At 40.5% G+C, this 124,949-nt stretch overlaps 9 protein-coding genes and 1 long non-coding RNA gene across 12 annotated transcripts in view; 6 read left to right on the plus strand and 4 right to left on the minus strand.

Moving 5' to 3' along the window:
* LOC114362704 (testis-expressed protein 2-like) overlaps window positions 1–4,662 on the plus strand; it is an 8,389-nt gene extending 3,727 nt beyond the window's left edge. For 2 of the 3 annotated variants that reach the window (XM_028318212.1, XM_028318229.1), the window contains exons 3-9: window positions 1–57; window positions 877–974; window positions 1,147–1,268; window positions 1,986–2,073; window positions 2,172–2,311; window positions 3,743–3,860; window positions 4,580–4,662. The exon at window positions 1–57 is cut by the window's left edge and continues 133 nt beyond it. In XM_028318212.1, the coding sequence (XP_028174013.1) occupies window positions 1–57; window positions 877–974; window positions 1,147–1,268; window positions 1,986–2,073; window positions 2,172–2,311; window positions 3,743–3,860; window positions 4,580–4,651 (695 nt within the window). In that variant the 3' untranslated portion in view covers window positions 4,652–4,662. Of the gene's footprint in view, window positions 58–876; window positions 975–1,146; window positions 1,269–1,985; window positions 2,074–2,171; window positions 2,312–3,742; window positions 3,944–4,579 lie in introns of those variants that run through there. The other variant, XM_028318221.1, reaches the window with a different exon arrangement.
* Window positions 4,663–7,826: 3,164 nt separating this feature from the next.
* Window positions 7,827–10,431, plus strand: LOC114362444 (uncharacterized). Its single transcript, XR_003656675.1, has 2 exons — window positions 7,827–8,371; window positions 9,203–10,431. It is a non-coding gene; the product is annotated as an uncharacterized LOC114362444 (long non-coding RNA).
* A 5,838-nt stretch (window positions 10,432–16,269) lies between these two features.
* LOC114362622 (meteorin-like protein) lies at window positions 16,270–46,291 on the minus strand. Its single transcript, XM_028318096.1, has 5 exons — window positions 46,027–46,291; window positions 21,211–21,422; window positions 19,912–20,202; window positions 17,877–18,030; window positions 16,270–17,235 (listed from the first exon to the last, which is right to left on the minus strand). The coding sequence occupies exons 1-5, from the start codon at window positions 46,116–46,118 to the stop codon at window positions 16,983–16,985; spliced, it is 1,002 nt and encodes a 333-aa protein (XP_028173897.1). The 5' UTR covers window positions 46,119–46,291; the 3' UTR covers window positions 16,270–16,982.
* Window positions 46,292–49,900: 3,609 nt separating this feature from the next.
* On the plus strand, window positions 49,901–51,009 carry LOC114362306 (uncharacterized). The gene is made up of 2 exons (XM_028317624.1): window positions 49,901–50,265; window positions 50,583–51,009. Exons 1-2 carry the CDS (start codon window positions 50,172–50,174, stop codon window positions 50,795–50,797), a joined length of 309 nt encoding a protein of 102 aa, XP_028173425.1. The 5' UTR covers window positions 49,901–50,171; the 3' UTR covers window positions 50,798–51,009.
* LOC114362296 (transmembrane protein 70 homolog, mitochondrial) lies at window positions 50,877–53,066 on the plus strand. The gene is made up of 2 exons (XM_028317614.1): window positions 50,877–51,484; window positions 52,547–53,066. The coding sequence occupies exons 1-2, from the start codon at window positions 51,035–51,037 to the stop codon at window positions 52,736–52,738; spliced, it is 642 nt and encodes a 213-aa protein (XP_028173415.1). The 5' UTR covers window positions 50,877–51,034; the 3' UTR covers window positions 52,739–53,066.
* A 602-nt stretch (window positions 53,067–53,668) lies between these two features.
* On the minus strand, window positions 53,669–88,475 carry LOC114362605 (UNC93-like protein MFSD11). Its single transcript, XM_028318073.1, has 9 exons — window positions 88,461–88,475; window positions 78,215–78,395; window positions 71,659–71,785; window positions 65,077–65,268; window positions 63,869–64,040; window positions 63,424–63,535; window positions 62,622–62,747; window positions 58,056–58,360; window positions 53,669–55,976 (listed from the first exon to the last, which is right to left on the minus strand). Exons 1-9 carry the CDS (start codon window positions 88,473–88,475, stop codon window positions 55,758–55,760), a joined length of 1,449 nt encoding a protein of 482 aa, XP_028173874.1. The 3' UTR covers window positions 53,669–55,757.
* Window positions 88,476–88,600: 125 nt separating this feature from the next.
* Stam (signal transducing adaptor molecule) lies at window positions 88,601–92,302 on the plus strand. The gene is given in 6 exon segments (XM_028318116.1): window positions 88,601–89,017; window positions 90,069–90,454; window positions 90,592–90,706; window positions 90,708–90,869; window positions 91,531–91,641; window positions 91,761–92,302. Coding segments are annotated over 6 exon segments (1,233 nt in total). The 5' UTR covers window positions 88,601–88,974; the 3' UTR covers window positions 92,177–92,302.
* Window positions 92,303–93,014: 712 nt separating this feature from the next.
* LOC114362144 (collagen alpha-1(I) chain-like) lies at window positions 93,015–96,014 on the plus strand. The gene is made up of 3 exons (XM_028317423.1): window positions 93,015–93,021; window positions 93,966–95,889; window positions 96,008–96,014. The coding sequence occupies exons 1-3, from the start codon at window positions 93,015–93,017 to the stop codon at window positions 96,012–96,014; spliced, it is 1,938 nt and encodes a 645-aa protein (XP_028173224.1).
* A 74-nt stretch (window positions 96,015–96,088) lies between these two features.
* Window positions 96,089–101,359, minus strand: LOC114362150 (uncharacterized). Its single transcript, XM_028317435.1, has 5 exons — window positions 100,443–101,359; window positions 99,154–99,371; window positions 98,332–98,485; window positions 97,006–97,772; window positions 96,089–96,915 (listed from the first exon to the last, which is right to left on the minus strand). The coding sequence occupies exons 1-5, from the start codon at window positions 100,576–100,578 to the stop codon at window positions 96,448–96,450; spliced, it is 1,743 nt and encodes a 580-aa protein (XP_028173236.1). The 5' UTR covers window positions 100,579–101,359; the 3' UTR covers window positions 96,089–96,447.
* Window positions 101,360–105,061: 3,702 nt separating this feature from the next.
* On the minus strand, window positions 105,062–112,632 carry LOC114362157 (uncharacterized; the record flags this gene model as incomplete). The annotated part of the gene is made up of 6 exons (XM_028317448.1): window positions 105,062–105,405; window positions 107,871–108,045; window positions 108,124–109,308; window positions 109,748–110,127; window positions 111,239–112,274; window positions 112,355–112,632. Coding segments are annotated over 6 exons (3,171 nt in total), but the record flags the coding sequence as incomplete, so codon positions are not given.
* Between the last annotated feature and the right edge of the window lie 12,317 nt (window positions 112,633–124,949).

Raw genomic sequence — 124,949 nt, forward strand, 5'->3', positions numbered from 1 at the left:
GCGGCGCCTACATCGCGCTGCAGACGCAGCTCAACCTCATGAAGCTGAAGGAGAAGAGTGAGTGTCCCACCAGCTGCCGTCATGAGTCCCCAGTAGTCCCCGAGCTGTCCCTGAGCGGGGCGTGTCCCCTCGTGGAGCTTCGTACATGAACCTGATGAAGCTCAAGAAGAAAGTAAGTAACTATACTAAAGACCGGTCGCCGAGCAGATAGAATTTCGTCCAATGACCCCAAGCTACCCATCCTTATCGCTCGCACACTCACACTGAAATGCAATAAAGTATTAAGTATTGCTCGGCGACCGGACTTTAGTTACCCTAAAAGCTGCTATCTCGGGTAGAAAGAGTGCGTTTTTCCGTGCGTACTTGTGACTTGTGGTATGATGGAAGCGCTTACATCTCACTGCAGACGCAGCTCAACCTAACGAAGCTGAAGAAGAAAAGTAAGGGTTTAGCTATCTACTGGACTGGAAAATATACCTGTATCTTAGTAGCCAGTGATCCTTCTACTAAGATGTATAATACGATGCAGACTTGGTCCTTTTGACAAGTCTTTAAAACAGCGGTATATAAAAAAGGGCGTTTTTCCCTCACTTGTGACTCTTGTGGTATGATGGAAGCGCCTACATCTCGCTACAAACGGAGTTGTACCTGATTAAGCTCAAGGAGATAAGTAAAAGCTTATCTACATGCTAAAAAAAGTATTAAGTTTCCACAAATTTAGATAGATATTGATAGAATAAGTCTCCGCTTGAGACGGAGTGCGAAATGTGGTTTGATACAGATTGCCAGATGCACTGTCATCGCGCATTAATTTCATCTGAAATTGAAAGAAAAATGTAAGCGAAATACCTGCTCATTGTCTTTTTTTATTTTCAGATGTAACGTTAGAAGATCAGTTATTATCGTCTGAAAATCTCATCGAAAATGAAATGAAAACCACCGGCACGGGAGTGTTCACAGAAAAACAGTTACGGGTAAGTACCAGCCGTATAAAATACAAAATAAGGCCCAGCTTGGGGACTCAAAATCGCTGTAGTGTAATTAACACGTAGTGGCGATATTGTGTGTATTAAATGATAATACCTTATCACGTTATTTTGAATCGTATTCCCTTGTCTTAAGATCCAAATAAAATTTTGTTTGTAGAAACGCAAGCCAGCGATATACGACTCGGAAGTAGAGGACTCGGCCGAGTCAAGCAGCGACGACGAAAGCCCGCCCGTACAGCCCGTTGACAGCACGCAAAACATTCTCGTGCCAGAATCCTCGTACGTATTTGTGTGACGATAATGGCGCGCGCGCGCCTTTGACTTTTGTCACAGTGACGATATATGTGTCCATTAATAATAAGAATAAATTAAATATGACCTACACAGAACTGTCTTACCAAACTCATTCACAGAGGGGCGCCACCATCGTTCAACTACAACTACATAGTTTCCAACATGACAAAAGTCGGAACCATCGATCCGGCATTGACGGTGGCACCCCCCTGTCAATGTCACGGGTAGGACAATTCAGTTTATTTGGGTCTATACCACGTTGTCTGTCACGATGACAAAGTCACCCGTGCGCGCATAGGTCTCATTCAGACGGACGTATTGTGAGCATGCTTACGTCTACATTCGTTTGTTTATTCCAATATATTCTAACTAGCTTTTGCCCGCGGCTTCACCCGCGTGAAATTTAGTTTGTCACTGTTATACTGTAAAGTTTCATCAAAATCCGTTCAGTAGTTTTTGCGTGAAAGAGCAACAAACATCCAGACATCCAAACTTTCGCATTTATAATATTAGTAGGATATGTATGGAAAAGCTATTAACTGCTCAACGCATGCTCACAGTCGGCGGCGGACTATACGTTAGTGTGAACGAGGCCTAAGGCTTGAACTAATCTTACACTAATATCAGTCCACCCACAAGGTGGATAGATGACATAATACTCGCTGTTTCTGAAATGATGATTGTTATTATCTTATATTCCAGGTCTACCAGTCCTGACCCGGCTGTTTCATCCAAAAAGAAGTTCCTAAAAATGGTTGACAAAATAGCAACAAATAAATACTTCCAGCAGGTAATTTAAATTGCTTTTTGAATAAAGAACCATCCAAAAATCTATTACAGAAGCTTGAAGCTAAAATTAAGTTTTAAAACACTTATTTTATTGTACAGGTAACAGACTACAAATACGTGAAGCGTGCGATGGAAGGCCTATCAAATACAGATATAAAACTGCACTTGGAAATACACGGGCTCGAAGGAAGGCTCGCATTCAATCTGCCGCCTCCGCCACACGATCGCGTATGGATAGGGTAAGAACATGACGTAACATTTTACTTAAAAAACTTGTTATCTTTGATCCAAATCTAAGTTTTCTGATAGAAATAAATAGCAGCACAAACTTTAACCTCTCGTACCTAAAGACATGTGTTACGAGTTACTGTTAAAAACGAGAATGGCCTCAAATCTTTTTTGTGTGGGAAGTAATAAAATAATCCAAACAGTCAAGTGCCTAACTAGATCTATCGGTCAACCCATTAAGGTACCCAGATAGAATGCTCCATATCAGACTTGGAGTTTGGGCTATTATTATGCAAAAAGGACAGTGCCAATCCATGTATGGAAGTTGGACCAAGTGCTGCCCAGAATGAAACCATAGTGCATTTTGTTCCTCAGGCCAATACTAATTAATAAACCGGAGCGCACTGAAATCTATCCCTGGAGTTAAGAGAAAAAAAGGGTTTTGTTTTGAATTATTTACATACAAAATATCATCGATGTATACGTACTAAGCATAAGATTTCGCGATTGTGGCATTAAATAACACGCGATATGTTGAACTTAACCATACTGCATCCGTACACCTTACTTTAGTACGACTTCGACATTCTTTATAAGCGATCAAGCGCTGTTGCAGTAGTTTGGTTACTTGACAGAAATTAATTATTTCCAAAATGGAGCAAGAAGTTTTAGCTTAATAACTCCAATAATCGATTGTAATACACCAATAAATTGATTTTTTGCAATGATATGGAACTACTTCTTGCTTCATTTTTGGAAATAATGAATTTCTATCAACTTGCCAAACAATTTTAAAACAGCGCTAGATCGTTTATAAAGAATGTCTAAATCGCACTAAAGTAACGTGTACTGATGCAGTATGGTTAAGTTCAACATAGCGAGTGTTATTTAATGCCAAAATCGCGAAATCTTATGCGTAGTACGTATACATCGATGATATTTTGTATGTAAATAATTCGAAACAAAACTCTTTTTTTCTCTTAACTCCAGGGATAGATTTCAGTGCGCTTCGGTTTACACATTAGTATAGGCCTGAGGAACAAAGTGCACTATGGGTTGATTCTGGGCAACACTTGGTCCAGACCCTGGCACTGTCCTTTATGCATAAACCTTGTTTCATATGCACTGAGTCTCTATACAGGGTGTGGTTTTGTAAAACTACGCCCATCTCAGGGGCACACATGAATAACTTTCGAGACGGCGCTTGTTACCGCCCGCATCACCCCCGCGTGCCCCGCTACACCACCGAGCACATGCGGCCGCCTCCCCGAGAGTGCAGGGGGACTGACCGATAGCTCGCCCGCGTAATAATACCATTTTCATGATTGTCATGGATTTATCCATGAATTAATTTTTTGTGGCATCAGTGTCATGTATACTACCACCTCTGAAATGAGCGTTAACCACACAGTGTGTATAATAATTTGAACATTGTGTCGTAGGTTCCGCACAAACCCGCAACTAGTGCTAAAGGCGCGGCCGGCGCTCGGTGCGCGGACGCTTCGATTCGCGCACATCTCTAACTGGATCGAACAGAAGCTCAGCAAGGAGTTCGAAAAGGTTCTAGTGCTTCCCAACATGGAGGACATACTGATTGACGTCATGACCCCCACGCCTGTGGACTACGAGTAGGATATGACTAGGTACGTAGATTTTGATTGAACAGTTTCTAGAGCCCGCTGGAAAGAACCTTGCGGGACCCAAGTAACCTGCTAGCAATCGTCCTCAATATATGACTACTGCTCATCTCTATCTACTGTAAGGTATATTGACCGTGAAAGAAGGCTAGTATGGGNGGATATGACTAGGTACGTAGATTTTGAGCCTTTTGTAGCGTCCTGCTGGACCAACATAACCTGCCAGCACCCATCCCTAACATCTGACTCATAACATGCTGCTCACCCCCCCTAGAATAGGTATATAAAGCGGTGTTACCTACTTCTTCGTAAATATAAGGCTAATAGCTGGAAGATCAGCAAGGAGTTTGAGAAAGCTCTCATGCTGCCCAATATAAAGGATATGACTAGGTATGTCGATTTTGATTGAACAGTTTCTAGAGCCCGCTGGAAAGAACCCTGCTGGAACCAAGTAACCTGTCAGCAATGATCCCCAATATATGACTACTGTTCATCTCTACTATAAAAGGTATATGGACCATGAAAGAAGGCTAGTATGGGACACTAGTAGTCCTATCATTCAAAACTCACTCTTATTGAATGTTATCTATAAGAGTGACTTCAAAAGTTAATCGTGGAGAAGCTCGCAAGGAGTTCGAGAAGGTTCTAGTGCTGCCCAACATGGAGGACATACTGATTGACGTCATGACCCCCACGCCTGTGGACTACGAGTAGGATATGACTAGGTACGTAGATTTTGAGCCATTTGTAGCGTCCTGCTGGACCAACATAACCTGCCAGCACCCATCCTTAACATCTGACTCATAACATGCTGCTCACCCCCCTAGAATAGGTATATAAAGCGGTGTTACCTACTTCTTCGTAAATATAAGGCTAATAGCTGGAAGATCAGCAAGGAGTTTGAGAAAGCTCTCATGCTGCCCAATATAAAGGATATGACTAGGTATGTCGATTTTGATTGAACAGTTTCTAGAGCCCGCTGGAAAGAACCCTGCTGGAACCAAGTAACCTGTCAGCAATGATCCCCAATATATGACTACTGCTCATCTCTACTATAAAAGGTATATGGACCATGAAAGAAGGCTAGTATGGGACACTAGTAGTCCTATCATTCAAAACTCACTCTTATTGAATGTTATCTATAAGAGTGACTTCAAAAGTTAATCGTGGAGAAGCTCGCAAGGAGTTCGAGAAGGTTCTAGTGCTGCCCAACATGGAGGACATACTGATTGACGTCATGACCCCCACGCCTGTGGACTACGAGTAGGATATGACTAGGTACGTAGATTTTGAGCCTTTTGTAGCGTCCTGCTGAACCAACATAACCTGCCAGCATCCATCCCTAACATCTGACTCATAACATGCTGCTCATCCTCCCTAGAATTGGTATATAAAGCGGTGTTACCTACTTCTTCGTAAATATAAGGCTAATAGCTGGAAGATCAGCAAGGAGTTTGAGAAAGCTCTCATGCTGCCCAATATAAAGGATATGACTAGGTATGTCGATTTTGATTGAAGAGTTTCTAGAGCCCGCTGGAAAGAACCCTGCTGGAACCAAGTAACCTGTCTGCAATGATCCCCAATATATGACTACTGCTCATCTCTACTATAAAAGGTATACATATGGACCATGAAAGAAGACTAGTATGCGACACTAGTAGCAAGTTCTATCATTCAAAAGTCACTCTTATTGAATGTTATCTATAAGAGTGACTTCAAAAGTTGATCGGGGAGAAGCTCGCAAGGAGTTCGAAAAGTTCTGGTGCTGCCCAACATGGAGGACATACTGATTGACGTCATGACCCCCACGCCTGTGGACTACGAGTAGGATATGACTAGGTACGTAGATTTTGAGCCTTTTGTAGCGTCCTGCTGAACCAACATAACCTGCCAGCATCCATCCCTAACATCTGACTCATAACATGCTGCTCATCCTCCCTAGAATTGGTATATAAAGCGGTGTTACCTACTTCTTCGTAAATATAAGGCTAATAGCTGGAAGATCAGCAAGGAGTTTGAGAAAGCTGTCATGCTGCCCAATATAAAGGATATAACTAGGTATTTCGATTTTGATTAACAGTTTCTAGAGCCCGCTGGAAAGAACCTTGCGGGACCCAAGTAACCTGCAAGCAATCGTCCTCAATATATGACTACTGCGCTCATCTCTACTATAAAAGGTGAACCGTTAAAGAAGGCCAGTGACAAACACTAGTAGCATATTCTATCGTTCAAAACTCACTCTTGTTGAATGTCATTAAGAGTGACTTTAAAGTGGACCGATCAGAAGCTCAGCAAGGAGTTCGAAAAGGTTCTGGTGCTGCCCAACATGGAGGACATACTGATTGACGTCATGACCCCCACGCCTGTGGACTACGAGTAGGATATGACTAGGTACGTAGATTTTGNGTGATAGGAATAGAGATATGCGATTTTTGGTTTTACAAAGGTAATATGATAGAAAATAACATAAAGTAATAAAAACTACCTGTTATAGGGGCATTTTTCAGATAAATTTATCATATAACCAAAAGTACATGAATTTAAAAGCAAATTTTTTTCAAAAAGTATTATTTTTTTATTATTTGTTGTCTTTTCCTGAGTATTTTATGTATTGTTTTACTATCGCCTGCTATTTAGCATTATTACTGTTTTTATTTTATCAGGATATACCTCTTAGTGTAAAAGGGCATTTCTACAGCACGGCGTATTTTTTCTCAATTCGGTGCTAAAATTTATATTTAGTTTTTTAAGTAGTTTCAATACAAAAAAATAAATTTTACTCCATTCTGAATGTAAAAATAGCATTGTCACCAAATATTGTGAAGTGGTTTATGAGAAAAGTTAAGCACCGAATTGAGAGAGCACCGAATTGAGAAATTGAATCACGGAATTGAGAAATGAATCTCCAAATATAAAAATCGCTCCGCAAACTTAGAATTGATGACATTATGAAGAAATACCTAATGTATTTCAATAATCAATATAANGGATATGACTAGGTACCTACATAGATTTATTTTTAATCCTTTCAGTCACACGTTTCTAGAGCCCCATTGGACTTTAAGGCCCAGTTTCCACCAAAGGTACTACGAGTAGGATATGACTAGGTATTTCGATTTTGATTAACAGTTTCTAGAGCCCGCTGGAAAGAACCCTGCTTGACCCAAGTAACCTGCCAGCAATGATCCCCAATATATGACTACTGCGCTCATCTCTACTATAAAAGGTGAACCGTTAAAGAAGGCCAGTGTCGAACACTAGTAGCATATTCTATCGTTCAAAACTCACTCTTGTTGAATGTCATTAAGAGTGACTTTAAAGTGGACCGAGCAGAAGCTCAGCAAGGAGTTCGAGAAGGTTCTGGTGCTGCCCAACATGGAGGACATACTGATTGACGTCATGACCCCCATGCCTGTTGACTACGAGTAGGATATGACTAGGTACGTAGATTTATTGATCCTTTCAGTCACACGTTTCTGGAGCCCCGTTGGACTTTAAGGCCCAGTTTCCACCAAAGGTACTACGAGTAGGATATGACTAGGTATTTCGATTTTGATTAACAGTTTCTAGAGCCCGCTGGAAAGAACCTTGCGGGACCCAAGTAACTTGCCAGCAATCGTCCTCAATATATGACTACTGCTCGTCTCTAGTATAAAAGGTATATTGACCTTGAAAGAAGGCTAATATGGGACACTAGTAGCCAGTTCTATCATTCAAAAGTCACTCTTGTTGAATGTCATTAAGTAAGAGTGACTTTAAAGTGGACCGATCAGAAGCTCAGCAAGGAGTTCGAAAAGGTTCTAGTGCTGCCCAACATGGAGGACATACTGATTGACGTCATGACCCCCACGCCTGTGGACTACGAGTAGGATATGACTAGGTACGTAGATTTTGAGCCTTTTGTAGCGTCCTGCTGGACCAACATAACCTGCCAGCACCCATCCCTAACATCTGACTCATAACATGCTGCTCACCCCCCCTAGAATAGGTATATAAAGCGGTGTTACCTACTTCTTCGTAAATATAAGGCTAATAGCTGGAAGATCAGCAAGGAGTTTGAGAAAGCTCTCATGCTGCCCAATATAAAGGATATGACTAGGTATGTCGATTTTGATTGAAGAGTTTCTAGAGCCCGCTGGAAAGAAACCTGCTGGAACCAAGTAACCTGTCAGCAATCGTCCTCAATATATGACTACTGCTCATCTCTAGTATAAAAGTTACATGGACCATGAAAGAAGGCTAGTATGGGACACTAGTAGTTCTATCATTCAAAACTCACTCTTATTGAATGTTATCTATAAGAGTGACTTCAAAAGTTAATCGTGGAGAAGCTCGCAAGGAGTTCGAGAAGGTTCTAGTGCTGCCCAACATGGAGGACATACTGATTGACGTCATGACCCCCACGCCTGTGGACTACGAGTAGGATATGACTAGGTACCTACATAGTTCGTTCGTTCGTTTCAGCCAAAAGACGTCCACTGCTGGACAAAGGCCTCCCCCAAGGATTTCCACAAAGACCGGTCCTGCGCCGCTTGCATCCAGGTACCTCCCGCGACCTTCACCAGATCGTCGGTCCACCTAGTGGGAGGCCTGCCCACGCTACGTCTTCCAGCTCGTGGTCGCCACTCAAGAACTTTCCTGCCCCAGCGGCCATCAGCTCTTCGAGCTATGTGCCCCGCCCACTGCCACTTGATTTTAGCGATTCTGCGGGCTATGTCAGTCACTCTGGATCTCCTACGGATCTCCTCATTTCTGATTCGATCACGCAGGGAAACTCCGAGCATAGCACGCTCCATCGCTCTTTGGGTGACCTTGAGCCTTCTTATGAGGCCCATAGTAAGCGACCACGTCTCAGATCCGTACACCATCACTGGCAACACACACTGGTCAAATACTTTATTTTACATAGATTTATTTTTAATCCTTTTAGTCACACGTTTCTAGAGCCCCATTGAACTTTAAGGCCCGGTTTCTAATAAAGGTGCGGCGTAGCTGGCTGATATTTTCTAGCAGCGGAGAGGAGACGAGACGAAAAGAGAAGAGATTTGAGTTCGAGTGTGCGTCATGACGGCCATTTTCATCGACCTTATAAGTAACATGTCATTGTGTGATTTTGTTTCTTGTAAAGTTAATAGCGCAACATCGGATTGACATGGCTACTAAAAGAAAACTTGTAACAGTCTTTTATTTTTGTTCAATTAATTCTGAGCCAATGAACAAGCATTGTCCGCTACAATCTTTATAAATAATCATTTTTTTCTTCAGGTGCAATATTAACGAAGCCGCTGAAAAAAGGGGCAGATTCTAGAGGAGGTACTAAAGAAATGCGACTGAACAGAATGAAGACAAGTTGAGTAATTATTTTGAGCACATTATAGTGCACTTTATAAATGTAGAATTTATTTATTTGACTGGACAAAACTTGCCAAATGTATTTTTGAACATCTAAAGTATTTTATTCGCCTTGATTTCGTTTAAATTGTTTATTGTATGGAAAAGTATGCGTTTCTGTCAATACTCTCTGCATTTAGGTTTAACTAGTAGATTTCCTGTGTGTTTTAGGTAGATTTGTAATTTATGTGCAACAATTACATTCAATGTATCAAAAACGCAACTAACCCTATATCATGAAGGATTTTTGAAATGGAGCAGTAAGGGCATTTACACTCGTAAACAAGTAAATGTCATAAAGAAACATCCCCTGACTTTTAGAGTTATTTTAACTCCATTCACTGATTGAAAATAAATTAAACAAAATGCCCTGTCTCAAAAATCCATTTTGTCTCACTGACCCACACTGGTTTATTTTACAAAAGACTTCTTGATCACAAATCGAGGTCATCCTGCGTAAACAAATGAGAAACGAAATTAGTGTAGCATTTATCTCTAGATGTATATTAGATATTATATTTGAATTCGGTGGCCCTCTTCAATCTGTGCTAACATAAATGACTAAAGAATATTGGATTGCTGACTGGTAAAATTCCCCTTCTCCTTGTTAAAGTAGCAAGTATACTTATTTTTAACTACCGGGTCGAATTCACGTCGATGTTGTATATTTATCATAGAACGCGTCTTCGTCAACTTAGTTGAACCCTATTTTTAGTCTCTGCCCTGTGTCATAGACACGACAAAATTATTTGCTAGGGAAGCTCCTAAAGAAATCGTATATATTTTTTGAGTGAAATTAAACCATTTTTATAATTGCGTAGTTGCTTTAATATTAATGTTTTTCATTTAGTTATTTTTCTACATAAGTGTGCTGGTGTATCTAAACGTATCCATTATTTTCTGTGATGTTCTGTTACACTCAGTAATTTTAGTTAAAAAAGTGCTTTTTCGTCTCAATTTTATTTTAATCTACGGGATTTATAAAATACCTGAGAAACGGCTGCACACAAGTTCGTAGAATCTTTTAGAGTATGATAATTATTAAAACTGCACTTTTTTTACTATGTTATAATTTTAAATGGTGCCTCAATGTTCACTTTTGCTTGTACAATTTTGTTTGTAACCGAACTTGTGTGTGGCGATTATGCGGTCGAGCTTCCTCTCGTAGTAATAAATGTTTTGACAATAATTCCGTCTTGACCTGTTATTTATGAAAAATCATCAAATTTTATAATAAAAAATAAATTTATAAACGTATCTTTAGATAATCTATATCAAAAATACTATTTTCACGTTATATTATGAAATCTTTGATATCGGCGAAATATGTTTTTGACTTTTTTTGAGACATCGAAGAGAGGTTTCCTAAATAGTATAAGATCCCGCTATACAACGACCTTCACCGAGATGCTTATTTGATGAAACATATTTTATATTCAATTTAACATGTCAATAATTATATTGCTTAAGGGTTGCCTAATAAATTTCAGTCCAGGATATGATTAATTAATCATTAAAAAAAGTTTTATTTTTAAATATTTCATCGGTTTGATTATTAAACAAACTCCATACCAATCGAAAGTATGAAGCCCATAGAATATGCAAACGTTAGGTTGCCTATTCTTTTCCAGTCATAACTCTCGGGTTGCCAGGTATAAACAGGTAAATTGATAGAGCATTTTGCATCGGTCTGATAATATAATCAAATATAAATGAAAATAAAGATTATTTCATTATGAACACGGTGGTATAGGGTTGCCTGCGAAAAATCAGTCCTGAATGACGGTTGTCGAATTTTGTAAAGTGAAATTAAAACTGAAAGGTGACATTTTTCGAGTAGTTGGCAACATTTGGGAAAGACGAGTTGTATGAGGCGTTTGTGTGTCTTGTCAAGAGGTGACCGTGTTCATAATGAAATAATCTTTATTTTCATTTATATTTGATTAAATTATCAGACCGATGCAAAATGCTCTATCAATTTACCTGTTTATACCTGGCAACCCGAGAGTTATGACTGGAAAAGAATAGGCAACCTAACGTTTGCATATTCTATGGGCTTCATACTTTCGATTGGTATGGAGTTTGTTTAATAATCAAACCGATGAAATATTTAAAAATAAAACTTTTTTTAATGATTAATTAATCATATCCTGGACTGAAATTTATTAGGCAACCCTTAAGCAATATAATTATTGACATGTTAAATTGAATATAAAATACGTTTCATCAAATAAGCATCTCGGTGAAGGTCGTTGTATAGCGGGATCTTAGACTAAAACTGTTGATAAGTTTGCATTTTGTTGTTCATACAAACTACGGTTAGTCAAAGGCATTTGTAGGGAATATAAAATAATTCAGTATAATTTTCTTCGATGGTGTTTAGGCTAGTTGGTATAAACATACGACACTGGATCGCACAACAATGTTGTAATTGGCTTTCACTTGTTTTCACTTGTATCGTTTGGGGTTTTCACTATATTTTACCATTAACTATTCAAAAGATAGTGATAGCTTATAATGTTTGTACCTATATTACTTTTAAACGGCTCCTTTTAGAGAGAGCGTACTGTGTATTTAGCACTATATTATATAAATAATTTGCTGTACATTCGTTGTTAATATTTAAACATGGTTGGTATTAGAGGCAGTAAGATGTACTAGGTTGCCAAATACATAAATTTGCCATTTATAGTATTACAAAAGGACGTGATTTAGTTTTCACTGTGTAAGCTTTGTTTTGATTCTGTAAAAATACTAATTAATGCAGATTGATGTTCTTTGCTTGTAATTTGTGCGTAGTTTTGCAAATGATACTTGGTTTCAGAGTCCAGAGGTTTAGTAATTCGTAATTGCCTAAAATACAAGAAAAGTTGACATAATGTAGATAGGAATTAGCAAACAAAAAACGCAATTGATTTAACATTGTGAATGTGTAAAGACAGAGTTATAAGGGACCTTAACAGGTTATATTAGCGACTTCATAACTTACTTCATAAGTTTTGGTGTCGCCAAATATTTTGCAGCTTCAACGTATGGTTGGTGTGGCAACACTGGCTTTATGAAAGCCAGGATAATCTGTATTGCCAGCTTAAGGTGATCTCTGTGATGTAAAAGGCTGAGTGTTGCTCACAAGCAATCAGGGTGTGTGTTGTGTGTACCTAAGTAAGATTGACTTGGCATGTGCTAACTGGAAACGAATTTATGTGTAACGAAGTATTGCATGTATAAAGGTATATGATACGTAGGCATGCTATATTAGTAAAAGACCGTAGAAATATCCAGGCATAATACCGGTCACGATATCGCACGCTACGTAGCTATGTCAATATACCTTAAACAGGAGATCTTATGTATCAACAAAATAGTATTTGTGAGCGAAGAAAGAGTCCAAATCCTAAAAAGCAGGCTATAAAGTTTACCGAAACGGCTTTTAAAGTTCATATTAGCTCTCTTCAGCTTTTTCGTCTGCTGTGGGGTGATGGTAAGAATAACTAATACTCGTACAGAATGGAAATTGTAAATTACATACCTCCTAGTAAACCCTTTTTAAGATAAAAACCTCTTTCACAATCTACTAGATCTATAGTAGTGCATTTTAATAACGGGTATGACGCGGGTGCTTCCTTCTACGGCGTTATTATGTATTCTTATGAGTGCGGTATGACTTAGTTGTTATTGTGCTTTTAGTATTATTTTGCAGTATATGATTTCATACCTAACACTGATGCTTAACTGAGCTTGTAAAGCCATTTTTATTTATGAATTACAGGTCTTTAGTAATTTTTTTGCTAATGTTCAAAGAATTATTCTGAACTACTTTGTTGCTCCAATATTATCAACTACTGATATTGGTGCATTTTGTTAAAATTTTACTTGTACAATAATAATGAACGACTTATATTCTGTACGTACGGTGTCTTATGAATTTTTTGGATCAATGTTAACTAGAAACTTACTATTAACCATTATTCCTGTTGTTGTAAGTCGGCATCGGTATCTCCACTGTAAAATGTACCATTTGAACTTCCTACATATCACGGTAAAGTACCTGTTGTAAATCATTTTTGGGTTTTGTACAACGTCTCAAGTTATCAAACTCGAAGCTATTAATATTCTAAATTCTATAGTTTCCCAGCTCTGGCCAGATTATAGTGCTTTAATATCCCGCTAGAGGCGCTTAACTTGACTACCTGGTGAACAGCACCTTTTGTAACAAAAACTTTTCACTAGAGATGAATTAAATTATTTAGCAAATCCCATTTATTCGTAAGAATTTTGTCTTTTGGCTATTCGAGATGATCTAATTTTTATGTTGTAGATGTTGTACAAAACCCTTATTATTACCAAATAAGTGCTGTCATGAATAGACGTAAATTCCGATCCATTCTACATTATTTCTTTTTTGTTAATTTCTTCTTTAGTTTATTGTTAAAATAAGTTTATTTACTTTTTTATTATCACCGACATAAGGAAATGTTAATTTATTTTATTTGTTCTTCGTTTATTTATTCTAGTTGTGATCACTTGGTGATTGAAACGTTCACATTGTACCAAAACTATGAAATCTATGTACATAGTCTATCAAATTATAAAGTGTTTATGTGATATTATGTATAGTTAAGAGTTAAACCGTGCCGAGTAGTTTTTCTATGTGGTATCAGTTGTGATTTTTCAATAAATGAACTGCTATAATATGACGTTTTTTTATTATTTCAATGTAAGGACCAAGAAATTTAAAAATAACATACACCATGATAAAGTTTTGAAACTATTTTATTTAACAATTTTACTTAGACAGTATATTTATATGTATATAAACACCATAAAAGTCAAATATCTATGTTATATACAATAGGCATTTCACAATATAATATACTCGTTGTATTCTATATCACATATTGACAACTATCAATAAACTTTGTACAAATATATTACTAAAATATTCACAATAAAATATACTATATTATATTCTGAGGTTCTCTATCACTTAGTTATAAAATGAGATATCCTCATAACAATATAATATTTGATTTGAAATTTGTAGAGTTCTTTTAGCCAATTTATTCTAAAATAGTATAGATTACCAGTTTTAACATTGAAAATATATTACTAAGCATTTATATGTATACTTTCTTTCTGGAAGCACATTAAAGAAGACATCGTAGGTCGGTAGCACCAAATCTGATAAACTTTATTATTACAATGTATAGTTTATACCATATTATTTGTTTTGAAATATTATTATGTAATACTGTTCAATATATGTAGGTATTACTTACAGAATATTTAGGTAAGATTGTTGGCTTAATGTTGATACTAAACTAATATGGCTATCACCATTGCGGTCTTAACATAATATGTACACAGTTGAGATCAACCTTATATCTACTTATATGAAGATCTTTATAGATTTTGGCACTCTGGACCACAATACTTTGTCATATAGATTTACAATAAAATATAAAAATTTCTCGATAAAAACTACGATTCTGTACATATTGCATTAAAGACAAGCAATTTCATGGCAAGCTACAAATACTAATTTGATGTTATGTATTTTATACAAAAAATAGGAATATTCAAAATCAAGAATCTGCTACCATTATTTGAGTATTTCTCAAAAAAAATGTACATTTTGAAAAAAAAAAGTGTGCTTTGAAACAGGTCAAAAGTTTTACATTTATAAATCATCACACAAAAAAAACACACACACAATTTTGAAGGATGGATATTAATCTTTAAGATAACGAAGAATTATAGCTATAATCCTACTTATTACCAAATATTTAGATATTTTAAAAATAGTCCTTTTTTTACCTTTCATACAAAAACCTGTTTGCCACCCTAGCTTTTTCATGTATTTTTGTTTCATAAAATGCGATACGTAACTAAATTATTGTAAATTTCTTTGTATTATCGTTCTACAGTAATCGCAGTTTCTGTATCAAATTGATTTTCTATGGGGTGTCATAATGAATTGGCAATTTAAAGCAAAAAAACAAAATGAGTCGCTCTCATTTACTATTTCGTTATTTACTCTTTAGTTACGATTTATTTCTACTTTCCCATGGTTTCTGAACAATTCCGTATTTATTTTTAACGGACAACAATAGCTGCACTCTGAATGGCTGTTGGCCTGACGTCTCCGCCATAACATCTATCGCGAAAATTAGTGAAAACGTGTGTGTTTTGTGGGATTACTTTTTCGTAACAGGCAGTAAAATCAGCGATTTTATATAGAACGGTAAGTCTTCATTTAACCATTTTTTGTAATACGTGTGGTACGAACATTTAGTAAGCTTTTATATTTGCTGTAACAAATTTTATCAAAAAAATACTTGTTTCTGATCTCATTTTGTCTAATATTTCGTTACGTTTTTTACGAATTTCGTTACGTTACGAAAAAGTACAACATAATGCTGAGTGTATACTGTTATTACCTGACTAAGCATAGTAATATTCACTACTTAATTTATTTCAAAAAATATAGAGCGTTAATAACAAAAGGATTGGATACTATCTGCTTTACAGAAGTGCCACCAGCAAAAAATTATCAAATCATTTAGATTACGTTTTTATGTGATTACTTCTTTTGTTTTTTTAGGAATGCCGCCAAAAACCAATGCCAAAAGGCAAAAAGCTTACAGAGAACGACTCAAAATGGATAAACATGATGGAACAAAAATAATTTTATTAAAATAGTATGAATGATTACTCCCTTATTTTATTTCTAACCCCTTAATATTACCCCGTATTTGGGTGCATACTTACAAATATTTCGAATTGAATAAATGAAGAGCATTCACAATATTTCGCCAATGTATAACAAGCCTTATGGCCTTACTATTTCGTTACTACCGTTTCGTTACGTACATTTTTTTGAGAAATACTCATTTAATGGTTACATAACACTGACTGAATTTTTATCTATTAACTTAGCTCTAATTGTTTTCATGAAGCATTTCGGCTTAAATCTTAAATACATACACTATCACAAGGAGTCAGCCAGCTATCCAACCTTGTTTGATTTTTGTGAATTCATTTCGAAGAATTTTAAAGAATTCTCTTTACAATCTTGGATCAATCACATTAAAATACCGGTCCAGCCGTCTAACTACCTGAGAAGGAAAACTGCAGCTAATGCATTATCTAAAGGTACACATCGAATGCCTGCAAACGACCGTTTTAGTACAAATGTCTTTAGCTTATACAGTTGTATTTCTAACCCAATAATGGGAGACTTCACAGAACACTCATGGGACCAGCAGCCGATTTCTCAGCGGGATTATAGACTATTATAAAACATAATATATTAACATCACATCGTCTCTTGGCATACGCAACGGCAACTTATGTTGACGAGCGATACCACAATATTGCGTAACTTCGTCGAGCCAGCCACGACCCAGCTGTTTAGCAATACAGTGTTCATTAAGCTATACGCATACGGTACTTGTTCTTCCTGGGCTGAATCTGGCACCAAAGTTGCACGTATGCGTTTATAAGAACACACCTGCCGAACTTTCGATGGGCGTAACGCGCACAATGTCCGTTGAATGCCACTCAAACAGTTGCTAACCAATTTTCAGCTGAAGTGTTGCTTCTTCAAAACTGCGAGTATATTCAGCCGACCTTTCAGCAGCTGTATACCTCGCTAGTGCTGCAGCAAGCAATGCGACGATCCCTCAGCAGTTCTCCGAGCCACTAACTCCTCCCAATCGCGCAGTCTCGGCGCGCATACAAGAGCATATCGGCCAAGACGGCGCCGCGCCATGACCAGGAACTCGCCGGCGCCGGCCGCCGCGCCGCACGCTGCGCCCACGTGCACGTGCGCGTGCAACGCGCGCGCCCGCCGTCTAGTGCGCTTGCGCGTCGTGCTGCGCTCTAAAGTGTTGTCTACTTCGTACCTGAAACAATTGATTTTTATTTTATATTTTACTGAAAAGTTCACAGACATAAGATTTCTCAAACAAATCATTTTTTAGATGCCTCTTCCTAAAGTTAACATACTCTTGGTTTCAATGTGTGACTATTCCAACTTAAAAGAAAATCCAAGAAACCTTTACCTACCGTGGCCCTGTGGTGACCACGGGCTGAAAAACGTAGCGTGGGCAGGCCTCCTACTAGGTGGACCGACGATCTGGTAAAGGTCGCGGGAAGAGCCTGGATGCGGGCAGCGCAGGACCGTTCATTGTGGAAAACCTTGGGGGAGGCCTTTGTCCAGCAGTGGACGTCATTTGGCTGAAACGGCCGTGGCCCTACATTATGTCAATGACATTTTGATTCAAATTCAAAATAGTTCCTCCTCATCTCTTCTAATAACTATGCCCTAAGCTACAGCTACTTATGCTCTAGGTACTTTTAAAGTTCAATAAGCAATCTTTTTTTTTTTGCATAACAAGGCAGGTATTTGACCGCAATCGCACCTGGTGTTAAGTGAGATGCAGTCTAGGTATTGACTGAAACGATTGAGTATTGATTGTTAAATGTAATTTTTTCCGTATTGCCTAACTACCTACTTCTGCTTAAGTTTCAGCATCATTATTACCTGAAGTATTCGCCGTCATCGTCCAAGTCATCCGAGTCCTTGTGTTCGTCAGACGCGCGCCCCGTAGCCCGGATCAGCTTGGTCAGCCGAACTGTCAGCTGCGTGGTGTCCAGGTCTTCACGCTGCTCGCTGCCCACGATCACGCCTCGGGACACTGCAGCAATGGAAAGGTATGTTAGTAAACCGTTGAAGAAAGTAACTTCAAGGTTACTCTATCTCGATCAACAAATAGGTACAACTTTTCTAGTTCAAGAATAGTTTTAAGCGTCGCTTTAGAGTGAAAACCTCGGGAATGCATTTTTTCTCATTTTTATGCATTTTCTGCATTTCGGTCAATCTTACAGAATAGAACAGTTCTGGATCTTCCTCCTGAAAAATTACTTAAGGCGTCGATAGAGTGACATGTTATCGATAGAGAAGAGATTATCTACCTCAAACCATACATTTTAATATTTTTAGGTCATTAGACTTATAGTACCTAGCTAATGTAGAGCGTAGAGTTTAAAGTAGTACCAGCCGGTACAATATTCTACCTTTTATAACATTAATTGAACTTTCTTAGATCCAAACTTTAACGAATCACTGTCGACAAAGCCAGTATTATAATAAAGAAATATTATTATCTTCCAGTGTAAACCGAGCGCATTCTGTCTTCTACAACAAAAGACTTAGTCCTAGCTCCGGTTATCAACCGTGCTGCCTTCAGGCTAAAATGACGTAATACTTAATACTTTGAGTACCAAAATACATCGGCGCAATTCGACATAGTAGATATAGATTTGTTAGAAGTATTAATCACTGTGTCGCCATTGTCCGCCGCTACATTTTTTGCTTCGGCGTGAGTAAGCGCAAATGTAGTAACTGCGTTTTTTCCAAAGCTTTTGTTTGAGCGAGATAAGTGAATAGTGCGGGCCTTTGGTAAACGGTCATCAACCCTACTCCGCCCAGAAAGCCTATAATTATGCCGAAGTTTGACTAACGATCTTGTCTATCCTACCTGAATGTTCTCACAATTTGTTTCTAGACGCAATTCTGACATGTCTTATTTAATTATTATTTTTTGCAGGTCTTAAATTTTATGGTTTAATTTTACGTACGTACGTTTAATTTTTTTATAAAGAAAGTTTACATCTACAGGAATCTACAGGAAATAAGTAATAATGTGTCCATCAGCAACATGATGGGTCCCTCAAAATCTCCAAGCTCGATTAGTAACGTGCATACAAAAAATGTCGGTAATTATTATATGGCATGACAAACTAAAATTTCAATGATACGTGACAGAGATGGTTAATACGGCAGAGGCGGCCGCCCGCCGACCCGCGGGCAACGCATCTCCGACTATTATCATTTATCAAACGAGAATAAAAAGCCCACATCTACTCCCCGCCGCGTCGCGTGCCGCCTCGCCATACTAGTTTGTCCAGTACTTATCGAGTTCAACTGTTATGCCCGTAAATTGAAACTAGACGAGCCCAGATTGGCGCTATCCCGTTGCGTACACAAAAGCTTCCGCAAGTCCGGTGCGCTTTGCAATTTTTAATGCGCTTCTAAGAAGCAAACTCACAACCGCTCTGCGGAACGAATCAAAAGAACGAAAACAGCTTTTTCACTTTATCACATTTAGATTTAACGAGGTAAATTCTGAATTTCTCCCGAATAACATGTTAACGCACGCCGCCGTTTACAAATATTCGTCGTTGTATGAGGGAATTATATTCTCGGGTAATAAGGCTTTAATTTAATTGCGGGAGAGAGGAATGTTGATTATGGCGACAAATTACGGTGCGGTGCGGCGCAAGAGTTGATTAACATTCAGCGCCCGCTTCTGCTAACTCATTACGCGGTGGTGCAATCCTGCCTCAAATGTAAGGGTAGAAACATATCACATCAGCCACTGTGTAATTAGCCCCACAATTGTCTCTACATGCCGTAATGTTTGTATTCTTGTTCGACAAGTTTATTCATCGATCAAATAATTATCGCAAGTGTTGATGTCACCTGCATCCAATTAAGTGCATAATTATGTACATACCTAAATCACTAGTGCAGAAAGCTAGCTCCAATTCAGCTTCTGAGCAGGGTCTGCAGTCAGCCGTGGCTGGGTCGTAGTGCCTCCTCACGAGCGGGCGGGCCTCGTACTTGAAGGTAGCCTCTCGCCTCTTGGTCCCTTCCTCTGGTTCGGCCTCTACGTACAAAGCAGCTCGGCCTTTTCTGCTGCGGAAGCATCGTAACTCCTTAGGATCGCCATCATCAGGCGCGTACAGGGGAACCAACTTGTGCGTGCCTTCCACGAACAAACGCGCCGGGAAGCGCTCGGCGACTCCTGAAAAAAAAGAACACTTTTATGAAGAAGGCTTCATTTAAATTTAACGGAAAATCGATTTGTAATGCTGTAAATAAGTAATGAATTCTTAATAAGGTAGTCCTGTCCTTGAAAGAAGTTTATCTGAAATCATTATAAGAAACGTTTTGGGTCGGCAGGGACATAAAAATACTCGCATATTACACGTTTTAAAACTCAATCTCGTTATCAGTACCTACCTGGAATTGGAGTTTACATTATTTTTAAACTAGATAGCGGTTAATATTCTTGTTATTCTCGCTTACAAACTTTAGATAAAAGATTTTCACAAAAGTCATCCTCTTGTTCCGACTGGTTTTATGATGGGGAGTTCCATCGGATAAGGTGTTGTGACGGTACGAGCAGTTTTTTATCGGTTACATCTCTTAAGAATAATCGTGTCCGTTAAATTTGAGCGAATATAAAATTCTTGAAACACGGATAAAAGGCTACGATTACGAAGGCGTCGTAACATAGATAGTGTAGTAGTTGTGAGATGATAGAACAGGCCGAGCGGGTCAGGCTGCCTGGGGACATGCACGCCCGTTCTGACCCAGCACATGTCACTATAGCTGTTAGATATTTCAGGGCATTATGGATAAAACTTTGTAGAACCCATACATGCCACCATATGCCCGAGGGGCTAAAATGACGACATGGTAATTTTAATATCTGGTTAAAATGTGTTTAGAAGGTATTCTGTTATTATTATGATATGAAACATGAACAACAACAACATGGCAATGTTGCCATATTAAACCATCACTATCTGCCCCCCCTAGACAAAATGCAAAATGTGACAGTTTTTATGTCGAAAGACGGTCGAAAAGTCTTTTTTTTGTATGGAGTTTTAACGGATTCGATTTTCCAAACTAAAGTGATACTTGTCTAGCTCTAGACCCAAGTAAAACGCTTTTAGCTAGCATTAAATTTGTTTGTGTATCAAGTAACGGTTTTAATATCGTTATTTCAAATTACAAACTCTCTAACCTGTATCATTCAGCCGCTCTGCATGAAACAAGTCGGGCGGGTCGGGCCGCCTGATGACTCGCACGCAGACCCTGAACTCGCGCTCGCCGGCCGGTAGCGAAGGCCTGAACAGCAGCCGCAGGGCTCCGCGAGGGTACACCCACGACACGCTGCCTTCTCTGCAGCGGAGGTACACTGGAGTCACTCCCCGCTCCGTGGTTGAGGTGAGACCACTGTGGACAAAGAGAAGTTAGGTTTAGAATGGATTAAAGAACTTAGATTCTTCATCATGATTATTTCAGCCATAGGACGTCCACTGCTGAACATAGGCCTCCCCCAATGATTTCCACAAAGACCGGTTGGTAGCGGCCTGCATCCAGCGCCTTCCTGCTACATACGGATTCTAATTTTGTTAAGTGCTGATTATTTAGGGCCCTTTACCTTATTCTAATCATGAGAGAGTACGAAAAAGTTACCGCAGTATTAAGTATTTACAACCAGTATTGGTTCCAGTACTACTAACAAAAAAGGCAATAAATTACACGTCGCTGCGTACGGTTATTTACTTAATTAATGTGATTATGTTTCTAGTTTGAGGCCCTTTCCATATATTACGGTCAGAAAGTAGTTTTAATCATATTTGGACAATCTGATTGGGACACTGCCGCTACCGAAGACATAAATTCGGAAAGAAAGCTTATTACGTATTCCTATCGCGCCCGTAGCGCCGCGCGCGCAGCCGCCGCGGAACATTTCCCATTAAAATTATTAAAAATTTCTTATACTGCCACCGCTTTTTGACCACACTCATCCATTCTCGGACGCCCGCCGTGATTATGTATGAAAACAGCAAGGTTTATACGTAATCTTTAATTCAATCACCAAAATACCTGTTACCTTAAAAGTAATTCAATTTGTATAATAAATCACATTCAAACACTGTGATGAGAAACTTTGGAGGTTTGCGTATTTCTCATCAATATTTAACACCAATAAAATGGTTTGCCTAAAATAACTCGTTTTTAAATCGAATACCTACGTTAAATCCATAGCTGGGCATTAACTCGTTAATCCGTTAATCGTTAATTAACGAAGTTAACATTTCTATTAACGGATTAACTTTTAAGTTAACTTTAAAAAATGTTAACGGACTCGTTAACTTCCGTTAAATTATCCTAAGTCCGTTAATCGTTAATCCAGTACCTACTATTTACCAAAAAGATACAGCAGGCACGCTGAAAACGCTAGAAAAACGCGTTCTGACAAGTACGTTCAGGCTTCCAGAACTTCCAGAACCCAAAACAACAGTTTTTGTAACCAGATCACTAACGACACTTGTTTGTATGTGTGGGACAACTCTTGCAACTGAATTTAAGACCAGTTTTCCTCAACCAATTGAGCTGAAATTTGGTATACTTAATGTAAGTACGATGACGATGCAAAGTTATGGTACCATTGAGCTGGTTCATACTCCATCATCAGTCATGAGGTGGCCATAGGAACTCCTAAATGAAACGGCGGCATCGCATCGAATTTGGGTCGTTGGATTTGTCTTTTCGAGCACTTTAGTACTAGATGATGTCCAGGGTCCTGATGATGGAGTCAGGAGGTGGCCATAGGAAACTGTGGAAACTTATCGAGTTTGGGTTTGCAGGTTTTGTCTTTTCGAGCACTTTGGTGCTAAATTGTACGAGCCCCGATGCAAAATAGTTCGTCTAGTATGAAAAATAAGATAATTATGTAATAATGTGAAGTGAATTTGGGTAAAGTAATTAGGAAAGTTAAGAACTAAGTAAACCACAATTTGAGTAACATTCCAAAGTTTATTTTAACGTATCTCAAAATCTTTCATGACCTTACATAACATAAATAAATAAAAAAATATACTGAAACACATGACGCAAAAATGTTCGTCTACCATTGGCTCTCACGCAAAATAGTTCGTCTACCACTTAGTTCTGTCGCCTTTGCTTTCAATTACAGCTTTAATGCGAAGAGGTATGGTCGCAACCAACGCTGCACTCTCGTTGGTCGTAATTGACTCCCACACAGCCAAGAGTTTAGCCTTCAAGTCGGTCTTCGATCTTGATGGATTTTTGCGAAGGACTTTCTTCATTTTCCACCATAGGGTCTCAATCGGCGATAAGTCCGGGCTGTTAGATGACCATTCGATGGTTGGGATGTTCTTTGACGGCAGCCATGTCTTTGTTGTCGTTGTAGTATGTCAGGAAGCACCGTTTTGTTGAAAAATGAAAGAATCTTGATGTTTGAGTAACGGAATGGAGGGCAATACACTTTCTGCCAAAATAGTTTGGTATCTTGTTGCATTGATGGAACCATCCACAAACTGCATTCCACCAACACCTTGTACAGACATGCAGCCCCAACTCATAAGAGACGCTGGAAACTTAACTTTTCGTTCAATGCAATCGGTATGAAATGCTTCATGTTTATTTCGAACCACTTTTTATCTTCCATCGCCGACTGTGACTTCAAATTTGGACTCGTCACTCCATATGATACTACGCCACTGATCAGAAGTCCAATTTAAGTGATCACGAACAAACTTCAATTTCTTTTTCTTTTGTAAAGCAGTCCATAGTGGTTTCTCCTTAGCTGTGTAAAATTCGTAGCCCATTCTTTTCAACACTCTTTGCAGGTATCAACTGAGACATCTTTGTCAATCATGTCTCCATTGCACTGTGACTTCTCCAGCTCGAGCACGACGATTTTTTTTGACAATTTTCTTAAGAATTCTGTTTTCTGTTTCACTCTTTAATTTCGAAAGCTTGTAGCGCACACATAAAAGAGGAATAAATTCCATGCGCGATACAAGCTTTCGAAATTATTTGAACCTTACATACTTATTTTTTTCGTTTTATTATCATGTGTTAACGGATTAACGATTAACGTTAACTTGCGTTAAATCTTGCGAAATGTAACGTTTTAACGTTTAACGAAGTTAATTTTTTTATTAACGGTTTAACGATTAACGAAGTTAACTATTTGATTAACGGTGCCCAGCTATGGTTAAATCAACAATGCGTGAGGTGTAAATTGCGTTCCCTGTTAGACGTTCGGAGCTAAGCCATCATTACGTAGAGCGAGCTTAAGGGTATAAAATCTAGATCGAAAGCTGGCCCAAGGAGCGGGCGAGATTACGGCCAGCGAAGTGTCATTTCTCGTTGATATCTCACAAGTGGTACCATAAACAAGCCGCGAGCGGACAATGCTATCTCCCATCAGTGGCACGTGGGCCGCAATACTGGAGTAGCGCCCACGCTCGCCCACAGCCGCGATCACAAGCGCGCCATAAAACTAAAATATACGACGGTGCACACTATAAAAGATGCCACGTTAAGATTTTACATGGCCCGATGGCGGTGCAATAAAAGCACGACAATGCCTTTATGTAAAGCTCATTGTCTGTGTGGCCGCGCCCTCGTGACGGATGACACTCGTTGCATGCGCGCGCACGCACCACACAGCCTCCTCCAGGAACCTCTGCCTAAGAGCCACGATTTAAGTACTTTAAGCCAAAGTATTAAATTTCAGTACAAAAGACTTAAACGTCGTCTTGCTAATAAAAATATCATATTTTTTACCGCCTCGATCCAAGTTCGTAAAGAACCCTTTTAAATTTTAATGGGATGTTGTTCTTTTCTGCGCCAATGTTATTATTGCATTCCAGTTGCATAAAACCGCAACCATTTACGATTTCATAGCTTTCTAAAAGCCGCTACAACGTCCCTTTTATTACAACACTTTCTTCGATCCACTGTGATTTTACAAAGCGCGTGCGTCTGTCCATATCGAATTACGAGTATAAAGTGTAAAGACTTGATTTATTGCCCGTCAATTTATGAATAATTTCTTTAAATACTTTTGGAATGTCATATCCTCCTTTCCCGTCATCGAGGGGCTTCCTTAATCCCTCTAATGGGTCGAATGTTGAAATATGTGCGCTGTAAATTAAGAACTAATAGCAACAAGTGTGGCATGGCCATCGAGCTCAGTCGCACACGTGATTTCACCCCAAACTCAGGGTTGAACAAATATTAATAGTGTGTCAATAAAATTATTTTTATTTTCCCTTGAATTTAATCTAGTTTCAGATAGATTGCGGAAAGAGAACTGCTACTTATATGTAATTAAGTTTAATAAGCTTGTGTTTTCTTAGATATTATTAGATAGTGACGATGTTAATTTAACTCGAACGGTATACTTGTTCTAGTTACCTAACTGCATTTTAATATCAAGCAAGTCATGCAGTTTATGTTTTGGTTCAAATATTTTCTACTATCTAAACAAGACATTAACTTTTATCGTTATTATCTTTCAATATTTACATTCCAATAACGTACCATGTACCATCCCTTAACGCTCACCCTATCGCGTTAAAACAAATACAAAAACAACACGACATAAAAACCACGTAAGGTAGATTTTTTGTTACCAAACACACACGTAAAAACACCATAGAACGATAACTGTACTGGAACGAGTTGTACCTCATTTATTTTCTGTTTCTGGCCGTAAAATATTGCGTTCGTAATGGTGTTGCGTGATTGTGATTAATTGTATTTGGTACTAATACACTAAATTATTCATGAAGTTAATATATCAAACATAAATAATTTATACAATCTTGTTTGTCATTTCAATCTTAGGCAGTAGAAGTGTCTCTCATTTCCTAGTTAACATCGGTAGTCGGTACTTGGGCACTGCTATAATGACTAGGTAAACTCGATTTAAATTCAAGGTAAATACTAATATGCATTAGACCAAATGACAGGATTGGTCATGTTTTTGAATGTAGAGTTATTATGACTCTACATTAAGTTATTAATTAATAATTAACTATAGTGTTGTTTAAGAAAAGTTCATTCAATCTTAAATAATTTTAAAGCTTAGTTGAATTTCGGATACATACCTCAAAGCGTGTGTGTATTATTAAGATGCTGTGAAGTAAAAAGTCGATGTATCTACCATCTTATCCATTTACAGAATAAAATGCTCAGGCACATTATCATCAGCCGATTCAAATCGAAGCTATTCCCGGTCATTACAAGCAAATGACGCGATACCGAACTAAAAGCTGCTAATGCATTTCGGAGTCATTCCTCGAAATGGTCGCGTCTCTCTCGCACACGTTGACCCTAGCACAGCCTTATCTCTTTCCAATAACTCAAAAGAATCACAATCGAAATGAAGTCACGCGCGGGACCAAATTAGTGTTCTTGAAGAAAAAAGTATTGTGCCGCTGTGAGCTTTAGGTACCGGCTGTACAATCTACTACGTGTGATCGCGAACTTTATAGCTTCTACTATGTAGGTAATTTATGTGATATCCACTTTATTTTATATCCCCAAATAAGATGTTCACAAGTTTACAGCGGCATTTTACAGCCCACGATAAAATTCGTAAGAACTATCCGATTTTAAAGGTTTTATTGGGACACTAAAATTATAAACTTTTAACATATTTGTGTTAATATTCTAAATCAACCCGAGTAGAAAACGTTTTCAAATTAACATACCATTTAAATCCTTAAATGCCTAAGTGCTACGTCTGACTAGTTATGTAAATGAAAGTATACGACTATTAAATTTCTAGATAAACGGCCTTTTGTTAAATGTCAAGATAAAAATAAGCAGGCGCCGTTGGTAACTGTAATAATAATGTAGTTGTCAATCCAGCTCGTGCGTGCGATACCTATTATTGAATCGTAAATATTATTAAATAAACATTATTATCACAACATTTTAAACTATGATCCTACGCTATGAACAAAAGACTCTGGTTTTATTGAGCTAATTAACAACTAACAACTTTTAGCTTGCTGCTTTGGATTGAAGCTTTTACCTAATTAACTGTTAATTTTCAATAAGATTGACATATAAAACCTAAGATAAACATACAAAGCTCAGCGGTTCCATACACAGTAAATTACGTAAAATACTTTAGTTTTTATAAAATTCCTGTGCACCCTGGAAAGAGGGCCAGAAACTGAACGTGTCCGAATTAACATTGTCCCTCCCAGCAGGACATTGAGAACGAAGCCTTAAACCTTATGTATTTTTTCCTCATATAAAGTCCAGGCCCCGCAACCAAATTCTTGTTGAATCCTTACAAGACCGGTATTATAAAACGCGTGAATCTCATTCTAATTTACATGAATAGGCACAAATTGGATCTTAAGTGTGTGGTTAACAGGTAAATTGCAATTATTAAAATAAATTAAAAAACTCCGACGTTTATGAATGTTTAAAATACAAATACAAATGAGGTAGAGTATCGAAGCAGTACAAGGGTTTTGAAAGGAAAAGCTTTTAATTCTAATTATTAGCTCCAGGGCAAAATGTTGTTATAATTTTCCTATAATTTCATAGCAAAGAACATGTGTAGAGGTCAGTTTTTTTCTGTTTTCTTTGTGCGACATGGTTTTACGTGGCTTGTATCTTCTGTAAACCTACGTAGAAAGTTGCTGTACGATAACAGGTCCCATAAAGCTTTATCGCAGCCCACAACGGCTCCACCAGAATAATAAAATAAATGTGTGTCTTTTCTACGAACTTTTATTCATTCTCGTCTAAAGCTAGCTGGAGATAACAATGTCGCATGCGCTCAAACTCTACCGCCATAGCATTTAGGGCTGATACTTTTACATATTAGCTCGCTGATGAGTAATACAGAGTAAATTCATGTATGCCTTAAAATACTTAAAGGTTATTCTTATAAACACAAAAGCCAAACGTTTTTGACCTATTTTTACATAGAGCTTTCGAAGCATCAATCGCCTGACTTGCACAGATTTTTAAAAATGTACTCTCCAAAAGATTAATAGACTTTCTTTCTTATTAGAACAAAGTTCTTGAATAATTCATCAGGCAACCCTGGGACGGTGACACGCGAGTTGCGCCCGCGCTGCCCACGCGCCGGCCGCGTATTGTCGTACATCTATATGTGACGTGATATACGACTTGATCTGAAACACTCCATCACAGGGACTCTTTACGCCTACGGTCAAATGTATTCGCCATATTAAATATTTGTCTATAGAAAACTATCTATACCAGTTTATAGGGTTGTCATTACCAACCTTCTAAAAATATACATACTTATGGTAATTTAAGTCATGTGGCTGTTTTGAAGCTTTTTGTTGTTTAACCAAAGGGTTGGAAAGGTCACTTTTTTGGATGTTGAACTTCGAAGTTTGTTCTGGTAATTGTACCGAAATATCTTTTGATAAAAAAGCTCTTGTTATGAATTTTGTTAATATGCGGTCATGCATTGTGTCGCTATCAAGCGTGTTGTCGTCTCACGCACACAGGCAGCAGCCTTTTACCGCGGTCCGCACCTCTACCAAGATTTAAAGCTTTCAAGTTTCGAGGCTCGAGCACACAGGGCTAAACCATATTGTCACGCACACAACCAAGCAGCGCTCTGTTTTTTAGTTTCTAGGTCACCGCCAGGCGATTGGAACTAAGCAAAGCAGTTCCGTGATCTACTTGCGACCGACCAGTTTGTAAACAAGGAACAATCTGCTATCTATTCTAATAAGTACCTATTTGTGCATTTAGCTATTCAGAAACCTATACCGATAAGTTGCTTGTTGGAATTTACAAGATATTGGATGAATAATGTTCCTTATAACGAAAACTGATTCAATTTTAATTTAAACGTCATGAAAGGAATGTTCTTATCAGATTTGCTAACTTTGAAAGAATGCGTGGGCACTGAAGCTGAAGTTGGATATAAATTGAAGCAGTCCGTAGGCTAAAAGAAGGATGTGTACTGTATAATATCGAATGTAAATGTACTTATTGTAAGTGTCAAAGCCTGTACGGTGTATTGGAGCGAGACAATGGACAATGGTCGCGCCCGCGGCCGCACGTGCGTGCATTGTGACCAAGCGAGCAGGATACAACCTTATAAGTTTTCAAAATATCTTCCGATTGGAAATTTGACATAGTACGAGTATTTCAGTTTCATAATAGCTGAGATCATCTTAGAACGTTAGCCAAATTCTATAGTTTGAAAGATGTTCCTAGATAAAAAATTTCATCAAAGTTTTCAATTAATTTTCTTGTAAAAATAAGAGTAGTGAATAAGTCAGTAAAATTACGTGTGATTTCTGAATTTGTGGTTTCATTTAGAAAGCAAAACAAAAGCTTTTAACTAAAGCTCATAATTCTCTAGCTAGACAACAATCGGCTTCTTATCTCCACCAATTACCACTGCGAAATTTTTGTTTAGTCGGGCGCTCAGACCTTGGGAATGCTTTGTTCGTCAAATGTTAAAACTGATGGCCAAAAAGATAAACCGAAGGTCTGACGGGATAGTAGCAGTCTCCGTCTAGACGTAACTACTGTCAAAGTTGTCCCAAGTTAACAATGAGTCAGACAAAATAAGTCATATCAACTTTAAAAGCTTGAACGCCAGCATAAAGAAACCCTTTCTTTTTCGTTAACCTCGGGCAAAGTATTCCAATAAAACCACGTACGCAGAACCATTGCGCCTAAACGACGTGCTACGCTTTAGATTTAGTGTGAAATAAGGTAATTGGCGCTGGCAGACTACGCCTAGGAAATCGCCTGATGCGAAGCATAAATCTAATCGACGAATCTACAACGCGTTCTGGTTGCGAGGCGCATAAATTGTTCGCTTTAGATCGGCGTTTGAGTTTGAAATTGCTTAGTTAGAGGGTGTAGATTGCTGGAGTTGGATTGTACGTCGCTGGGTGCGCACGGGCATAAATTGCAGTGGTAGCTTAGTGTCCGCTGTGCTGATTCGCCCTGATTGTATAATGGGCACAACTCGTGCGCGATGGCGCGTGGGCGATTCGCTGTCACCGCCTTAGAAATACGTAATTACATCTCAACACCGCATAAATCAAGCGGAGTGGACACAATTGAACTTCCTAATATACTATTCCCTTTGAATCTTGTGTAGGAAGGAAGGTAAGATAAGATCCTTCTACTATAAGACCTTAGTCGATAAAACAATACGCTCGGTAGATAGCTGTAAATTATGATCTTTTCGGGACTATTATTTTTCATTCAAGTAGAACCATTTAATTTTAATACCAAAACATATTAAAAGGACACCAGTTCCGATGCAAGACATGTAAGAACTGAGCATTTACATGACCAGTAAGATTTTATTCTTACTACTCGATGAGGTCTACATGGCTACCATCAACATACGCATTCCTCCAACTGCCATACATAACGCATGAGTAACATGTATGAGTCCTGCATTTGCCATGCAAACATTCCTGCGGAGGAGGCGTAAGAGTCATCTCGTCCAATCGGTGTACTCCAAGCTCCTAACCGGTACCACAAACAGTGGATGCCCGCGACACGACACTGCCAGTCACTCACGCGCCGGATTCTTAGGGCTGTCTAGAACCGTAAATCTTTAAATTAGAGAACAAACAGCAATACTATCCAAAATTAAACGTGATCAAGACCTTGTATCATAATCGTTGCAATTATCTACAGATTTACGATCATGATTACGAGTGAAGCTCGCTTCCACCTTCGGCCTGATCATCACTTTCCATCAGGTGAGATGCAGGCCATAAGAGCTTCCTCGTTGTAGAAAAAAAAATGTAGATAATATAAAATTGCAATAATTATCATGATTATTAAACAATGTGAAATATTTTCAAATTTTCCCCAAAAAAATTCAAGACTTATGAAGAGCCAACCCTGCACATCGCAGAGCGTGACTAAGCTTTACAAGTACATACAACTCTGCTAATTCATGGGCACTGTTTGTCTCTTATGTATAAAAGATACATAGAGTCATAGACCACTCATGCTCTGGAGCGAAGCGTGAGTCGGTAGTTCGATACCGCAAAGCATTTCCGCTGCTACCATTCTTAGATAATCCACTCGCAACGACTTATTTCCATTAGTATACCTATTACAAATAAATAAATAAATTAGTTTACATAAGCAGACATGGGTTTACCGACATTCAATTTGCTACTCATCATACATGGGCAATAATGGGCATGAGGTATGCCAAGATCTAATTCTGCTGCTAAATCTATTCTATCATTTATCACAAAATTAAACTGGCAGGTATCAGATAACTTTTGTGTCTCATTAATAAAACTGATTTATATAAAAAGTTCATAAAGTCAAATTAATAAATTAATGTCACTGAACACATGCGATTCGGAGACAAAAAAAACCGATTCACATGTTACCATTTAGTTATAAGGAATTGAATTGTGGGCGCTAATGTATCGTTACTAAAGCGCCATAAATTAGTTTTAAAAGTTTTTTCATTGGCTGGACGAGGATAAGAATTCGGCTGAGTGCGCATGTGCGGCGCCAGAGTCGGCGCCCGCGCACATGGGCCCGATGACAGACGTCGCTTGTTATTTTATAAACACTGCTGACCTTGCTTCAAGCATAAAATACATCCTGGCTACTGATGTTATAAAATTCGCCGACACGAAAAAACTGGGCCATCAGCATTAGCGTCTAATAATATTTTAGGTAGGTACCTACCCTAATTAAAAAGTTTAACATTGAATTGACAACGGATAAGGAAAAGCTTTAAAAAATTCTTAATTTAGAAACAAACAATGTTCTGTGAGTGTTTACAAAAACATTGAAGACCACGCACTTTAAATGTGCAACAACTTCAAAATAACTAACAATTAAACGTTTACAAGACAATGTTGCGCTGCGCAGCAAGCAGTCATTATGCTCTTAGGTGCAATTTCGAAGCTATGCCATTACTGAGGCGACATAGCTCACTCTTTCACATACCTTGCCCTCATTTTAAAGTGTTTTAAACATGACCAAACTTTTCCATCCTTTTTTGTCTAGACAACAGTTACCATCAATGAAAAAGAAGCACTAATAGATATAGCTACGCTGTATTCTAAAGAAATTCCAATAGCAAATTGGAAAGAAGCTTGACAAATTGCACGAAATAAATAATCGAATACTAAATGGAACATCTCAATACCTCGAAACTAAATACAAACTACTGCTAGGATAAACGCTGTTAATCAGTTTTGTACGCAAATAAAGCGTGGTAAAGAACGTTTCGTATGGGAAAAAGGTATCGATAAGGTGATAGCAAAGATTTTAGTCATGCAATCGCATGCTTTCGGTGATCACGCGGATCGTGGGAACGTTCAATGATCTACATAATTTTGCGACTAAATAGCAAACCATAAATTTCTGATAAGAATTACGCACAGTCCAATAAACTCTACCATGGCGGCATATGTAGCGTCATTTGACGATTCTTATTCGGATGATTTTTATTTATAAGATAAGATGTGTTATTCAGGCCTTATCTATCCTTAAAACTCAATTCCCATGGTAAATGGGTCATCCCCAATTCCCATGTATCCTATACTCCGGCTGGCCAGACGGCATCGACGCGAGCGCAGGAATCGCGATAAGGCCGATTCACACGGTTTATCTGACATCATGACATTTGTCGACGACGATCGCTCAGTCAACACCTCTGACAGACATGAGAAGCCCTCTGTCAGCCATGTGTCAAGCGCCCTGGTGACAAATCGAATGGTCAGTTTGTCACTTATCTGAGAACTTTGTTTGCGCATCCCAAGAGAAATCGGGTCTTATCCACTCTGGTAATACTGACTGATAGCACAATTTAAATCGAAAGTTTATTTGCTGACCGACTGTTGTCACGTCACACAGGAAATTGTTAGGTGGCTTCCTATCATTACATGTAGAGTCAATGTGATATTTTTTTTCTGTTGTAAAATCTTATTTTATTAGGAAACGGGTTTTTAACTTAATTAATCACTTGTTGCGATTGCGAATAATTGGAACGTGGTTATTTATTAGACCGCTTTCAATGTGATTATGAAATCAACATCCCATAAAACCATTACGAGCAACTATTCATTTAATTAAAAACTGTCTATTAAGAGAACCATAAACGATATTAAACAAGATTTCTTATATAAATCGAAAGTCTGTTAATAGCTTGGATCAAAGACTGTTCTAACTAAACTGGTTTACATTCTAAACTGTTCTTGTTGTGTCTACTGTTTATTACTAAACCTTGCAATTGTAATAAAATAATGCATGACAGTTTTGTTGGGTACAAGTTTTAATGGATCATAAATTATTTCCCACGGATTAAATATTGTCTGTGTTTAGTAGCTGACACGATACTGTTAAAAATTACTAAAAAATTGTCTGAAAGAAGCGTAACATTCCTAAATTACGTAGAATTTTCTACAAATCATTAAAAGTTTTAAAATATTAGATTTATAGTATTCAACTTTTATAATCTTGTGGATATAAATCCTTGAAGACGTAAAATCTAATCTTAAGCATAACCTGTTTTGGCGATGCTCTGAGAAATAAGCGGCATTTCTATTATTGATAAAAATTTGGAGATTTATAGATAAGGCTGTTTACCCGCATGGTACGCAGTTCTCACGCGCGCGCGCATGGAGAATACGCAAGGAGCCGTGAGAAAGGCCTCTGTGGTTTGCGAACTGAATACAAAACTCCTCACTTACATTTTCGTTGTCCTATTTATTTGGTCACGCACTTTCTTTATGTAGGAACCTGAGTTCAAGGATAGCTGGTTCATAAGACCCTTTGCTACCTTCTCAACACGTGATAGGCATTTTGCAAATATGAAAAAATATTTTTCAGGTTTTGCATTATCTATGGCATCAGAAATAACACCGTCCATCCAAAATTACTGATCGCGATGAATGCCTATCAATGGAATACCGATTTGGAAACTTTTTATGTCCTGCTGTTACTGCCCATAGATCACCAAGGCAGCAGCGCGAGTATCCTCCAGCAAAACCTTCCGTGTCCAACGTATTACGGATTCAATAATGTCGTATAATGCGACAAGTCAACCGTGGTGCCTACAATAGCCTGGAATGCACCGCGACCGATCACCCGCCCGCCTCGGAGAGGCTTTGCTCCATATTTCTATCAAGATTTCCCTAAGCCGAAAGCTGTGAAAGCTGGCTGGCTGACTAATGTTATTAAATACGTAATTTCTCTACATCCTGAGTCTTAAACCAATTAGGTAGCCTTTCTTTCTATCCTGCTACATGACATTGGCAATTCCTTACGTTTCCCATCCATCAAAAGCCATATATCTTCTAGTCGAGGCACAGCAGCACCAGCCTCTTTACCATAAAAATCTTATGGGTCTTTTACGGGGTAAATTAAAGTACGTTTATTACAATGCATTATTGAACAGACATCAAGAGGCATTGCAAAGGCCTTTCCTCTGAAATTTACGACCCATTATTCATCTGCATTACAGTAAAACATGTTTTGAATGCAAGAATCAATTCACAATCGCCATACACAATTTTCGCTATATTGGCCGAATGGAAACGACCGGTACGGAGAAAGAGCAACAATACTAGGCCCAACATAGCCAGCGGCTGTAAAACCTGGCCTAGCTATATTCGAGAACCGGGCACCGCCATAATATTTTCCGCATTGAGATTGCGTGCCGCGTGCCCGCCGGCTGCCGACAATTTATAGCGCAGTGGAACCACCGACCTGGTACCTACACGCTCGTTATTATTTCACGGAGGACCGGCCCGGACAGACCGCGCCCCCGGCTATCGCCAAAGCAACCCTGCTAAACGTGTATGCATTACTTCATGACCGCGAACAACTGCGCCACCCGACAGCTTTGTTCGCTAATTGCGAACTTAAAATAGAACGAATAATCATCGTATGTTCCACACGATTAAGTAAATACAACTTCGCAATTCGCGTTTTGCAGCGACGGAAATATTGAGCAATGAGATCGAATCGTCCGTTACCCAATCTCCGAATGTGACAAGAACCTACTTAATGAGCAGAAAATTCTGCAACCAAATTCGTCATTCAAATTAACTACTCGATCTCTCTACATGGCGAAGTCAATTTTTTTGCATTGAAAATTTGAATAAAGTCTTAGCGGTGTCCGGTGAACGTAATGCCTTACAAAGCCACGTGCGACGATTTACAAGATACCCGCGTACCTATGTAGTAACGAACGGCGGTATGGCGATGCGGTGACGAATACTACGTGCCTGCTGCCAAACGGGTCAGTTCCATTAAGGCATATCATAATACATACTCCGCTCCTTATAGAGGTTGGAGCGGTCGCGGCGCGAGTGAGACCTCGAAGCGACTCCTTCAGTTGACCGGCCTTGCGGCACGCGCCGGCTTGTATTATTCCATTTGATTTACCGCTCTCATTATAATTCTATGGACCTAGGTATACAGACATTAAATTAGGAACCGATTGATAGTTTCAAGGAGTCAGTACAGTATCTGCTGTGCTTAACACAACTGAACAGAACCAACAGGCGCATTATTTGCATAAAGTATTTTGCAGAACAGTTCCTAAGTATTGTTTATGGTTCAATCTGTTTAAAATAAAGGTACTAGTACTCTGCATCAATTAATTGACAAAAATTGCAATAATATATCTAACTACATAATCTGTAGGTATACAGCGCAGGCCTTCAATTTCGTAAATAGTCCAAGTGCTAATTCCCTTGGGTGCATGTAATTGCTATTAAAATAATAGTCAAGCCAATCTCTATAAACATCATTCAAGTTCAATCAAGACGCAGACTATTTCTCCACAATAATTGCCGACCAAATAAGTCAGTGATTATTAAGAGTCAATCAAACTAACTCAGTAATTAAAATAAAAACAAAATGAGTTTACAACTGACAATTTTATTGCTGTGAACAAAATAGTATTACTAGAGGCTATTATAGACAGAATTAAGGACAGTGAAATAAAAATAAATTTGCCCAGGACAGGTTTGGAAATAACGTCAGAGAAGAATTAACAGTCCTCGCCGATTCTAATTCTAATAATTTTGGAGGTATGGCAGTTTCGATATGAAATCTGATCCTTAGGCTTCTAATAGTGGACACGATTGTATGCAAATGTTCATATTGATGTGTAGCGATATTTTATTCAGATTAGCGACGTTTGAAATATGTAGCGAAGCAGCCGAGGCCCAATTAGCTTCGAGATTGGTTGAGACCATAAATTAGACGAAATGACGGGTGCGGACAGACTGACCAAAACATTCCGAGGCTCCGACTGAATACATACGAGCCTTCATTAGCTAGTGATTTAGTCCCAGCTGTCATAGTAATTGACATTGACAACGCAAGAGTTATTAGCGTTTACAACATTATTCTGGAACAGAAGAGGATCATCAGTTTTCAATTAATTTCATTCAAGCACCTTTTCAAATCAAGCTGATTGAATCTGAAATTTTGTAAGCTACAAAGGCTTTGATAGGTTTTTATGATCAGCCAAGGGCCTAACTTCGTCTAAACTTTATTTCATCTACAAATTCATCTTGTCCCTTATAAAAGATTTATTTATTAGCTCCGTTAAAACAAGACAATACACGGTCAACGGTAAAAAAAAAAATATTATGGTTATTAACGTCAAGCGCTGCTGTTCGTGGCTCGGAGTAGAGTGCTCGGCACACAATATCTTGTTTCACCTCGACGCGACTTTGATGGGACCGCTTTATAGAGGAAGATTTCGTATTGCGTGTGACATCTTTATGCTTTTGAACGTTAATAAAAGGAACGTATTTTTAACGACTAAAAGTGTTTTCTGAATAAAATTAGACCCTGCTACTGTTTTGCAACTACCATGTTTTTGGTATAGTGAGATTTCTTCCGCCTCCTTTTCAATATGATTGTCTACATTTTCGAAAATTTTAGAAACGATTGTGAAAGTTTTAATAAAATGGCGCTTTAGTTTTGCCGAAAAAGGGTAAGAAAAAACTAACCTCCTATCAAGTATCAACAATGAAATATTATGAAAAAAAAATTTAAACGTGGACGTGTTTAGAAACCACTAAACTTCGTCTCTGAGCTCGGCACAATGGCCAACCACAACAGGGCCATAATGGAGAAAAGGGACCGTGCAAATAAAATATTTTGACCACACATGACCACACACCGCTGCGTAAAGGAATTTCCAATTCAAACGTAAAAAAAGTCAATCTTTCTACACACAGTGGGTTAGATATCTACATTAGATCATCCCAATGATCATTTTACATTTAATTCAAGAATTAGATTTTTTTTGTTTCAGGTTTTTTTCTATTTGCAGTAAACTGCTTTCCAAACACTGAGATGGGAGTGTTGGCAGTGTTGGCACCTAGCAACGCCTCACCGGTTCAATATGATTTTCTAGCTACTAGGAATGTGTTTTTGTTGACATGTGCCGGGCATAAAAACGTCAGTGGTTAGTGGCCGTGTTTACATAACTAGTTAGACGGAGTGCTGTGTCCGCACCGCCTACGCAAGTGACTAGCAACTATGGATCTAACAAAATATTATACCTATTCTATGTCAACTTAATAATGTTCTATTGTATCGTCACGCAGGTGTGTAGAGGGAACCATAATATTGACTTTCGCCTGATCGCAACCGATTCAATATCTTTTTTGAATATGTCAGCTAAAAACACAACTGTAATTGCTTCAGTCGCGATACTGGAGCCATAAATCATGACAGGCGCAGGCGCAGTGATACGCGCGGCATGTCGTGTCGATGCGACTTTTTTCCCCAGCATCTTGTCGTAAAGACTCGTGACGAAACGTAATGCAATTTTGATTAACTTCAGACGACAGCGAAAGTGCAATTTGTAATCAGCTTCAACAGTGATGGAGACATTATATCATTATTTTATTATGGATGTCTATGAGAAGAATACCTTACCAATACAAAGCCTTATTATAAAAGCTCTTTTATTGCTTTCGATTTTATCGTCAAGTACCTATTATTAATGATTTCTGCCATCCAAAGTTTCGTAAGTTTCCTAAGATTGCACAAGACGATTAAGGCAAGTGTGTTTGATTCTCAATTCCATAGATTCTTTAGCATAAACGTTCTTGTTTACAGTAGCTTTAACAATGAACTCATCAAACATCACGCGACTAACAAACCACGGCTTAAGATCTCTAACGAGGTTTTCGTAACACGCAAAGCGGTCGTAATCGTAAACTCGTAACGGCGACTTTCACCCGAACAATAGTCGAGAGCAGCGTCGAGCCACGACCTCTGGTCACGCAGGACGCAGTCTTCGACACCACGACTGACTGATGGATCATTCGCGAAAAGGTACACACGAAACGTGCGCCTCTTTGTGTAATCTTGCCTCGATTGGAAACAAATCAAGATGAGATTGGCCAATCCCAAGAACAGTTACGATGCGATTGATAGGCGATCCCGAAGTAAAATAAACAATGAAAATTCGGATAACATTTTGATGCAGTTCCCTTCCCTTTGACTACAAACGTTCAAATTGAAACAAAAAACGAAGCGCAACTTAAAAAAAAAGATACCACCACTAAACTAATAGTATCCCTTACATTATGTGAATATGTTATATACGGTCAAGGTGCGAAGTTTTGGGGTAGGCACACACGAGGCGTGAATGCTAACGCGCGCTCAAACACGGAGGTGTGAAAAGCCGGAGAGATCGTGGACTTCTTATTGTGGCTGCCTAAGCGGCTTACCGAACCCGTCCTCATAAATCCGAACGACGACCGTGCACTTAGCTACGTGTGTATCATCTTAAATGCAGCTACCGATTGCCCGCTTGGTCTTGATAAGCCTTCCGCTGCGTTTGTACTTTAAAACTTATCAGCTGTCAAACATGGAAGAACCACTAGCACCGCTCTCAGTCCATAACAACAATTTCATAGCCAACGTCAGCTAATTTAGCATTGTGCCACGTTATTAAAACACCCGTCTTGTTTATAAATGAAGTAGTTACGGTGAAATTTCCGTAACCTATTTATAAAACACCGCGTCAAGAGCGATTGCCTCACGCCGTTCATTGTATCGAATGTCAATTCGCGTGTTCCTGTATCAAGTTACGGCTACGTAGCGTGGCCGAAACGCAGATCAAGCGGAATTAAGGTAATTAAACATAAAATCACGAAGGAAGTAAAGAACCATATGGGCACTGGCACTGCCACAGGAAGAGTTCAGCGATGGTAATGATTAAGAAATAATGGATTCTAATTAAGTAAGCGGCTGCCTAAGAAGTCTTAGCAAATCTGGACATTCATACTGGCTGGACAGTAACATCGGCGACTGTGGAGCTAAGGGTAAAATATGCCTTATTAAGAACAACAGAGCCAATTTAACCTTTATCGGGCAAAATCTTTAACCAACGCGCTAAAGTGAGCGCAGCCATTGTTGTGTCGCCTGTGTTATGGACTTACGGCCGCATGCGCCGCTGTAAACAAAACGAGTTATAATATGAGACCCAAGACTCGGTTTTATGGCATTCTTGTCTCAGTTTAAGTGAGGTATGGTAAGTCGTAACTCGACATGTATTCCATTCAATTGTCCCCTTGCGGACAAAGTATAATGAACCAAGATGTATTAAGCCATAAACAAAACCAGTAACAATGGTTCAACATACGCCATAATTATAGTATGTTAACTCAAATTATCATCGATCAGTTAAAATTTGGAAAGTAACAAAAAAGAAAGGAATAGCGACAGGCTACGTGATGGCATTTGGAAGAAGGACGCGCGTCGATTTAAGTCGGCACTTCGACAAGGGCGCGCCGAAGTTTTTGCCTGAAAATCCAATAGCATTCCCTCTCCCTCATTTGGATGCCCATTATGAGCGATAGATAGCAAGGAAACTTCTGAAGAAAATCCTTGCATGCGTTTATTTTTTAGCAGCCGAGATTGCAAGCGCTATAAGAGGCTCGCAGAGGCCTGCGGCGGTTGCCATTTGCAATCTGTTATGGAACGACCGCCAACCTCTTTTTACATTATAATCGGTCGGTCTCCGCTCACTCCTTTTTTTGCAGCAGAAGCGATGATCGTCCTACATGGCCGCGGATGGTAATGCGTCACATATTCAACTTCGAATTTTCGAACCCAAACCGGACGATCATTTAAATAAAAATCTGTTTCTTTTCGTAGTTTTCTCGAGAGCAATTAGTGGTTTGTTCAGCGAAGCAAGAGGAGCGGTGTTGATTTACGTCAGAGGAGGTATGGATGATGGATGGACGGCTACAAGTCCGGCGATGATGCACCAGCCCGAGTGGAAGCGGGTCGGGTCGGGTTGCAGCGAGGCTTGCGCCGCCTCATTAACGACGCAGCTTCATGCAAATTGCATGCATTTGCGTTTGTATTGTGTTTCAGACAATAAATGGGTCTGAGGGTTTTTTTTAAACTGTGGGGGACAATGTTGGTGTCATTATGATGAGTTATTATAATGTATGCTGAACACATCAACCTGCAGGAATTATCATAGGCAAATAAATCATTTCTATTATTTCGGAAATACATTTGAATGAAATATTATAATTTGACAGCGGCCAACGAAATTAAGCAGCATTAAAATGCAGCTCGTGCGGCGGGACCCGCGCCCGCGCATCCTTTGCCTGCTATAATAATGGACCAGACGCACCTCATGTATTATTCAACAGGTCCCGCTAATCCCGAATTCCTATTTTTGGATACTTTGGCAAGGACCATTGTGTTCGCACCACTATTTTCTTGATAAGATTGAATTTATGTGACTTTCAGAGGAATTGGAGATTATTAATTATTTTGTCTTGTATTTAAAAATTCAAACGTTTTGTCAGGAAATGGTTGGTTTCTCTAAATGCCTCACTTCATTCGACATTTTAACTGTCGCCCGAATAGCCACAACAAATCAACTGAACGTTCGGAGCGGTAATTATTTCTGTTTCGTGGCCGTCCATTATCAAAAATGTAGAAGCAATAAAACATAGTTGTATTAAACGCGGCGCGGGCGCAGGCCGTTATTATCGCGTAATTAACGCCTTCGGAGCTCGGGGAACGATCCGAAAACCAAACAACTGAGACAAAGAGAGCCTTCATCTGACCCGCAACACAATGCCGACCTACAATTCGCTGTTAATTAGTTTGGTTGTGTACACAGAACTGGTGTTCTACGAATGAAACAATCTCCTTCATTATTTTCAGTGAAATCTCAGTCGAAAGCAACTTCTTGTACCTACATTTCATTTTGTTTCAAATATCACGTTGCTTTAGATCATAAAATACGATTCTCTTAAATTGTTACTTGTCCTTTGTAACGACGGTCTATAAATTCAAATAAAGCCCCGGGCGTATTGTAATTGTAAGTTGGTTCGTTAAGATCTAGGCCATAATCATTACAGCAATCAACGCAAAAAAAGTCAAAAACGGTTAGTGAACGTCTTATCTTAACTTTTGAAATACTAGAGCATTAAATAAATAGATTTACCGCTGTATTTCGAGAACGCAAGAGGACACATGGCACAAGCATTTGATACCCTTGGTAATGAATCTAACTTACAGTCATTATTTCATGTGATAGGAACTTGAGAGCACATAATAAAAATATCTCTGGGTAACACATAACCACACTCGGTAGTTGGAAGTTACATCTGGAACATTTTATTTTCATACCCATAAGGGTCAGAACCGAATAGATATGGGAAAATTAATTGCTTGTGGGGTTAAACCATACTTCAAGTATCTTGGGAACTACCGAATATGATTTAAACATGATACAAAGTATGTATGGTGTAGCTAGAACCAGAAAGGAAAATCATGACTCTTGGTAGAGCCTTAGTTTTAAATGTCTCAGCATATTCGCTCATATGATCGTTGTGATTGTTCTAACTGGATGATTTATTATAGTGTAAATCTTCCACTCCTTATTGGGGAGCCCCTAGTCCAATTTGGTGCCTGACACGGCGAGCCCGATCGCTGGACTGGCAACCTAAGGCGAGCGTCTCAAACGGAACACGTGTCGTTGATTGCCCCCAATTGGCGAGCGAATAAAAACAATCGTCGCTTAAAAATAACCGTGATTTCATCTCGCAACATGTGACGCTTGTTTTCTCTTGGAACAGAACATGGGGTTCCCAGTTCCCACAAGCCCATGTGAAATGTCCTGCCGCCGAGATCCCATACTGGCCTCTGAATCACTAATGATAATGAACTGCGTATGTGAAATAGGAACGGGAAACTCTTTCAGGAACATGTGGAACTGACAGGAACACTTCGTACGCCATATGGAGTGCGTAAGTCGGAGGTTGTGCAGTGGCCATCTGATGTTTACGTCGAACGCGACGAAATGGCGATAGTGACATCCGCACTTAGTGGTCATATTCCATATGTGGGTCAACTTCAGGAAGTACAACCGCAACATATTTTTCCCACAAATGGTTCTTTGCTAGCTGATAGCACCCACGCGTTTGCGATGTGGGACAACCATTGCAAAATGTGGTAGGTTGTTACATTTTAGCGTTTCATTACCTACCGCTTGATAACGTTCCAAGCTTGCAGATTCTATCAGCTTGATTTAATGGCGCAGTCAGATAGAGAAATTCATTACAAATGCCAACATTATACAGAATCGGTATTCATTTCCTCTACATTACATTCTAATCACTGAGACTTACGCAATTGCAACTGAAACTAGATTAGGCTATCGTTCTCACACCAGTGGGGATAAAAAATCAATTTACTCAGTTTACTAGACGTGAGCGTAACTCCCACGGCAGTTACGTCGCAGTAGTGCAGCAGTGCAAATTGCCCTCGACGACGGGGGAGTCTCATGTGCGGAGCTTCCGGTCTGCAGGCGTGATCAAGCACCATTAATTGCTAATGCTCACACGCACTTTCATCTACATGCGATTCTTGGACGTCACCCTAATTCTTTTCTTATACCGGTGACAAAAAGTTCAAAATTGCAGACTAGTTGCATCGCTGATTTTGCATATTTTCTTAAACACGTCTCTACTCTACCGCACTCTACTGTGTTGTAAAAGCTTTTGTTTTATATTTTTCAATGTTTTACCCTAAACTACTACTTAAAGTTTTTACGATGGTGGTTATCATTATGGTAATTTACTTTAAAAGCCTTAGTCACAAAGTCGCTGATCGCGCCTACTTATTTTGAAGCGGACAATGGTTATCATTTGTGACAAGGCTCTTTGTTCGAAGTTAAGTTCTCCATCTATTGTTAAAGTTTGGCGCCAACCATTTCATACAAAAACTTAAATGCGTGATCAGAAAACGTCGCCATTGTTTGAGTTTTTATTAATTTTGTCAGCACTTCCACGATGAGTCGTTTATTTTGATAAAGCTTTCTTACGCAAGCAAACGTCACAGTACCCACCAAATGTACCAATTGTTTTTTACGTTTTGTTTAGATGTCACACTCATTACGCACTTCCGTCCGACACATCTTGTGGGATTGCGTGGGGCAATTTAATTAGCTAATTACTTATGTGAGACTTTCACTTTAACAGCGTTTTTACTTTTTGCATATTCAGCAATTATTTTACTAACAATTAACCAAAACGGTGCATGTTTTCTTTACTTTTCTTCTACTTTAAAGTTCACCATTACGTAAACTGTTGTTACCCAACGAGTTGTTACTCAGATAGGTACCAATTGAATCGATTGGATGTAGTTTATATCAATCTGTGCCTGCACTCAGACTCAGCCGTTATCGTGCGAACGCGTTATAATAGGAGGAAATTATAATAAACAGATCCCGTCCCCTCGGCCGCTCCCTAATAAATATTAATGTATGAACTTGAATGCAGCAGCTCCACAATGGACGATGCCGGTACATTGACACTCAATTTGCTTTTTTGCAGGCATCGTCTCATCGCGCCCTTTGTGCGTTCTTACTTCTTGCATTAACATACGTCGGGTCGCGCATTAGCATGCCATTGTGATGACACTCATTAGACGATACTTACTTAGCTAATATTTACTTTTATTGCTGTGTGTATGTGGCAGCTTATCATCAAACATAATTTGTTTGTGTCGCGTAACTCGGGTATCTAGCAAGCTGTCGTCATGTACACATTATAGCAGTAAACAATTAACTTAACTACAGTTTGACTCATTTCGAACATCTCTCCGACTCAAATAGGTAATTCCGAAGACCTAAGTCCTCATTCCTATAACCATTTCTTTTTTATGATTGGTGACTTTACCTAATCTCTAAACCTAAAGGAAATAGCATTCTTTAAAGCTTCAATAAAGCTCAGTTTAATACTGTAAAGTAAACCGTACCAAAAATCATTTAGAAATCAATCAATCACCCTCTCATCCTGAGAAAATCAAACATGAAAGATAATAAACACAAATTGACATTATTGTCCTATGTTTTTCAATAGTAACTTTGTAAGGGTGCGCCCGCGCATAACCGGAAGGGTCACGTGTCCCACCAGCGGGGGATGCCGAGAACACTTTTCCCGTCTATTTCCCACGATCCACCCCCTCACCCAAATACAATGGGAAACCCAACTTGTTGATTTTGTTCCGTCCACCCTCAATATAACACCGTATCCGGATCTTGTAAAGCGATTATTGTATTTTTTTAACTTTAATGCCCTGTTGACGTAATTAATTGCAGTGTTATCCTCATCTTCTCATGGGGGTTTGAGCTAATATATTTTGTTGTAAGATGTTGTTATCCTTTAGTAGGTATAAGAATTTACTATATTCTATCCTATCTGTAATTATCAGCCTTTAGGTTCGTCTTCGAAATAAGCCTCCTCTTCATCCACTGACTTCTGTCCCCGGCCACTTGCATTCAGTTTATCCCAGCTTATTGCCGGATCTCATTTGTTCATCTCTTAGGCGGTCTTCCTCTGCCTTCCATCCATATTATTATAACATAACAATTTACCATAATTAGAGCTTCAAATAGGTAGGAAACTATACCCAATCTAAGACTTAACAAATGCAATAAAAGTGATTGTACCTAGCCTAGTCAACGTTTTAGTATAACAGATTAAAATCAACAGACCCAAAACAATTAAACACCCAAGTTTACTACCTACGTAGATTACAGTTTTTACGTTCTTTTTATAGCGTCAGATAATTGCGGAAAATCGGTGTCATTCCGAACAAACGAATTAGCATGTCTTGATCTTTTATTCATTCGTGGAATGCCGAATAAAGCAACATCAATCTGGAGTTAATAACTTCGCACACGCGAGCGAGTGGTAACAAATGGATGGATCATGGAGGTGGTATGCCAAATGATCGGACTTTGCCTCAGGTCAGGATCGTTGGCTAAACACGACATTATGAATAATGTACGTGATAATGTGAACCACATTCTCATTTGGTTGTGGAATGCTTTCGAATTTGATGTTCTGCAGTTCATACATAAGTGTGTACGAATAAATGAGGCAATTAGTAACAGGCACTTTAAATATAATATGATTAGGTATGATTCAAGCTCGAGAGTTTATTACAAATGATTTGCCCCCGGGAATCAAACCCGCAACCGCTGCGACAATACGCGCGAACCACCGATCAGGCGGTTGCTCATTTTTGATATCTTAGAGGAACCTTCTGTCTGTGGTACCTCCTAAATTAATGGTCCCAGCTATAATGGATGTATAAAATATCCACATAATAACATACAAATTGTCAAAGCGTAGGTAATAAGCTCATTATCTTATAGTTAAAAACAAACATTTTCCTATTAGACTTTCCTATTTTATTCTACTTTTTATGTTAATAGCAATCATCCGGTATCAACATTAAAAAAAAAACATCATTTATAGTCAGTCAACCTTCTTAGAACTTGCTAATTTACTTAAATTAAGTAAATGTTAATCGTGACACTTTACACATTATTTTAAAACTACCTATCATTATCATTCGTGGCAGATATCTGTAAGCATCATAACAAACAAACGGTAAAAAATGCTTTCGATTAAAGTGTCACGCCGATCTGGTACAAAAGAATAGAAAAGTTCCGCCCACGTACCTTCCACTCCAGTCGCACTGGTCACCCATCACGCCCGCCTCCGCGCCGCGGGACAGGCCCAAAACAATAGTCCAAAGCACCACCGACCACATCTCGACTCCGACAGTCTACTCCGAGCACTCCAAATATCACATCACTAATACAATGTTCATAATCACACCGATAAAACGAATTTATTTACGCTTTATCTGTCAATCCAAATTAACGAAATTTTGAGGAGCAGCGCGTCAACCGCTCTCTTGAAGCTCAGAAAAGATACTAAAAAGTTATACAAACTCATTACGCCAATCGCTGACGGTGCGCGAGCGAGATAGATATAGAAACGTAATGATAGAGCAGTACCACCAATATCTCTGTCTTTTTCATACATATCAAGGAAGACCCCGACCAATTTTCTAACTTAACCTTAAAGCAATAAAGTGCAAACTCCATTGACATTTTCCAAAAGCTCCGTAGCAAAATAGAATTGGCGGGAAAGGTTTTGTTTGCCAGCGAAAGCTTTTTGCCTTGTTGTTCGTGTTTGTTTACAAGTCTCGCTCTGATTTGTGGCATGATAAGTTGGGTCCAACTGAATTGGATATCGAACTCATGTAAACCTATTTCGTATTTTACTGCGAAATGGGAACAAACGGTACAAGAAATCTAATGTGTGTTTGGTCTGCATTATAAATACGTTCTTGACTAGGAATGAGATGATTTAGGTATCTAACATACAAAATAAAGACAAGCCCTTGGATATAAGTTTCGTATTATGTAATTCTAAAAATCATTATTAAGTCCGTTATCTAGTCCCTCTATTAATTAATCAATTTATAAGCCCAAAATTAAGTATGAAATATTAGCATTAAACATATCGTTATGAAAACTAATTATATTCTACATTTTTAAACTATCGCAATATCTCTAAAACTCAATTTAGCTAACCATTAAGTTAATGTGTGTGATGTGTTATTATTAGTGCTCGTTCAAGTATAAAAAGGGCTATTATAAAACTGCTCATTCACTCATTGGCTGCAGGTAGATCCATAAAATGGGGTGCGTCGGCGCAAAATGATATCGGCAAATAGATAATATGATTCCAACCAGAGATCCCTTTATTATGGGGTACTTTTATCCAGCAAATAAAATGAAAATAACCCGTAACAGTTTACATATTTTTCAGGCGGTTCATGAAAAATGATTTCAGATTCAGCCCAAAACGAATTTCAGTAAAACAACGTTCAATGAAATTATTATAATGTTTTCGATTGATCGATAAAAGTTGTGTAAAGCCACAGAACTTACCTAGCGTTACTTTATTCTAAACACATCAGTCACATTCAAGTTTAGTTGTGGTGTAAAAATTTAATAAAATTGTATTGATCAAACTGCATTTGGTGTCTGTTTTCTAATAAAATAAAGCTACTGAACCCTGAACGTGTTTGTGGACCATGGATGAGTCGTCCATTTTTTTTTAAGTTAAGGGTGATCTTTTAGGTTAAAGACCGCGCATCCAAATATTAGTAATTAAGGGTGAATGATGGCAGTTTTTTGCTACTTTTCGCCCTGTCTGTGGTGATTGTCTATTCAAAATACCGATGCGAATTTAATGTTTATTAGGTTTATCCGAAATGTTTTATTGGCTATAATTAATGCGTTAAGAATATCGGCCAATGCTTACCTGTCGCATGCGAAAGTATTTCTTTAATAAAACCAGCGTATGATGAGGCCATCCGAATACCTACCTTCAGCAATTATAAGCACTGAAATCATTAATTACGATTACCTAACTAACATGTTATAAAGGTTCTTACTACTTACCATAGCTACCGGTAAAGCTTAGAGCTTACCTTATGACAGTTTTTCAGCGGATGAACTTTATGTTTCTTTGTTAAGGTTCGGCCAAACCAACGCGATCACACGCGATCAGCCGGCGTGCAGCGATGGGCGACTAGACTTAGGGTTCGGCCAAACCAACGCGATCACACGTGATCAGCCGGCGTGCAGCAATGGCGATCAATGCATTTAAGTCTGGTCGCCATCGCTGCACGCCGGCTGATCGCGTGTGATCGCGTTGGTTTGGCTGAACCTTTTAATGCATTGATCGCCATCGCTGCACGCCGGCTGATCGCGTGTGATCGCGTTGGTTTGGCCGAACCTTTAGGGAGTGTAATGTCTAGACCCTGAACCGATTTTAAAAATTCTAGGTTTTACCTGATGAAAGCTTCACTATTCTTAGTGACATATTATTATCTTTCTCTGACAGCCGTATCATAATCAGGTCGATGGTTCATCGCCAGATAAATGTAGATTCACGAGTCCATCTTTGGCCCTTATCTGTTTGCTCCACGCGTTACGTTTCCCGTCAGGGCCGTAGCTAGGGGGGCATTATACTAACCTTAAAATTCCAGTGCCCTAGCTCTACACTTAGAATACAGATTGTTCCGTGATCTGAGGCTCTACACCAGCGGTTCCCGAATGGTGGTCCGCGGAACCCTGGGGTTCCGTGGAAAGGCCGCAAGGGTTCCGTAAAAATTCCGTAAATCACAGTTTCACCTGTGAACCGGAAAAAAAAAACTTTCTTCTTACATTCGTTTTTGGCATAGAGACTAATCGATAGAACCTAGGCTCGAATTAACCAAGGAATCATACTTTATTCTTTCAGAAGTCATCCAGCAACGAACACCTATCTACCTTCTTTTTAGCTCCTTGCCCTATTTGGTATTAATGCCGCTGTCCTATCTTCAATTTAACTCTTGCTGCGGCCCTGTTCTCCGCGTGTATGTTTGCGGACAGATAAACTAAGCCAATAGCCCGTGTTTGCTCCGCGATAGTCGTTCCCTTTGTCGCCATTGATTCGTGCTTGTTTAGGTCGGTGATTCGCCCCTTATCTCGCTTTTACGCAAAAATGATTTTAAACTGAGAAAGTTTCATTTTTTTGCTATTAACGGCTATTTTTCTGTCCTAGAATAAAATGCTAGGCTTGCGAAGAATCTGTGACTACCTTCCTTCTCACTCTGAGATGTTGGTTAACAGCATTGCTAGGGTGGATTCTAATTTAGAATTTCTAAATAACACTGGATTTTAAACATGGTTCTTATTTTTTTTTTTATTATTAATAAATCAATTATATTCCAGCCAAACAATAACCATGGCGCGTTGTACCTAGCTTGTTCCTTCCTTGTACAAGAAACGAGAAGTTTAACCGATTTTTGACGAGCGCGTCGCCCATTTCTTTCTATGTTCTGTGCGCCCAGCGCACGCACCCAGACGGTAGCCCTAACAACGTTTGGTATATTTGTTACGGTCAAAGTGATAAATGTGAAAATTATGAATAATCCCCGGTTATTATGAATAATTACCGCATGATTTGATAAATGTGATTAATATGAGATCAATTATGTGTGTATAAAACTAAATAGGCGGCTTAGGGGTGGCCCAAGGGCCACCCCCGCCGCACCTTAACCTATTTTTCACTTTAAATCAAAACATTATGTTATGGGCATCATGGAAAAGTAATATTATGCAAGAAACATTCCAAACTCATTATGCCAAATTATATTAATATGTGATATCAAAACGTTCAAAAATTTTGGCTGTACAAGAGCAGGTATACAAGATGTTGTTCTCTTTTATGATATTTGTTAGTACTAAGGTTGAATGATTAAATAATCACTGTTAAATGTTATTAATTTATCACTTTTACCGCGAGTGTCGGTAATTATTCATAATAACCGGTTATTATTCATAATTTTCAATTTATCACATTAACCGTAACATATTCATTGTTAATTAAGTAATCAAACTAGTTAAGTTAGGATCATATGGACAATGGATATCTACTGATGTCTGTTACATAAAGCTAAGTAGATAAATACTATATCTTCTCATCAGTATCGGTGTCTCGCTCGGTATAACTTTTAGCTTTGGTGGCAGGCAGACATTAAGAATAGGTACTTTTGTTCCGACTAAAATCTTCAATCGCCTATCCATCCTATCGATTCAATTTTCCGTATAATGCTATTGTTGAATATTTTTCTATCCTAGGCATTGTTCTTCGTCCACAATGCCTAAATAGTTAAAACAATGACGTAAGCGATATAAAAAGGTAATCTAGGCATCTGGGCCAGCTATTTCATTATTGTGTCGGTGGTGATCTAGTCAAGATGATGAAAAGAGCTTTGATATTCGTCTTATTTGGAGTAGTTTGGCCGTACGAAAAATCTACGATATCTTATTGCCTGTGGCATAATAATTCATGTAAGTTTTATTGTCTATAATTATTGAAAAATATTTCTTATAAATATGAAATAAAACATAATCCCCATTACTAGGCATTCCTTAGTTAGTATATTCAAATTTAACCGTCGCGTCGCGCGCGTTGCTAACATTATCAACTAGCATTTTAATTATTCGCGTTTTCTTAATATTAGTGTTAAAAATGGTTTATTTCTGTAACTCCCTAACTAGTAATAATGGCTTAAAAACACATTTAATACACATCGGGTAGTAACACCAAAAGCCTAAAAACTACGGCTCTTGAAACAACTTGCTGATAATTTACTTTACTATTACAGGTGTCGACTTTTGTCCAGAATGGATGGTGGAAGTGAAGAGTGATTGCGCCCAGTCTTATTGGAAATCGCAACGCACATGCGAACATCCTGACGCAATGTTAGTGGGTACGGTCTGCGGGTTCAGCCGCTGCGACTGCCCAGAGCACACAGTGCTCGACACTGAAACTGGATACTGTTACGACGTTGATAACTGCCCTACAAAGCATTCGGAATAAAAATAACGATAAAAATAATTCAAAAACTCACAATTAATTATTTGTTTCCGTTTCCGCACTGTTTCTGAACGATAAAGTCATTTTTGACATTGACAGCTTAATCATCTGTGCTGTGACACTGACATTGACAGGTCTTTATTGACAATTTGCAGGACAGAAAAGCATTAAAGTTTTACATAATTCCTAACAAATAACGCAGATTTCATCCTTCTGTGAGTACTAATCAAAAGTAAAACAATGCTCCGTCTCTGCCTGCAAACCACTTGTTTCCAATCCAAATCATTATTTCAACATAACCTTCATAAACAGATAAGTTCGAAATTAAAATGCATCGGTGTTTGTCACAACAACGTATTTCGCCAGTTATCTACTGATTCTAAAGAAGAAGAAGAGCTGGAGCATATTTACTCTGGTCCTCTCACGCCGCAGATTAAGGCTGTGAAGATTTTTTCACTTACATCTAGTGTAGCAGGGCTAATGGCACAACCTATCATAGTGAAGCAAGCAGCGACCATAGGCAGCACATCTCTTCTCGTGGTCATTTGTTCGATGGTCGGATTTTTTACATTCATCACTCCACTACTGCTGCACTTTGTTACCAAGAAGTATGTCACAGATATGCACTATGATCCTTCGACTGGAATTTACAAGGCCACAACGATAAACTTCTTCCTGGTAGAAAAAGAGGTAAGCCATCAGCCATCTAGCATAAAGGAATGAGCTGTTAATCATGTTAGTTATTAGATTATGATTCTTAACCCTTAACCGCCTACCATACGTCTCACAGACCCTGTCGATATAATAATTGTGAATATTTTTGCGCTGGAGTGTTGCATCGACTCGTTAGTTTCTGTACCTTTTCCCCGCGCCCCTCAGCACCGCACAACGGCTTGTCGAGGTTGGATGTGCGCGCGTTTGCTTCAGGTGAGTAAATAAATACCAGAATGGGTCTGAGAGACCCCTGTTAGGAGGTTACGTAATTTTTTGTATGAGTGTTTTTTTGATTGTTTTAGTTATAATGGCTCTTAGTGAAGCTGAAATTGAACGTTGGTTGAACAAGATCTGCCAGACGATGAAAACATACCAAACGACTAATGCAGCGATGTGGAGCCGGTTGAAATTAATCTTGTGCTGGAAGAAAGTAGCGTGTCTGATCTGATTCCGAATGCGAAGGCTCAACAGTAATGCAAATAAACTCTCCATCACAATGTGATATTCCCTCAGTAAAATTTACAAAAAAACGCAAAACACAATACATGTCTTTCGAATGCAAAGCGCCAATTTGCCTCGAATGTTCGAACAATATGAGTCTGGATTGCCGTAAAAAACTCTAAGTTTAGAGCCTGCAATTTTTATTAATTGATTATAATAACGAGTTTTATTTTTTTTATTCTAGTTCCTTGTTGATTGAATTATATAAAAAATATAAGAATAAGTTCCTATCACTTTAAATATTTTTTAGGATCTCATTTTCTATAAGTAATAGTAAGTAAGCCAAAAATAAGAGATTATGCTAATTATTCGGAGTTTTTGTAAAAGTATCGTTGATTTTCACATTCTTCTTTTTTAAAATAAAGAGTTTAATCATTTTCATAACAGAATTTTAAATTAAATGTGTACCCTCCCTTAATATTTATCGTAATCGTATCATTTTTTATTCTGGGGTCCCACAGACGTATGATAGGCGGTTGTGTGACAATAATATGTGCTAGGTGGTTAAGGGTTAACAAATCTTTGTTTCCTTTGCAGCTGGAATTTAAAAGTGAGGATGTGACTGTCCCTGATATTCCTGGAATGTTCACCACCATGCATGCCAAAGGCAAGCCCCTGTTCATTGAAGCAAGGCACTTCAGCAACCCTCTCCATTATGCCAAAATTATGGGCTACGACAAACCAATGGACTTCAAATTAGGGGAAGTTGAGGAGGAAGAAAGAAAATAGTTGGTAAATCATGTTATGTTGTAAATTGTAAAGTGTTGTTAATATCCATCTCTCTGTAGTCTGTAAGTAGGTTCTCATTTTTGTGCTACAAATCCTGAGTTGGGCAAAATTAAATTGAAGATGAAAATTGTGATTATGTTAGTTTCTTATGTTCAGAAAAAGGTAATAAGAATAAAAAAATGTATGCCCAAATGCTTACCATAAACAGATAGTATTGTGAGAGATGTAAATTTTGGATTAACTTGTGGTCACATTAAGTTTGTTATTCACTTCAGTGTGTATACCAGATTAATACTAAGAATAAAAGCAATGGAAACATGTTAAAATATCTTTATTTCATTCTGACATTTCAATTATACCAACAATCTGCAAGTATAAACTACCATCTAGCACTTCTCTGTATTTCGACTAGACAGTGACATCATTTAACACAGTCATTCACTAGCATCTATTGAAGCCGAGTTAAATTGCTCTACAATAAAAGACAATGCCGGAAATTGGCGTCTTTTTTTTTTCGCGCGGCCATCGACCAAATCATGTTTTTTAGATACAAAATAGTGTAATAAACCAAACTTACTATGACATGTATACCTCTAAACTCAGTCTGAACTGAGTTACGAGCATCAGAAGTTTGATGATTTACATACTAGATTTGCTTTTTGCGCGCAAGTTTTGTAAGAAATTGCAACAAAATAGTGACATTGTATGTGTGAACAAACAATACCATCTATTAAAGGCTCCAGACATCAGTGTGGAGCAGAATCAGCGCAATAAAAAATTAGCGCAATATTTTGTTGCAATTTCTTACAAAACTTGCGCGCAAAAAGCAAATCTAGTATGTAAATCATCAAACTTCTAACGCTCGTAACTCAGTTCAGACTGAGTTTAGAGGTATACATGTCATAGTAAGTNATTTAGGTTTTAGTTAACAATATTGAATTCATTAGCAGTCACAGTTGTAAATGCTCACCATAATGGAATGATTTGTCTTTGAACTTTATGCATGTGATCACTTCATTTTTGATTTTAAACATTTCATTAAGAATGTGAAAAATTAAATAACACTTTCTTATCTCATGCTTAAGGACTAGATTATGCATAATCATTCTTCTTTAAATCATAAATTACTCTTATTTACAAAATGTATAATAACCTTTTTAAAATTTAGCAGCACCTTTACATTCCATCAATATAAAATATCATCTAATATCATTATAACAGATATCAAATTACATTCACTAGCACAGGTGATATTTTCCTTTACTAAGCAGCAATTTCATCTATTTTTCTCAAAGCAAAGACAAATTTTAAGTTCCACATGTAAAATTATCACATTAACTACTTAGGGTGTGTTTATTTTAAAAGCATTTACAATTTCAGTAATTTTGGTTACAAACATACAACAATCTACATAACCCTGTATTCAAGTATCATCTCATAGTAACTGTATCAAATAAGAAAAATAGAATAACCTACATGTCTAACCATTATGTTGTAAAAATGATAATAATTTACACATAGGTAAACATTATGAAATAACTGCTTATGTATAGTTATTCGCACTCAAGCTGCTGTTTTTAATTAGTATTCGAAATAAAGCAAATAAATCTGAATAAAATCAACAAATAATAAAACCTTACACTAGGCATATGTATAAACAACATTCTCTCTGGTATTTATGGTCACAGCAGTCTTAACTTATAAATATAATATTTTTTTTAGTCTGTAAATATATAGAATACTTAAAATCTCTTTAAAAATATTACAAAAGGAATGTTTGATTTAGACACAACATCAGTATTAATTTTATACAACTGTAGCTATTACATTGGTATAAAATGATGTGATTTAGAATCCAAATGAAAAACATTTTGATGACTGTGATATACATATTACTTAAAACTATATTAAAATACTGTTAGCCAATGGTTATATGAAGAGAATACTCACACACATTAATATTAGGAATAGTTACACATATGATATGACTTACACTAAAGTTAAATTAGTTAGTAAAATTAATTAATATAGGGTATTTGAATAAAGATAGACCAAAAGTCAAAATTATCACATAAGTCTAAATAGATGCTAAATAAAAACATGTAGCGTCATTTTAAATAATATATTTTTTCCGGAGCTATTGACGCTATTCTTTAATTTTCATAATAGTTTATTACTATTTTAAAGCGGCATTAAAAATAGTAGCCTTCATTCTGGAGTCAAACCTCACATTGGCATAACTACGCTTTTTTTAAGATCAAAAATTATTCTACTTGATAATGATATAAGGAACGTTTGTATAGTCTTCATGTGGTAAGAAAAAAAAACAGGTGTCCTCAAAAAAGCCTCCATAACTCATTTACCAAAAAATCCACAAATTAGAATACATAAATGTCATTCGATTTAGGTCTAATTTTGGAATGTTTCATTGATAACTAAAATAAGTTTTCTTTTTAATCCCAAGTAAACAAAAAGAAGAATATCGCCATGTAAACGTTTTGAAAAGCATGTAAGTATGGGATATGTTTAGGTATCGGGCTTTATCTATTTTGTACACCAAAAAGAGAATCATTAAAAATTAAATAATGCACGGGATCCATCAAATCGCATGATTCTAAAAATCAAAACAACTTCCTTACCATAGAATACATAAACATAGATAATCCAGCCGATGCAAACGAATCGATGTTGTTACACTACGACCGAACTAAAAGATGTACAGGTAATTAATTGGGTATTTGCCACCACTCCCTAATAATTCTAAAGCACAACTTTTTTTAAAAGGCACTTCATTCTGATCTTAAAAAATTAATTAAGATTATTTGGTTGCATTGTACCTAATTAAAAAAGTAATTCAATTGAGTTGACAAAATAATGACGTCACTGGCTAGTATTGCCATACAAAATCTATAGGAGTCTCGTTTTGACAGTTTTAAAAAGTACGTCAACTGATTGGTGGTGGCAAACACCCTATTCATCCTATGCAAACGAATCCAATGTAATATAGTTAGGAGGTGGTTCAGTCGTAATGCAGCGCATTATCAGCAAGCGCGTGCGCCGCAGGATTAATCTTGTCGTCGATGGCTTCCAACGCTTGGGTCCGCGCGCGCGCCCGCGCTCCCCATTCCACGCGGCAGAAGGAGGCTGTGCCAAGCGATGCGAGGACTGCCAGGATCACCAGTTGCACTGATAGGTACGCGCGCGACGAGTAGAAGAAGCAAGCTGCTGCCGCCATTGACTGGGGAGAAATCATCATCTTTAGTCTCTAATTCAATAGCACGATTTACGGCGCGCACGCACGGTTACTTTTATCACCGTGACAGTATGTCTGTCTCTCTTTCTCTTTATAAATGTAAAAGAAACATATACTATTATCACGGATAATACTGCCACGGCGACAAAAGTCACTCGTGCGCGCACGCCTTTATCCTACACTCCCTCCCTACGCTATTGCTTTTGATATTCTTTTTGAAAAGTATTCAGTGATATTGTCGCCGAATATACAGGGTGTAAGAAAATGGCAATATTTTTATACATGCTGCATTTTCGAGACACAAACTTAATATTACGAAATTGTTAGAATACTCGGTCAGCTGCTAAAAGCGCGCCAAAAAAACGTATCAGTCAACTGAAAATCGTTGGGTACTACCCGTACTCAATAGCATGGGAGCAATTTTGCCTCACAGTTAAAGAAATTAAAATGTAATTAGTACAAATAATATGGATATCGTTTGCCATAAAAATGGCACAAATGACTATTAATAAAATTTCACAAAAAATATCGTCTCATATTGTGGTTTTTCGATTAAAGTATATTGTACTATTAAACTGACATCATTAATGTGTGTTATGCAAATGAAAACGCAGTTTAAAACACTATTTATATTTAATTAACCCACAAATGGTTCATAACATGATGGAATGTTACAGAATAAATTGCGGGTTATCAATCTGTCCATAGTATTGCAACTTTGACATCAGCGATGCTTCTGGTAAATCCCAATTAGCCTCATTTTAAATGTATTTAATATACTACATTTAAATACACTATTTACATACTAGTGATTGTGCATGACTTCGTCTGCAAATATTGTTTTGACCCTCAATTTGCGCGAGGACGTTATCGAAATAAATATCAACATAGATAAAGTATACTAGATAGACCGTGAGCTAATTTTGCGACTGATAGCCTCCGTGACTCCGATTACAAATTCACTGGCCAATGTCAAGTCTAACAACATCACAGATATCGCATATCCATTCATATTATTTATGCATAAATGTTTATTCTTTTTGTTTATTTATTTGAGTCAACGACCAATAGTCGAAATATGACTTTGGGTCATCATCATTTACATTGTCAGTTTAAATACTTAATATTTTCATGAATAGAATTGTTTTTATTTCTTCACACAGTTTTTTTGTACACTTACTTATCTTGTTCTTACGAAGCAAGAAGAGTAAATAAATGAAACTAAAGCGAAAAAGTATGCCCATTTCCTCCTAATATGTGGATTATCTGCAGAGAGATCACTCCTGACTTACTAGGAGTATCTATACAGGGTGGAAACGTTAAGTGATCTCACTCGATTATTTCTTATCTATACAAGATATTGAAAAACTGGTTACTGATCCTGAAAGTGCTTCATGAGCTCTTTCAAATGGTACCAATAATAGGTTACAGAATAAACTGGATCTATCTGAAAATTCAATGTTTCCCGCTTCCATACTAAATGTATGCCAGACACACAATATTAGAAGTGTATTTTTTAAAATTTAATAATAAACTCTTAAAATAAACTCGTAAATTGTATTCTTCTTTAAAATTATTCATGTAAAATATTAGTTTTAGGCTTTACTTGCTATAATATTGTTAAGAGATGAGTGTCATGACTGTGGTAGTACTAAATGTATGGAAGAAGGAAACATTGAATTTTTGGATAGATGCCGTTTATTCTGTAACCTAATATTGATACCATAGGATAGAGCTTGCGAAGCACTTTTAGAATCATTAATCAGTTTTACGATATCATGTGTAGTTTTTAAAATAATGTGACTTTACCAAATGTATGGAAGCGGGAAACATTGAATTTTCGGATAGATCCAGTTTATTCTGTAACCTATTTTTAATGCCATTTGATAGAGCTCATAAAGCACTTGCTGGATCAGTAACTAGTTTTTTGATATCATTTATAGTTTAGAAATAATCGAGTGAGATCACTTATCGTTTCCACCCTGTAGAAACAGATCATTTATCAACGTCTTAAAGTATTTATGTCAAAAACCTTTGATGTCAAAAAAGATTAATTTAGCTTACCTGAGTGAACTTGAAGAGCGCAAAGGCTGATGTGCTCTTGTCAGAATAGTTTCCTCCGAGGATCGAGTATATCTGGGTATTGAAGCACGCATCTCCAAAGCCTAGTAAGAAACTGCACAGCATAGCCAAGTATGGCGATGGGTTGATGTAAGACACTTCGTTGGTGTCTCCGAAAGGAGCCTCATTGGGCAAGTTAATAAAGATTAGGAAGAAACTGCTCAGGTGGATCACGTAGCCCATGATGACGATCGGGTCGCGGCCCCAGCGAGTGGTCTTGTTGCCGAGGATACCGAAGAGAGCTCCACCTGAAATAGAGAAATTGTGTGTGTTATCAGGACTGTTTACATTTTTCGTTCTCTGCTGTTGCAACTCTTGTGTGGCCAGCCCCCCTAGACAAAACGCACTTTTTGATCGAATCGAAAATCGAATCCGTCAAAACTCCATACAAAAAAGGGGCTTTTCGACCACTTTTCGACTGGTTTGCGATTATAATTTGCACTTTGTCTAGACCCACAGGATCTAGCTCCGCCAATAGGAACCCTACCAATGAAAGCCAAGTACGACCCAGTGGAAAGTTAAACTGTCATTGGACCCGCAACGAATTAAATACTACTATGCTTTATGTAAATTGTCTTACAACATACGCGTTTTGTAAAGTAATGATCTTCCTGTATTCACTCACTTTACTTGACTGATACTTACATAAAATTACGTAATAAAGTTGTAAGTCATTGCATACAATCTAGATCTCCAATTAGTTGTGTAAATTACTTGCCGACTCATCTCGGAAAAAGTTAAATTACGAATTGGTATAATCTATACTTATAATAAATCTGTAGAGAGGTCAATTCTGTACATGAAATATATTTTCAAAATAACTATCAGGGGGTGATTAGTGATCGATACTGATGCCAAAAATGCAATCAGTAAAATTTTTGTCTGTCTGTCTGTCTGTCTGTCTGTCTGTCTGTCTGTCTGTCTGTCTGTCTGTCTGTCTGTCTGTATGTTCCTTATAGAAACAAAAACTACTTGACGGATTTTAACGAAACTTGGTACAATTATTCTTCATACTCCTGGGCAGGTTATAGGATACTTAGGAATTCCCACGGGAACGGGCATTAGCGGGAAAATCCTTTTGTATGAAAAATCTAAACCGCTTAAGTTAGACGCTTGAAATTTAGCAAGCAGGTACCTTAGTAAACTTAAAGCTTAGTTATAACAGGATATTGCAAAATTCTTACGGGAACGGGAGTTAGCGGGAAAAAACATTTGTATGAAAAAATCTAAGCCACTTAAGATAGACGCTTGAAATTTGGCATGCAGGTACCTTAGTAAACTTAAAGCTTAGTCACAACAGGATATTGCGAAATTCCAACGGGAACGGGAGTTAGCGGGAAAAAACATTAGTATGAAAAATTCTAAACCGCGTAAGATAGATGAAGGGGGTAAAACGGGTTCCACGCGTACGAAGTCGCGGGCGGCCGCTAGTAATAGAATGTACTGGGTATTGTTTTCGAGATGTGCAAGTAATCTTTACAAAGACGAATACGATCATATACCAGCATGTTTCTATGTAGCAAGAATAATCGGTAACGCTATGCAGTAAACTCGAGTGTTGATAAATGTTCGATCAATACATAACAGGCTGTTCCAAGGAAATACACAATAAGCAATATGATAGTTAGGTCAATGCTATGTATTCACGAAAACGGACAACAATAAATATTTAAGGACGATGAACTTTTCAATCAATATTTGGAATTTGAACCTAAACTTACTTATTGTGATAAGAATAATATAATATTTACGTACTGTAAACAACCTGCAAGAAATTCGTAAACGCGAATTCTGTACGCTCAGTGTACCGTGTAAGTTATACAGCTGCGTGCAAAAACTACTCACATTTAAATATTCGTCTCATAACAAAAATTCTGTATGTATGTAATTACTATTTGCATTTTGTCTTTGCTGTTTCCACATAAGCCTAGGCGCAGCGACCACCGACTTTTAGTTGGGCCCGTTCTAATTTATATAAGGAATCGGCCGATACCAAATCGGTGTAGTCTGCGCACTTCTATTCTACTATACGTCGTGTTCATTGTTCATATCAACATCCCGACCCAACTATCAGCTAACTAAAATCGGTGGTCTGCGCCTAGACTAATAGTGACAATATGTATATTGAGCATTGAGTTTCATATTTTATAAAAGTTCTGTATTCACTTAGTGACATTCTTTCTATATTATCATTACATATTAATTACCTTAAGGGGGTCCTGCACANAAAAGTTATTACGTTTTCTTTACAATAAGTAATCGGAAGGAAAAAAAATCTATAATTTTTTTTTAAAAAAAACCCCCCAAAAATTTTTGACCTCTTTTTTGTCGATAAGAATAGCTTTAGTTTCACCTATTTTCATATGTGTACTTTATCGTGACTCACACTGTATAAAGAAAATATGCTAAATAAGTAACGCAAAATAATAAGCGAAGTGAAAAAAGAAAGGAGAAGTTTAATATTACTGTGACAAACTGAATTTATATGGTTAAAACCGCGAGAAAAAGCAAGTACCTACGTAATAATAATGAATTACCAATTTTAAAAATAAAGCAGTTACTTTAACCCTTTTTTCCATTCTTCAGTGTGTGGTTTTGTTCAACAACAACGCTCATCTCAGAGGTGGTAGTATACACGACACTGATGCCAAAAAATTTTTTTCATGAAAAAATCAAACCAGGAAAATGGTAGATATTATTTCGCGGACGAGCTATCGGTCAGTCCCCCCGCTCTCTCGGGGTGGCGGCCGCATGTCGACTACAGTACAAAGTATACACGAATTTTGCGTACTGAATACAGTCGTGTTTAATGTATTGTGGATGCTCGCTTCTCCGTTTCAAACTATACTACACCACTTACACTTGATAAGAGTGTTAAAAAGTTAGTTTAATACTTATTCAGTAAAATATGGAATTACATTCAAGAGTATTTTTATTTCTTAAATATATTTTATCGAATCAATATAAAACTAGATATTTAACACTCTTGCGGGTAAGTGGTTTTTCAAAATAAACTGATTAGGTAGGATTAAATAAATAAACATTTTTATTTAGAGTAGTAGGTACGCGGTATTTGCGTAACTGCTCATACAGTTTGGAAGAGTTTAGTAAAAAAAAGTTATTTCCAAACTATACTCGATTAGTTTCACATCCTTGCGTTCTGGCCATGTATAGAATGAAAAGACGCTACGTTAACAACTTATTTGAATTGAACGTCTAGGAAAAATACTCTTTTACGAAACTTTTTTAACGCCTTTGTTCATCAGAAGAATCAATATTAGTTAGGATTTTTATTGTGTACAATAATTTTCGCAGCAATACCAACAAAAAATTTAATCCTTTCTTTTTCCTAAATAAAGTATTATAAACTCACGTTTTGTTTAGCAAAATTAGTGAAATACGTGTTTTTACTCTGTATTGAGTCTCTTTTGTCTCTACTCTGTAAAGTAGTTCGTGTGCGATCGTGTTAGTTCGTTGCGCCACCGCTATCTCGGCTAGCAAATCGTAATTTTTCGTCGGCGCTGCACCCCCTTAAACGACATGTAGATTCAGTTTAGCAATATCAAATATGATTACATCTCCTTGTCAATGCAGTACTTTTTATCTATAATCTGACATAAGTCGATTACCAAACTGATAAAAATATTCACTCAATTCAATGTTACAAATAAGGATTAAAGTGGACATCAAACGATATCACATATCTATCCTTGTGTGAAATCTCAAGTGGCAGATTAAACTATCGGCGTTCATACATCTACGTAGATATACAAAGTAGGTAAGTTTGTTGATATTGAACGCTTCGAAATAACAATCCATTGTAATGCGTTTCTCAATGTTATCGTTCTTGCGTAAATAACTATCGGGAAATTACCGGTTAATACCAACGTAAACTTAATCGATTAGTTTATTTTTATAATAGTAACTATAAGTCTGGCGCTTATTCCTGAGGTTTGGGAGTGACACGGGAGGGGTGACATTGACATATTATGACTTGACAGAGCATGCAAATCTGAAGCACATATTTTGAAGTCTCGCTGACGTTTGACGTCCCTCCCGTGCCGCGTCCATACTTCTGACGGTACTGACTGAATTAACCTATAGCTGTGTCCGCGATTTCGTACGCGTGAAAACCGTTAGAATATTTTTTCATTGATACTCTGCTCGTATTGGTTGAGAGATAGCACATAGGATAGCCTTCTTCCATAAATGGGCTATCTAACACATTTTTTTTAAAAATCGGACTATAGTCTGGTCCGTGAGCACGTAGAATTTTGAGCAATGACCTCTAGCTACCCATCCTTATCGCTCGCGTGTAATTATGATGATATCGCGCTCGCACATTCACTGCGGGTGTCAGTCGCGACAGCAATACAGCAATACAGCAGGGTCATTGGACAAAATTCTACGTGCTCACGGACCGGGCTTTAGTAGTTTCTCAGATTATCACGTTCAACCAAACAAATAAACTCTTCAGCTTTATAACAGTAGTAAGTATAAATAACTTACCAAGAACTTCTCCTAGACCGATGAAGACACCAGAAAGGCCGACCAGTTGCTTCGCGTTTTCGCCCATGGCCAGTGTGAAACCAATGCTCGGACTGTACACACCACTGAAGAAAGACAGCTCCACACCTGTAAACATTTATAACACAATTTACACGATTTGATTGATGCGATTTTGCAGTAATAAATTCGAATTGACTAATCAACCGTTTCTTTTAGTTTCTACAACTTCACACGAAGTCATCAATCAAGTTCATCCATGTACATCGTTTCATCCACGAAGACGCGCCCCATCATTCTTCCGCTAATGTTCGAGTGTTATCGAAACACGCTAAATTATCCATGAGTGCACACGCACACAAAAATTGGTGGGGCGCGTCTTCGTGCATAAAACAATCTAGTATTCAAAAATTGCATAATGCTAACCAAACGGGCAAAGTTGAAGGCAAAATCACTTGCACCATAATATAGTATTATTATGTCGACGACATTATTACTTTGTTTGGGTTTTACAACTTTTTTAGGGTCGATTTCAACATAACCGAAGCGACTTATCCGTTTTAACATTTAGATTTGTGTTAATTCTTACGTTCGGTCGTAATCTTGGGAGTCATAAAACGAAAATGTATGTATGTTAACCCTTTATAGCAGAGGAAATTACCACCATATTTGTAACCTTATTACCATATCTTAAGGTCCAAAATAATCTTGAGGTGACATTTTACCTCAGCAGATTAAATTCCCAACATATTGTATACCTTATTCCCATGTCTTAAGGTCTAAAATGGTCTAGATAAAGGGTTACCTGTGTAGATGAAGGTGACACTGAGCAGTAGCATGTCTCTGGTACAGAACAGCCTCAAGGCTCCCTTGAAGGCTTCCATAGGGCCTTCCTCTTCGCTTCTACCCAATTCCGTCTGAAAATCATTGACAATGAATAAAATGCTAGGCCAAAGTCATGAGCTAATGTTATTTAAATTAGTTCTGTCTAGGTGAAGTTTATTAAATTGGTTACTTGCCTACTGAATAATTTATTATCTAATAGAACCGGTTCAAAATACTTTAGTTAAATATTGAATTTATATATTTTCTCGTAAATAGTAAGAGAGACACATTCATGTACGGTAGGGCGGATACAAAGTTAAGTTAACCCTCTATAAGCCACCATAATATAACCTTATTCACTTTTCATAAAATCGAAAGCAATGACAGGTTTACCCTATGGAAGGATAAGTCATTCAAAAACTGACCTTGGCATCTTCCAAAGTCGGCGACCGCCTGGTAGGCCTCAGCAACAGCAGGAAGACAATACCAACAGCGCAAACCCCAGTTAGCGCTCCAAAGACTACATTCCGGGTCTCTACATCGATGTGGCTCTTGCCTTGGAACTTTATAAACACGAACAGATTCCCGAAGAACAAACTGGAACAAAACACAAACGGTCAATAATTGGTTTAGGTTCCCCACAGACTACAGATTTTGGTCGGCTTCTAATACAGACTCTTCATACAAAGAGGTATCGGTCGATATCACAAACTGATTAAACTACTGGCCGACAAAAAGTCTATCGTCTGCGGGGACTCTAACGGTCAATAATTGATTTCAAAGTCACGTACCGAAATACTAATTTTGGTTATAATGGCAGTAAAGGAAATCAACGCGTTAGCCTATTTATTCCGCAATAAAGACAGACAATAATAAAAGCTAGTTTTAATCATTGAAATATGAATTTAAACGTAACCTTATTTTTAAAATGAGTAGGTATGGGCTATAAGTTTTAATGAGTCATAACTTTTTGCTGGCATTCTTGTTAGACCAGCCGAAATTCATCTAGCTTCAGTCAGATTACGAGATGTAGCGCTTACAAATAAGCAAACTGTCGACATTATTTTGGAATACACCATAACTAAAGATATGCAGTAACATGTATGTTTTCACTACTAATAGTGTTGTTAAGAATATTATTATTATTTATTATTGGTTTTGGGCCTTTATTTGCGCCAGCTCGACCAGGTTTGATCTATTGTGGCAGCCCTTGTCTTTAGAGTTCACTGCTTAGTCCCGTTGAGTCTATAAATTTCCAGATTCTTTGGAGCGTGATATCTGCTATCTCATCCGGGTGCATGATGTGTCGCCCGAGATGGATACTTCTTTTGCTCATAAGCGGGCCGCATGAGCAAAGAACATGCATGGCCGTTTCTTCTTCTGAATGGCAGAATCTGCACAGAGTTTCCTTGGTCATGTTCATGTTTGATTTGTGTTTGTTTAGTTTGCAGTGGCCGGTTAGTAAGAATATTAAGTTAGTTAACCAATACAGGCCAGCAGTGGCGGCAGTGAAGTAGCGTTCCTCGGATCTCGAGTTGGCCAGTCTGACAACTTCCCCATTCCGCTATAGTCGCTCAATTAACAGATATATCCAAAATAGAAAGAAAAAATGTAGTTTGTATCTAAACACTACCTGCACTGGAGCATAGCCCAGAAGACTCCAGAGTTCCTGGATATAGTGTCTGCATCGCTGTTCAGCGTGAGGTAGTTCCCTTGCCCCGTCCAGATGGCGGCTGCGCCTGCGCCGATGCACACGCTGGCCACGTATAGCAGCCATGTGCGAGGGAACAGGAACGTTATTATGAAGAATCTGGAAAGAGGGAATCAGGATTAACACGAGCTTTTTCAACCCAGTTAGCTATTTAACATTGGGCAGAATCGATGAACATTAACCCCCTTATTAATATAAAGTTACACCCTAGTTGAACACTTTTAAAGTAACATTTCCATACTAAACGTCACTTTAAAACAGGGTTCAACTATGGTGTAACTTTTACTAATAAGGGGGTAAGGTTATAAACACTACAAAAACTTGACCTAAAAGATTCGCAGTTCAATTTATTCCGATCCGATCAAATTAATAAAGAGTGCGTAATGTGTCAGTAGTTTCAAAATACGAGTAGTACCATAATGCAACAACCTACACTTAGATGCCAGAATGTTCAGCACAATATTTGTTCTGCCATCGTAATTAATTCTGTAGGCTGTAGGTATTTGATGTTAGTGTAGATGTTAATTTGATGAGGAACCAAAAAACTGGTTAGGGACATTTTGTTGAGTGATTTCATCCAAAGAATAGTAAAGTCAAAACAATATTGCAGGACTTTACCAACACAAAGTTAGTAAAATTTGCGTCATCCTGTATGAATAGCCATACCATATTGATTGCCCAACAGGCTTGGACGAATCGTCCAAGCCAACAGGGTCTTTAATCGTTTGTGTAATAAAACGATACTATCAAAACCACTTCATGATCCCGACTTGAGTGCAATTAATGATAGAGATGCGCTAGATTTTCAAAAGTCAACTAGTTTAATCAATAAGTAAATGATACACTGCTTGAGTAGTGTATTATTGTGACGTATTATTGAGAGGTCGAAAAGGCCATCGACTTTTTGTCCTTTCGAAAGTGCGACCTTAAATCTTGACGGTGCCATAAATTGAAAAGGTATAAAACGGCTTTAATAACATAATACGTAATATACAATTTGAATGACTATATTGGATAGTGTGCAATATGACATCTTATGCACACTTGACCAAATGACGCACATTATGTGTTAAGTTACGAACTTGCCCAGGTACCCTCCTTGACCTGATCATGTCACATATTATCATACTGTTTTACGACTCCAAGTATTATTCCACTTTTATTGGTTTATACATAAAACCGTATTATTATTACATTTTATTTGACAGCAGACGCTATAGCAATAAAGTAAAATCAAAATTACACAGGAAAATTTTATTAAAGATACACTAGTACATTAACTGTATTGCGTAATTTATACAAATCACTTAAATAATGTATAGTCAGCGTCAAAAAGTTCGTGACACTCAAAGTAGCCAAAAAGTTCGCACCACGTCTGTGTTACATTGGCAGGTTGTGTTATCAACTTTTTGGTTACTTTGTGTGTCACAAACTATTTAACGATGACTGTATTATTACATATTATTATAGCTAATTCACATAAAGATGAGTAATCACGCATGTCTTTTTAATTACTAGAACAAAAGATGCAGCACGTGGCTTATATTGACCCTCGTAAATAGGTCCTAATCACACACTGCCCGCTCAACCTTGTCCAAATGTTGGTGGACACAAATGATAATAAATTGTAATGCCATTCAAAACGTCAGCACCAAATTGTCTAGGATATTAATTATTTATGTTACCATAACACCTAGTGGATATTAAATTGACTCTTTATTATGAAACTGCCACTCTCATACGTCATTTAACATAATAATATAACAATAATTAATTTATTCCTTTTATACATAAACATTACATATTAATACTAGGTTACAGTTTAGTTTTGAATAGAATGAAAAAAATAAACATTTCGGTGCTTCTGTCTAAGGCAGAGAGATGACTAATTAGCTAAAAATGTCATGGTCGAGCTTAAATTATGTAACAGAGTTTTTTAATTAACGCAGCGACATATTATTCTACATTTCTACGAGATGATTCTTTGTAATTAATGTCATGTAGAGTAAATGTCATCAAATAATCCTCAAATCATGTTAAAATGAATATTACTACAATAATAAGAAAGCTTAATAAATAGTGCCTAAGCACTTTCTTTTTTATTTTGAGAATCTGGCGCATTATGGATTGATCTGAACTCTACCATACGAAAAGTGTCATCAACCTCTGAACGTAAAATAAGATGAGTTGTAATATGACAGTACCAACTTAATAAGCCTCATATGCATTTATAAGAGTTCTCGAATCTCAATAATTTGATGCTGGTGCTTGGGTTACATGTGCAATTTACACCGAAAAAACACTTTGCGATTATGAGGATGACACCAAATTATGCGAAAGTGGTTGGGATACTCATCGACTTTTTATGTATAAAATGCAAAACTGCACGAAGGTTGTTGCCACAGTTTTCCCTTCTAAAGCTGAGCTGCACCATCTAACTTTAACTTTGACAAACGTCAAAAATCTGTCAAACTCCATACAAAAAGCACCCGTTATTGTTACGGTTAAAATAAGGTGGTGCAACTCAGCCTAAATCTCCGAAAACTACTATCTATGTAGCTGTAACTAATTAAAAGCAAAAGTAGAGCAAGTGCAGTGTTCGTAACACTGTTAAAAAGTAAAGGGCTCTGAATTTTAATATTAGATACGCAGTTGTGCGCTAAATGAAGTGAAATGTTACCACATTCTGGCAGTGGGTGTGTACAACGCAAGCGAGCAACCTTGGGATCTAGCGAAGGATTTTTAGAAGGCATAGACCGACGCGGTCTGTAAATGTAATACAATAATAAACGCATATCACAGCCAAAACAACGCACAGTAAAACAATCTGCTTTGTCTATCAACGAAAACCTACGCAGTTCAAAGTAAACGAAGAGATAGTGATTGCAGTTCATAATTACACACAGTCATACAGGATGGACTTCTGCAATGAGACAGTAAGGGATGACATAAAGCCTTAAAGCAATAGAAAAGAGTTCATGGCACCCATTTTTTTCTAAACCCGGCAGTAATAGGTAATGTAGCCAGTTCCTTTGTGGTTAAGGATACAGGATGAAGATCGTTTGCGCCTTCAGCCTGATCATTACTTTCCATCAGATGAGATACAGGCCAAGAGCTTCCTTGTAAAAATAGAGATATGTATTATATGAAATCTTTAGTATTTATCTATTACTAGCTGACCCGGCGAACTTCGTACCGCCTTAGCGTAGAGATTTTCTTTATATTTTTTTTTCTGTAAAAACCTTGTACAGAGTATTAGAAAACTACAAAAAAAAATCAGCCAAATCGGTCAAGCCGTTTTCATGTTATGTCGTGACAACGGAAAACGGGTTTCATTTTTATATATATAGTAGAGGTGGGCGCCACGCCGGCGCGCCGCCGCCGCCGCGAATTTTTTCACGCCGCCGCCGCCGACGATCGGCTGTCGGCGCGCCGACTTCTATACTGCACTGACTATTTGGTTTTTTTACAAATGTTTGTACTGTGCGCGACCTCCGGCATAGTTTACGAGTGCTATGAACCACTACACCGAACGGCCGACACACTGAGTGAGAACCTTGCAAGTTCCTTAACTTTGGAAAATTATCCATAAGGCTGGAAAGCCGCCTAACAAAGTCTCATCCTATTGCTCTATTATCCTGACACTTGTATTGTCAAAATTGTGGGAAAGGACCATGCTTGGACGTTTATCCCCTTACATAAGTATGACCCATGTAATACAGGGTGTTTGGCGCATCGTGTGCCAAAATGATTTGGCGGATAGAATGGGTCATTTCCTATATTTTCAGCCCCCATAACACGTTCCATGCCAGGCGGCTACTTTTAAATTAATTTTTTTAGTAATTTCACCAAAATACCCAAATTGCATCATTTAATTTCGATTAAAAAAAAACTACTAGGCGTAGCCTCATAGTAAATATTTTATTTTGACGTGCATTGATGTAGGGTTGCATCAAATCTAAATTTACTGGCAAATATTATCTAGTTTTTTTTTAATTCAGCTTTAAAGTTTTCCGAAAAGTTAAAAATGGACTGAACATTTAAGTTTACATGGCTATAAAAAAAAATTTAAAAGAGATAGCGATCTTCGGATTTTATCAAAACTTCTCTAGTCTCTCCCCATTCAAACGGTATACTAATCTTGTTTAAATAATAACAACAACTTCACAAATTCCTTAAATTAGTGCATTGACTCTACTCGGACTGATTTGCGAAATTTGTGTTTATAGCCCCTTTNAATACTCTTTTACGAAACTTTTTTAACGCCTTTGTTCATCAGAAGAATCAATATTAGTTAGGATTTTTATTGTGTACAATAATTTTCGCAGCAATACCAACAAAAAATTTAATCCTTTCTTTTTCCTAATTAAAGTATTATAAACTCACGTTTTGTTAAGCAAAATTAGTGAAATACGTGTTTTTACTCTGTATTGAGTCTCTTTTGTCTCTACTCTGTAAAGTAGTTCGTGTGCGATCGTGTTAGTTCGTTGCGCCACCGCTATCTCGGCTAGCAAATCGTAATTTTTCGTCGGCGCTGCACCCCCTTAATATACTTACTTTTAGCATTAACTAAATAAATATGCATAGGGGTCACTTAAAAATTAGGAATTGATGGTGAAAACGAGCTTAAGAACAATAACTTGTATCATGTGTATTTAACATTCCTTATAATTATTGAAATAGGTTTCAATAATATTTAAGGTATTGTACATTAATACATTCATATTACTGGTTTTAAAATAAAAACATGATTTTCCCTTTCTGTCTAAACATCGCGAGATATCTAATGCTTATAATGATGACTAATATTGATTTGTTAAAGATACCTTTAGGAACTCATGTAGGTACAGGTTTTTTTTAAGTAGGTATATCTAAGTAACAAACAGGTTAACAGGCAAAAGTGATAGGTATTCAAATCCTATTTACTTCTGAGAGAATTTATTATGAAGACCAAGATTTTCTTTAAAGATACACTTTGAACCAGCACTTTTTGTATTAAATATTCAAAATCTAGTACAAGAAAACGGATAGGAAAATCCCTATAGGTTTTTAGTCTTAAAATCTTAGATGCTTTTTAGACTGTTAGTTTCATTTTCATGATTTTTTCTAAAAATTACTAACATGTCTCTTTTTTTTCTTTTATCATTTTCTAATGATAATGAAGTAAACAGATTTCCAGGTATTCCATCAAGTGACGCTCAATAAGTACTTTGAAAATTAAATTGAGTGCCGTATTTTATAAGTCACTCACCTTGGGAACCGAACGCAAAATTACTGTTTTTCATTTATATTTTTTAAGTGTTGTCTGGCGCCGTACCGGTACCGGAAGTGCTCGCGCCAACGAACCGGTTTCTGCCCGGTCCGGCAGTCGGGCCGATTCGTCGCCGGATCCGGTGGAAATCGACATCACAGAATCCTCGAGGCAGAGTAAATACAAATGAGTAGGTCATCTTCATAGAAACGCACCGAGCGCGGTTTGAATGTGAGCGCGCCAATACGTATGCGGCGCGCACCACACGCACACACTGACAAAATTTAGCGTGATTAGCGGCGAGTTGCGCCGAATTTTGTCAATGTGTGCGTGCGCGCTGCATACGTATTGGCGCGCTCACATACAAACCGCGCTCGGTGCGTTTCTATAAAGATGACCTACTCATTTATTAGTATTTACTCTGCTTGAGGTCTTGTCATGTAAGCCTACATAATAAATAAAACATGTACTTCAGTCCTCAATAAATAAACACAAGGTTGGTTAGATCGAGAAAGGAATGATCGAGTAAGCAAGAGACTCTTCGATTAACATTTTTTACCATAAAGAATACACGTTCGGACCTTTATACCTTTCTTTGTCTTTGGTAGACCTTGCTTCAAGGACCATTTAGTGTGCTCCAGCTTGACCGTCACATTATGTGAAACCACAACAAGTATTTTCTTGTGATAAAATAACGTTGCGGGTCTAATGACTGTTTTCCTTTTCCTGGGAGAAAAACTTGGCCATCGCCGGTTGGGTTTTTATTGAAAGAAAGAATAGAAAAAGTATTTATTTGATGCAAGTACGTACCTACATCCTTACAAAATTGGTGGTCAAGCTGTAGATGTAGGTTGCACAGGAGTTGCAGCAGTGGAAATAAAAGGTGGAATAAACTCCTTCGATAAAATACAAGGTTATTGTAAATCTCCTTTATTCTTCTGATCAAATTCGTTGCTGATTTCAAAACAGTATCTTCCGGGGCTACTCAACCTACAGTATTGCTTTACCCGAAAACCTCAACCGCAGAGGAAATGGCTATCTTACCTCCAACTGGCGACAATGTTATGGCGACAGACTTAGGTAAAATGGTAGCTAGCCAAGAGGTATTTACCACCAAGCAAACTGAGAATAAAAATGTGCTCGCACTGGGAATCAAACCCGGGACCTCTGAGTCTAAAGCAGGTCTGGTAAGACCAACCATTAGACCACGGAGACCTTTAAAAGATTATTAGCGGCGGTCAAAAGATACTCACTCAACCTTCTTTCCCTCGAGTTCCTCAAGGATGGTGAAAACAGCTACTTCCAACGATGCACTGCTGGACAGCCCCGCCCCCATGGGTAGGTCCGACACTATGACGGCATCGAAACCTCTCACACGACCTGGGGACAAACAGATAGAGTCAGCCACTTTGCTGGTTCAATAGGGATGTTGACTGGGTAATGAAGTCGAAATGAGGGCTATCGTTTTAGCGCTCACCAGTTAGCGCCACTGTAGAGTAAGGTCCTGTCACTTACTAGTAGCGAAGACAATGGCACCAACTGGTGAGCGCTAAAGTGGTAGGAAGACTATCGCATTTGCACTCATCAAGATGGCGCCACTGTAGAGTAAGGTCCTTTCAATCGCCAGGGGTGCCAACTATCTAAATATATAAAAGGAGAAACTGACTGACTGACTGACAGATCAACGCACAGCCTAAACGGCTAAACGTAGGCAAGCTAGTTAAGTATAAAAACGATAGCCCTCATTGTGTTTAGTCCGTACTCTTTTCTTCTTGTAGCTAGATACGCGGGAGCCATCTGGATACGGGCAGCGTAAGACCGGTTGTTATAAATATCCTTGGGGGAAACCTACAGTCGACGTCTGAAACTAACGTCTTAGCCAAAGGCCTCCCTTCTGGCCTTTGGCTAAAACGAACGAACTCTTTTCGACCTACATACATACATTTTCAATCATCATCATCATTTTAGCCATAGGACGTCCACTGCTGAACATAGGCCTCCCCCAATGCTTTCCATGTTGATCGATTGGTAGCGGCCTGCGTCCAGCGCTTCCCTGCTACCTTTACGATGTCATCGGTCCACCTAGTAGGTTCCGCTGCGTTTTCCGGTACGCGGCCTCCATTCCAGAACCTTTCTGCCCCATCGGCCGTCAGTTCTGCGTACTATGTGCCCTGCCCATTGCCACTATATTTTCAATAGTTTTCCTTTATTTACCTTCTTGTCTATAGTTGAATAAATGGTACCTATTTATTTAGAATGAGAAAAACACGTGTTAAAAAGCCTTACATTACAAAACTATCAGACTATTTACTTCACGCGTGAATTCATTTAGTTAGACCCTCTACAATAGGAAAATCCAGACACAGACGCACAAATAAGTATAATAGCATAATACACGTGTAGAGTTTTAGTGCTGCAACATTAGTATACTGAAATACTAATATTGAGCGAATTCCATGAAATTATCGAAGTTGTTTGAAAAAAAAAGAAACACGCGTTTCCATAATATATTTACCTACTGAAATACTAATATTAAACAAATACGATGACCGGACTGGTTTTTTTAATAAAACAAGCGCGCGTTTCCATAATATTAATGCTTTTCTCAGAACATATTTCAACTACTATAAAAAACTCTGTTTCAATTGCGAGCAATACAGTCGCTTTTCTTGAAAAAATATTTGGATTAAGCAAAGAGGTCGCGGGCATTATGGAAAGCTTTGGGGGAGATGTGCATTCGGAAAATTTTCATTTATTTCGTACTTATTATTCGTAACAGACCATTTCGTAACATCACTAGTGAATATTGTATCCTAACTTTTCTAATAAGAAAACCTAGTAACTAGTCGTTACCAGCTAAAAACTTCGATAGATCCTACTTTGCCAGTTACGCAATTTGATGAAAAAAAGACTGGCAAGTGTGAGTCGGACTCTAACATTCAGGGTTCCGTACCCAGAAAATGGTAATTAAGCCTATAATGGAGATGAGACCTAAAAATCATAAACAAGAACAGTAAACATCTGTAAGAGAAATAAGTTTATAAAGCACCTGAATTTACTTATTTATTTATTGAGCCATACCACAGAATAAGTAATAGTACAGGCCATACCAACAACATTACACACAAAGTAATTACATGAGAATCTTACTTAGGTATATTTTGATGCATTTAACAAGTGGTCTCCTAAGCATTTGCTATGTATGATACATAGTTATTATCTTTTTCTGTTGAAGTAAAAAAAGGATTTAGTTAATCAACAGAAGAACATAATAAGAAGGTATGTATTATAACAAATCAATTAGCTATAGGCTATGCAATATGCATTCTTGGTACAGTCAATGAAAAGGACATCTAAAATAGACGACAATGAGCATTATTTGTAACAATACTGACATTGTCTGCCTTTAGGTTCTAGGTTTGAATTACCTACCTATTGACTACTTCGAAATCAATCTAGCTCATGCCTGCCAACAATAAACACTGTGCAATTAATATAATCAAGCAACCACCACTCACGGTAATTCGATTACCTACACCGGGAGAATCCCACGGGATTACCGCGATAACGTTACGGATGATATAATTACTAACGGAAACACTCGAGGGCTCTTGTGACGTCACAAGTGACGTCGGCCTTTCCCCAGGTCAGTGCTTCGGCCGTAGGGACTATATGTTGAGGCATTCCAATTGATTGTTCGATTCACACATGAACAAATCAAGTATGTAGGCACTTCGGTTGAACGTACTGTAACTAGGCCAACGAAACGTCACCAAACGGCCTTGCACGATATTTACTTATGACAATAAATCAGTGTGTATTTGGTATTGACCGTGTTTAATTGTCTCGATAATTATTTAACCTCATCCTCCTGACAGTCAAACCGACACATCAACACACGCTCCATTTTGGTGACCCCAACTGAAGTACCCATTCATTAATCGCTGACTGCACTGCACGATTCCATTGGTCTCCACAAGCGGAATCGTCATAAAATTTTCCAGAGGCAACCTTCGGCCTGATCATCACTTACCATCAGGTGAGATACAGTCCAAGAGCTTACTCGTTGTGGATAAAATAATCAATCGGAACTGGATTTTTCAAACATTCCGAATTAGAGGTGTAAGTTTGTGTGGATCGAACAACCCTCTAACTGCCGTTGCTTTTTTCATTTGGATTTTTACAGAATTGCACAAAAAGTATACCTAGGTACGACTTGTATTCCATATTCGGTACCTTCTAGTTAGAATTTGGATATCTCATGTTTCAAAAATACGTCAGCAACAATACCCTTGTGATTTTAAGCGAAACACTAATTAAATACTACATTATTTACTTGCGTCGTGTCCTACTTTACATATTTGCAGTTTGTTGGCTGGCTGGTTTTCCCTGGAAATAACTGTATTAATTATTATGTAAATGGCTTACTATAGCTTGCTTAACCTAAATCTCGATAAAGTTCAATACCAACTCTTAAAAATTCAAGTATACCTTTAAGAATTATTTTAATATCCGTTTAAAAGTTCGAATTACCACGAAAAGGTCAAGGATATTACTTACCTTTTTTAAACGATTTTATTATATTTCTAAAGTTCTCTTCTAGCAACCTAATTTACCGCCTGAATTACCCCTAAAAGTAAGTTGAGTAAATTCACAAAGTTTAGTTACCTAAGTCTACTAGATATTCCTTTTTGTCAAGGTAACTAATAAAAAACGTTTTACGTTTCAATCAATTCTATTATAACACTGATTTTGAACAGATTTTAACAATTGCCATTTGGATTTCTTACTTATTACGTGAATGAACCCTAATGCTAACAAAATATCCAAAACACGTCTAATAATAGATATTTACTGAAGTCTCAACGATTGAATCTTAAATATCTTGTTTACTAAAACTCGTAAAATAATAGCACAGTAGATTATACAGTGTGTCCGGGCATGTAGTGATCAAACTTTAAGGCCATGATTTCCCAAATTGTCGATATTTGACCGATTTTGTTTGCAGATAGTTTCTAAATGAAAAGATATTTTAGCAAACAAAAAATTGTACGAGTAAGTTAATGTCTTTAACTAGGGCGACAACTTTTCCAAAACACGATATTGCATAGTTTGTCCGATAAAAAAAAATCCCAAAGAAGTACGTCGACGGCTTTTTTGTTTTACTCTCATATATTCATTTTTAACATTTTACACTTAAAATATATACTAATAGATAGGACTTTGTATTTTCTAGGTCGACAACTTTTCAAACTTTTGTTATTGCGTCTTATTTAGTTACTATGTAGAAAAAATGTGAAAAAATCGGCCATGACGGCTTGGACAATCTCAATCAGTCGCGCGGTGGCGCTTACGGAGGACGGACGCGTGTCAGTTTTATTCCTGTGACAGTTCGCGATTTGTCAATATTTTTGACAAAATCGCCTCTGTCTGGCGGGTGAGTGCTATGAACCACTACACCGAACGGCCGACACACTGAGTGAGAACCTCGCAAGTTCCTTAACTTTGGAAAATTATCCATAAGGCTGGAAAGCCGCCTAACAAAGTCTCATCCTATTGCTCTATTATCCTGACACTTGTATTGTCAAAATTGTGGGAAAGGACCATGCTTGGACGTTTATCCCCTTACATAAGTATGACCCATGTAATATAATATACTCGACTATCAATTTTGGCAGAAACCATACCAACCATAACAAATAGGTACACAGAGTGTATTGTCGTACAATAAGATAATGTTTGGAAAATAAATAACACTGTATGACTGCTTTCGTTAGGGCTTTGACCGGGTTTAGTTTATAGGATCACTATTAAATTAAAAAACACCTTCCACACTACTACTACCTGCTGATGGATAGACAGACAGTTTCAAGTCAATCTGTGACAAGATCTTTTTATAGCTGCAGAGCTTGAGTATCCCAGTACTCCGTAATTGGTCCGGTCCTCCACAACATATCTACTAGTAAAGTAGCCCAGTCACCAGAAACAACTGTGGCCTTCCTCAGATGTAACAGTGATCTTAAAGCCACTAGCCTAGACTGTTGCAAACTCAGCTATATGCGACTAATGCTTGGCTGACCAAGTGGCGTAAAAAGCAAACTTCGAAGTCTCACCATATCACATTTAGGACATGAAACTTATCCTCCGGCCAATCTCAACCTCAGCACATTGCCGCAATCCTGCGTTAAAGATAGGGATGTTATGGGTATGCAGTTTCGGTTACGGATATAGGAATAATATTATACCGGTTTCGGTTACGGTTTCGGATACTTATTTGTTTTGGATATCTGAAAGTTTCGGTTACGGTTGCGGATATCCATAACATCCCTGTTAAAGACCTGGACCGTATGATGACATGGAAAAGGACATGCCTCCAAAAAGGGCTCCGAAATATCTGCTAAGGGTACTTTCATCGGCGCATTGGTAGTATTGGTACACTTACATTTGAGAATTTGCGATCATCAATTAGATGCAATAATGAACATGGGATGTGATACAATGCAGCCTAGCAAATATTTTAAAGTATAGTAAGTAAGTCTATACCAACAAGGGAAGTCTGGAAAAGGGAACCATAAGATTTTGGTCAGTATAATAGTTGACGGCTCCAAGATGGACTCAGGATCGGGAACGGGCGTCTACTCCAAACGATCAGAGCACAGTAAAAGTTTAGGGGAGTTTGCAACAGTATTTCAAGCTGAAACCTATGTTCTAATCATGTGTGCACTAAGGAATATAGAACAGGTGCATAAAAAGCGCGACATTTTCATCCTAAGTGACAGTCAGGCAGCACTCAAAGCCATTGCCTCAGTGAGGGTTGGATCTAGACTCATTCTGAGGCAATCTTGGCACTAAATAAACTTGGAAGGCACAACAGGGTGACCCTAATGTGAGTACCTCGACATACAGGAATCGAAGGCAATGAGAGAGCCGACAGTCTAGCGAGACAAGGCTCAGAGGTGATACGTATTGGTCCAGAGCCGATAGTGCCCATATCTATAAGCACCGCACACATGGTCATGAGGCAATTGTATAGCTAGGAGGCATAGAGCTGAATGAGTAAGCCCAACGGTATGAGCCACTCTAAATTATTNGACCATAGATTACGCCCTTAAAGTTTGATCACTACATGCCCGGACACACTGTATACTGTGATAATAGATAGGTACTCGTATATTTACGTCAATCATACTGGTGTCGGTATTCAAACCCCGTCGTCGCTGGACTACTTCAATTGTGATGAATGTAGCTTGTAGCTCGAGGGGTTAACTGGGCTATTAATAATCTGCATTCCATAGCGGTCCTTTTTGTACTTTTTTATATATTTTATTGTTCACAAAAGGATACACATCAATACATAAAGATTCCATTACAGTTTGTCAGCAATAGTTCTCCTCCTTATTTCTAGGGCTCAGTTGTACCAGCTTACTTCAACCGTTACCATAGCAGTAACTGGTATTTTTTGTATGGAATTTGACAGATTTTTTTAAGATTGTTAAAGTAACAGCAAGATGGCGCCACCCAGCCTAAGTATTCATTGTTCGTTCGTTCGTTTCAGCCGAAAGACGTCCACTGCTGGACAAAGGTCTCCCCCAAGGATTCATTGTGTTTTCTGCTTATTACTACACTATATCAAACACATTTGTACTAAGCTCAAGTCCCCAAAAGACAGGACTACCTAGTTTGGGGACTACTAGCAAGTCACCTGAAATCTTATTAGTATACCTACCTACTTTGTATTTTTCTGGAAATTTTATTCTTCATATTCTTCTTCTGTGCAATACAAATAGCTAATATTCAATTTAAAAATACCTGGGAAATTGGCGACAACACCCTTGACGTAATTGGCCCAGGCAGGTTCTCCCGGCCGTAGAGGGGCGTCGGGCGTCGGCGCGGGGAAACTGGCTTCCTGCGAGTGCTGGCCAGCGGACAGCACGTTACACTGGCCTGTATCGTTGTGGGAACCCACCACCACGGTCACGAAGGGAAGGGCCTGGGGAAACAAAAGGTTTAAACCTTCGTGGTTTAAAAAAACAATAGGGGAGACTGACTCTACCATTACTGGACTATCTCATAATCATCATCATCATTATCATCATCATCTCAGACATAGGACGTCCACTGCTAAACATAGGCCTCCCCCAATGCTTTCCATGTTGCCCGGTTGGCAGCGGCCTGCGTCCAGCGCCTTCCTGCTAGCTTCATGATGTCGTCGGTCCACCTTGTGGGTGGACGTCCCACGCTGCGTTTTCCGGTACGCGGCCTCCACTCCAGAACCTACTCCATCAGTCGTCAGTTCTGCGTAATGCACCCTGCCCATTGCCACTTCAGCTTGCTAATCCATCGGGCTATGTCAGGACTTTAGTTCGTTTACGGATCTCTTCATTTCTGATTCGATCTCGTAAAGAAACACCGACTTGGACTGGACTTTCTGGACTATTTAGTTAGGTACAATCAGCGTTAGAATAGGTGGTTCTTGCCTTTTAAGATGTACTACTGAAGACACATGCAAAACTGGTACAAACGACAGCACATCAACAAAAATGTATAATCTGATGTGCTGACAAAAATGTATTAGAATACACACTATAAATGTAAAGCAATGATTTTTGTGGGACGTGGGGCGTGGGACGTCCACCCATAAGGTGGACCGACGACCTGATAAAGGTAGCAGGAAAGCGCTGGATGCAGGCCGCTACCAATCGTGCGATGTGGAAGTCATTGGGGGAGGCATATGTTCAGCAGTGGACGTCCTGTGGCTGAAATTATGATGATGATGATGATGATTTTTGTCCACTACACGATGTTGGACATCAATCAGTAAACACCTAGAGATGTATTATTTATTTATTTATTTTATTTGGTGCACAAAACAGGGATACAACCATAACATACAAAGCGTTTAAAGCAGGTTATACAGTATAACTTGTTGCAGCTCCAATAACAAGTGCACACAACATACAAATGGATAGATAGAGTACACAGATTTTCTATCTAAGATTAATTAATATCCATATCAATTAAAGTGATTAATGAAAACATAGCTTTGTTTCGAAATTAAAGGATAATAATTCAGGTTTACATTTTATCGTTTAAGTTACTCTTATAAAAGCCAAGAGCAAACCATTAACACTAAACACCGGCAATAATGAGAACAATTATGACCCAAATCCACTTTGATCGCACAATTTTGTTGCGAATATTCCTCTTTGTCCTGCCTTTGGTTCATATAATTGCTCTAATACTTTTGCTGAAAACATTTTGTAAATATTTCATACTAATCACCGGCCCAATGGGGTTCGGGGTTCTAATCTGGGGATATTGACCTTGGGTCACAGGATTAGGTCGGGGCAAGACCGAAAGGGAACCACCAAAGGCACATCCTATCAAGTACTCGTAGTTTTTGGAAATTAACATTAAAAAACAAGGGTAACTGCGTTCTGCAGAGCATTTCATTACTACGAGTCTGTAGACACTAGACTTTACAAAATGTGTTAGCACATAGCGCAGGAACGGGAAAACTTGATCGAGATTTTACTACCATTTTTGTCTGCAAAAATATCAATGTCTCTGCAGACTTTCTACATTACTCTTTCTTCTTCTTAATCGATTTTATAGCTCTGGCTTTTATTGTACTTATTAGGAGCAAAATCAATAAAGAAATTATAACAACTGTCTACAGTATTTTTGCGCACGGGTTATGCATAGCTTATTTTTATTGCTTTAATACCTAGAAATAAGAATAACAACAAAAAATTGTTCTGAATTTGCGTTTATGTGTAAAAAATAGAAAAATGCATATCAATGAATGTATGAAACATGGACATACAGATGATTTAATTTGTTGCCAAATATTTTTCTTTTTTTCTTTCTTTCATTCTTTCTTATTATTAAAACATACTAAACATCCATTTAAGATTCATTCTCACAAGAGAAGTTTTAAAATAGAGACCAAATATTTATTAAAAATTAAAAGTTCTACTTTCCTGTCATGTTCCATAGAAGATTTTTCTCATAAAAATCTAACCCTATCATGCTTTCAGTATACTGGCCTTGGTAACGTCGTCTCTCAAATCCCACTATATTTTGACGGAAACGTGCCCCCTGTTCTTGCGAATAAGCCCCCATAATTATCTATAAATGTATCCCAATGAGAATGTGACGTGCATCTTTAGAGACATTCTACTATGATTCAAATCGCTATAACTTCTTCAAAAGCAAATATTTTCAATTTGTAATCTCACTTTTTTATATAAATTACCTTATATAATCAGAATATAATAAGTAAAATCCATGCTCAAAAAAAATATTTTTTTTGTTGACCGGTGAATAATTAGCGAATAATTCAAAAACAATAATATTTAATGACATAAAATCAAATAGTAAATTAGGCTTCTATTTGAGAATCATCAATCAAGTGCAGTTTGGGCAAACTACTCATTAAACTAATCTTAATTACCAGGAAGGTGATTCCCAACTGAATACGCTGGTGATTTCACATTTCGGAGGGCATGTTATGTCGATTAAGCTATTTCACACATGTCGCACAGGTCGTAAACTTTTGACTGTCTGGATGTATAGTGTGGAATTTTGAATTCCCTCCTGGAGGGAAAGTACTTTTAATACTGTAGATAGAAAATTTTACTGAAAGAAAACATTCCTTTATTTTTGAAAAGAAAGAGAACTGCATTCAAAGATTTTCGAAAATTTGCTATCACCATAAAATGTTCTCTAACATAATTAAAATAATTTAAGATTTCATGGTTTTCCTTTCATTTGATTTATCAAGTACGTTAGAGAGATTTCATCCTTATACTTAACCCTAACGATCTATGTAATAAAAATACAGGGTGTAATAACTTTTTTTAACAGATTTTAGTTGGTTCGATCGGGTGTGGCAAGCAAATTTTTGGAAATCTTTGAATGCAGTTCTACTTCATTTAAAAAATAAAGGAATGTTTTCTTTGAGAAAATTTTTCTATCTATTACAAAATTCCACCCTGTATGTGTAGGTAGCAGGTACTTAATTACCGATTAACTGATGATTAATGGAAGCTAACGAGTCCAAAGAAGTTCCAAAGTTAACTGAAAAGTTAATCCGTTACTCAGTGTCAACTTCATAAATTAACGATTAACCGCACACAGATGCTAAAAATATAAGAGAAAACGAAAATAATAGGTTATTGCTCTCAATTTTCTACCAGCACAGATATTAAAATCTTTAAATTGATTACACCGTCATCAATCATATTAGATTATATTTAGTTTTACACAATTACATTGATTAAGAACCTTAAATAAAATTGTCTCGGTTTTCAGCAATTGTTTTCGTTGCTCCCGTTTTGCGCAGATTGTGTATTAAAAAGGTTCCAGGAATTTCCATTACGCAGTTTTGGTAATGAAACAACAACACCATCTCATTTCCCTTCCCAGAAGTAGATAAACAATGGATCTATGATATATACTTACCTTCATTCATAACATTTTCTATAGTAATATTAAAATGAGGAAAGGTTTGTTTGTTTGGAGGAAATTGGTTCCGAAACTACTGGAGCGATTTGAAAAACTCTTTCACCGTTAGAATGCAAATACATTTCTGCGTAAAAGCACAGAATAATAATAAGTACGTAAAAGGCTGTAAAATATTTTCAAAAAAGTAAGTAGTAGTAATTTTGCTGTTTATTAAATAAATTAGTATTTCCTCCGCCATTTTCCGCAATTTGGCACTTAATATTGCTATTCCAAAGATAAGTTAAACCACAGACTTAAACTCCTTTTTTTGGCGGTACGAAGTTCGCTGAGACAGCTAGTATCATACAATTTTATACATTTATTACTTTATAATTTGTTGTTGTCAATTTTGTTACTCAAAGCAAAGGATACATTTCTCGTTAGTCTAAATTTGACTCTATTACTTATTTACTAATTTCTATTTATATACCTACTAGCTGACCCGGCGAACTTTGTGCCGCCTTAATGGCAATAAATAAGCAGACTTTTTTTAATTTCGAACGGGATAAAAAGTATCCTATGTCCTTCTCCTGGCTCTAAACTACCTCCCTGACAATTTTCAGCTAAATCGGTTCAGCCGTTCTTGAGTTATAAGTGGTGTAACTAACACGACTTTCGTTTATATACAGGGTGTTTCTTGTAAGGTGTCAAGCCGAAGGCAGGTGATAGGTGAGGACTAGACCTATCGATTTCACCCCCATGTATGTTTTACGATTTTTCATAGTTTAGAAGTAATCGTTAATTTTGTGATTTTTTCAAATTGTATGACCTAGTAGGCTTTAAATTTTTTTATCTTTTTTTTGGGTCGACTTTTCTCAGATTTCTTTTTTTTGACAGATTCCCTATTAATTGCAGATTTTTGAAAAAAATAATCAACTTCCTATCTTTGATGCAAGATACAAAATTTTTGCTAGAAACTTAAAAAATATGCTTTTAGCGGAACATTCTAAAATTTTCAACTTAAAAGTTTAAAAAAAAATTGCAGCTTTAAAAATCAAAAAGCCTTTCAGCCTACCAGTATATCATTCTCAAAAATTAATCATCCTTTCAATGCAACAAACCAATTAAGCAGGGATGAAATCTCACTGCCTCTAAGAAGCGCTAATCTCATTCCAGCAGACTTCTTTTTGCGGGGTTACCTTATGAGCAGAGTATACTCTAATAATCCAAAAACTGCAGCATTCATCCATCCTGAATCCATTTCGAGATAACTCTAACGAAAGTTTTCCAAAATTTTGATGTATGTTGACCGAATGTTGTAAACGTCAAGGGTATCACGTCATGTACGATAAAATTTATAAAAGTAAGTAAATTTTAAAATAAATTGCACTAAATTTCCTTTAAATTGCAATAGGTAAAGTTCTACAAAAATGTACAGTTTTCGTTTCATTGAATTTTCAAAAGTGAATTTTCTTCTGGGCCACCCTGCAGTAAATAATATCTGTTAATGTCTAAATATTGCCAAATAAAAAAGGCGATTTTTTTTTCACTGATGGTTTGATGATGATGCATGCAGTTCAGTCAGATTACGCAGCAAGTAAACTAATTTAATTTTCGCTATTCAATCACACACTCACGATAGCAACCGAAATCGCTCGAATTGATCTGCCCCTTAGACAAGTGGCATAATCTGACATTCTATTCGGACAAATTCGATTTTCGAAAAGTGTGACTAGTCTAGTCTACTAATAGACCCACTGATCGCCTTCGAAGCACCTGTGCGGCGCTAAACTCGTCACGACATGAAACGAGACAATGGGCCAACTATCCGGCCGCCGGATATCCGGCTATCCGGCCTAGCAGCTGGCCGGATATCCGGTATCCGGTATCCGGCCAAACAACTATCCGTTTCATCTCTAATTAAAACCGTTTCGTTTTCTAAGGTGTGATGTTTGCCTTATGATGAGAGCGTGAATTATTGAACTCTGCCCTTGTTTTGTTCTTAATTCTTCTACATCTCGGACATGTCCATCCAATACCAACAACTTTCCTTTAAATACGGTTTGTGGTTGGAATTTGTTGCAACACTCACAAACCCGGTCTTCAAAACAATACTCATTTCGATCTGAAAAAGATATTTAATTTATTACTAGCGATACAGGAACATTTAAATATAATTACAATTATATATTGAAACCATTAAAGTAGCTTTTTCTTTTTGTTTTACTGTAAAACTACAACTATAAATTAATGAAGTAAACAAACCCTGACACAATCAAAATTAAACACACTTTTGGACTTACCTCATTTGATTTAAATGACCAAAATGATTTCAAAACCTTTTTTCCACCCAAATCTTGGTATCACAACAATTTATTAGTCGAAAATATTTGTTATTTTTTCATTTCGATACTTTTTCACAGTTACACGACCTAAATGTCAATCATCCATCAATGTCAATGTGACAGAGCCGAGCGGGAGCCCCACAGATATGGATTAGAGTAGATCATGAAGCTACAGATAAAAATGGAGGCCACACTCCGAATACCTACTTGAAGCACAAACTAAGTATCACTAACTCGCTCTCTGTGGGCAGACTCGCTCTTTCTAAATAAAAAAAAAATATAAAATTGCTCAAATTCAATGAAACCAATGTACAATCTTTATTTCTTGACATAGGTATCATTAAAAAAGATAAGTGTAATTAGTGGTAAAACGTTTTAGGAAGAAATTACTGTAAAAAATGTGAAAAATGTTTACAATGATCCAATGTCGGAAATCACGAAATAAACACTTACGCGTGGAATCTTATGTCACTTCCAGGACACCACGTACTACCGCAATCACGCACTACAANGGTGAGGTGTGCTCACAGCTCCGCCGCCGCCGGCCGCGCCCGCGCCGCGCGCCAACAGCTCGCCAGCACGCGCCGCCTGCGCCCGCACGCTCGTTACAGTACACGCTGCTCCAAAACATTGTTCGACTTTTTTATTTATTACTTACTAGCTTCCGCCCGCGGCTTCGCCCGCGTGAAATTAGTTTTTGAAAAAAAGTAACCTATGTTCTGTCTCAGGGTCTAAAGATTGTCTGTACCAAATTTCATCGAAATCGGTTGCGAGGTTTAAGCGGGAAAGCGTAACAGACAGACAGACAGACAGAGTTACTTTCGCATTTATAATATTAGTTGGGATGTTTTATCATGCGTTGGTTTATTTATAACATTCGGGGAACGGAACTGCAACGTGTGGTGTGCCNAAGTTTTTGTTCCAACTTTGCCCTCCATTTTTATCTTTAGCTTCATGGAGTAGATGCAGCAAGTTGCTCGTCAAAGCGTGCCATTCCGATATGTCCAAATGGACATACATGGTCGAGTGATGTTCATGTAATCCGATTACAACAATCGGTTACGATGATTTTACGAGGACAGTAGTACGAACACGGTAGGAAGAAGAAATTATTTACGGATTGAGAATTGTAATTAACAGCACAAGTAACAAATAAATCAAGAAGTTAGGTCAGTGATCGCAGTAGGTATACGTCTATGTATACGACGGCACTGGATTTTGTCGTTTAGAAATATCTTCTGCTACGCTGTTGAACGACCAATCGTATCGCAGAATCGAGAAGCGTGTCTGGATTGTTGACGTTAAAAATTACCGTAATCGGGGCTCTGGTCAGGCTATACACAAGATAACGTAATACCTTTTTGACGAAAAGAACTACGAAATTATTTCGTAAACTACAATAATTTTGATACCAAATAGATTTCGTACTTAATATAAATAGCAAAATATACAAAAATCGTAAGGCTTCTCTGAAAAAACTATCTTTTTTCGTCGAGAAACAAAGAATTCGTAGCCACACGTCACACCTTAGCCACAGTCGCCGGCGCACTACGGGAGATGGGAAGGGCGTCCACGAGACACGTAGTGACTCGTTCGGTGGAACTGGCAACGTCATACTTTTTGAAATAATATGGAGGTGGTTCAGCGTATCTGGTTGGTTCACTGTTCGACTACCCACCCTACCTAAGTAGGTATTCAAAATTACAATTATTACAATAACAAAATATTAATTACTTAAAATAATATCTACCTAATCATTAAAATAAAATAATAAGGAACCATTTGGTCATTACAGAATCTTCTGTAGGTATTTAAAATTACAAAATGCGTGTTGTCGTTGGCCTTAGCCGGCTAATGTGCACATTAGCCGGCTAGATGGAATATCACGCACGACGCAAACTAACATGTTATCGAACTTTAGCCGCTTCTCGAAGATAAACTTAAGTTTAGCCGGCTAATCTTAAGTTTATGTTCATACCTATATTTAGCCGTAACAGATATAATTAATGGTACGGTGAAGTCCGAAATATGATATCATCATTTATTTTTTTAATTTTCATATAAAATAAAATTTATAAAATCAGATTTGTATGAAAATAATAAACATGACGATATCAATTTTCTGACTTCACCATACCATTTGCACAGTCATGTTAAAATGAGCTAGTGTCAGCTTATAACACCATTTAAGTACCTAACACCCTGTATAGATAGGATAGCATGATTTATCCTTGGTTTTAGGTTTGAGCAGTCAGCTGCCGGCGCTGCCGCTCGCAACAAATCCCTTTGACTCGCCCGCATCCAATGCGAGTGAGTAGGAAGGTTCGCGCGCTGTTCACAAAATGTCCGCTTACCATAATTCACCTCACCCGCTCGTGTGATTGTCTAAACGCGGCATTAGAGTTGAACGATGGTGGCGCCCCCCTCGCTGTCAATGTGATATGATCATGAAGCTACAGATAAAAATGGAGGCCACACTCCGAATACCTACTTGAAGCACAATCTATGTATCACTATCTCGCTCTCTGTGGGCAGACTCTCTCTTTCTAAATAAACAAAAAATATAAATTTGCTCAAATTCAATGAAACTCAATATAAAATCTTTATTTCTTGACATAGGTATCATTAAAAATGATAAGTGTAAATACTGGTAAAACGTTAAGAAGAAATTACTGTAAAAAATGTGAAAAATGTTTACAATGATCCAATGTCGGAAATCACGAAATAAACACTTACGCGTGGAATCTTATGTCACTTCCAGGACACCACGTACTACCGCAACCACGCACTACAAAATTTTGCATCATTTCTTGTGATAAAACAATGATTATTTCCTGTAAACAATCTCAAACGAAATTAACTGCTTAATAAACAAAATAGTAAACAACCGCCATGATGGGCCGGATTGGGCCGATGTTGCCACATGGTACCGATTCCCCAGGAATTGGGATTGTAATTCCCTGATTCGCCAACACATTAAACCTTTTTGTGATTTTTAATTCAACTAGGTAATCGTAGTTCAAATATTTAATTATTTATTTGTTTAACTTATGATTTGGTTAGTGAATTGGCTATTTCGAAGAATTTACTAGGAGATTTAAATCAGGAGACAGCAATACTACAGTTCACACTAAAAAGAGAGGTAGGGCCACAGAGAGCGAGATTGATATAAGTAGGTATTTGACTCAAGTTTTTGTTCCAAGTTTGCCCTCCATTTTTATCTTTAGCTTCATGGATATGATATAATGGAACGGTTCAGCCATGAAGCTACAGATAAANTTGACACTAAAGCCTGGTCTTCGCTTTGGCCGGCATTTTGGCTAAAATTAACACTTTCAGACTGTGACTAGCACATAAAAATATTTTTCTACCAAAACTTAAGTATATTTTCTAGTGAAAAAAAAAACTTACCAGAAATTAAGACGTATGCACTCGGCATATTATTTTTTTCAATTGAATGTTCATCCCAGTGAACAAAATCAAATGAAGGGTTAACAGAAAAAAATGTTTTTATAACAATGTTTAACTTGACTTTTAGTACATTTTTTAACTATTAGTTTACATTTTATTATTATTTAACCATTAGTAGCAAAATTTAACAATTAGTTATTTTAACTATGAATCAAAAAACTGGACCTAGGTTGAAGCAATTGCTTGTATTACTAAACGACGGGAAGCTACGGAACCCTGCACTGCGCGTGGCACGAACGACACTGGGTTACTGATTTTTTCATATAAATCTAATAGACTCGAAGCATAGACATTGCAAAATAGGCATTTTATTAAATATCACGTGAGATTAGGGGGGTGGGGGAGGGGGTCAGGCAAAATCTCACCAAATCTCACCAAGGGGGCGGGGGGGTTGAAAAATGGCCAAAATTGTCTCACGTAATTTATGGACGCCCCCTAAGGGCACCACTGTCGTTCACATAGCAACCCTGCAACCCTGAAAGCGCGACTAGATTGGTCTTGATGCTTGATTTCCCCCATTTTTAGGTATAATTCTCATTGTAAGTAGTTATTATTGTAGTACGACCATTTCTTTTGATACATCAATTCAGTCAAGTTAAATAAAAAAAATAACTGAAAATTGCCTCTTAAAGCCTTTAGGTAATTAATCAACCGTTTGGTGGTTAAATAAAAAACAGTCAACCGGTTCATAGAATTTATTTTTTTAATTTTCATATAAAATAAAATTTATAAAATCAGATTTGTATGAAAATAATAAACATGACGATATCAATTTTCTGACTTCACCATACCATTTGCACAGTCATGTTAAAATGAGCTAGTGTCAGCTTATAACACCATTTACCTAACACCCTGTATAGATAGGATAGCATGATTTATCCTTGGTTTGAGGTGTGAGCAGTCAGCTGCCGCTCGCAACAAATCCCTTTGACTCGCCCGCCTCCAACGCGAGTGAGTAGGAAGGTTCGCGCGCTGTTCACAAAATGTCCGCTCGTGTGATTGTCTAAACGCGGCATTAGAGTTGAACGATGGTGGCGCCCCCCTCGCTGTCAATGTGATATGATATAATGGAACGGTTCAGCATGCGGTTCAGTGTAGTTCATCTTAATCTGTGCTATAATTTTATTTAAAAAAAAAAACACTATATGTCAAAAACCTGTGTCAAAAACAACAAAAGTATTTTGTGTTTTCACTATAAGTTTTATAGTAAATTCATCTAATATTGCGTCAATATCATTTTAACAGTTAAATTATTGTGTATTTGTTAGGGAGTTTGCTGCTTGCTTACCTGTTTGGGCGTGTAATATGGGTATTTTCGGGAATTCATCCCCGTTTGATCAAGATGTCGGTACGTATTAATAATGCCATGTAAATGGTTTTTAATCGTTTTTGTTTTTCTTTAGTATATATTTTATCGTCGTCTCGAAGGAATAGCTCATCTGTAGCTCTATGCCTTCAAACTATGCAGTTCATAGATTTCATACAAACCTACATTTATGTAGGTGATTAATTTGTTATCTTTACACTTTCTTTTGTGTTTGATGACTCATTCCTGTTTCTTTGTGAAGGAATCCTTGTTTATTAAATTATTTTCCTAAGCATAGTTAAAACCATATGGAAAATGAAAGAAATAAATATCTATTCAAGGAGTTTGTCATTAATAGGATCCTAACAGTTTTTTTTAAAAAAGGTAGGTACTCTCGATTTAACGTAATGCTTCTTGGTAACATTCTATTGATAATATTAGGCAGTATTCAACATTGTGACGGGGCCTATTCCTTGAAAGGGGTTATATTAGAGATCATTTGCCATCTGGTAAACCTGTATAATAAGTATTTAATTAACGTCTTGTTAATTAGTCCTGAAACAGTGGGATGGTTAATACTGGGATGTATAAAAGTGCTTTGTAATAACCTACTTGCTACTAAAGATAATTCTGAAGCCAGGTACCAAGTACAGGACGTCCACCGCTGAACATGGGCCTCCAACAATGATTTCCAGATCGACTGGTCGCTAGCGGCTCGCATCCACAGGTGGACAGATGCCGGCCAATCTGGAAATTAACCAAAGAGAGTGAATATGTGTCTTTCACTATGAAAGATATTGAAAGGCTTTTATCAGATGTAAAATATAAAACTGTATTGTTTATAAAAACATATTAGTAAAAAAAGATCATAATTTAGTTCAATCATAGAAAAAAGTCAAGAGGAAGAGAACAAAGTGAACGAAAAAAGTGGCAGTAGTTAAAAACATTAAAATAAAAAGCAAGTTTCTCGCCAGCCAGGCGAGCGGCCAAGGAGTTTGGTCTTACATTTGCGACTACATTTTTCCTAGGCCGTCATCAGACAGACCCGTACAGAGAGGCCGAAACGATGACGAAACAATCCGTGTGCTCACAGAGAGGGCGACGAGCGAGAACAACACGAGCGAGGAGTGGGGGCTGATCATGGAGATCTGCGACCGCGCGGGCGCGTCGCCGCAGAGCGCCAAGGACTGCCTGCGCGCCGTGCTGCGGCGCCTGGCGCACCCCGACCCGCACGTGCAGGTGCACGCCGCCACGCTGCTGGACGCCTGCGTGGCCAACTGCGGCCGCGCCTTCCACCTCGAGGTGGCCTCGCGCGACTTCGAGACCGAGCTCCGGCGCCTGCTGGCGCGCGCGCAGCCGGCCGTGGCGCGCCGCCTGCGCGCGCTGCTGCGCAAGTGGGCCGAGGGCGAGTTCCGCAGCGACCCGCAGCTCGACCTCATCCCGTCGCTGCACGCCAAGCTCAAGGCCGAGGGCGGCGAGGTACGCCTGCGCTTCGATCTTTGATCGTTCACTCGCACAGTTATCGCACAGTTCGAAGAGATCGTACATTTCAAAGACAGGTCTCCTGACCGGTCATCGAATATGTATAATAAATGCAAGCGCACGTCGTCCCGAAGGTGGTGGCGGCGGCGGCTCCGACGGGCGGGCCGGGCGGCGCGGGGGGCGCGGGCGGCGCGGCGGCGGCGGCGCGCGAGCAGGAGGAGCTGGCGCGCGCCATCGCGCTGTCGCTGCGGGAGGCGGGCGCGGGGGCGGGGCGGGCGCGCGGGCGGCGCGGAGCCGGCGCCGCTGTACCCGCGCGTGGAGGCGGAGGCGCCGGCGCCGCGCAAGGTGCGCGCGCTGTACGACTTCGAGGCGGCCGAGGACAACGAGCTCACCTTCATGGCGGGCGAGATCGGTCAGTAGCCGGTGGCTCCCGGGGCTGATTGCATCTGGGCCCGGTTATTTTTCCTTATTTTTGCTAATGAAATGAAATAAAACAAATTGATAACGTTCATTTTATCTAGTTTATTCTAATGATTTGTTCCGATCGCCTGACACAGTTCACTGCCAAAACAATATTTTGCGTACCTGTCTATAGATCGTTTCATCCACGAAAACGCGCCCCACCATTTTTTTGGGCGAGGGAAGCGCGGGGTTCGGGGAGTTTCGTAATGTAATCTCCTCGTGGAAGATTTCAGTCGCTGTACTTACAATATTCTGTGTTCGTGTAAAAGATGCCCTTCAGGGCTGCTCTAATTAGTTTTAATTTATTTATTTCCATGTCCAACGTTGCCAATTTATTCATAAATAATACAGCATTCCGCTAATCCATCATTTGTTCTTAGTAAACAATGTGTTTCTATGGAAAAGTCATCCATAGACATGATAGTATCCATGACTGCACACGCACAATGCAATAATGAGAATGACGCTCGGATCGTTCGAATCAAACTCCCCGCACCCCGCGCTTCCCTCAACCAGAAAGTGGTGGGGCGCGTCTTCGTGGATTAAACGATCTATATCTACTCGTCTTCACAATAAAATCGCACGTGTTTAAGATTTGTGATCGATTCCAGTTCACGTGACCGACTCCAGCGACCCCAACTGGTGGAAGGGCCATAACGAGCGCGGCGAGGGCCTGTTCCCCGCCAACTTCGTCACCGCCGACCTCAGCGAGCCCCGGCCGGGTGAGCGCCGTTTGCATTATTCGAATCGACGAACCGTAATCGTGAATATTTTTAACGGGCCAGTCTTTCGAGTTTCGAGGGTCGGCACAATTCAAACGCCGAGCGCGATCGTTTCGCAGAAGCGGAGAGCGGCGCGCCGCGCGTGAAGTTCGCGGAGCCGGCGCCGGCGGCGGCGGGGGCGGGCGCGGCGGAGGCGGAGGAGGAGGCGCGCATCGACGAGGCGACGATGGACGCGGCGCTGGCGCTGCTGCACGAGGCGGACCCCGAGGCGGGCGGCGCGGCGGCGCGCGCGGCGGACGCGGCGCTGGCGCGGCTGGAGGCGCGCGTGCACGCCATGGGCCCGCTGGTGGACGCGGCGCTGGAGCGCGCCGACCGCCGCCACGCGCGCCTGACGCAGCTCAGCGCCGAGCTGGTGGACGCGCTCAACCTGTACCACGAGCTCATGCGCGACGCGCTGCGCCCGCCCGCCGCCTACCCGCCGCCGCCGCCGCCGCACCACGCGCCGCCGCACGCCTACCCGCCGCCGCGCTGCTGACCGCTGAGCGCACGGACCGTGACGTACATTACTCGTATTCGACATTTGAAGCGTTCGAAAATTAGTGAGATGATAAATATATTATTATTGTAAATAATGCCTGAAATATATTATTTGAGTTTTAAACTTCTTCTTTTTTATTGCATTCCCTGAAGGTGTTTACGCATCACGTCTCATCAGCATGCACTGTGTGCGTCTGCTTGCTCTACTACTAGGTCGATCATAAAAAATATGATAATTAATATGTATAATGTTATTACCGACAATCCGTCTAATCCAGCATTCTATGCAATACCTAGGCTATGCAATGCCAAAAACGCTTAGGTAATGTATAAAATATCATTCATACTTTGCCTAGGTACAATACCAGATGCGCCTTCTGCGCATGTAAAAGACTATACAGGGTGGCCAAAACAGTGAGGTCTAAAAGAAAAATTTAGATTCCTTATATCGAGGTGTATCTAAATCACCCCCATGTATGTTCTACGATTTTACTTAGTTTAGGGAGATAGATAGAGTTAATTTTGTGATATTTTACAATTTTATGACCTAGTAGGCTTCAAATATTTTTTTCTTTTTTTCGGGTTGACTTTTCCCAGATTTCTTTTTTTTTTTGACATATTCGTTATTAATTGCAGATGTTTCAAAAAAATAATCATCTTTTTATGTTTGATGCAAGATACAAGAGTTTTGCTAGAAACATTAAATTATGCTTTAAGCAGAACACTATCAAATCAACTTANATTTTCAACTTAAAAGTTTAAATAAAAAAAAGAACTTCCATAGGTCCAAAACCATTTTAAAATCTGCACCATTTTAAAAACTCCTAATCTCAGGAATGACTAGTTTGATTTAAATAATTAAATAGCTCATAAATTGAGGAAGGCTATAGGATATAAAATATATGTTACGGTAAAAGTGATAAATTAATCACATTTATCAGTGATTATTTAATAATGTAACCTTAATACTAACAAATATCATAAAAAAGAACACCGGCTCGTGTACATTTTGAACGTTTTGATATCATATAGTATTAATATAATTTGGCAAAATGAGTTTGGACTGTTTCTTGCGTAACATTACTTTGCCATAATGCCTATAACACATTGTTTTGATTTAAAGTGAAAAATAGGTTAAGGTGCGGCGGGGGTGGCCCTTGGGCCACCCCTAAGCCGCCTATTTAGTTTTATACACACATAAATGATCTCATATTAATCACATTTACCAAATCATGAGGTAATTATTCATAATAACCGGCGATTATTCATAATTTTCACATTTATCACATTTACCGTAACATATACAATCACTACGACTAAGAGTAGGCACACACCGTTGATTTTTTGTCGGCCGATAGTTTAGTCGGGCAGTTGATCAGTATGGGCATGTATGGGCAAAATAAATTTTATAAAATCCGATTTGTATGAAAATTAAAATTATTAAAATTAAGATATCAATTTTCTGACTTCACCATACTATTTATATGACCATGTTAACATGGGCTAGTGTCGGCTCATATACCCATTTACCTAACACCCTGTATAGGGTTCTTTGCTGAGCTAATAAAACAAAAATAAAACGAATACATTTTTGTGTTTAATTCTACTGTCCTATATGCAAATCGCTCATAACAAATTAGCACTGGCACTAGAGAGCTGTAATTTTATGGAGGTATCAATCACACCGACATACAGTGTTAGGAATTTTCAAAAATATTTATATTTATTTTCATGGAAAACGAACAGCTGTATGTATGTAATAATTTATTAATACATAAATGAGGCAGTTAAGCCAGTAGCTCGCCAGCACGCGCCGCCCGGTCACCGACCCCGGCGGCCCGCACCGGCCGCGTCGGGCGCCTGCAGCGGGCCCAGCGCGGTCACCGACCCCGGCGGCCCGCACCGGCCGCGTCGGGCGCCTGCAGCGGGCCCAGCGCGGTCACCGACCCCGGCGGCCCGCACCGGCCGCGTCGGGCGCCTGCAGCGGGCCCAGCGCGGTCACCGACCCCGGCGGCCCGCACCGGCCGCGTCGGGCGCCTGCAGCGGGCCCAGCGCGGTCACCGACCCCGGCGGCCCGCACCGGCCGCGTCGGGCGCCTGCAGCGGGCCCAGCGCGGTCACCGACCCCGGCGGCCCGCACCGGCCGCGTCGGGCGCCTGCAGCGGGCCCAGCGCGGTCACCGACCCCGGCGGCCCGCACCGGCCGCGTCGGGCGCCTGCAGCGGGCCCAGCGCGGTCACCGACCCCGGCGGCCCGCACCGGCCGCGTCGGGCGCCTGCAGCGGGCCCAGCGCGGTCACCGACCCCGGCGGCCCGCACCGGCCGCGTCGGGCGCCTGCAGCGGGCCCAGCGCGGTCACCGACCCCGGCGGCCCGCACCGGCCGCGTCGGGCGCCTGCAGCGGGCCCAGCGCGGTCACCGACCCCGGCGGCCCGCACCGGCCGCGTCGGGCGCCTGCAGCGGGCCCAGCGCGGTCACCGACCCCGGCGGCCCGCACCGGCCGCGTCGGGCGCCTGCAGCGGGCCCAGCGCGGTCACCGACCCCGGCGGCCCGCACCGGCCGCGTCGGGCGCCTGCAGCGGGCCCAGCGCGGTCACCGACCCCGGCGGCCCGCACCGGCCGCGTCGGGCGCCTGCAGCGGGCCCAGCGCGGTCACCGACCCCGGCGGCCCGCACCGGCCGCGTCGGGCGCCTGCAGCGGGCCCAGCGCGGTCACCGACCCCGGCGGCCCGCACCGGCCGCGTCGGGCGCCTGCAGCGGGCCCAGCGCGGTCACCGACCCCGGCGGCCCGCACCGGCCGCGTCGGGCGCCTGCAGCGGGCCCAGCGCGGTCACCGACCCCGGCGGCCCGCACCGGCCGCGTCGGGCGCCTGCAGCGGGCCCAGCGCGGTCACCGACCCCGGCGGCCCGCACCGGCCGCGTCGGGCGCCTGCAGCGGGCCCAGCGCGGTCACCGACCCCGGCGGCCCGCACCGGCCGCGTCGGGCGCCTGCAGCGGGCCCAGCGCGGTCACCGACCCCGGCGGCCCGCACCGGCCGCGTCGGGCGCCTGCAGCGGGCCCAGCGCGGTCACCGACCCCGGCGGCCCGCACCGGCCGCGTCGGGCGCCTGCAGCGGGCCCAGCGCGGTCACCGACCCCGGCGGCCCGCACCGGCCGCGTCGGGCGCCTGCAGCGGGCCCAGCGCGGTCACCGACCCCGGCGGCCCGCACCGGCCGCGTCGGGCGCCTGCAGCGGGCCCAGCGCGGTCACCGACCCCGGCGGCCCGCACCGGCCGCGTCGGGCGCCTGCAGCGGGCCCAGCGCGGTCACCGACCCCGGCGGCCCGCACCGGCCGCGTCGGGCGCCTGCAGCGGGCCCAGCGCGGTCACCGACCCCGGCGGCCCGCACCGGCCGCGTCGGGCGCCTGCAGCGGGCCCAGCGCGGTCACCGACCCCGGCGGCCCGCACCGGCCGCGTCGGGCGCCTGCAGCGGGCCCAGCGCGGTCACCGACCCCGGCGGCCCGCACCGGCCGCGTCGGGCGCCTGCAGCGGGCCCAGCGCGGTCACCGACCCCGGCGGCCCGCACCGGCCGCGTCGGGCGCCTGCAGCGGGCCCAGCGCGGGCCGCAGCGCCGCCGCCGCCGCGGTGAGGTGTGCTCGCAGCTCCGCCGCCGCCGGCCGCGCCCGCGCCGCGCGCCAACAGCTCGCCAGCACGCGCCGCCTGCGCCCGCACGCTCGTTACAGTACACGCTGCTCCAAAACATTGTTCGACTTTTTTATTTATTACTTACTAGCTTCCGCCCGCGGCTTCGCCCGCGTGAAATTAGTTTTTGAAAAAAAGTAACCTATGTTCTGTCTCAGGGTCTAAAGATTGTCTGTACCAAATTTCATCGAAATCGGTTGCGAGGTTTAAGCGGGAAAGCGTAACAGACAGACAGACAGACAGAGTTACTTTCGCATTTATAATATTAGTTGGGATGTTTTATCATGCGTTGGTTTATTTATAACATTCGGGGAACGGAACTGCAACGTGTGGTGTGCCTACAATAATTGTTTAAAAATCGTTTGTTACGAGGGTTCTTCAACTCTCTGATTCTATCCCACCGCGCTGCAACTTGTGTAGCTAGAATTTTAGCACTCAACAGAAGACTCCTGTTAGCCGCCAATAAGAAACCCGACCAGCGAAGACGAGTCAGTCCCGGTGGGACAGTTGAATTGCCATTGAACCCGCAACGGTGAACGCAGGAGTTCGAAGGAAGGACCGACCGGGGCCTCGAGGCCGCTCGCCCGCACGATCACACTCACGTTTCGGGCGCGATGTCGACCGGCAGCGGCGGGTGGCCGCCGGCGCCCACGTGGCGCAGCACGCGCAGCGGCGGCCAGGCGCCGTAGGGCCGCGCGCCCAGCGTGGCCAGCTCCAGCAGCAGCACGCCCAGCGCCCACACGTCCGACGCCGCCGAGAACGCGCCGCGCTCCACGCTCTCGGGCGCCAGCCACAGCGCCGGCAGCGGCCCGCGCCGCCGGCTCACGTACTCCGCGCCCGCGCCCGCGCCCGCGCGCCGCGCCAGCCCGAAGTCGGCCAGCTTGAGCGAGCGCCGCGCGTCCACCAGGCAGTTGGCGGCGCGCACGTCGCGGTGCACCACGCCGGCCGCGCCGCCGCCCGCCGCCGCCGCACGCGCCGCGCCAGCAGCAGCGCCGGCAGCGCCAGCAGGCTCGCGGCCGCGCCCGTGAAGCAGGCGCCGTCGTAGCAGCGGGGCGAGAACGCTTCGCTGGAAGATTTGAACAAACAGGAGGCCGAACCGTCCGAAGGAATGGGATCTTGGAAAATCGATCCTTCCGTGTGCACCTCCGTCACCTTATCGTCGTTCACTCGCCACACGGTCAACGCATCTCTCCGGTTGCCACCGCCATCTTTCGACGTAAGCGAGATGGTTTCGAACTCCGTGTTCGTCCAAATTTAACGTCTGCATCACTCCTTCTATAGGATGTTTATTGAGATTTTCCCAAATTAAGGAAGGGACCGTTTGACTGTGTATGTCATATCGTCTCTGAGGATGTTCATGTAAAAAGTTTTGGAAGCCGTGCAGCAACAGCGACAACGCGTCCGCCAACGGCGCCGCGTGCGGAGGCCACGTGCGATCGGGCCACGTCGCATCGAGAGCGTTCCTCATGGCCGGGTCGCCCGAACCGTCGAGGGCGCACGGAACTTTTCCACCGCGCCACCAAAAAGATACCGTGAAATGAGTCGACGGGAACGGTTCCCGCCGACATCTCACGTCCGCATCGGCGACGCGCCACTCGCGCAGGATCCAGACGTAGCCGGCCTCCGGCGTCATGCCCCGATCGCCCGCGGCGCAGAGCACGGTTGTGGCGACGGACGAGTTCGAATTGACGAACACAATGCGAGCTTCGTGCATCTTCAAAGTTCGCAACGCCGACTCCGGATCCGAGTCCATCGGAACGTCGCAGAGGATCAAGTCGCCGAAGGACCGAAGGGACTCGTAGATTTCGGCGGCGAGCTGCGACCGGTCGGAAAGAACGGCGAGGCGAGTCCACCCGAAGCCGGAGACGAAGCGGCGCAGCGCGCGGGCGGTGTGGCGCGGGCGCGGCGCGGCCAGCAGCGCGGGCGGGGCGGGCGGCGCGGGCGGCGGCGCGGGCGGGCGCGGCGCCGCCTGCCTGCACCGCCGGCGTGGCCGCGCGCCCCCACGCCCACGTCGCGCGCCGAGCGCCGGCGGCTGCGTCACGTTACACCGGTGAGAATCTAATCTATCCTCGATACGGACCTCCGCAGATCTCTCGACTCTTCTCGTGAGTGTGGGGTGGGGCTGAATATTCTGGTGTCCCTGCCTACCCCGCCTGCTGTTACATGCGATGCGACGATAATAATATTTGTTTAACTCACCACCAGTAAAANAAAAATCCTATGAGAACGTTTTCGACTTCTACGCGGACGAAGTCGCGGGCAAAAGCTATTTGTAAAATAATTAGATTAAATTATTAAAAGTGCCTACCCAAAGTCATCATTCCACGCGGACGAAGTCGCGGGCACAGCTAGTACTTAAATAAGAGGACAAAATCTTGGAACAGGCCTTGATTTGAATCTCGGACTCACTCGGGCGTCATCAGATCGTCGCCAGTTAGGAAACGGCAGTCACGGAGTTTGTCATGGTTGTTGTATAACCAACGGCTCAAGCGACGGTCGTCGCAGGCCGGCGCGCGCCGCGACACGTGCGCGTGCAGCCGCAGCCGCGCCGGCGCCGCGCCCGCGCCCGCCACGCGCAGNGCGCCGCCAGGAGCTCTGCTTCCTTGCGTCTTTCCAAAGCATGGTACATTTGAAATCTGAAAAAAAAAAAAACAATATATTAGATACATTACTTATGCTGCGGGTATTGCATACCCACTAAAATAACTCCGGTGTTCCGTTGATCGCCTCAGTGCAGTGGGAAGAACCATGGGAATCCATGGGAATGGGAAATAAAGATATTTTATGTAATTGAATAATTCACTGTGTTTTAAACGAGCAAATCAAAGTCTAAATTAGTGACCGCCATCTATCGACGTGCTTTTGACGGTCGTAAACATTCATGAGAGCGAAGCTGTGAAACGTATCATTAGTCATAATTTAGTAACTAATATAACATTTACAGAACTGTTCATAATATTTAAAATGTTATGTAATTGAATCATTCACTGTGTTTAAACGATCAAATAGTATTCAAACATTTAGATAATAACGTTAAAAACCATTTAAAAATCCTATGAGAACGTTTTCGACTTCTACGCGGACGAAGTCGCGGGCAAAAGCTATTTGTAAAATAATTAGATTAAATTATTAAAAGTGCCTACCCAAAGTCATCATTCCACGCGGACGAAGTCGCGGGCACAGCTAGTATCGGTTCGTGCGTTCTGGAGTTATAGCGTCAGGGAGGAAAACCCGACTTATTTTTATACAGTAGATAATAACAAGGAAACTCATAAACTCACTAGTTATAAAAATCGTCCGAGACGTCTATGTTCTGACAATGAGTCTGCATAAGCTTGGCGAAGGAGCACAGGCTCGAGTAGGCGTCGTGGAGGTGGAGCTGCACGCGGCGGTAGCGCAGGCGGTGGCGCAGGCCGGCGGCCAGCAGCGCGGCGGCGGCGCGGGCGGGCGCGGCGCCGCCTGCCTGCACCGCCGGCGTGGCCGCGCGCCCCCACGCCCACGTCGCGCGCCGAGAGCCGGCGGCTGCGTCACGTTACACCGGTGAGAATCTAATCTATCCTCGATACGGACCTCCGCAGATCTCTCGACTCTTCTCGTGAGTGTGGGGTGGGGCTGAATATTCTGGTGTCCCTGCCTACCCCGCCTGCTGTTACATGCGATGCGACGATAATAATATTTGTTTAACTCACCACGAGTAAAATGTATGTCAATAAAAAAGATGAAAAATAATCACGTTGATAATAGGTACTCGTACGAGTCTATATATATTTGCCCGCGGCTTCACCCGCGTGAAATTTAGTTTGTCACGTAATCGTCATAAATTATAGCCTGTGTTATTCTGGGTTATAAACAATACCTAATACTGTAAAGTTTCAACAAAATCCGTCCAGTAGTTTTTGCGTGAAAGAGTAACAAACATCCAGACATTCAGACATCCAGACTCGCATTTATAATATTAGTAAGATAGTAGGATCATGATTAATATTTTCGAAGTCGGTGCTAATGGTCCTAAGTACCTAACCTATTAAAAATCATAACTAAAAGTTTGCTATTTAATTAAATGTTCGATATGAAATGCCCAGATTTATTATTTATGATATGAAAAAGCAAGTTTTAATTAGTCCGTCAGTTAGCTTATCAAAAACCACTCGACACGTATTTTTCACTTTTTATAACTAATAAAAATGTAAAGAGATAAAGCGTGCCAAAGTTCTAAAGAAAAGGCGAGTCAGTGAGTGCGTAAAAGTGCAGCACTTTGTGACGTCGCGCGGAACTTCAACGCACTATAACTTTGTAATTATTTGTTTGATTGACAATTAAAAATATACGTGTCCAAAATTTTTTTATAGTAAAATTGACCGTTTATTCCCGATGTCCCCCACTATTTGTCCATTGCAACTTTTTTTCTCGATGTCCACCAGTGGTGGACAAATAGTGGGGGACATCGGGAATAAACGAAATTGACGGACTAAAAAAATTTTTTTAGGAAACTAGCCTATTGCATAGGTACGATAACTTACGAAAGTAGAAGAAAACAATATTTTTAAGATCCAAGAAAAATACAGGTAAGTACCTAGGCGTTATTAAACTCACCGGCATACTTCTGGTCCAATGTGTCGCAGGCGGATTGTGGATGGCACCCGACGACCGCAGCCGTGGCCACCAGCATGGCCGCCAAAACCGCAGTGTTCCACTTCTTTTTCTTGCCACCTCTTTTTCCCACATGCATTGGGAACGAGTACAGCTTACTAAATAAAAATAATGGAAGTAGTAAGTAACGTTAACGTTGTGTAATGTGACGCACGTATCTTCAACCAACGCAATATATGAATACTAGCTCGTTTCAGATATCGTCGTGGTTTTGACCACTGTTTTCCTTATGTTTAAATAATTTAGTTTCCTGTTTAAAACAGTTAATCTTGGCCTACGACAGCTTATCGTTTAGTAAGGTTTAAGATCTGTATCTGCCTAGTAAGATCAAATTTATTAATACTATGTTGACCATAAGTTAAAAAGTAGTATAGTAGCACCTACGAGTACCGCATTCCTGATGGGGGTTGTTTTGTAGATTGGTAAGATTTAATGTGAGTAGATTATGATCCAAACATTATAGGAAATGATTGGTGTTTAACGTAATTAAGGCCGTGAACTGGTGGAAAACGCGGATGCGTACTACGCTACCGCATCATATAAACTAAAAAATAATACTTTATTAGCAAGTTTTTAATCTCTAAAAATAATAAAATAAATTATGAATTCTATCAAACCTAACAACTTATCACAGTTAGGTCAATTTATATGGTTAATAATTATTTTTCCGCACGCGGCTTCGCCCGCGTGAAAAAAGGGCTGTATTTAGGATTTTCTCAGGAATTATTCGAATTTTTCTCGCCTTTTTTAAAAACCAAGGAAACCATCCTTGGACTTCAACGAACATTAAAAAGAATTGGTAAAATTGGTCCAGGCGTTGTTGAGTTATGCGCTTACCAACACATTTTGCGATTCATTTTTATACAGGGTGGATTTGTAATGCCATCTGGAGGGAAAGTACTCTTAACATTGTATTTTTCTCAAAGAAAACATTCCTTTATTTTTGAAAATAAATAGAACTGCATTCAAAAAATTCCACAAATTTGCTTACCGCACCCGGGAATCGAACCAACTAAAATCTGTTAAAAATTACACCCTGTATTTTTATTGCATCGATCGTTAGGATTAAGTATAAGGATGAAATCTCTCTAACAAACTTGATAAATGAAATGAAAACCATGAAATCTTTATTTTAATTACCTATGTACAGAAAATCTTTGAATGAAGTTCTCTTACTTTTCAAAAATAAAGGAATGTTTTCTTTCAGTAAACTTTTCTATCTACAGCATTAACAGTACTTTCCCTCCAGTTGGCATTACAAAATTCCACCCTGTATATGTATGCCTTTTATACAAGTGGATACATCATTTCCCAATATCAATAAATCTATACTTATATGTAATAAATCTGTAGAGAGGTCAATTCTGTACATGAAATATATTTTCAAAATAACTATCAGGGGGTGATTAGTGATCGATACTGATGCCAAAAATGCAATCAGTAAAATTGTTGTCTGTATGTTCCTTATAGAAACAAAAACTACTCGACGGATTTTAACGAAACTTGGTACAATTATTCTTCATACTCCTGGGCAGGTTATAGTATACTTAGGAATTCCCACGGGAACGGGAATTAGCGGGAAAATCCTTTTGTATGAAAAATCTAAACCGCTTAAGTTAGATGCTTGAAATTTGGCATGCAGGTACCTTAGTAAACTTAAAGCTTAGTTACAACAGGATATTGCAAATTCCCACAGGAACGGGAGTTAGCGGGAAAAAACATTTGTATGAATAAATCTAAACCGCGTAAGATAAATGAAGGGGGTAAAACGGGATCCATGCGTACGAAGTCGCGGGCGGCAGCGAGTATAATATAAAATAGGTATAAATAAATAATATGAATATGAACATGATGTCTAGGGATGTGGTATGGGACAATAAGACCAATCTGTTGTAGTAAACTTGAACAGATTAAATTACCGTGAATGAGCTTGTGTAAAGTCATAGCATCTACCTATACAAGATAGCGAGTAAAGCTCTTTTGTATGCGTTCAATGAGCTAGCTTGAATCTCAATATGGGGAAATGTATTAAATTATTTAATAAATTACCACAAACTGTTGTAGAACTACCCATTCATACATTCAAAGCACATATTAAAAGTACCTTAATGAAAAAGGGCTACTATAAAGTCGATGATTATTTAAAAGATAAAAATGTTTGGGATGCGTAACTGCCTAGCTCGCATAAATATTTATAACTATGAATTTTGAAAACCTGTAAACCTTTGAAAAAGAAAAAATAGAGCATGGGCGTCGGTGTGTGTAGTCTCGTTCTCTATTCAATAACATTTCTTAAACCCACAATGACCGGTTCTTTCTCTTTCGTCGACGACGACGGAGTAAATGCAACAACAGTGTTTCTTCAATGAAATCCATTTTCAACTGGCTGGCTCCTGTACAAAGACGTACGCCGACACGGTCGTCGCAGCAAGCTGTCGACTCGTCGACGGCAGACGTCGACGTGTCGACAGCTTGCTGCGGGCACGTCGACGGCTAGCTGCCGACAAGTGACGGCGACTGCGGTCGCCTTTGCTGTCGTCAATGTGCTGCTCGTGTGTAAGAGCTCTAAAGCTCTTTTGTATGCGTTCAATGAGCTAGCTTAAATCTCAATATATGATGCTATTGCCTTCATTTTCCCATGGGCACATCGCTATCGTAGGGTTGTACACTGTATGAATTGTAGGCATGAGTAGTCTTATTTTAAAGGACGCCAACGACTTAAATTTCACCCTGTACAGAAAATCATTTTATTACATTTAATTTTATAAATATTAATAGAACATTTATTTTATNGTACCTTATTAAACTTAAAGCTTAGTTATAACAGGATATTGCAAAATTCCCACAGGAACGGGAGTTAGCGGGAAAAAACATTTGTATGTGTAAATCTAAACCGCGTAAGATTTGTTTTCCTAACAATAAAATAAAAATAAAAATAAAAAAAAGATAAATGAAGGGGGTAAAACGGGATCCATGCGTACGAAGTCGCGGGCGGCCGCTAGTATAATATAAAATAGGTATAAATAAATAATATGAATATGAACATGATGTCTAGGGATGTGGTATGGGACAATAAGACCAATCTGTTGTAGTAAACTTGAACAGATTAAATTGCCGTGAATGAACTTGTGTAAAGTCATAGCATCTACCTATACAAGATAGCGAGTAAGGGTTCTTACACACGAACAGCATTTTGCTGTCGACGCATGTAACTGCAGTCGACGTCAGAAGGCGACGGCTAGCTGTCGACATGCTGCCGACGTGCTGTCGACTCCGCCATTTTGAAGGTCAACTGTCAGTAGTCCAGGAGCTTACACGCACACCTAATGAGTTCCGAACAAATTGATTCGGAATTGCTAAAAAATTTGTGCTGTCAAAAACAATGAAATAATATGGAACTCGAATTTAGAAGGCTACCATAATAAAACATAAAAAAATAGAGCATGGGCGTCGGTGTGTGTAGTCTCGTTCTCTATTCAATAACATTTCTTAAACCCACAATGACCGGTTCTTTCTCTTTCGTCGACGACGACGGAGTAAATGCAACAACAGTGTTTCTTCAATGAAATCCATTTTCAACTGGCTGGCTCCTGTACAAAGACGTACGCCGACACGGTCGTCGCAGCAAGCTGTCGACTCGTCGACGGCAGACGTCGACGTGTCGACAGCTTGCTGCGGGCACGTCGACGGCTAGCTGCCGACAAGTGACGGCGACTGCGGTCGCCTTTGCTGTCGTCAATGTGCTGCTCGTGTGTAAGAGCTCTGGCTTTTCGACCACTTTTCGACTGGTTTGCGATTATAATTTGCACTTTGTCTAGACCCACAGGAGCTTACACGCACACCTAATGAGTTCCGAACAAATTGATTCGGAATTGCTAAAAAATTTGTGCTGTCAAAAACAATGAAATAATATGGAACTCGAATTTAGAAGGCTACCATAATAAAACATAAAAAAATAGAGCATGGGCGTCGGTGTGTGTAGTCTCGTTCTCTATTCAATAACATTTCTTAAACCCACAATGACCGGTTCTTTCTCTTTCGTCGACGACGACGGAGTAAATGCAACAACAGTGTTTCTTCAATGAAATCCATTTTCAACTGGCTGGCTCCTGTACAAAGACGTACGCCGACACGGTCGTCGCAGCAAGCTGTCGACTCGTCGACGGCAGACGTCGACGTGTCGACAGCTTGCTGCGGGCACGTCGACGGCTAGCTGCCGACAAGTGACGGCGACTGCGGTCGCCTTTGCTGTCGTCAATGTGCTGCTCGTGTGTAAGAGCTCTAAAGCTCTTTTGTATGCGTTCAATGAGCTAGCTTAAATCTCAATATATGATGCTATTGCCTTCATTTTCCCATGGACACATCGCTATCGTAGGGTTGTACACTGTATGAATTGTAGGCATGAGTAGTCTTATTTTAAAGGACGCCAACGACTTAAATTTCACCCTGTACAGAAAATCATTTTATTACATTTAATTTTATAAATATTAATAGAACATTTATTTTATATAACTCATAATAACTTACATTAAATATCATTTATCTTATCTACTATTTACAATGTTGACTAGAACAATATTGGAATGATCGCAGTATCGCGGCGCGGCGGGCTCCGGCGGTCACGGCGCGGCGGGCTCAGGCAGGAAGGCGTCGGCCTCGCCGGGCGCCGGCGCGTCGCTGAGGTAGGCGGCGCCGGCGCGGCGGTCACGGCGTGGCGGGCTCGGGCAGGAAGGCGTCGGCCTCGCCGGGCGCCGGCGCGTCGCTGAGGTAGGCGGCGCCGGCGCGGCGGTCACGGCGTGGCGGGCTCGGGCAGGAAGGCGTCGGCCTCGCCGGGCGCCGGCGCGTCGCTGAGGTAGGTGGTGTCGGTGGCGGCCGACGCCGGCGCCGCCCACGACACCCAGCGCGCCTGCGGGACACGAGACACGTCACGACGTTGCACAGTAACGAGTAGCCCCAATAATTGACTTTCATGTTGATAAAAACGTAACGTACCTACCTACATAAGTTCGGAAGAATCTGAATAACGTTTAGTGTGAAAGGCGACTTTCATCATTATAATACAAAGAATAAAAATAAACTTGCCGTTCCAAATTTCAGGGGTACCTACTTCATAAAGTGGGTAGGTCATTCTAGAGGACCGGTAAAGCCTGGTCCGTGAGCACGTAGAATTTTGTCCAAGGACCCCAAGCTACCCATCCTTATCGCTCGCGTGTAATTATATTGCTGTCGCGACTGTGCGACGGGCGCCGGCAGTGAGTGTGCGAGCGCGACAGCAACATAATTACGCGCGAGCGATAAGGATGGGTAGCTTGGGGTCCTTGGACAAAATTCTACGTGCTCACGGACCAGGCTTTAGTATTAAAATGTTCAATCAATCAATCTCTAGTAGAACTGCTTGTTCGTATACAAATTTAAACTACAGATTACAAGAATGTATTATAGGTAGGTACACTACGGGCGGTGCTCACATAATGAGGGACTTTTTGAAGATCAACACATCTAATAATGGGGACATAGACGAGGTCAGAGCGCATGCGGACACGACAACAACGTTTGAAGTGGCTCAGAGGTCAGAACGACGAACGCTCGGCAAGCGAGGCCGAGGGTTCGAGATTCCCACCTCGGGCACCAGATATACAGGATGTTGGGCGGAAGGTTAGACAAACTTCGTGGGTGTATAGGTAAGGCCATTTTAAGAATACGAGTTCGCCCATTTGACCCTAAGTGAGTTACTTTTATTTTTAATTGATATTTTTGTTTTTATTTATTTTTTTCCGTTTGACCTGAAAACTGCTTAATTTTTTCTCGTGTGTTTTCAACCGCTTTTTTATTTGATATTAATATCGAATAAGTATACTATGTCTTTAGTCAAATAAAATAAATTTCAGATCCAGATAATGATTGGATAGCTGCCGAGCCGCCAAAGTTTAACAAAAGTACAAACCACGATAAAAATTCAACTTAGAATTCGATTAAAAAAAAATTAAAGGTGATAATGGATTGCCGATGATCTTAAAAACATCTCTAGCTTCTCTACTTTTACATATCCGATATTAATATCAAATAAAAAAAGCGGTTGAAAACACGCGAGAAAAAAAATTGAAGCAGTTTTTAAGTAACATTTTGAAAAAAAAAATTAATAAAAATACAGTGTGAGTCACGTTAAAGTGCACATAATTATGAAAATAGATGAAACTAGACCTATTTTTATCGACAAAAAAAGAGGTCAAAAACTTTTTTGAGTTTTTTGTTCATTTTTTATAAAAAAAATTTCTTCCAATGACTTATTGTAAAGAAAACGTCACAACTTTTAAACTAAGAGTTATATCCTGATGAAATAAAAACAGTAATAATGCTAAATAACAGGCCATACTAAAAAAATACATAAAATACTCAGAAAATGCCAACAAATAATAAAAAAAATATACTTTTTGAAAAAAATCTGCATATAAATTCGTATTTTTTTGTTTATTTGATAAATTTCTCCAAAAAATGCCCCTATAACAGGTGGTTTTTATTACTTTGTGTTATTCACTATCGTATTACCTTTGTAAAACCAAAAATCGCATGTCTCTATCCCTATCATAACATTTGCTATGATCGTTTGAACTAAGCCTCTCCGGGCGCGCCATTCAACGCTTCGTTAACAACGAAACTGAAAGTGACTAGATTTGCAATTTTGATAAAGACAAGTTAGATTTCAAATAACAACAAAAGATTTCGAAGTAAAATAAACATTTTAGTTAAAATTAAAATTGTCTCTACCTGTAGCGGAGAATAATGTGGTGGCAGGCCTTTGTTCAAACGATCATTGCAAACGTTGTGATAGGGATAGAGACATGCGATTTTTGGTTTTACAAAGGTAATACGATAAAGAATAACACAAAGTAATAAAAACCACCTGTTATGGGGGCATTATTTGGAGAAATTTATCAAATAACCAAAAAACACAAATTAAAATATTTTTATCATTTTTTTATTATTTGTTGCCATTTTCTGAGTATTTTATGTATTTTTTTAGTATCGCCGGTTATTTAGCATTATTACTATTTTTATTTTATCAGGATATACCTCTTAGTTTAAAAGTTATGACGTTTTCTTTACAATAAGTCATTGGAAGACAAAAATTCTATAAAAAAATAAAAAAAAACTTAAAAATTTTTGGACCTCTTTTTTGTCGATAAAAATAGGTCTAGTTTCATCTATTTTCATATGTGCACTTTAACGTGACTCACACTGTATAAATATCAATTAAAAAAAAAGTAGTTCACTTGAGGTCAAATGGGCGAACTCGTATTCTTAAAACGACCTCGCCCATACACCCACGAAGTTTGTCTAACACACCGGACGGCGCGCGGCTCGAGACGCTACCTCGGCGCGGTCGCGGGCGGAGCGCCAGGGCTCGGCGTCCAGCGGCAGCGAGTCCAGCGGCACGTCCAGGCACGGCGCCAGCAGCCGCGGCGAGTCCGCCAGCCACGCCGCCACCTCCGGCGCCGTCGGCCGCGCCCTGCAGTCCGCCAGCCAGCACGACTTGATCAGCCCCTCCCTGCAACCAGCGCGCGACGCTTCAGTCTAGGTCGAGCGGCGAGCGCGGCGGGCGCGGGCGCGACATGAACACACTCACAGCTGCGGCTTGAGGCCCGGCGGCAGCTCCAGCGTGCGGCCGGCCTTGACGCGCGCCAGCACCTCGGCGTTGCTGAGCCCCTGGAAGGGCAGCGAGCCGAAGGTGACGATCTCGTACAGCAGCACGCCGAACGACCACACGTCGGAGGCGGGCGAGAACACGCCCAGCGCCAGGCTCTCGGGCGCCATCCAGCGCACCGGCAGCATGCCCTTGCGGCTGAAGCGGTAGTAGTCGTTCTCGAACACGAGGCGCGTCATGCCGAAGTCGGCCAGCTTGAGCACGCGGTGCGCGCTCAGCAGGCAGTTGCGCGCCGCCACGTCGCGGTGCACGTAGCGCAGCTGCGCCAGGTAGGCCAGCGCGCGCGCCGCGTCCAGCGCCATGCCCGTCAGCCGGCGCGGCGCCACCTCGTCCGCCGCCTCGTCGCCCGGCGCCGCCGCCGCCAGGTGCCGCCGCGCCAGCAGGTAGTTCTTCAGGTCGCCGTACAGCATGAACTCCATCACGGTGCACACGGGCTCCGTCTTGGTCACCACGCCGAGCAGCCGCACCACGTTCTTGTGGTCGAACCGCTTCATGGCCTCCGCCTCCGACAGGAAGTCGAGCTTCTCCTCGGTGCTGGCGCCCGCCTTGAGCGTCTTGACCGCGACGGCCGTCCAGCCGCGGTCCTCGGCCAGCAGCGCGTGGCCGCCGTACACGGTGCCGAAGGCGCCCGTGCCGAGCTTGCGGTTGATGACGACGCGCTCGCGCGGCAGCTCCCAGCGGTCCAGGCCGCCGGGGCGCACGGCGCGCAGGCGCAGCGCCTCGAGGTGCGCGCGGTACTCGCGCTCGGCGCGGCGGCGGCAGCACAGCGCCAGCGCGGCCAGCGCGCCCACCAGCGCCGCCAGCAGCAGCGCGGCCAGCACCACGAAGGCGGTGCGGCAGTCGGAGCGCAGCAGCGCGGCCAGCGCGCGCAGGCCGCAGCGCTCGCCGCCGTCGTCGGGCGCGCGCCCGTCCGCCGTGCGCCAGCGCAGCGCCGGCAGCAGCGTCAGCGCGCCGCGCTCCCAGCGCCCGACCGTCACGTAGCTGCCGTTCTGCCACTGCTGCAGCACGAGGGGCGTCTCGCGGGCGTGCACTCCGTCGGACGAGCTCCAGTTGAAACGACCCGTGAGACCGATGAATTCGGTCGAGGTGGCGTCCTCGATCAAGGTCCTGGAAGCGCAACGATTCGATCGGGAGGATTTATTTATTTATTAGGTCTGCCGACATTGTTACGTGACAGCGTGTACGCTTAGGCCGAGTTGCACCACCTAACTTGATGAGAGAGAGAGAGAGAGAGAGCTGATGGCCGCTGGGGCAGGAAAGTTCTCGAGTGATAACCACGAGCCGGAAGACGTAGGACTAGACGTAGACTCCCACTAGGTGGACCGACGGTGTCGTGAAGGTCGCGGGAGGTGCCTGGATGCGAGCGGCGCAGGACCGGTCTTTATGGAAATCCTCGGGGGAGGCCTTCGTCCAGCGGTGGACGTCTTTCGGCTGAAACGAACTAACGAACGAACACGAGTGCCGAAGAGAACGTCGTCGGGGTGTCGCGAGTCAATTTATCGAGTGACATTTAAAAATAATAAACACAAATAGTTCTGAATCTCACCTAACGTTTTCCGGGCGATGGAGGTCGTCGACGGCGGCGGGGTCGGCGGCGAGCAGGCGCGCGAGGGCGGCGGCCCACAGCTTGAGCGCGTCGTACAGCAGCGCGGCGCCGGGCGCGCAGCCGACGCAGGCGGGCCAGGCGCGCGGCCGGGCGCGCCAGGCGGGCGCGGCGCGCAGGTGGCCCTCGGCGGCGGCGGCGAGCACGGCGCGCGGGCAGGGCGGCTCGCGCGCCAGCCAGCCGGCCGGCAGCGCGGGCAGCAGCCACACGGCGCCCGCCAGCCCCGCGCGCTGCCCCGCGCACAGCGCCGCGCGGACCGAGCGCGCGTCCTCCAGGCACAGGTGCACGATGCGGGAGTTCGCCTCCGCCGTTCGCTTCGCCCACTGAAATTGACGTTTCGCTCTCAGTTCGAACCGTGTGCGACCCGACTGACGATCGATAGTTCGACAAAAAAAAACCCTAAAAGCAGCCCTTTTTTTTAACACGCGAGCGAAGCCGCAGGATGAAAGCTAATGGCCTATAATATTCGTATTAGGTAGGGAAGTCAAGTTTTCTTTCTTTTACCCGAGTCCTTAAAGGTCTTCAGTTTTAACGATAACTCACGGGCTCATACCAGGTGACTTACGTTTTCAGGATTGATTGTGGGGTTAAAGTCGTCCTGCATAAACTTTTTGACGATACGACTGGTGTTTAGGGTCGCAGCTTTGTGCATAGTCATATAAACATTTTCTTGTATGTCTAAATTGCGTACGGCAGTAAGTCTGCAATTCTTCTCGAGATATCAAAATTGGGGTATTCAAGTCTAAATCTGTCGTAATAAGCCTTTGCAGTACATGGTGCGATCTGTCTCTAATTTCGTAACGTGATAGCAAGTACACATGATGAAAGTATTTATTTCATCATCCCATCTCATGCGTACTCTGGTTTACCAGCCTTAGTGGTCGCAGGATTAGTGGCTTGTGCAAAACAGCTTCGGTTGGTGTTATGGTACAAGTTGAAAGCGGACCACATGAGGCAGCAGCAGACTACTGGTTTCTATGTATTTCTATGAAATACCTACCATTCGTAGTAAGAGACACGTCGCCTGGAAGTATTTCATAAAAATACATAAGACGGACAGAGGGGCAAAATTGGCGTCTGCCAGCTCAGGGGTGTAGAGGTGTGCTGCGCTTTCTCCGAAGTTACTCGCGGTATTACGCCTTTTAACACTTCCACACCTGGAGCATATAGTTCTAGCGACTCCACTCTGGCCGGCCGGCTAAGGCAAGACAGAGGTGTAAGTCCAGCAAACCCTCTTGGATTCGGGAACACTCGGATTAACAACTGACCCCGTGGTGTCGCTACTCACCAACAGCTCGCCACAAAGCTGCTCTGCGGGGTTATTTATGATTATTAAATTAATAAATAAAAATAGCGATGGATCGGTTTTTAAAAGTTACGAAAACGCTTTGAATTATTTTATGTAGGTATATATTTTATTTATTCGTCGCTCACCTGTGAGATCAACTCCATGTGAACGCCGGCACCGTCGTCCGGCAGTTCGGAATGCGTGACTTCATAATCTCGAAGTCGAACGACGTCCAGAGCGGCCCGCGTGGCCGGCTCGCTGAGCACGGCCAGCCGCCGCCAGCGCATCGCCGCCATCAGCGCCGCCCACAGCTGCGTGTGCAGGCGCGCGTCGCCGGCGGCCAGCAGCGCCAGCCCGGCGGCGCCCGGCGGCGGCGCCTGCGGCGTGTAGGCCAGCACGGGCAGCGCGTGCGCCGGGCTCTGGCGCGCCACGTCCGCGAACGCGGCGCCGCACGCCGGGCCCGCCACCGCCGACAGCGCGCCGTACTCGCCGGTGCCGAGCGCGTCCGTCAGGTACTTGTACGCCCGCGGCGCCGAGCAGCCGTCGTCGAACACCTCCACCTTGAAATGCGCCGCTCCCGGTGTGCGTTCGTCCTCGATCTCTCTTTCGACGAGTTTAGCGGCGCTCTCGTACGAGTGGGCCTCGTAGGCTTCGCGATCGGTGCTCGCGGGTAACAGGACCGCGACTCTCACTTCACCGAGCGAAGCGGACGACGGGTGGGCGTCGACGTACGTCCGAGCCGCCTCCTCGGGTCCGACTCGACGAGCGCGGCCGAGGAGATCGGCCAGGTCCTCGGCGCCGAACGAGAGACGGATCAGGGTACGAAGCGCACTCGGGTACTTCGCCAGAGCTCGCACGTTCGCTATCTTGATCAGACGTTGCGGTTCGAAGGGGCAATCGCTCGCGCCGAGGCAGGGCGGCGGGCCGAGGGGCGTGGCCTGCAGCCGGGCGAGCGGCGACAGCTCGGGCGCGCGGTCGCACACCAGCACGCCGCGCCCGCCCGCCCGCTCCACCCGCTCCGCCAGCCGCGCGCCCAGCGGCACCACGCGCGCCAGCAGCCTGTGCGAGCGCACCACCTCGGCGAGCACGTCTCTTTCGATTTCGTCGCTCGTCAGGAGCGTGGCACACGTCACGTTATCGCCGATGCACCACTCCGGAGTGAATGTGCAATTTTGGCAGAAACTGTAAAGCAAATATTTGTATTCCTTTAGTGAAGTCGTCATAAATTCAACATCCTAATTCGTTGAAGAAAGCGTGCTCACTCGTCGATTCCCTGGATGTCATCCGTTAAACTGTAACGCTCCGCAACGCGTTCGTCGGCGAAATCGAGCAAGGAGCGGGCGGGAGGGCGCGTGACGAGACAGGCGCGGCGCCAGGGCGGAGCCGCGTCGCCGAGCTCCTCCAGGCCGGCGTCCCGCAGCCGCGGCGCCGCGGGCACGGCCGCCGCGCGCACGGCCAGCAGCGCGGCGTGCGCGCGGCCGGCGGACAGCGCGGCCAGCGTCGCGGCGTGCGCGCGCACGCGGGCGGCCCGCAGCGCCAGCGCCACGACGGCGGCGAGCGCGGCGGCGCTGGGCGCGGCGGCGTCGGGCGCGGCGGCGCTGACCGCCACGCTGAACTCCTCGCCGTCGTCGCCGCCCACCGCGGACGCCGACAGCAGCACTGCGTACACTGTGACTGCGAGCCTGAAATTACATGGTCATGAAATCTAGGTGGACATACAAAAAATGAGGCACACTGAACGAGCGACAGCATGTGCCCCTTATGCTTAATTATAATAAGGTAATGAAATAATAAATAAACAAAATAAATAGAAATATTTGGTACCATTCAATAGCTAACCAAATTACCTATTAGTAGCAGCAGCAAACAGACACAAGCCGTAACGAAATAAATTGGGCCAGATTTAAAGTATTATCATCGATAATATAATTTGTGTATACCTGTAATTGAGGTTGATTGATTTGGTTGATTGTCCATTAAATCATGCCCTTAACCGCTTGAGTCCCAGACGGCATTCATTAATGTCATAACAATTGATTATCTATTGTGTCTAGATTCGCGGGCCTTGAAGGATTAATAAAGTTTGATCTTTACTCGGACACACTGTAGGATTGGAAAAGGTAGGACTGCTTACAACACTTTTAATTATGTGCTACCTGTATAAACCTTCCATGAAACTTGTTTGTATTATTTGCCGAGAGATGTCACTGCTCTTTGAGACGCGTAAAGCTGTACCGCGGTGTCCAGATTTTTTTATATACCGGGAGGATTTTGAACCTTTGAGAACCATTGACAACCTGTGTCAAGCAATAAATTGTCACCTAAATATTGACGTCTTATTTAAACCTAGATAAGAGTCCCTTAACTGCGCCGAGAGTATCCGTGGTTTATTCACTACCATTACGTCCATGTACCTTTTTATCTCTGTGTGATGTCCTTTGTATAAAATGTTTCTTCTTTCTTTCAAAACTATTAGATTATATGAATTGATTAATTATATTATCAAAGTAAGGGATGGCGATTGGAGGGTGGGTTTACAAAACGTTATTATTTTGTGGAGTGAGGGAGTGCAGGAGACTTCGTTCCAGAACCCTGCACGAAGAAAAAACCCCCCTAATTTTGCGCCCCCACCATCGATTTCGGTTCTGTGGTTTCAGAGTATTCGTTCGTTCGTTTCAATCTGCCAAATGATGTCAATTGCTGAACAAAGGCCTCCCCCAAGAATTTCTATAACGACCGGTTTCTTTTCTGCGCAGGTTGTTCCCGCAACATTCGCCAAATCGTCGGTCCACCTAGTAGGCCTGCCTACGATACGTCTCCCGGCCCGTGGTCACACGTGGTCGCCACTCGAGAACTTTTCTGCCCCAACGGCCAACGAGATATTGCCCCGCCCCACCGTGGTCTGAAAATGAAGCTCCCATACCATAGAAACTTAATGTCAGAAATTAATAAATAAAAATATGTATTGTGTTTAGTATACCTCCCTTTGTTTTACTAATATAGTATGAAGGGTATGAGTAGCTCCATGTGTGAGAAAAAAAATATTTTTATTTTTTTTGTATGGAAAAAAACACTTAAAGTGGATTTTTTTTAAACTGAGTAGAACTGAAGGGCTGGTACTCACATGAGCTATTGCACAATACACGGCGATCAAGATGACATACAATTCTTGTGCCTTTGGGTGCCGCTTTGCATGTACCAAGCTTTGGAAATTTTGAATTTTCGGTAGGTGATCTTTCAAGTATTTGATGTTATTTTATGAAGTTATTAACCGCTTTCAATACGAGAATAGTATGTAAATTAATACTCATATAACTAGGAATATACTAGGGATATTTTTAAATATTTTTTATTTTGAAAATATAAAAAAATAAAACGTTTAATCATTGAATGAAGTAACCAACCAGTTGGTAACTGACATTGTTATTAGTTCATCATTTCAGCCATAGGACGTCCACTGCTGAACATAAGCCTCCCCCAATGCTTTCCATGTTGATCGATTGGCAGCGGCCTGCGTCCAGCGCTTCCCTGTTACCTTTACGATGTCGTCGGTCCACCTTGTAGGTGGACGTCCCACGCTGCGATTTCCGGTACGCGGCCTCCATTCCAGAACCTTTCTGCCCCATCGGCCGTCAGTTCTGCGTACTATGTGCCCTGCCCATTGCCACTTCAGCTTGCTAATCCGTCGGGCTATGTCAGCGACTTTGGTTCGTTTACGGATCTCCTCATTTCTGATTCGATTTCGCAAAGAAACACCAAGCATAGCCCTCTCCATAGCACGCTGTGCAACTTTGAGCTTCTGTATAAGACCTATAGTGAGAGGCCACGTTTCCGAGCCATAAGTTATCACTGGTAAAACACATTGGTTATACACTCTAGTCTTCAGGCATTGACGTATTTTGGACGAAAAGATGTTGCGTAGTTTCCCGAACGCTGCCCAGCCGAGTTGGATTCGACGATTGACCTCCTTCTCAAAATTGGACCTACCTAGCTGGATCGTTTGTCCGAGGTAGACATACTTGTCGACAATCTCGAGAATTGAGCTCCCAACTGAAACTGGGTAGGGCGTAACATGGACATTCGACATAAGCTTCGTTTTGTCCATGTTCATCCTCAGGCCTACCTGTTGGGAAACTCGATTAAGGTCTTCGAGCATTGTGCCATGTATTGCGCATTGTGAGATCTTCCAACGATTCTGCCATATCCACAATATCGTCGGCAAACCGAAGGTGAGTGATGTACTCGCCATTAATGTTTATGCCGAATCCTTTCCATTCCAGGAGTGTTATTAGTTACTAACCTGCTAATGACGTTTTAATGAAAATAATAGAAATCAATATTGATTAAATAAACAACTTAAAAAATGGAACTGCCTAATAGGCCAGTAGAATTACATTTGAAATCGGAAATAATTCCTACAAAAGATTTTATTGTTTTAATAGCTTCATTTGTTACCCATTAAGACTATCCTAAATTTTCGACCTCGACGGAGTTGTGCTTAAGTGGTGGGGGCCCCCGAAAGGGGCCTTTTTTTTGGTTTTACGGTTATATCGCGTAAAGGACTTACGCTATCGAAAACTAATAAATAATAAATAAATAATAATTCATAATACATATTATGTATTGGACAAACCGTTCTCGTGCTTATCTTCGTAAAAGTACAAAATGTACGTATAATTATTGACCCTCTCTACGTCCAATGACTCGTCACTCGCAGGCTCCCAAGCCTTGTAAAGGGCCGACTCAACCAGTTTAACCCTGTCAAGGCTTAGGTAAGAGCTGGATGCACCTATCCTTGTTCGTCCTAGCCGTTCCTTAACTGCGGTTACTGCACCTCTTTCTCGGTTGAGGCGGTCCTTTTCAAAACTTGGAATTCTGCGGGTATCGAGCCATTGGACGTGGAGAGGATCATTAATTATACGTACATTTTGTACTTTTTCAGATAAGCACGAAAACAGTTTCTCCAAAACATATGAATTTGGTCTTATTCAATGCAGGAAATTAAATTCAACCGTCATGAAGACCAGTTTCCGATAGAGTAAGTCCTTTACGCGATATAATCGTAAAACCGAAAAACGCCCCTTTCGGGGGCCCCCACCACTTAAGCACAACTCCGTCGAAGTCGAAAATTTAGGATAGTCTTAATGAGTAACAAATGAAGCCATTAAAACAATAAAATCTTTTGTAGGAATTATTTCCGATTTCAAATTATGTAATTCTACTGGCCTATTAGGCAGTTCGATTTTTTAAGTTGTTTATTTAATCAATATTGATTTCTATTATTTTTATTAAAACGTCATTAGCAGGTTAGTAACTAATAACAATGTCAGTTACCAACTGGTTCGTTACTTCATTTAATGATTAAACGTTTTATTTTTTTATATTTTCAAAATAAAAAATATTTAAAAATATCCCTAGTATATTCCTAGTTATATGAGTATTAATTTACATACTATTCTCGTATTGAAAGCGGTTAATAACTTCATAAAATAACATCAAATACTTGAAAGATCACCTACCGAAAATTCAAAATTTCCAAAGCTTGGTACATGCAAAGCGGCACCCAAAGGCACAAGAATTGTATGTCATCTTGATCGCCGTGTATGGTGCAATAGCTCATGTGAGTACCAGCCCTTCAGTTCTATTCAGTTTTTAAAAAATCCACTTTGAGTGTTTTTTTCCATACAAAAAAAAGAAAAATATTTTTTTTCTCACACATGGAGCTACTCATACCCTTCATACTATATTAGTAAAACAAAGGGAGGTATACTAAACACAATGCATATTTTTATTTATTAACTAGCTTTCCGCCCGCGGCTTCGCCCGCGTGGAATTTTGTCTGTCACAGAAAAACTTTATCGCGCGCGTCCCTGTTTCAAAAACCGGGATAAAAACTATCCTATGTTCTTTCCCGGGACTCAAACTATCTTTATGCCAAATTTCATCAAAATCAGTTGCGAGGTTTAAGCGGGAAAGCGTAACAGACAGACAGACAGACAGACAGACAGACAGACAGACAGACAGAGTTACTTTCGCATTTATAATATTAGTTGGGATTTCTGACATTAAGTTTCTATGGTATGGGAGCTACATTTTCAGACCAGCACCGTGCGCCCGGAGTTTCAGAGCATAATCAATACAAAAATACAATTTTCCTTTTTTAGGCTTTAATATTAGTAGGTATGTAAAGGTAGATCGTTATTTTCTTTTAAAGTACAAAAACATACACCTACTTATGCTGTGCCTCTACTTACTTCCTACTAATATTATAAATGCGAAAGTTTGGATGTAACCTATAATTAAGGCAGCACTTAGATTAAGTTAAATACGTTGTAAATATTGATTGTCTTCCAGTGTATGTCTTGTTGGTTGTCCTATTAAATAAATAAATAAAAATAAATGTCTGGATGTCATGATATCTGGATGTTTTTTACTCTGTCACGCAAAAACTACTGAACGGATTTTGTGGAAACTTTACAGTATTATTGTTTATAACCCAGATTAACATAATAGGCTATAATTTATGACGATATGTGACAAATAAATTTCAATAATTAAATAAGACGTGGGTATAAAGCGCCATCTATCGTCATTGGTTAAAATCAGCGCTGGAGAAAAAAAAATTACGTTCGTAAATTATTCATGCGGGGGAAGCCGTGAAACGCCATCTATCAACATCATTAGTACCTAATTAAACGAGGTTCACGCGTACGAAGTCGCGGGCGGCCGCTAGTTTACAAATTAATTGACTTGCATTGTTGTACCAAATTGTTATTGTGTGGGCGCACTCCGACGTAGGTTGTTGATGATGATGATGACGACTGCACCAGTTCGTCGTTTTTAGGGTTCCGTGCCTCAAAAGGAAAAAACGGAACCCTTATAGATTCACTTTGTTGTCCGAGGAGGTATCAAGCTGAAATTCATATCAAATACTCAGGTCTACTGAGCTGTGAAAAAAAATCAAACTTCTAAGCCAACGCAATCAAAAGATACAATCGTTTATGCCGCAAATGTTCAACACTCGCAAGGGAATCAAAACCTGCAGGATACCTACTTGCTTCCCGTGAAGTCAGAATCTTGAAACTTGGTACGAAGCAACGTCTTTTACCACAAATAAAGGAAAAATTGCAAATTTACTTAACGATTAACGATCTGTAATAAAATAAAGATTAAATATGACAGCGACCCGCCCCGACTTCGCACGGGTGCTGCTAAGCTTCCTCTTGAATCACTCTCTATTAAAAAAAACACATCAAAATCCGTTGCGTAATTTTAAAGATGTAAGCATACACATAGGGACAGACAGCGGGAAGTGACTTTGTTTGATACTATGTAGTGATGATCATCAAAATTATTACAGTACTTCCTGAAGCCCCATAAAGCTGGGGTAAGGTAATCCTACTAATATTATAAATGCGAAAGTTTGGATGTCTGGATGTCATGATATCTCGATGTTTGTTACTCTTTCACGCAAAAACTAGTGAACGGATTTTGTTGAAACTTTACAGTATTATTGTTAACCCAGATTAACATATAGGCTATAATTTATGACAATATGTCACCAACTAAATTTCAATAAATAAATAAGACGTGGGTAAAAAGCGCCATCTATCGTCATTGGTTAAAATTTACAGCGCTGGACAAAAAATTTTGACGTTGGCAAAATTATTCATGCGGGGTAAGCCATCAAACGCCATCTATCAAAATCATTAGTAATTAAACGGGTACGAAGTCGCGGTCGGCCGCTAGTATTACATAAGTACACCACAAACAAAAAAATTCAAAAACTTTGAATTGTTACCTCCCAAACCCTTGAAATAGGATGGAAGAAGGTAGGTACTTATGTAAAAAACTCCTGCAAATTACAAGGATTTCCACAGTATTTGTGGAAATCCTTTTAATTTGGTACCTATAATGTAGTAAGTAATAGTAATATGTTAGGAAGTCGTTCAGGTCCTGGTCACCATCGAACTCTACGGTTACTTAGCTTTTTTGTAGGTATCACATTAAAGAGTGATAAACTGATAAATGTGTATTTTTTATTATTTTCATTATCACAAGTGTTTGTGTTAACAGGTGCAGTAAGTCACATTGATCAAAGGCAAATTATTCTGATAACAGATCTGTGCGACTGTTCTACTTCTATATTATTATTCTGCCTACGAGTTGGCGATATTACCCTACCACTGAATTATTAGATAATTGTTACGCATACTATTGAGTAGGTAGGCAGGCAATACAATTCTCAGTGTATCAGTCAGCAGGCTATTCACATAGTACAGTGCAGATAGAGGTACCCTTGTAACTCATTGTGACGTGTGCAATATTTACGTCACACTTAAACAACAATTGGAAGTGTACCTGTTGTGTATGGTTTGTAGTCAGTATGAAATAGTTCTTGCAAATACCCACATCATTTTTTACGAGAGGTCAGATAGCTGTCAGTGAAAAAGGGACCAGCCCCGGTGATCCGCTACTGCTGCTCGGGCGCCGGCTCCGAAGCATGGCGCAGACTGACGCGCTTCCGTGGCGGGTCCGAGCGCCGATCGCTGAGCGCTGGGCCTTCGTCGTCCGCGGCACACACTACACACCGGAGGAGATCGCGATCGCGGGTAAAGTTTTTGCGCGGCAAACACTATCGTAAACAAAGTCACACGCGCACACCGAGAGCCCGAGCACCACCGAACTGACTGAGCGCGAGTGCGCGGGCGCACGTCACGGCCGCCCCTCCGCGCGCGACACTCGCGGCTTATGCGCGACAAAAACAACACAATTAAAACGTATCAATGTCTTACATCTACGTTTAATTATAATCGGCATGAGATCCGGCCCGCAGCTGCCCGGTCTGCGCCCGCTTAAGTTTTGTTTACTGGTTTACTCGACTTTAAACAATTCTACTTGAGCGCATCAAAAACTAAAAATCACAATGAAAAAAATTTTGGTAAATGCCACGGATAATACCTAGGTTACCTTTTCCATTATAATGTCTTACTTAAACGCGTTCCGAGCATTATACTGACCAAAATCATATTATTTACCCAACTACTAAAAGTCACCACCATGTGGACTGCCCCTAAGTCAAAAACTGAAGGCGCCTAGGCTTGTCTGCCTATAGAAAAGTTCCACATGGTCTGATGTTCTAGGATAATCCTTTGTAGGTATGAGTCTAAGAGTAACAGGAGCAGTGATAGAAATCCCTGGAACGTTTCTTTTGAAGCTCAAGAAAATTATGATTACTTCAGGAGACCCTTAACCAGGAAAACACAATTTATCTACCACGCGTTACATAATAGTAAACACGATGCTGCTGGCACATGGACTGTTATCTGATGAGCGCACGTAGCATTCCGGGAGGGCCCAGTGCGCAGGCGCAGGGCGCGCGACCTTGCGCTGCCGCGGCCACGTGTACGCGCGCGCGCCCCGCGGCCGCTATCTGCCGGCTGGGTCAATACTCTGCCTTGAAAACATTACTACGATCAAGCTCGGAACACTTGAAGTCGCTGAAAAACAACTTCATATAAAAATATATTTACATTTTCATATTTAAAATCATTACTATCCCTTCAAGTACCTACCAGCGAAACGAGACTACGGTTCCTCCACCATGCGACATCTTTGGGTTCCACGGACTATCCATTCATTCATTTAGGTATTAAGATACCGTAATTTATGTATTAAGCTAGAGATTTTAGTTGGCCGATAGTTGGATCGGCGGGCTGTTAATCAGTATGGAGATGTATGAAAGTGCGCACATTAAACCGATTTGGTATCGGCCGATTCTTTATACAAATTAGAATCGGACCCAACTATCGACCGACAAAAAGTACAAGTAAATAAAGTGGTACCACAGGTGGCCAAAACAGTGAGGTCTAGTTACAAAAAGTTACCCCAAAAATGTCTCTAGAAGAATCCAGAGTCACTTCTTCAAAAAATAGGTAGTTACGCTTGAGCCAACTTTTATGGCCATAAAACTGTTAAGTTGGGATTAATCGCTATCCATCTGTTAGAGGACACGTGAGATCATTATTTGGTTTTATAACCATAAAAATTGGACTAATTAGCGAGATCCAGAGTTAGCACCGGTTTTAACGCGCCTTTTTCGGCTCTCCTACCTCTCTGGCATAGTCCCGACCTCATGGAGGACAGCTTTGGTGCACCCGATCCCTAAAAAAGGTGACCGCTCAAATCCGTCCAACTATAGGCCGATAGCAATCACCTCCTTGTTCTCGAAGATAATGGAATCCATTATCAACAGCCAGCTCCTTCGGTACCTAGAGGCCCACCAGTNTAGGGGAGAGTTCGGTATATTGTACCGCCGGGTAAATTGTACCACCCTCATATTTCGTAAAGTATTTATTGAATGTCTGTAGTTGCAACACCCAGCGATACACAACTAAAATCAATTAATATCGGCCATGTGGTTTTTGCCGTGATAACAAACACGTGTGTTATATTTTGAAAAGTATTTTTTCATTGTTTTCAAGTAACTTTTGACAATACATGTTTAGATTGTAATTTTGTCAAATTTAATCACAGGGTGTTTCTAATATATTATTTAGAAGCGTAAATTACTGTGGATTACAATTATTTGAAACATTTTTCGGTATTTATAAGCTATATTTTTTACCGATTTTTTAAAAGCACTATCACCTAGTCGGCTAAATTGTACCACATCAAGTTGTATGGAACTTTACCAAAGGATTTTGATTTTTTTTTTAGTAAAACATATTTTAAAGTTACAATAGCGTAGTTATGTTTGACTAACAATAAATGAAAGCAAAAGACTAGCAAAGTAGATTAGGTACAAGTGTTCGTTACGATAATTGGAATTACAAAACTTGTACTCAAAATCGTGATAACGTGTAAAACAATATCGATTGTCTATGTTATTAACTACTGTTCCTCTTCGTTTCCTAATTTGTTAAGAATGTATCGTATAACATTTTGCCATAGTTTTTTTATAGGCTTGAAATTTATTGAAATCCAATTTAGTAACCCTGTGGTACAAATTATCGAACCGGTTGGCTAAATTGGACCGAAGCTCTGAACTCGCACTTAGTTGATTTGTGCTAAATATACAACAATCATGTTAATTAATACTTATGAAATAGTAAGTTGAATAATGTATCTTTTATTATATACCATGGACATTAGCAAAAACAAAAGAAAACTATGTGTAAAATGGGACTGAAAAAAACTGGTCCAAATTAGCGGACTCTCCCTTACATTTTTTGTACAAAATCAAAAATGTCGGCCAATAAAAAAAAAGTGCTGTATTCTGACAGAATACGTCCGTCTTAGCATTTATTACTATGGCACCAAAGCTGTAGCACCACTGTGCATCGTAGTATTTGAGATCAAAGTCAGTCGTTTCATATATTTTTAGAACTCAAATACTACGATGCACAGTGGTGCTACAGCTTTGGTGCCATAGTAATAAATGCTAAGGCGGACGTATTCTATCAGAATACAGCACTTTTATTTTTTGGCCGGCACTTTTGATTTTGGACCAAAATGGATGATGTCCTTTCATCAAAATCGGTTCAGTGGTTTTGGCGTGAAAGAGAGACAGACAGACAGAGTTACTTTCGCATTTATAACATTAGTATAGATTATGTACCCTACCTACATACGAATACAAGTATTAAAGTGGTACCGACCGACATATTAAATAATATTATGTGGATGGATTGTGCTTCCATTTAATTTACTTATTGTATTTTTTTGGCCGCTGAAAGAAACGAATGTTAGAAATAAGTAATACAAAAGGAGTAGGTAGATAGGTAAGTACCTACTTAACCTGCACACATTAATAATAATGATTGTAAATTCATAATGGACTACAAATCAATCAATGTATTTGTTTACTATACTACTGGTGCCTCATAAATATTACTGCCGATACATGGTTACTGCCATTGTCTTTTACTCTTGTTTGTAGTTGAGCTGGTTGACGTCAAAGCTGTATTCTTGAAAATATGCAAAACACCTTCTTTTGTATAAGATATGTAATGTCCTCACAAATGATGTTCATTTCAATATTTATAAATAAATGCGTGAAATACTATTCATTTGAATGCTGTCAACCAAAACAGTACCTACGTATTTATTTCAGAATTACTGGCAGCGGCAAAATCGCTAAATTGCTACTGTTCGTCTGTGGGACTTTCGACCAAGCCACAACCAAGCCGACCTCGTAAAGCCTCCACTTTACTGACTTTACTGCACTGAGACACAACGACTCTACATTTTGAAGAATTACGAGTAACTGTAACTACTCATATAAATTATGCATTGAGAACTGTTATAAACATAAAACTTTTAAAATGTAGCCTGTATTAGACCGATTAAAACTCAGTGGACTGAAATTTAAAAAATAATTACTCAATGGCCGGTCATCTACCTGCCGGTCTGCATCAATTGGCAACTGCACTTACGCCCGTATTCACAAACATTACTATAAGGTCTCACAGTGCGCGTGAACGCACAGGGTGACATACGAACTAATCACAGAGCTCTATTCACCGCTGTGCGTTCAATTTGCTGCTTCACTTAAGCAAGAATCGTTTGTGATTACGGGCGTTACAAATGGGCGCACACAAATGTTTGTACTGTACGGGAATCGAACCCGCTACCTCCGGAATAGTAGTCCGTTTTGAACCACTACACCAAACGGCCGACAAGATTTGGCTGATAAGTATTTAAAATTAACCATTATAAATTTCTTTAGTGAAGTTTCTGCCACATAATCAGATGTTCCGGAAAAATAGGCGGCCGTAGCTTTCAAATTATTAAAAAAAAAATACTTACTAGATCTCGTTCAAAACAATTTTCGTTGGTAGTTTTTATAGTAATGTACATCATATTATGTTTTTTTTAGATTTTTCATTTTCTTATTTTAGAAGTTAGAGGGGGGGGGGGCAAACTATTCGGTTTAGAAAAAAAATATTTTAGAAACCTCGATATCATTTTTGAAGACCTATCCATAGATACCAAATGGCTGTGACATACGGACGGACAGACAGACATGACGAATCTATAAGGGTTCCGTTTTTTGCCATTTGGCTACGGAACCCTAAAAACGGCTTTTCAAGCTGTTTAACCGTATTTTGTTAGCATTTCCAAGGACTAATCGACACAAGCATCCTTTTGAGCGTTAGAAAAATTTTGTGACATCCAACGAGAAAAAATCCTATTAATGATAATTATGATCACGCAATATTTTATTACTGCTAGTGGAATTAATGCCTAGGGTTGTCTCAATCCTACGATATGTCATATAACTACGTTTCTCTGCAATTTTTCTGAAAACTTCAATGTTTTACGCCACAATTAGTCCTTTTGGACGACTTTCACAAAGTTCGCTGGTGAGCCAATAACATTATATATTATTATGATTGTTAAACTAGCGTTTTACAATGGTAAAGAATAGATCTTTATCATCTAAAGTGAAATTTAGCTGACCGCTTCAGTTTCGTATTGATTATCCACGTCGAAAGTCATAAATTTTCGCGCAAAGATTTCCGCAAGTCAATTCCACGTTTTTGTGGTCAAGACATTTTTCAATTCAATGTTAATAATAGAAAACGTGCTCAAATGACAAAAAGTTTTGAAAAAGGTTATAGTCAAAAATGACAAACTTTTCATTAAAAGTAACAGATATCGTCTAACAACACGTATGTTGTCAAGGCTCACCACTTAAATAGTGCCCTATGACTTGGGACAGTATTCCACAACAGGATATTGACACCCTTGTTTTGAGTATGCAGAACCGCTGTAGATGTATCAGGAGAGTCTTAAGTGGATCCACGGATTATTAATTTTAAGTTTCCAACAATATTTATTAAAAAAAATAGT

This window comes from Ostrinia furnacalis, unplaced genomic scaffold (genome assembly GCF_004193835.3).
Source record: "Ostrinia furnacalis isolate ACB-3 unplaced genomic scaffold, ASM419383v2 OfSCF0389, whole genome shotgun sequence".
NCBI classification, from domain to species: domain Eukaryota; kingdom Metazoa; phylum Arthropoda; class Insecta; order Lepidoptera; family Crambidae; genus Ostrinia; species Ostrinia furnacalis.

Excerpts from the sequence above, each read along its gene's own strand:
- LOC114362622 (XM_028318096.1), bottom strand. The coding sequence starts at position 46,118 with ATGTGGTCGGTGGTGCTTTGGACTATTGTTTTGGGCCTGTCCCGCGGC. Across the intron at positions 20,203-21,210 it reads AGAGCGGCTGAATGATACAG|GAGTCGCCGAGCGCTTCCCG; the intron begins GTTAGAGAGTTT and ends CTTTTTTTTCAG. Across the intron at positions 18,031-19,911 it reads TTTCTGCACTAGTGATTTAG|TGTCCCGAGGCGTGATCGTG; the intron begins GTATGTACATAA and ends CCATTGCTGCAG.
- LOC114362306 (XM_028317624.1), top strand. The coding sequence starts at position 50,172 with ATGATGAAAAGAGCTTTGATATTCGTCTTATTTGGAGTAGTTTGGCCG. Across the intron at positions 50,266-50,582 it reads CCTGTGGCATAATAATTCAT|GTGTCGACTTTTGTCCAGAA; the intron begins GTAAGTTTTATT and ends TTACTATTACAG.
- LOC114362296 (XM_028317614.1), top strand. The coding sequence starts at position 51,035 with ATGCTCCGTCTCTGCCTGCAAACCACTTGTTTCCAATCCAAATCATTA. Across the intron at positions 51,485-52,546 it reads TCTTCCTGGTAGAAAAAGAG|CTGGAATTTAAAAGTGAGGA; the intron begins GTAAGCCATCAG and ends TTTCCTTTGCAG.
- LOC114362605 (XM_028318073.1), bottom strand. Across the intron at positions 62,748-63,423 it reads TGTCACCTTCATCTACACAG|GTGTGGAGCTGTCTTTCTTC; the intron begins GTAACCCTTTAT and ends AAATGTTTACAG. Across the intron at positions 58,361-62,621 it reads CGGTCTAGGAGAAGTTCTTG|GTGGAGCTCTCTTCGGTATC; the intron begins GTAAGTTATTTA and ends TCTCTATTTCAG.